The sequence below is a fragment of the Chlorocebus sabaeus genome, chromosome 21, assembly GCF_047675955.1.
Source record: "Chlorocebus sabaeus isolate Y175 chromosome 21, mChlSab1.0.hap1, whole genome shotgun sequence".
NCBI lineage: Eukaryota > Metazoa > Chordata > Mammalia > Primates > Cercopithecidae > Chlorocebus > Chlorocebus sabaeus.
In genome coordinates this window covers 56116673-56260851 of record NC_132924.1, presented here as the reverse complement: position 1 = coordinate 56260851, position 144179 = coordinate 56116673, and the positions used below count along the sequence as shown (strand labels likewise).

General features: G+C 37.8%; 1 protein-coding gene across 3 annotated transcripts; it reads right to left on the bottom strand.

Annotated features, from left to right (window-relative positions):
- Positions 1 to 27919: 27919 nt before the first annotated feature.
- On the bottom strand, positions 27920 to 117196 carry SEM1 (SEM1 26S proteasome subunit). 3 transcript variants are annotated; one of them, XM_073009116.1, is made up of 5 exons: positions 116986 to 117188; positions 101789 to 101882; positions 43994 to 44058; positions 42891 to 42893; positions 27920 to 28907 (listed from the first exon to the last, which is right to left on the bottom strand). In XM_073009116.1, exons 1-3 carry the CDS (start codon positions 117059 to 117061, stop codon positions 44028 to 44030), a joined length of 201 nt encoding a protein of 66 aa, XP_072865217.1. In that variant the 5' UTR covers positions 117062 to 117188; the 3' UTR covers positions 27920 to 28907; positions 42891 to 42893; positions 43994 to 44027. The 3 variants fall into 3 exon arrangements, with proteins under 3 accessions (XP_072865217.1, XP_072865216.1, XP_007980289.1); XM_073009115.1 differs by lacking the exon at positions 101789 to 101882 and having other exon boundaries at positions 116986 to 117195; XM_007982098.2 differs by lacking the exons at positions 27920 to 28907; positions 42891 to 42893; positions 43994 to 44058 and adding an exon at positions 95474 to 95676 and having other exon boundaries at positions 116986 to 117196.
- Positions 117197 to 144179: the final 26983 nt, after the last annotated feature.

Genomic DNA, 144179 nt, shown 5'->3' with positions numbered 1-144179 from the left:
ACAGTGTCCAAGAGTCATTTCTTATTTTTCTGCCACCCACCTCCCACACCAAGAGCTCCTTCCCACTCTATTTCCCATCCCACATCCTCTGAGGATTCTAGGAATATGAAAACCCCCCACCATTAAAAAAAATTAGCTTGAAGCTCCTGTTTCCAAATTTAAATTGAATGACTATGTCTTTGGCAATAGACTGTATGGAGCAGGTATGCATAGGTGAGTCCTGTCTATCAGCTTATCTATTAAAGGCGCAAAAGAAGATTGTTTTTATAACTCTAATGAAGCTGAAGCTTCATGGTCTCTCGCTTGCATGGGCACCTTCCAATTATTAAGTGTTTTTTGTTAATTGGCCAAATTTTTCTAACATTGAGAAACAAATTTGGTAAGATGTTTTGAAATGCTTTAATAAAAGAAGTGAGAATTTCTTTTCAGTATTCTCCTGATTTGAATGGTTTTGAAGGGTACCATTTTTATCATCTGTTAATGTATTACAAAAACTAAAAGAAAATTCAGGAAAAAAAACAATGGAATATGAAAGTAAAAACACTAAAAATGAGTGATAAAATCAATAGAAATTACTGTGATACAGAGCAGCAACATAAACAAAAGAATTTTCAGATGAAAACAAAAGTAGTTCATTAAGAAAGATATATTTCACTGATGTCATCTATAAAAATGAATATATTTCAATTCAAAGTGTACTTAAGATTAGTTACTGCAAAATAAAACTTAAAATGCCCTGAAATATTATAGCTCATGTATAAAAAATTTAATAAACATTTCCCCAAATTTAACAGAATTCTAAAAATTTTTAGAATTTACATGAAGCTTCTATATCATGAAGCTGAAAGGAACTTTTCTTAAACTAGGTAATAATTTTTTTTTAATCAATGCTGCTAAATAAAGTCTGAATTATCTTTCTTTTCTCTCTATAAAAATAGTTAGGCTGAGTACAGTGGCTCATGCCTGTAATCCCAGCACTTTGGGAGGCCAAAGTGGAAGGATCACTTGAGTCCAGGCATTTGAGACCAGCGTGGGCAACATGGTAAAACCCCATCTCTACAAAAAATTTAAAAACTGTCTGGCATGGTGGTGTGCACCTGTAGTCCCAGCTAATTGGGAGGCTGAGGTGGGAGGATCACTTCAGCCCAGGAGGTCAAGGCTGTGGTAAGCCATGACTGCGTCACTGCACTCCAGACAGAATCAGACCCTGTCTCACAAAAACACAAAACAAACAAACAAATCATTGCCATATGAAAAGGCAATCAAAGACTCTGTTGTCCCCAAAGTAAGAACAACAGAATTATAGGAGAGTCAGGAAGTTAATTTCTAAAAGTCATGTTATTCTTTTTTGTTTTGTTTTTAGATTTTTAGATTTTTTTTTTTTAGGACCAGATGTTTATAGATTTTCAGCTTTAAAAAAAAAGTTTCTTATTCCAAATATTCATTTCTGTGCCTAATTTTATATTCATAGTGTTCTATTCTTTTTGTTAAAGAAGATGTTCCCCCCAACTTGTATGAGCTTCAGACTCATCGTAACCTGAAGTCAACGCTGAGGTTGTCCAAACTCATAAAAGTCAGTTGCATCCATGTTCATTTACACCAAGAAGGTGCTTGTGGCCAAGAAAGAGGTGTGTAGCCCTGTTACACACCTCTTTGATCAAAGAATAGAGCAAGCTATGCAGCCTTTGCAGGCATAGGGTGGAGGGGAGGGATTTGGGAAGGATTCATGCAGAAGCTGTTCATAGGATGCAGTGGACTTTGTAAATTCTTTGCAAACAGGTAAAGTACGTTTCCTAAGCGGTACGTTAGGTCTCTAAGTGGTGCTTAAACATATCACAAAGGTAGCAGATGAAGGACCAGATTGTTAGGGAACAACTTGCTTGCAAAACCCAAAGAGCAGTGGTTGATCTGATAACTGGCAGATTCTTAATAGCTCAACACAAATAAACCACTTGTAAATGCCCCTGGGCTGGCCTGCCTTACAACCCTTTTCACATGGCAGTAATATATGGCCAGTAATTACCATAATGAGCCACCAGAAGGCATCTATTTGTTAGCCCTGGAAGAGCTTGCATCTGGCTTTTAGGTGTGAAGCAAGGAGAGGCAAATGACAAGAAGTATTTGAATATACATTTCCTCCGGGCAGCTACTTATTTGAACAGCTGCTTATGAGGCACACAGCACCATTAAGTCAGTCCAATTCAGGAGGCTGTGTGCATCTTGATTTCTATTTTTTTTCTTTGAAGTACAGGAGCAGCTTATTTTCTCCCCGGGTAATAATTTCTCCAAATTAAAAGTGGTTACCCGACTTAAAACCTATGACAAGTCTATTGTGTTGACCTCTACAGCTGGTAGAGTGTGGAGGTTGCCAGGGAAATGGGCTCTAGAAACACATGGAACACACTCAGAAGTCACGTGCCAAATTGTTTGGTTTTAGATTAAGTTTCACTGGAAAAATGATCCAGAGCTTTCTTTCTCTCTCTTTTTTGTCTTTGTCAAAACAAAGACTGTATAACAAAGGCAACATTTTTTAGCCATCTGCTAAAAATACAAAAATATTTTCATTAAAGTAACAAATTGGTGGTTTGTTGTGTCAGCTTGTACATTTAATAATTCCAATGATGAGCATTCCCCAGATATCAGAGGCAAATTTGCCATCTGAGAAAAGAAAGGGATCTAGGTACATAAGAAATGAGCTATAAAATGACACTGAAGCTGGTATTGTAACAGGAGAATGGGGAGTGTTTTGGGGGAAAACTAATATGGAAATGGACAGGAGGTGAAAGGCTTTGAATCTTTGTAGTGCTATGGCTGGGAATCAAACTAAAGTGGTTTCTCCTTTACCACTGAGCATACTCTCACAGTCAGGGCCGGATTATTCAACACCTTAACATCTCTGCTTATGAAAAGGTATTAGAAATGCTGAATATTTCTTGAACTATTAGGAGTATATGTGAAATAATGCATCTAAAACACTCAGGAGCATAAAACAAAGGTCCCTGGTATTTCTCACTGACCCAAAGTTTACCTTAGATAAAGAGATTTATATGGAACTTGGAAGAGGCATATCAGAAGTTTGCCTTGACATTCGTGGATCACTGAGATTAAGAAGATTATCAGGTGGTTGTGTTTTCTGAAGTTTCCCGATCTCTCCTTTTACCTAGGGGTCAAACTGTAGGCATTTGGTAGCTTACCCTTGAGATATTAGCAAGACACAAAATGACAGGGTCTGCAATTAAAATGCAGGTCAGTATTATATACTCTTCCCATAGATTCATCAGCTTGCAATTTTTTTGGATTTCTGCACTTTATTTTTTGGTTTAGTGAAGAACTTTACAATTATATATAAATTTCTCATATAGTATATATATGTACATACATACACATACACATACACATGCACACACAAGTAGTCACATGGTTAAAGGATCTAAAACTGTATACAGTAAAATGTCTCCTCACTTTTGTACCCAATTCACCTAGTTATTTTCTGCCCATTCTTCATGCCCTAAATATTGTTATTGGTTTCTTGTGTGTTTTTCTTATATTTCTTTTTGTACATCCAAGTAAACAGACACATATATAGAGTTTTCACTTATTTTAATGCAAAAGTCAATATACTCTGCATACTGTTCTGCATCTTTGTCACGAAATGTATCTTCGACTTAAATTTATCTCAGTACATGGTTTCCTCAGTCATTTTCATAGCTGCATAATTTCTTGTTGTTTGAATGAATTATAATTTATTTAATCCAAATTGCAACATTTTTAAGTCCTGGTCACTCTTAGAAACACCATACAAAATATGCTGAGCCAAACTATAAATACTTTCATTTGAATTAAACTTTAAATTTTTATCTACCTGCAACCTGAATTTTAAAACTGAAAAAAAAATTAATGAACCAGTAGAGTCAGGGATTATTAGAAAGAAAAACCTAATTTATGAGTTTGAGCTGGATAGAATGCATAGCATTAGAACATAGAAGAGGGAAAAGTCAATTGAGAACTAAATATTGTATGGGATGTTTGTCATGGCTACCTTATTTTTTTTTTTTAATATTGTATAAATATTCAGACTTGGATTTTTTTTTTTCCCCAGATAGAGGAACAGCTGCCTTCCATGGCTTTGTCTCTAAGACCACAGAACTAATGTTTCTTTAAGGTCTTCCAACCTCTCTGATCCTACTTTTACATTTAATTAAGGTAATCCTTCAATCTACATCCTCTTGCAGACCCCATTCTCTTTTCTTTCTAAGTTGTTATCCATGTTCCACCTGAAGCAGGAGATCATATTGCAGTTTTGGGCCTAAGCTCATTAAAGAAGAATGCATCTGGCATTTCTCTGGGAGGAAAATGGGCTTTCAAGTTCTAATTGGAAAGATCTGAAGAGTGTAGAACTACGATGTCTTTTTGACCACAGGCCCCAGACCACTGAGTTTATATGCTCACTTTGTGGAAAACGTTGGGTCTGTATCTTGACTGAAGTTGTTGTTTGCCTATTAAATAAAATTAGATTAAAATTTTTTAAAAACTTCCATCCTGATGTGAGCAAAATTGTGTAGGTACGTGCAGTGTTTCCATAATCTCTCTTGTTGAGAAAATTGCATGAGGTTTGTGGATAAAAATAAAGTATTAGAAAAGTTCAAGCAAAGAGAGACACAACCAAGAGGGAAGCTGTGCCAGCAGAAAGGGAGAAAAACAGAAAAGAAATGAGAGAACTAGAGGGGCAGATTGAGGGAGGAAGGAAGGAAGAAGGAAAGGAAGGAAAAAGGAAAGGAAGGGACTCTCTTAGAGCTGGGATCACTTGCCTTTCTCTTTGTGGCATGTCAAAATGGAAGGTTTAGGACTGTATCAGGTGTGGAGCGCTAAAGCATGGCACTTGGTTTCACCTGAAGAAAAAAGCGAATGAACAATTATTTTTTGCCTTTCTCTCTCTCTCTCTCTCTCTCTCTCTCTCTGCAAAGGTATTAGTGACTGATAGCTTTTTCTTGCAGAAACTGAAGGGACAGAGAACTAGCAAAAACCAAACCAAAACAACAAACAGCAAAACAAAACCCAGAGTCATAATAAATAGTTCCCTGCCAACATATTTACCTAAACATCTGGGGTCACTCCAACACTCCTCTATGTGTCCATCTGCCTGTCGGCTGCTTGCCTCATTCCCAAGGATACCTAACAAATATTTGTTGATGAGACTGATATCAGGTTGTATTACGTCCCCACTTGCTTCTACACACAACATGATAATATCTCATATTTATACGTATTGTAAGTATTAAGTTATCTTTCTAACAATGCTTCCTTTCTCAAGCCCTCTTTTAAAAATGACATGAATTTAGCTCTTACAAGACTTTAAAAGAGAACAAGAGGACTAGCAGATTCCCTTCCTGCCCTTCTGACCCACACCCATCCTGGGGTCAGCGCCCTGGCCTGTCTTTATATAGTCACTAGAAAATAGGTGCCAGATTCTCTTCTTTTGACTTAAACCCTGGCTCTGCATGTATTTATTTTCACCTGTTGGAGAATGCAGTTCCCCTAAAGTATTGAGCCAAACATACAGATCCATTCTGAAATAATCATAAAAGGATTTATTTCCCTAAGAACATGTTAGCTTATCTAAACATCTGCTACTCAAAAGTGATTACTTGGGAATTTCCAGGTCACACAGGAACACGTGAGTCTGTTGCTACTGGATTAATTTAGACAAAAACCAGCAACCAAACCTTTTGGGGTGGGACAGAGAGTGCTTTAAAAATTAGTCTGGAACTTTAAAAATGTGAATTTACATACTTTTAAATGCCATTTCTGATTTGGCTTTATTTTAATCAGTCTATATATTTGGTCTTTGTGCTGAAGTCTTAGGTAGCAAATATACAGAAGCCATGAAAGTCTCTGAAAAGGTTAACTCTTATGTAGCAACAGCAATGTTTTTAAGTGACAGAGAGAAACAGAATTTTAGAGTGTTTTGGAGAGAAATGTTTGAGAATAGACTCCAGAATTTAGGAAATATTTATGATATGGGCAGTAGATTCAAAGAAAGCTATAATTTTGCTGAAAGTGATTTAGCAGAAGGGAACCAAACTCTCCAGAATGAGTTAGCGAACATTTGGTTTGGTGGAAAGAAAAGAAAATATCATGCATCTACTATATGCCAAGCATTTGGCATTTATTATCCCATTTAATCCTCATCCATGATGTCTCCTGTCAAACAAACGAGGAATCTACAACTCAGTGAGTGTGAGTAAGGTGTCCATGGTGATTGGCAGAGGCAGAATTTCAACTGGGTCTGTTTGCTCTGGAATTCACCATGCCATGTCATCTCGGTTTTCAACATTGAAGGTGAAACATGATTTAAAGTAACTGTAATGACATCCTGACAGGTGAGTGCTCTGGCTACTGATGCTCAGTTCTAGCCTCAACAACAGAGGAGCTAGGTAGACAAGTATTACAGTGGACACATTGCATTCTTCATGGATTTCTCCCTTAGCCCTGTCTCCAGGACGGAGTCTGCAATGTTGTTTTCTGGATGGAGCAAGTTTGGAGAGAGCAGTGGAAGAAATAGGAGGCAGAGAAGTCAAGGATATGTCTAGATCCAACACTCCACACACACTAATTTTGTATACTATTTGCTTTTGAAATCTGGAATAGAAGAAGAGATGCTTGTACATATTTGGTAGACCAGGTATATTGGAGGAGGAAGGATGAAGGGGCTGCTCTGCTACTCATAACTACAGATCACCAGTAGGTTGTCCATAGGCTTGACCTGTGGGTTCTTTTGTTTGGCCCACACACTTTTGTATTTGTTTTTTTAAATAATTCCCAAGTTTTAAAAATCCATTCAACAATTATCTATTGGGCATGTGCCAGGTACTGACTGTTTCAGGAACTTGGAATTCATTAAGGAACCAGACAAAGCTGCATTCATGGAACTTATATTCTAGCAGGGAGAGAAAAACAACAAATAACAGACATACTAAATGATTAAGATATAGTATCTGAGGAAGTGAGTGCTAAGAAAAAAAGTCCATTGGGGTTACAGGGGTTTAGAAGGAGGATGGGGTGGGCTATGGGATGCCTTGTTGAGGAGGAAGAATTTGAACAAACTCTTGCAGGAGGTGAGGGTGTCAGTTGTATAAACATGAGCAGTGAGGATGTTCCAGGCTGAGGGAATGGCCAGTGCCCAGTCTCTAAGGTGGGAGTACGGGTGCTTGTTTGGGAAATAACGAGGAGACCGTGGGGCTGGAGTGGTGTAAGCAACTGAAAAGGTAGTAAAAAGTCAGGTGAGTTAATTGATGAGGGACTGGTTGGTGTAGGGCCTTATGAGCTTTTCTAAGGGCCAACTTTTACTGTTACTGAGATTGGGAACCCTGCAAGGTATATAGCAGATGACCTGATTTAACTTATTTTTAAATATAATTACTCCGGTTTCTTTGTTGAAAATAGGCTGTAGGAAAAGAGATAAGGATAGACTCAGGCAGACTAGTTAGACATCTTTTGAAGTACTGCAAAATGGAAAATGATGCTGGTTAGGGAGGTACCCGTGAAGGTTATGAAAAATTGTGGGAGTGGGAGTGTTTCAAAAGGTAAACACAAAAAGGTCTATTACATTGGATGTGGAAAGAAGTGACAAATGACTGCGGAGTTTCTGGAATTTCTGGCCTGAGAATGATACTGCCATCGGGGAGATGTGGAAAGCTGTGGGTAGAGAATTTTTTGCAGGAAAGATCAGGAGTTCAGTTTCACCCATGTTACATTAGCAGTGTCTGTTGGACATCTCAGTGGAGATATCCAAGAGGACAGTGGGTGTGCAAGTCAGAGTTTAGAAAAGCTTCTTGGTTGAAGATGTAAATTTGGGAGCCATTGGTAAGAAGAGGTGTTTAATGACACGAGCCTGAATAACACTTCAAAAGAATGAGTGGGGATAACAGAGGACCAGACTTGAATGTTAAGAAATTTGGAAAATAAGAAATGTGTTAGAATATCCAGATTTCTGTCCTCTCTTGAAAATGGGATGGTGTGGAAAATATGACCCCACATTTCTGCATGGCATCAGCAGCTGGGGCTGAATAATTGATTTGTATTCTCCTTCCTGTACTCTACCCTCCCTAACCCAATCCGTTTAGACAGGCTATGCACTCTCCCGCTCACCAATAGCTCCGCCAGACTGATTTTGCTCATTCATATCACCTGCCTATACTCCAAACGCATTCAAGTTTTCCAATCCTGGTAGACGCCCATGCATACAGATATTACCAATATTTCTGCCTCCCACTGATGGGTAGTAACCCCTGCCTTGAGCAAATCTAGTTTTTCCCCTAACTGTATTTGGGAAATTCAGCCAGCATTTTCATGAGATGATACTGGGTTCATTGTTAAATCTGAATCTGACTTTCTCACCTGGACAAATAAGGGGACAGATGGTACTGAGAATGACAAAGAAATTTTAAAAAATGAATTCGTGAGTATTTCAACATTTTCTTCCATTTAAGAAATTAGTGGAAACTTCCTCAGTGTTGCTCGCTTTGAATTAGTAGCAAACATTTTACAAATGATCAAATAGAAGGTGACGTACAGCCAGAGAGAAAGTAAATAAATCAAGGGGAAAAGGATGGAGAAACAATCAGGATAAAGTACTCCACTAAATCTGGAAGGATTGAGGTCCCAGGCATCAATCATGATTACTGTGCCTTCATAGCAGCATAAAAATGTGTATTAATTGGAACATAAAAAATAATAAGTTTAGTTTTTAACCTGACAGGTCACTTGGAAGGTAGCTCTATGCGTTGAGTGAATAGAACTTGCAAATGAGCCATAACTTTAAAGCAATGTACTGGGCTGCCTGGCTTTGAACAAGGCATATTTTTCTCATTTGGGATTTCAAATATACCCTCCTGTACTGAGATTTTGTGCTCATTGGTCTTAAAGGCAATGATAAGGAACTTCTAAGTGGAAGAATGGTTGACCAGTCACCAAACATACTGAGTACCTACTATGTGGTTCTTTAGGCTAGTTCAAAAGAAAAAAGGAATTGCAGTTAAGGTTTATGATCATTCTCAAGATTGACTCATGGAGTGGCAGTGAGCTATGGAGGAAGATGTGGCTGTCAGTCAGGACCTCCCTCTTGTTTAACACATGACCACTAGCTCATTGAGAGAGAATGGTCACCACATTTTGGGAATCTATCTCCCTACTCTCCACCCAACCTCCTCCCTGAGAAAATATCTTCTCAAGTGTATGCACATAAAAAGGTAGTTTTCTTCCTGGTGCCAGATCCCATTGCTTTCTCCATTTGTTGTTTTTATTTTGTTTGTGATTCCTGTCTTTCTTGGGAACTGATATCTTGAGCAATTGGTAAATGGTTCCTATAGCAACAGTCACCAAGTGAAAGCTCTCCCAACAGTGCTCCTCCCTCCCTCCAACCCCACCTCAACATTTTTTATCTTTTCAGTAGTTTACATTAATGTGTTTAGGTAAAATCTCCCACAGAGAGATTTCATAACTCCTTCACTAAACTTACATTTCCCACATTTAATGAACATTGCAAGTTACCGGATAGTTTTCCTTAATATAGAGAGGCTTCAGGCCCAGCTACCATAAATTTTGTATTTGTGGCTGCATGTGAAATTGTAAGATAACACTTCATAATAGAATAAAAATATTAAAGAAAAGTTATTTTAAGTCTATTTTCCCATTTTAAATTTTGATTTCACAATATTCATTAGAGGACAGATGGGGTGTAAAAATCAAGACATGAGCAAAGAAGTAATGCAATGGAGACAGTCCAGCATGAATACACGCATGGGAAGGTCAGTGGGACCAGAATCTATTGACCATTCTGCACTTTCTGTCACCAGCAGTAGGAGCCACCAGCTGTGAAGACCTATTAATGATCATTAAAATATTATTTCTGTAACTATTATGACATATGATAGGGACATGAGACTTTTTGTATGGAATGAAGCTGGCTTCCACATGTCTCTGGTTTGTCTGGGACAGGGTCTCTAAAGCAGAGTTTAGGAAGACATTATGGTTGCTCCCTTTCATCAACATCAATAGGTTGACAACCTCTGATGTCCCTAGTGTCATTTTGTGTAATATTATGAATTTAACATTCATGAATTTAGCAGTCTTGCCTATTTGTATTTGTAGCCACACCTTCGTGTAAAGAGTTTTGTATGTTTTGTAAGTATTCCAACTTATAAGATGCTCCAACTTATATTCCAAGCTGAGTTTAATACATTGGGGGCCATCTAGTGTATGGTGAAGATCATGAACTCTGGTGCCAGAATAGCTAGAATCATGGTCAGGTGCGGTGGTCATGCCTGTAATCCCAGCACTTTTGGAGGCTGAGGTGGGTGAATCACTTGAGGTCCGGAGTTCGAGACCAGCCTGGCCAACATGGTGAAACCCCATCTCCACTGAAAATACAAAAATTAGCCAGGCACAGTGGCGCATGCCTCTAATCCTAGCTACTCAGGAGGCTGAGGCTCAAGAATCTCTGGAACCTGGGAGGCAGAGGTTGCAGCGAGCCAAGATTGTGCCACTGCACTCCAGCCTGGGTGACAGAGCAAGACTCTGTCTCAAACAAAACAAAACAAAAACAAAAACAAAAAACAAAAAAATCCAACCAACCAACCAACCAACCAAACAGAAAAAACAGCTAGAATCAAATCCAAGATTCGCCACTGTGAGGCTTAAGCAATGTATTCAACCTCCCTATGTGAAATGGGAATAATAATTGCATTTTTCTTATGGAATTGTTATGTGGATTAAATAAGTTAACATAAAAATTACATATAATTCATTAATTCATTCGTTTTAATAACCCTTCTAAACTCTTGCTTTTCCATGTTACAATCCTAATTTAAAAGACAATTAACCCAGTGAGGAAGGTCATCAGTTCCTGCAGTCATCCTAGTTGCTCTTCAGCCTTTGGCCCTATATTGGCATTCGTGAGGTACAGAGGTCAGAACTAAATCCAACGAAATATGGCGTCTTAATTTTTCCCCCATAATAAATATTTCCTGGGAAAGCCAACAATGAAAAGCAATAGGAAAATCATATGAAAGCATAGATTTTCAGATCATAGTCTATTGACACAAAAGTAACTCTATTTTTGGCACTGGGTCTTAGATAGCAATATTTGGGGAGCTGGCCAGGAGTTACCCTCTGACCTCACTCTGTCTGAGTTGAATTGTAAACAAAGGCTCTCCAGATACAGGCCAAGGTACATTTGGATTGGGACTGCTTCCAACTTTGGGTAAAGTATTCATCTGTTTCCAGGATCTGTTTTCAAGTCCTTTTACCAGTTGAATTGATTTGCATCTATTTTTATGCAGGATGGGATGGGGCATTTTTTTTTTTCTCTTGAAATACAGTTCCTACTGATACCTGGGGTTTCTTTGATTGCAATACAGTAGTCTCCCATTATCCATGCTTTCACTTTTTGCAGTTTTAGTTACCCATGGTCAACCACCATCCAAAAATATTAAATAGAAAATTCCAGAAATAAACAATTCATAAGTTTTAAATTGCATGCTCTTCTGAGTAGTGTGAGGCAATCTCACACTATCTTGTTCCATCCTGCTTGGGATGTGAATCATCTCTTTGTCAAGGGTATCCACATTGTACATGCTACCCTTCCACTAGTCACTTAGTAGCCATCTTGGTGATCAGATCAACTGCTGCACTATTGCAGTGCTTGTGTTCAAGTCACCCTTATTTTACTTAATAAAGGACCAACAGTGCAAAAGTAGCAATATTGACATATTGTTATACTTGTTCTATTTTATTATTAGTTATTGTTGTTAATCTCTTACTATGCCTAATTTACAAATTAAACTTTATTATAGGTATGTATGCATAAGAAAAAACATGGTATACATAGGGTTCAAAACTGTCTGCATTTGCAGGCATCCATTAGGGGTAATGGATAATGGAGGACTACTCTAAATAGAAGTCTACTCAAGCCAACTTTAAGTAAACTAGATTTATACAGAGAACAAGGGCAAAAAATATGGATAGTGAATACTGCTCAGATTCTATTTAGCTATAGCCAGAAGGGCACTGGGTCTGTCTTATTCAGAGCAGCTGAGCCTACCATAGCAAGAGTTGCAGAAGCTCTTCCCACAGAGAGGACACCCTAACTGTGTCACCTAAACTTAGGCTATGCCTACCTTTTTGGCAAGAAGATGGACCCACATCCATACACAACAGGCTTGAATGGAGGACATAGAACAAGAGGAAACAAAATTGTGACACAACTATTAGAAAAAAATGTATTTATTTTTCAGAGAGATTTTTCATCCAAGTCCAGAGTTGCATAATTAAAATAATATGGGACTTACTTCTTTCACTGCATTGACATTGAAGCATAACTCTTGGGCATAAAGTAGGCTACATTCAACAACTCCTTCAGATTCTCTCCTGGTTCTGATCTGATTGTCAGGAACCATTATCTTGTAGGCACATTTGTACCGTTTTCCCATAATGTGTTATTATATCATCTTACATCAGTCTGCATGGAGCTTATTTGCTATTTTTCTGCCTACTCACATGTCCATGTTATTTTCTTTTACAGTTTATTCTTATTGCCTTGCTATGTCACTATACAGAAGAGCTTTGTGGAAAATTTTATTCTAGCAGGCATTTTCTTTGTATCACTTATAACAATGTTAAGTAAGATTTATCTGGCACTAATTTCTGGTGTTTACACATTTCCATACCTCAAAGTTTTCTCTCCCTCCATCTCTCCTTTCTTCTTTCCTTGCCTCTCTTTATCAGCAGGTATTTATTAAGTACCTATTATGTGCCAGAAACGGTTCTAGGTGCTGAGGATACCTTGGTGAAACAAACAGATAAAATTCTCAGCTCTCATGGAGCTTGCATCTTACAGGGAAAGATAGTCAATAACAAATAAACAAATAGATGTTTAATATGTCATGTTGCTATCATGATAGGCAGTTTTGTCTTCACTTAGTTTCATGATTTGAGTTCTTCAATGATAACATATTTTCTCTCAAACCCACAGGATTTATCTCAAATTGGAAGGGAGCCACTCTCCTGTGTTTTACATTTCATTTTAAGTGTTTAGAATATACTGAATCAGCAAAAAGGAAATAGACTGTTCACTCTTTTTGAGGAAGAAATGTTTAGGGTAAAATTATCTCATTTAACAAACATTTTGCAGAGTATCTATGGAACACATAAAAGAAGAAATTTTAGCGCTTACCCTTAAGGACTTTATAATTCAATTGAATAAAGTAGACAAACAACTGGATGATAATAGTAGTCGGCCACCCCCATCTCATGTACATTGACTGTGGCATCCCCAGCTGCCCACAATTGGGCCCACTAAACTTCCAGCCGCTGGTCATGGAGGAACCCTCTTCCTTGAGTCACTTTTGCCCATTCCCTACGTAGACCCTGCATTGGGAGGGGACTTCCACACAGCTTTCCTTCCCAATGGGATTTTGACTTTGGACTTAGTTTCTGAGTCCCCTGATCTTAATCTCTAGGTAGTGTTCCAGTCTACTTCTGGGGCACCTTCCCTTTTGATCCATTCAGCAAACATTAATTGAGTGTCTGCCTGGATCAGACATCTTGTCAAGTGCTGGAGATATTAAAATGATAAAGAAATTGCCTCTTCCCTTGAGGGACTCAGAGGCTGATAAGGAGGTATATTTATAAAAGTATTGATGAGCCAGATATAAACACTCTGATGATGGTATCTATGGGGTGCTTTTGGAACTGAAGAGGAGAAAGCCCTTAGCATCATCTGGAAGAGAAGATAGCATAGGAAATAACTCACAAGAAGTGGATACCCGAGATGATTCTCAAAGGAGGAATAAGAAGTTACTTGGTAGGCAAGAAGGAAAGGACATGTTGAGCCCAGGGAAGTATATAAGCAGAGGTATGGAGATTTGTGAAAGAGCTCTTGTGAGTACCCCACTAGGGAGACTGGAGGTTCTAACTCTGAATTTGAGTGTGTTGGTTGGAACCTTACTTCCAAGCATCAGGGCTCTTCCCACCTGTTGGCACAAGGCACTACTTCCATTTTTTTTTCTTTTTAAGAATGATCCTTTTGTATTTAAAAAGTCATTTTATCGAGATAACTTACATACCATAATTCACCTGTTCAATGGTTTCTAAAATATTTACAAGGTTGTGTAACCATTTCCATAGTCTAATTTGAAAGCCTTTCCATAAACCCATAAAGAAGCCTTGTACCCATTAAGAGTCCAGTCTCCATTTTCCTTCCCTCACATACAGCCTTAGGCAACCACTAGTCTACTTTCTGTCTCCAAATATTTGGACATATTAGATAAATAGAATCTTACAATATGTAGTCTTTTCTGACTGGCTTTTTTACTTAGCATAATGTTTACAAGGTTCATCCATGTTGTAGCATGTACAATACTTCCTTCCTCTTTATGACAGAATAATATTCCATAGTATGTACATATCACATTTGTTCATCCCGTCATCAATTCATGGACATTTAGTTGTTTCTGCTTTTTAGCTATTGTGAATAATGCTATTGTGAACATTTGTGTACACATTTTTTGTGTACAAATGTTTTCATTTATATTGGGTATATACCTAAAAGTGAAATTGCTGGTTCACACGGTAAACAGAAAGTGCATAAATACCAAATTGTATTTAACTTTTTGGGTAACTGATGAAGTATTTGCCAAAGTGACTGCACCATTTTTCATTCCTATAAGCAATATATGAGAGTTCCTGCTTTTTCACATCCTTGTCAGCACTTACTATCTTTTTATTATAGCCATCCAAGTGGGTATAAAGAGGTGTCTCATTGTAGTTTCTGTTGACCTTTCCTTAAAGACTCATGATATTGAGCATCTGCCTGTGCTTATTGAGCATTAGTGTGCCATAGATTCTTCATCCAGTGATGCAAACATTATCTGAGCTATGACATAGATGGTAGTGGTGTTCTGTGGGCCCAGCCTAGCATTAAGGGCAAACATATTTCATCAGTGTTCCAGTGTAAGGTCAAAGCCCCTCCTGGTACCATGCACTGAGATATGAAAATACCTTTTTATCTTTATGGTAATTTACAAAGTAATGCATTACTTCACTTGGATGTTAAAATATATATATGAGGTAGACATTATAATCATTTTATCGAGATTAAAGAGAAAACTGGCCGGGCATGGTGGCTCACGCCCGTAATCCCAACACTTTGGGAGGCCGAGGGGGGCAGATCACTAGGTCAGGAGATCGAGACCATCCTGGCTAACACTGTGAAACACCGTTTCTACTAAAAATACAAAAAAAAAAAAAAAATTAGCTGGGCGTAGTGGCGGGCGCCTGTAGTCCCAGCTACCCAGGAGGCTGAGGCAGGAGAATGGCATGAACCCAGGAGGCGGAGCTTGCAGTGAGCCGAGATCGTGCCACTGCACTCCAGCCTGGGCAACCTGAGTGAGACTCCGTCTAAATAAAAAAGAAGAGAAAACTGAGGCCCAGGGAAGTTAGAGAATTTGCAGAGAGTCATACAGCTAGCAAATCTTAGGATAATAACCTGAATGTGAGTCTTCTTAATTTAACTACAATACCATGCATGCCATTATGATACAGCATTTGACCAAAAATGGTAAGGGGAATGTAAATATTCAATATTCTTGTAAGAGAAGCCTTCAATATTCTTGTAAGAGAAGCCTCAAAGCCTTATAAATAAATCAAGAGGGTAGCCTATGAGGAAAGGGATAGAGACAAAAAGAAGCAAGATGTGTATGGAAATAATGAGGACAGATTTTAATTGGGAATGGTGAAAGATGAGGTGTGCAAGTATGATTGATACCTGTTGTTTTGTTTCTCCTCCCATTCCAACCACATGGTTTAGATGGAAGAATCTCTGTTTTAATGTAATCTTACCCTCATTCCTGACTAAAGATGATTGGTCCAGATATGATCACCTGATCCAGGCTGGACCAGTTAGAGAGCTTTCCCAGTAATTGTGAAACCGAGAACGAAAAAAGCATGTCAGTCTCTCCCCACAGATGGAAAGCATAAGTTATAAATTCCAGTAGGTTTTTTTTTTTTTTTTTGAGACAGAGTTTTGCTCTTGTTGCCCAGGCTGGAGTGCAGTGGTGCGATCTCAGCTCACAGCAACCTCCCCCTCCTGGGTTCAAGCGATTCTTCTGCCTCAGCCTCCCAAGTACCTTGGATTACAGGCACGCACCACCACGCCAAGCTAATTCTGTATTTCTAGTAGAGATGGGGTTTCTCCATGTTGGTGAGGTCAGTATCGAACTCCCGACCTCAGGTGATCCACCTGCCTTGGCCTCCCAAAGTGCTGGGATTACAGGCACAAGCCACTATACCCGGCCTCCAGCAGCTTTTGATAATCAGGTTTCCCATCCTGAGGGGGAGAATTATCTTCTATGAAGGTGAATAATGTGGACACCAAAGATACACTAGGTAAGAGACAAGAGAGGTAGGCAAAGTCCTGCTGTGCTCAAATATCTGGCTTTAATTGTTCTTCAGATTCAGCTACTTGTGTCAGTGACAGTGTATCTTAAATATGAAAGATAAAATGAATTTCTAAAATTAATCAATGCCATAGACCTTGCAAAAAAGTAAGACTCATTCTCTTCCAATATAGAATTGGAAGTTTCTACAGTCTTGGTCAATGGCTTAAGTGGTTCAGAAAGATTAGCAGAGTCTACAATCTTTTGCACAAAATACTGAGCCTGGGGGCAGTGGAGATGCAAAAATGTTCACAGCATTGCTGTTGGCCCTAGACTGCTTATCATTGAAGGAGTTCAGGACATGTCATCCTGAAATATGCTGCTTTGGTATATTGATTATTTTGAGCTGAAGGCACTTGAAAAGCAGCAAATGCTGGGAAAGACTTTCTCTAAACATCCCTTATTTGCCTAAAGGTAGGTCCGGGTACTCTAAAAGGAAATCAATTGTCTTAATTCCCCTGATCCCCAGGAGTTTCATCACCCAGGGAAGATTGACTCATCACAGGAGAGGAAATTAGAAGTCGACACAACGCCCAGACAAGCTTTGTTACAAACCATCGTATCTCCCATATATTCTTCTAAGGACTCTCATTTTTTCCGAAAATCATTTACTCTCTCCTGAATGACCTACACGCCTCCCTCCCTTTTCTCCATTAAGATGGTTAGAAGCTCTCAAATCTCATCACTCTTTCAGAGATTCACGTGTTTTTTCCCGTGATGCCCCTGGGCATGTAATGTTAAAAATGAATAAATTTGTGTACCTTTTCTCCTGTTGGTCTGCCTGTTGACAGTTTATTGGATAAACCCAGCTATCAAACCTAGGAAGGTAGAGGGAAAGTCTGCCCTCTACTACATCACCTAGGAAGGAAGAGACAAAGTTATTAAAAAGGGCTGGCAAATCCTCCACGACAGTCATACCATGCAATATGAGCAAAAGGTACATCAGTGATGAAGACCAGAAGTTTTGCTGCGAGTTAAGAGGAAGAAGAAGCAGTTGTGACTTGTGATGGGCAATAAAAGAAAGATCCATGGAGGAAGAAGGCGAATCAGAAAATGTGTAGGATTCAGATAGCCATAGAGGACGACAATGAAAAGTCATAGAGATGAGTTTGATGAGTACCATGTGTTTTTGAGAATTTCACTTGTTTATTTTCATAGGAGCTTTTGGATCAGCCTAACATACCAAGCAATCACAGAATCCCCTTTAAAGCAAATGGATCCCATTATACTCATGAACAACTCCTAACAGTCTGGACTTTTCCATCCAGTGCTAGCTGGTCCAACTGTATTTTAATATAAATTTTTGTCTTGTTTACATGATTGGGTTCCTAAGCTGATCAGATTTAGTATCTAAAAGTAATTCATGACTCTTAGGTTTGGCTAGGTTTTTTCCAAACATATTTTTATGCCGATAGGAAAGAGCCTCATTTTTTTCCTTACCCCCCATCAAATAAAAAAAAAAAAAAAAGCATAGTATAATTTCTAGCATATCTCTAATTTGCTATGTATAACTGGTTTGCCAAAATAATGACCAGTACTAATAAGCATTATTGCAACATTTTATCACTGAATAGCACTTCACAGTTTGTAAAGCAGCTCCAAATACATTCTCATAGTAGCCTGTGATGTAGACAGGGCACACATAATGAGGCTCAGAGCAATTAATAGGCCTGCCCAGACATTGCACTGGATGACTGTTATCCTAATTCTGCTCCAGGGAAATGGTAAGTTCATCTATAAAAAATGTCTGGCACCTGATATTTGCATCCTGCCAACCTAGACATAGAATGGACTGCTGTGCCTTTCTTCCCTGGGTTAAGACTCTAAACCTTTCTTTAGCCCTTAGCTAATCTAGGCCTTGATCACAGCCTTGCCACCAAACTAGGAAACAAGGGCATTTGCTGTGAATCTCAGAGTTGGGAGGAATGTTAGTTACCATCTAGTAAAAGGTTCCCAAACCAGCTGCACGTCAGAATAACTTGTAATTAAAAAATTACAAACCTTAGACCCATCTCCAAACCTACAGAAACAGAATCTTGAGTTGAGAGGTGGTGAGAATATAGTTGTTTTTAATTTAAAAAGTTAAAACTTTTTTAAATGAAGAAAAGTACACAAGAAAGTATTTTTTTAAAGCCATCTGTACCTGCAAACTAAAGCGAGCTAATGTTAACATTTGACCATGGTCATAGAGAGAAGAAGTTGCGTTGTCTAGACTCTAGAGGAGACCTCTTGGGGTTATTAAATTCTGATTCTATGGAGATATTTTATGACTCTGTATATTGTAGATAACTGATAGCTATGAAAATAATTCTTGTCTATAGACATAAAAATTCTGTCTCTTTTATCCCAGAAAAAAGTTTGCACACATTTTAATATTCTTGATCTATAAATGTATCTGTGCATGGATTCTCTTTTGAGCTCAGTGTAACATCTGCCTAGTTTTCTTATTACATTAAAGAAAATCTTTAACACACATTTATTTTATATGTATTTGAGAGTTAGGAATTCATTTTGTTTTGAAAATTCTCTTAGGTTTTTTGAAATTTTATTTTTAATTGACGTATAATTGTGTAAACATTGTAAAATAATCAAATCAGGCTAATTGGTGTATCCATCACCTCAAATATTTATCATTTCTTTGTGGTAATACCATTTAAAATCCCTGCTTTTAGCTCTTTTAAAATATACAATACATTATTATTAACTATAGTCACCGTCTTCTGCAGTAAATCACCAGAACAGGAAGACCTGTCCAGCTGAAACTTTGTACCATTTAACCAATCTCTCTCCATTCTCTGCCTTCTCCACTCCCACCCAGCCTCTGGTAACCACTGTTCTGTTATCTACTTCTTTGAGTTTGACATTTATAGATTTGACATATAAGTGATGTCATACAGTATTTGTCTCACTATGCCTGGCTTATTTCACTTAGCATAATGTCCTCTAGGTTTATCCATGTTGCCACAGATGACAGACTTTCCTGCTTTTTAAAGGATGAATAATACTCCATTTTGTATCTATACCACATTTTAAAAATGCATTTGTCCATCAGTGGGCACTTCAGTGGTTTCTATATCTTGGCTATTGTGAATAGAGCTGCAGTGAACATGGGAGTGCAGACATCTATTCAACATACGAATTTCAATTCCTTTGGATATATGTGCAGAAGTGGGATTGCTTGGTTTTTTATTCATATCCATCTACTGTATTTTCAAAATTATCTTGCTGGGTAACATTCTTATCTATATCTACTTGAGGATCTTAAATATTCTTATTTTAAAGTCATATCGAGGTTGTTCCATTGTTTACATTCTGCCATGTGTGAATTTATCTATTTATCTCCCTAGACTTTGTTTTCTTAGTTTCATTCTTAACGTTAAATTTTCTAATGCGCTCTTAAATTTCAGTTTGTAGGTTCATCTTGAATAGAAAGTGTTTTTATTGTTTTGTGGTTTTGGTCTGGTCTCACTCTGCTCTAAGCAGTTTTCTAGATAAAGTTCCTCAACGCAGAAGTAGAACCAGGTCCTAAATTAGCTCCAGCTTCAAGATGAACAGTGAATGTAAAGATCCATTCACTCAGCCAGCAAGAAGCTCTTTCCAGACCTGAACGTTCTGATTGACTTTTGCTGCTGCTTCTTGCTACAGCTTATATTTATGCAAGCTATAGTCAAAAACAGTAGTATCAGTTTATTCAGTCTTCCTTTCTTGGACAGAGAAACACTCTTTAGCTCCTGGTGTAACACAATGAGTCCAGTTCAGGTCTCTCACCATGGTGTGGAAAGCTTTGGATTCTCTACAATCTCATAGTTACACTACTGTCTTCATCTCCTTCTGCATGTGATACCCAGTGTATATACTTCAACCCAACTGATAGCTCTGGGTTTCTATTTCCATTTCTGGTCTACAGAAGTGTTCATATTGCCTTTTGCACAAATATATGGCATGTGCACATACATGTGCACGCACACACATACACACACAGATAATTGCTTTATTTGAAGAGGAGGAAAGTTTATAGTATAAGGTCATAATTCTTATTGTTTTTTCTTGTGAGTCTCTATCAATAGTCAACAAACTACAGCCCAAGGACAAAATCTGACCTGTTGGCTGTTTTTGTAAGTAAAGCATTGTGGCAACACAGCCACATCCATTTTTGCATATTGCATATGACTACTTCCATGTGACAAAGGCAGAACTGACTTAGTATTAACTAAGAATTTGGACAAATCCTATTGCCTTTCTGAATCTCATAAAATGAAAAGATTTCAACAGGTGATTTCACAAGGGATTTGATTGCATTTACCAGTTTCCGTCACTTTTCATCATCCTCTTCTGTGGACTGTTGGGTTATTTTTTCAGTCATCTCTTTTCTTTATTTTTTGTTTTGTTCTTTTTTTTTTTTTTTTTTTTTTTTTTGGAGACAGAGTCTCACTCTATCCCCCAGGCTGGCTGGAGTGCAGTGGCACAATCTTGGCTTACTGCAACCTCCACCTCCCAAGTTCAAGCAATTCTCATGCCTCAGTCTCCTGAGTAATCCTGGGATTACAGGCGCCTACCACCATGCCCAGCTAATTTTTGTATTTTTAGTAGAGACAGGGTTTCACCATGTTGGCCAGGCTGGTCTTGAACTGCTGATGTCAGGTGATCTGCCCGCCTCAGCCTCCCAAAGTGCTGGGATTACAGGCATGAGCCACCATGCCCAGCCCAAGTCATATGACATTTTTTAAGAGTCCATCATCAATTTTTTATTTAAATTTTTATGTATTTGGGAGGTGCAAGTGCATATATCTTAAACGTGTATATTGCATAGTAGAGAAGCCTTGACTTTTAATATACCCATAACCCACATAGTAAACATTGTACCCAATAGGTAATTTTTCAATCCTCAACTCGCTCCCACCTTCCCACCTTTTGTAGTCTCCAGGTATCTGTTACTCCATGCTGTATGCCTTCGTGTACACATTGTTTAGCTCCCACTTATAAGTGTTAAGTTTCTAAGTTATTTCACTTAGGATAATGGCCTCCAGCCCAAAAAGGTCTTCATTATTTTTTATGGCTGAGTAAGAAATATGAACATATCATATAATCCTCCACTGATGGACACTTAGGTTGATTTCATATATTTACTATTGAAAATAGTACTGTGATTGACATACAAGTGCAGGTATCTTTTTGATATAATTTCTTTCCCATTGAGTACATACCTAGTAGTGGGACTGTGGGATCAAATGGTACTTCTATTTTCAGCTCTTTGAGAAACCTCCATACTATTTTCCATAGAGACTGTACTAACTTACATTGCCACCGAGAGTACATAAGCATTCTCTTTTCTTCACATCCTTGCAACATTTTTTGGTTTTAGACTTTTTAATAATCGCCATTCTAACTGGTATGCGATGGTGTCTCATTGTGGTTTTAATTTGCATCTCTTTGATGATTAGTGCTGCTGAACGTTTTTTCATGTTTCTTGGCCACTTGTATGTCTTCTTTTCAAAAATGTCTGTTTATTTCCTTTGCCCATTTTTCAATTTTTTTTTTTTCAGTGTTTGTTTTTTTGTTGAGTTGTCTGGGTTCCTTGAAGATTCTAGATATTAGCTCTTTGTCAGATTCGTAGTTTGCAAAAATTTTTTCCCTGTTCTGTAGATTACCTGTTTGCTATGTTGATTGTTTCTTTTGCTGTGAAGAAGTTTTTTGGTTTAGTTAAGTCCTGTTTGCCTATTTTTGTTTTCGTTGCATTTGCTTTTGAGGACTTAGTCAGAAATTCTTTGCCTAGGCAATGTCTAGAATAGTTTTTCCTAGGTTTTCTTTTAGGATTTTTATAGTTTCGGGTCTTATGTTTAGCTATGCAATCCATCTTGGCTTAATTTTTGTATGTGGTCAGAGGTATGAGTCCAGTTTCATTATTCTACATATGTCTATCCAACTTTCCCAGCACCATTTATTGAATAGCATGTCATATCACCACTACTTATTTTTACTGACTTGTCAAAGATCAGTTTGTTGTAGTCATACATCTTTATTACTGTTCCATTGATCTATGTGTCTATTTTTTTTTTTTTTTTTTTTTTTTTTGAGACGGCGTCTGGCTCTGTCGCCCAGGCTGGAGTACAGTGGCTGGATCTCAGCTCACTGCAAGCTCCACCTCCTGGGTTCACACCATTCTCCTGCCTCAGCCTCCCGAGTAGCTGGGACTACAGGCACCCGCCACCTCGCCCGGCTAGTTTTTTTGTTTGTTTGCTTGTTTGTTTGTTTGTTTGAGATGGAGTCTCGCTGTGTCACCCGGGCTGGAGTGCAGTGGCCGGATCTCAGCTCACTGCAAGCTCCGCCTCCTGGGTTTACGCCATTCTCCTGCCTCAGCCTCCCGAGTAGCTGGGACTACAGGCGCCTGCTACCTCGCCCAGCTAGTTTTTTGTATTTTTAGTAGAGACGGGGTTTCACGGTGTTAGCCAGGATGGTCGCGATCTCCTGACCTCGTGATCTGCCCGTCTCGGCCTCCCAAAGTGCTGGGATTACAGGCTTGGGCCACCGCGCCTGCCAGTTTTTTGTATTTTTTAGTAGAGACGGGGTTTCACCGTGTTAGCCAAGATAGTCTCGATCTCCTGACCTTGTGATCCGCCTGTCTCGGCCTCCCAAAGTGCTGGAATTACAGGCGTGAGCCACCGCGCCCGACCTATGTGTCTATTTTTACACCAGTATTAAGCTGCTTTGGTTACTAAGCCTCCAGTTTAGTTCTTTTTGTTCAGGATTGCTTCGGTTATTCAGGCTCTTTTTTGGTTTCATACAAATTTCAGGATTTTTTTCTAATTCTCTGAAAAATGTCATTGGTAATTTGATAGGAATTGCATAGGATCTGTAGAATGCTTGGGACAGTTAGATATTTTAATGATGGTGATTATTCCAATCCATGAGCATGGCGTGTTTTTTTCATTTGTTCATATCGTCTACAACTTTCATCAGTGTTTTATAATTCTTTTTATAGAGCTCTATCACTTCCCTGATTAAATCAATTCCTAGGTATTTCCTCTTTTTTTGTAGCTGTTATAAGTGGACTCACTTTTTTAATTTGGTTCTCAGCTAGATCATTGTTGTATAGAAACACTACTGATTTCTGTACATTAATTTTGGACAGAAACTACTGAATTTATTTATCAAATCTAATAATTTTCTGGTAGAGTCTTTAGGGATTTCTAGATATAATAGCACCGAATCTATAAACAGGGATACTTTGACTTCCTTTTTTCCAGTTTGGATGCCTTTTATTTCCTTTTCTTGCCTGATTGCTCTGGTGAGGACTTCCAGTACTGTGCTGGATAAGAGTGGTGAAAGTGGGCATCCTTGTCCTGTTCCAGTTTTTAGAATGCTTTCAACATTTACCATTAAGTATGATGTTGGGTATGGGTTTGTCATATATGGCCTTTATTATGTTGAGGTATGTTTCTTCTATTCCTAGTTTGTTGAGTATTTTATCATAAAGGAGTGCCAGATTTTATCAAATACTTTTTCTGCATGTGGCTATCCAGATGCAGAATATATGATATATGAGATTATCATATATTTTTTGCCCTTAGTTCTGTTTATGTGATGTGTTCCATTAACTGATTTGTATGTGTTGAACCATCCTTGTATCCCTGGGATAAATTCCACCTGATCATGGTGTATTATGCTGTTGGATTCAAATTGCTAGTGTTACTTCAAGGATTTTTGTACCTGTGTTCAGGGATATTGGTTTCTTGTTTTCTTTTTTCTTGTGTCCTTGTCTGGTTTTGGTATCAGGATGATACTGGCCTCATAGAATGAGTTACAAAGAGTTTCCCCCTCCTCATTTTTAAAAAATAGTTTCAGAAGGATCGTTATTAGTTCTTCTTTGTATGTTTGATAGAATTCAGCTGTGAATCCATCTGTTCTTGGACTTTTTTGTTGTTGCTGGGAGTTTTTTTTTTTTTTTAATTACTGATTCAATATCGCTATTTATTGTTGATCTGTTCAGAAGTTTCTATTTCTTCCTGCTTCAATCTCAGGAAGTTGCATGTTTCCCAGAATTTATCCATTTCCTTTACAGGTGACTTGATGCTTTTCTCTTAAAATTCTTTTCTTCACTTTGACATTAGATATTCTGAATATAACATACTGTAGGGAAGTACTTTTTATACTTGCCTGGGAATTGCTGAGCCTCCTGTATCTAACTGTCTAACTCTCTGACAGGGTTTGGGAAGTTTCATCAATTATTTTTTTGAAATAGATTTTATAAACTTTTTGATCTCTTTTCCCCTTCAGGAAAACCAATAACTCATAAGTGCAGCAACTTTATGTAGTCCCAGTGTCTCAAAGACTTTGTTCATTCTTTTTTATTAGTTTTTCCTTATTTTTGTCTGAATGGATTATTTTGGAAGACCAGTCTTCAGCTTTTGACATTCTTTCCTCTGCTTGGTCCAGTCTGTTACTGAAGCTTTTACACTTATTTTGTATTTCCTCCAATGAATCTTTTATTTCTAGAATTTCTGCTCAGTTTTTTAAAAGATATCTATTTTAGCTTGGGTGAAACCTATCTCTACAAAAATTTAAAAAATTAGCCAGGTGTGGCTGGCATCCCACTTCACCCTACCCACCTAGGAGGCTGAAGTGGGAGGATTGCTTGAGTCTAGATGTTCAAGGCTGCAGTGAGCCATGATTATACCACCGCACTTTGGCCTGGGCAACACAGAAAGACCCAGTCTTAAAAAAACAAACTATCTATCTTGTAAATTTTTCTTTCATATACTGAATTGATTTTCTGATTTCTTTGTATTGGTTTTCAGATTTCTTTTTCATCTAATTGAGCTTCTTTGAAATTAATATTTTGAATTCTTTTTCTGGCATTTCAAGGAATTCTTGATTGGAAACTGTTTCCAGACAATTGTTGTGGTCCTTTAGTCACATCATATTTCCCTGCTTTTTCATATTTCTTGTGTCTTTCCATTGATATCTGCACATCTAGTGTAGCAGTTGTTTGTTCTATTTTTTTGAAACTGTTTTTGTAGGAAAGAATTTTTTCCTAAGTATGTATGTATGTTGTTAAGATACTTTGGTTTTGGCTTTGGGTGCCAGCAGTAGTGTTGTCTCTGTATAACTTCTTCAGCAGTACACAGGATCAGTGATATCTGTGATTTCCTAGTGACTTAAGGTATAGCTATTAGCTGAGGTTGTGGTGAAGTTTATCTGGGGAGTTGGATGGCACATGAGTCAGTCTTTGGGCTCCATTGTTGGCAGCAGTGGAGTGAGTGTGCCTGTTTTAGGCCCCAGAGCAGTTGACACTGGCACCATGTTACTGGATTCTAGAGGGCTTATTCTTAGCCTCCAGGTAGCTTGCTTAGAAGCTAGTAGTGGGAGCAGTGGGCCAGCTATGTGGGTGGGTTCTCAGACGTCTGGGCAGCTGGTATGGTGTGGGTGATGAAAGTAACAGTAGAAGAGAAACCACCGGGACCCAAGCAGTCTGTGTTGGTGTTGCTGGAAGCTGCAACAGGCTGAGAAGCCTAGTCCGTAATCCCACAGCCACCCATAGCAGGGCAGGGGGTATCGTCCTAAGTGTGCTCAGGAGAGATTGGTCTCCCATGTTCTTCCTGTAGATGGGTGGCAGGTGCAGCCATGTCAACTCAAACTTTGCCCAAGGGCAGGGGGCAGCCTAGCATTAAACTCTCAAAATGGCACCTTGGTCTTGCAACCAGTGAGGGCAATGAGGACCCTCCCAAGCAGGTAGCGTGGGCAAGAAGCTGTGGGGAGTGTGGTCCACTTGTGTCTCAGTCTTATGCCACCCATTCCAGAACAGTGGTATTATTCTAGATATGCATACAAGAGCCTACTTTCCCCGATCCTCCTTAGCAGCAGCTGCAGTCATGGCAGCCTGAACTTAGCCTGAGGGCAGGACACAACCCAGCATTAGACTCAAAATGGTGCTTTGGGCCTGGGTCTGGGGTCCAGGGAGGGTGGCGACCTCCTAGGCAAGCAGTGTGGGCAAGATGCTAGGAGGAGTGCAAGTGTTGTCTACTCACATCTCAGTCTCAACAGCAGCCTGTGGCAGAGCAGTAGGGACCCTCCCAGGGGGTGCATGGGAGTACCCAGCCTCTCCGTCTGTCTCCTAGAATCAGTGCAGCAGCAGCAGCAGCCATGTCTGTAGATCCCTAGTATCTACACTCTCAGAATGGTGCCCAGCTGAGGCTGCTCTTGGCTTGGAGGCATGTGGGGTTCCCTTTCTGGAGCAATGTCTCTGAGCAATCGTTAGGCACCTCTGTGTGTCAGGCTTGAGGCCCTAGTGGGTTGAGGGATTCTCTTGAAGCCAAGGTTGTAAAAACCCATTTCAGAGCCTTGAGGGTTTCCCCGCACCCAGGAGCCTCTCCTGGCTCTCAGCCCCCTGCCAGCAAGCTGTACCAAACCCTCTTGTTACTTACTTCTGGTGCTTCCCATGTCTTTGGTGAATTCTCTCCTCGATGATCTGTTTGAAGTGTGAGTATCTGCTTACTATTCTGGTTCCTCTCCATGGAGGGCACATGTACTCCTTGTATCTAGTCAGTCTCCTTGATCCCTCTCCCCTCCCATTATCTATTATACTCACTCTATGTTATGTTTTTTTAATTTATATTTTTGCATACCTGTTTAGAGGCCTATTTATTTACCTGTTTACATTTGTATATATCTATTTATTTGTTGAGTGATTTTGACAGTTTGGGGCTTTGTGTTTTGGGGCAGTTGGATTTGGTGGTGTCACTCCACATGTCATCATCTTCCAGGACACCCTCTGAGGTCTGCTCCAGATTTGACCCATCTTACATGAACACACTAAGTATGACCAGTATAAAATTTGTTTTCATTATGCTCCCACCAATGGGAATCTACTGTACATAATTATGTCTTGTCATAATTAAGAAAATATGGAATAGAAGTAGATTGATTGTCCTGGAAGAGCTGTCCAGGAAAACTTGAATGTTGCTTTCTTTTTCTTTAATGATAATAAGCACCAGCAGCAGATAAGTAATAAGGAAGTATAATTAAGTAATAGCAAATGCTCTTTAAAAATTAGTCTTTGCAGCATCTACATAATTGATGAGTTGAATTGTGAAGCTTTGGTAGGCTTCACAATTCCAAAATTGGAAGTTTCCATTTTGTTCTGGATGATTCAATACCTTTGTTCAATCTTTCCTCAATGTAAAAGATTGTCTTAAAAGAGATAAAAAAGGATTGTAGGGCAGCCTGGGGTTTGGGGAATGTAGAAGCAAAATGAAAGGGCAGCTGAGCTTTTTCCATTGGTGAGGACAGAAGTGTGTTCAGGCTGCTTGTGTGTTTCCAACTTCAGGGACTTTGTGATATCACTCTCTTTCCTTTTCAGTGCTTCTCCAGTTCGCCCTCCATCCAAGACACCGCTGCAGATGTTAATGAACGAGTGGACAACAAAAAAATGAAGTATAAGTATTCATCAGACATTACCAAATACATACATTATTGAAATAAAAAGCTTGAGAAACTGTAGTAGGAAATGGATTTGGAGTCTAGGGACCTCTGATTAGGAGTACAATACATTTGAATTCTCTCTCTTTTAAAACAGATTCTCCATGTATTCCTAAGTGTGACCCATCTTCCCTAGCCACTAAACATATTACTGATGTCTTATTAAAGGGAACTCTGTAGCTTCTTCTTCCCTATAGCTCAGGCGACAGGCTCAGGTTTGAAGTTCTGCATAGAGCCAGTATAGCTGTTAGTGGCAAAATGACCCCCAGAGTAAACAAAAAAACATGACCAGTCACCCCCAGAGGGGATTACTTGTCTTACTTGTAAACCAAGTACTGGGAGAAGTAAGCCAGTAAGTGTGAAGTCAGCCTCACCAGGGAGCATGGGATGGAGCCTTTTCCATAACTTAGGCTAGACATTCTGCTATGTGTTATGCCTATTGATGTTTCCTTATCTTTATGAGAAAAGGAAACATGCCAGCCTTCTAGTAAAGGCCTTTGGATTAAATTCTCTGAAGGAAACTGGCCTCACCTAATAAACTCACCAGAACATAAAAGGACATGGAAAAAAAATAATAAAACTAATGTGCTAATCAGTTCAATAAATGCTTGAAGCTGGCCTTAAATCAAATAAAAGACAGGAAAGGATGCCTTATTTCAGAGCTTTGAGACACAGAGTGATGAGAAAAATTTCTCTTGTATTTGAATCATTGAGGGGAAAATAGTAGTCGACTCAGGAGAAGTCAAGAAACATCAGTGGCAGTTTCTAAATAGTAGTATTACTTTCCTTTCTATCTTCTGCCAAAGTTAATGGAAGCTCTCATATGGCAAGGGGCTTGGCACCTTTGCCTTCTTTCTTATTAGCTGCATGATCAATGTGAAGCCTGACTCCTGAATATTGGCAATTCTCCCCTCTATTCCTCCAGTTCATTGCATCAGCCTTGAAAAAATTGAAAGTAGGTGAAGGTTTTCTTTGTCAAACACCTATTAGCCTGAAATCCCCTTTGACCATCTGATCAGTGGAAAAGCCATGTAGATCAAGAAATCAATTAATACCGCTGTGCTAGTCATGTAATGCACCTGTCTAGAAACGTGGCATTTTCAAAGGAAGCAGGGAAAACTTACATAAATACAGACATTTCAAAAGGTGAAGTTCCAGCCACAGTGAGCTCTGCATGGAATACAAATGCTTTGGGGTCAGTCCAGTCTTGACATCTGTGATGGTTAATTTTATTTCAATTCATCTGAGTCACAGAGTGCCAGGTATTTGTCTAAACATTATTTCCAGGTATGTCTATGAGGGTGTTTCTGGATAGAATTAGCATTTGAATTGCTGGATTCAGTAAAGCAGACTGACCTCCCCAATGTGAGTAGGCATCATCAATCCACTGAGGGCCTGAATAGAACAAAAAGCAAAGGAAGGGAAACATTTTCTCTTCTTTGTCTACCTGCTTGAGTTGGATCATCAGTCTTCCCCTGCCTTTGGACTAGGATTTATACCATCAGCTTCTCTGGTTTTCAAGCCTTCAGATTCATCCTGGAACTTTAACGTTGACTTTCCTGCTTCTCAGGCTTTCTGATTCAGGCTAAACCACACCACCAGCTTTCATGGGTTTCCAACTGTAGAGAGCAGATTGTAGGACATCACCTTCATAATTGCATGATTGCATGAGCCAATTCCTTATAATAATGAATTGAATCATCTTCTTTTTCTATCTATATATTTAAATTACATTAATTTATATATTAAATATTAAATATATAAATTAATTATAAATAAAATAAATAAAAATATATTTAAATATACAAATTTATTAAATATATAAATTTGTATAGATACATATAACATATTTATATGTATATATTGTATATGTTACTTATAAATATATTTATATATAAGTATATACTTGTTTATATAAATATATTGATATAAAATATGTACTTGTTTATAATATATATTTATATATACTTGTTTATATAAATATATATGGAATTCATGTTACTTTTGCTAGATATGATCATTTTATTGTCTATCTATAGAAGAATATCCTGATATTGTTGGTGATGCATACTCAATCATTGAAAGGTTGTACTTGTTCCTAGGGCTGCCGTAACAAATCACTACAAACTTGGTGGCTTAAAAATAACAGAAATTTATTATCTCAAACTTCTAGAAACTAGAATTTTGACTGAAATGATATTGGCAGGACTGTGCTCCTTCTGATGGCTCTAGGGGAGAATCTATCTTTGCTTTTTCCAGCTTGTGTTAGCTCCTGGCATTCCTTGGCTCACAGCTGCCAAGGAACTTGTATGTCAAATGTCCCTCTGGCTTTCTCTTATAAGGATGCTTATCCCTGGATGTAGGTCTTACTGGGATAAGCCAGGATGATCTCCTCATCTAAAGATTCTTAAGTTAATTACTTTTGCAAAGACCCCTTTTCCAAATAAGGTAATATACCATATTTTAACATATAAGGTAATATTCATAGGTTCTGGAGATTAGGGCATGGCTATACGTTTTTGGAACCACCATTCTATCTACTAAAGGGGTGACATATAAGAAGATCTAAAATTTACTTTTATGTGACTCAGTAAAAACAAATATGGATGAAATAAATAAGACGAAAAGTTAATGGTTGCTAAATCTAGGTGGTAGACATATGGGAGCACGTTGTATTAGTCTAAAATTTCTTGCTTAGGATTTTCATAATAAGCCAAGTTTAAGTTCCCCATTTTGTCAAGAGAGTCTCATTTAGGGAGCTATTTTAGTGTAGTGGGTCAAGTGGGTCAGAGCATGGGCTCTGGGGACAGAATGCCTGAGTTTGCATCCCGCCAGGTTTGACTTTGAATAGCTGTGGGATCTTAGGTCAGTTACTTAGTTTTTTCTTCTACAAAATGGGGATAGAAATAGTAATACTAAATTCAGACAATTGTTATGAGAATGAAATGAAATAATGCTTGTTAAGTGCTTGGCACATTGAAAGGACCTGATAAATATTAGCCACATTAGTAATTATGCTGAGTCTTTCAGGATGTCCCCTTCCAACATTCCACTATTAGCTAGGAGAGACACTCTTAGAAAGGGGGCACAGGGGATTCCCAGTTTATGCAGTGTTTGGGAGTGGGGAGCAGGAAGGGATGTAAGGTGTAAGGCATTTACACAGGTCACATGGACACAGGACAAACCTGGGGCTGCAACTGGGGAGATAGGGAGATTCTAAAAGCAAGGAGAAATCCTTGTAGACTTTTAGCCAATCTTCTACTAGCTATTGCTAAGCCCATTTCTTAGCCATAATGCTGATAGAATTAATGCAAATTCTAAAAATACCTATCATATCTAGAAAGCTATTTCAATGCTAAATGACTGACTCAACCTAAATGAAAATATTATTTATTAGGACTCTATGCTTCTTGAAGAACAACTGCCCCTGCTCATGAGGAGGTTGCTGCTTTTGGAGTGTTAGAGGAGGCTCAGGTGTGATTTTGCCATTAGGGAATCCCATTGTTTCAACAGGTAGCTGAGCCAGCCTGCTCAGGTGAGTACTGTGGTTACTGCCTCCTTCTCCTCCCACACCTCAGGGTGTCAGCGCATCTACAAGCAATTCACACTTTATATATAGGGTATTGTTTCATTTTTAGATTAAGTGCATGAAGGCTTTCACTTGCCTCACATCTCACTTAGCATCATATTTTCCCTCAACCTGTTGCAGTCACCAAACATGTGCAAGACCAGGAACAAAATAAATGAAACAACTACAACAAAAACGTAAAAATAAAGTTAGCAAGAGCAAAAGGGATGAAATGACATCCCTGCAGGGACATGTGGCTTCCTGAAAAGTCCAGATGCTTTTTTGAAACAAATATTTGGAATTACTCCCTAGGGTTGTCACTGCTCCCCACTACGTGAATTAAAATCGTAAGCAAAATAACAAGTCTCAAAGTTTAGGATCTAAGCTACAAGGCTGAAACCGCTTGTGGAAGCAGTGCTACTAAAACTTTAATGTAACAAAGTCATCTGCATATATGATAAATCTGAGATCAGTTTTTCTCACAAGCTTCCAAGTTATAACAATGCTGCTGAACCACAGACCATACTTTGATTTGCAGGAGTGTAGAACAGCAGTTCTTAAATTTGGCTACCTTTGGGGTTTACATGTGGCATGCCAAATAAGACTGACGCCACAGAGGTCCTTATTTGCCTTTAAGTGTGACCTGGTCATCATAATTTTTTAAACTTTTAATGGGTATATAATACGTGTATATATTTATGGAGTGCATGAGATGTTTTGATATAGGCAAAAAATGTGTAATAATCACATGATGTAAAATGGAGGATCATCCCCTCAAGCATTTATCCTTTGTGTTACAGATAATCCAGTTATACACTTTTGGTTATTTTAAAAGGTGTGATTAAATTATTTTTGCCTATAGTCACCTTGTTATGGTATCAAATACTAGGTCTTACTCATTCTTTTTTTTTTTTTTTTTTGAGACGGAGTCTGGCTCTGTCGCCCAGGCTGGAGTGCAGTGGCCGGATCTCAGCTCACTGCAAGCTCCGCCTCCCGGGTTTACGCCATTCTCCTGCCTCAGCCTCCGGAGTAGCTGGGACTACAGGCGCCCGCCACCTCGCCCGGCTAGTTTTTTTTTTTTTTTTTGTATTTTTAGTAGAGACGGGGTTTCACCGTGTTCGCCAGGATGGTCTCGATCTCCTGACCTCGTGATCCGCCCGTCTCGGCCTCCCAAAGTGCTGGAATTACAGGCTTGAGCCACCGCGCCCGGCCTCATTCTTTTTTTTAATTGTTTTTGTACACATTAACCATTCCACCACCCCTTCCAACCCCCCATTAACCTTCTCAGCCTCTGGTAACCATCCTTCTACTCTATATGTCCGCAAGTGCAATTGCTTTGATTTTTAGATCCCACAAATAGATGAGAATATGAAAAGTTTGTCTTTTTGTGCTTGTTTTATTTCACTTAACATAATGACCTCCAGTTCCATCTATGTTGTTGCAAATGACAGAATCTCATTCTTTTTACGGTTGAGTAGTATTACATTGTATGTGAGTACTACATTTTCTTTATTGATTCATCTGTTAATGAACACTTAATTTGCTTTTGCCATATATGACTTTTATTATGTTGAGGTATATTCCTTCTGTATCCAGTTTTTTGAATATTTTTATTATGAAGGGATGTTGAAATGATCATATGGGTTTTAAAATCCTTTATTCTGTTGATATGATGTATCACATTAATTGATTTGCATATGTTGAACCATCCTTGAATACTAGGGATAAATTCTACTCAGTCATGATGAATGATCTTTCCAATGTTTTGTTGAATTTGATTTGCTAGTATTTTGTTGAGGGTTTTTGCATCAATATTCATCAGAGATATTGGCCTGTAGTTAGTTTTATTTATTTATTTATTTATTTATTTATTTATTTTTATTATACTTTAAGTTCTAGGGTACATGTGCACAACATGCAGGTTTGTTACATATGTATACTTGTGCCATGTTGGTGTGCTGCACCCACCATCTCGTCAGTACCCATCAACTCATCATTTACATCAGGTATAACTCCCAATGCCATCCTTCCCCTCTCCCCGCTCCCCATAATAGGCCCTGGTATGTGATGTTCCCCTTCCAGAGTCCAAGTGATCTCATTGTTCAATTCCCACCTATGAATGAGAACATGTGGTGTTTGGTTTTCTGTTCTTGTGATAGTTTGCTGAGAATGACAGTTTCCAGCTGCATCCATGTCCCAACAAAGGACATGAACTCATCCTTTTTTATGGCTGCATAGTATTCCATGGTGTATATGTGCCACATTTTCTTAATCCAGTCTGTCACTGATGGACATTTGGGTTGATTCCAAGTCTTTGCTATTGTGAATAGTGCCGCAATAAACATACATGTGCATGTGTCTTTATAGCAGCATGATTTATAATCCTTTGGGTATATACCCAGTAATGGGATGGCTGGGTCAAATGGTATTTCTAGTTCTAGATCCTTGAGGAATCTCCATACTGTTTTCCACAATGGTTGAACCAGTTTAAAATCCCACCAACAGTGTAAAAGTGTTCCTATTTCTCCACATCCTCTCCAGCACCTGTTGTTTCCTGACTTTTTAATGATTGCCATTCTAACTGGTGTGAGATGCTGTCTCATTGTGGTTTTGATTTGCATTTCTCTGATGGCCAGTGATGATGAGCATTTTTTCATGTGCCTGTTGGCTGTATGCATGTCTTCTTTTGAGAAATGCCTGTTCATATCCTTTGCCCACTTTTTGATGGAGTTGTTTGTTTTTTTCTCATAAATTTGTTTGAGTTCTTTATAGGTTCTGGATATTAGCCCTTTGTTAGTTTTCTTTTATTGATGTATCTCTCTGATTTTGGTATCAGAGCAATACTGACCTCATAGAATGAGTTTGGAAGTATTCCCTTCCCTTCTATTTTTCATAATAATTTGAGTAGAATTGGTATTAGTTCTTCTTTAAATGTTTGATAGAATTCAACAGTGAAGCCGTTAGATCCTGGGCTTTTCTTTACTGAGAGACTTTTTATTACGCCTTTGAAGTCATTACTTGTTATTGGTCTGTTCCAGTTTTGGATTTCTTCATGGTTCAATCTTCGTAAGTTTTATGCATCTAGGAATTTAACCATTTCTTCTAGGTTTTCAACTTTATTGTCCTCTTAAAATGTTATATCCTCTTGCTAAATTGACCCCTTTATCATTATACTGTGACCTTCTTTGTCTCTTCCTATAGTTTTTGTCTTGAAATCTATTTTGTCTGATATAACTATTCTTACTCTTTTTTTTTGTTTCCATTTGCATGGAATATCTTTTTTCTTCCCTTTATTTTCAGTCTATGTGTGTCTTTATAGTTGTCTTTGTTTGTGTTTCTTGTAGGTGACAGATCAATGAATCGTTTCATTGGGTACATTTAGTCTATTTACATTCAATGTAATTATTGATAAAAAAAAGTACTTATTCCTGCCATTTTGTTATTTGTTTTCTAGTTGTTTTGTGGTCTTCTCTTCCTTTTTAATTTTCCTCCTGTCTTTCTTTTAGTGAAAGTTTTTTCCTCCGGTGATATAATTTAGTTTCTTGCTTTTTATTTTTTTGTAGCCATCGTATGTTACCATGTATGTTACCATGAGGCTTGCAAATAGTATTTTATAACCCATTATTTTAAGCTGATGACAACTTAATACTGATTGCATAAACAAGCAAAGAGAAAACGAATAAAAGCTTTACACTTTAACTTTATCCTCCCACTTTTTAACTGTTTGTTGTTTCTATGTATATTTTATTATACTGCGTATGTCTTAAAAAGTTCTAGTTATTTTTTTCAATTGGTTCATCTTTTCATCTTTCTACTTAAGATATGAGTAGTTTACACACCATAATTACAGTGTTACAATATTCTTTATTTTTCTTTGTGCTTACTATTACCAGTGAGTTTTGTAGCTTCAGATGATTTTATATTGCTCATTAATGTTCTTTTCTTTCTGACTGAAGTACTCCCTTTAGCATTTATAGTAGGATAGGTCTGGTGTTGATGAAATCCCTCCACTTTTGTTTGTCTGGGGAAGTCTTTAGTTTTCCTTCATGTTTGAAGAATATTTTCACCAGATACGCTAATCTAGGTTAATTTTCTTTTTCTTTGAGCACTTAAATATGTCATGCCACTCTCTTCTGGCCTGTAAAGTTTGCATTGAAAAGTCTGCTGCCAGACATATGGGAGCTCCATTGTATGTTGTCTGTTTCTTTTCTCTTGCTGCTGTTAGGGTCCTTTCTTTATCCTTGACCTTTGGGAGTTTGATTATTAAATGCCTTGAGGCAGTCCTTTGGGTTAAATCTGCTTGGTGTTCTATAACCTTCTTGTATTTGATATGGGTATCTTTCTCTAGGTTTGGGAAGTTCTCTGTTATTATCCCTTTGAATAAACTTTCTACCCCTATCTTTTTCTCTACCCTCTCTTTAAGGCCAACTCTTAGATTTGCCCTTTTGCGGCTATTTTCTAGATCCTGTAGGTGTGCTTCATTGCTTTTTTATTCTTTTGTTGTTGTTGTTTCCTCTAACTTTGTATTTTCAAATACCCTGTCTTCAAGCTCACTAATTCTTTCTTCTACTTGATGAATTAAAAGACTCTTAGGAATTCTTCAGTATGCCAATTGCATTTTCAGATCCAGAATTTCTGCTTTATTCTTTTTAGTTGTTTCAATCTCTATTAAATTTGTCTGATAGAATTCTGAATTCGTTCTTTGTGTTATCTTGATTTTTCTTTGAGTCTCCTCAAAACAGCTATTTTGAATTCTCTGTCTGAAAGGTCACATATCCGTTTCTCCAAGATTGGTCCCTGGTGCCTTATTTAGTTCATTTGGTGAGGTCATGCTTTCCTGGATAGTCATGACACTTGTAGATATTTGTCTGTGTTTGGGCATTGAAGTCAGGTATTCATTGTAGTCTTCTCAGTCCGGGCTTGTTTGTACCCATCCTCCTTGGGAAGGCTTTCCATATATTCAGAAGGACTAGGGAGTTGTGATCTAAGCTGTATGTGCTTCAGGGGCCACCCCATGCCCAATAATGCAGTGGTTCCTCCAGACTCATAGAGGTACTGCCTTGATGGTCTTGGATAAGATTTAGAAGAATTCTGTGGATTGCTAGACTGAGACTCTTGTTCTCTTTCCTTACTTTCTCCCAAACAGAGCCTCTCTTTCTGTTCTGAGCCACCTGGAGCTGGCAGTGGAGTGACCCAAGCACCCTTGTGGCCACCACCACTAGCACTGTGCTGGGTCAGACTTGAAGTCAGCACAGCATTGGGTGTTGCCCAAGGCTTACTACAACCACTCCTTGGCTGCAGCTTATGTTCGCTTAAGGCCCTAGGGCTCTACACTTAGCAGGTGGTAAAGCCAGCCAGGCCTGTGTTCTTCCTTTCAGGGTGGTGAGTTCCTCCACTCCCCATGCAGGTCCAGAAGTGCCATCTGAGAATTAAGAACTAAAAACAAAAACCTTAGAATTCTACATGATATTCTAATGTGCTGCAGCTGAGCTGGCACTCAAGTCACAAGGTACAGTCCTTCCCACTCTTCCCACTCCTTTCCAAACAGAGAGGAGCCTCACCCTGTGACCACCACTACCATAGGCTGAGTACTGCCAGACTACCTCTGATGTTCCTTGAGGGTCTAACAGCTCTTCAGTTAGCTTGTGGTGAATGCTGCCTGGTTTGGGATTCAATTTTCAGGGGAATGGGCTCCCTTCTGGCTGAGGGCAGGTCCAGAAATGCCATCCAAGAGCCAATCCTGGAATTGGGGACCCTGAGAATCCTCTTGGTGCTCTATCCCCTGTAGCCAAGGTGGCACCTAAGGTGCAAGACAAAGTCCCGTTTACTTTTCCCTCCTCTTTTTTCATGTGGAAGGCATCTTGCCACCTAACCACCAGAGCAGGGAATAGGCTGAGTCTCACCTGAAGGCAGCAAGTCTCAGGCTCACCCAGGGCCCTCACCCATACCTGGGTAGTGCTGCTGGTTATTCAGGGCCCAAGGACTCTTTAGTTAGGAGATAACGAATCCTGCCAGGACTAGGTCCTTCCTTTCAAGGCAGTGGGCTCTCTTCTGGTCTCCGGTATGTATAGAAATGTTGTCCAGGAGCTAGAGCTTGGAAAGTGGACCTCATGATTCTGACTGATGTCCTATCCTGCTGTGGCTGAGCTTATCCAGGATGCAAAACAAAGTTTTCCCCATTATTCCATCTTCTCTCAAGTGGAGGGAAAGGGTTTCTTTTGGAGTCACAAGCTGTGCAGCCTGGGGTTAGGGGAAAGGTGATGCCAAGACCCCTTAGCTTCCCCTGACTGATGTGTCATTAGTCACGTGCCCCGCTTAGCCCACTGTCACTGTCTTTGGGCCCATTTCAGCACTAGGGCTTGCCTAGGAGTTGTAGTCCTGGTGGCCTAGATTGCCACTGTAGCCCATGGTGGCAAGGCTTGTAGGAACTCAAGTTTAGACTGCTGGGGGTCAATGATTCCCCTCTGTTTAGGGCTGAATTAAATACTCCCTCCATGGGTGAGCACCCACTAAGTTTCATCTAGTTTTTTTCTTTTATAATAGCACAGCACTGAGCTCAATGCCTCATAATTGCTGCACTCACCCTCTGCCCAGTGCACAGAAAAGCTCTGTTCACCATGCCACTGCTGCCTCAGGATGAGGGAGGGGTGGTGTTGGTGATTCAAGACTGTTTTACCTACCTCTTCAATGCCTCTTTCAGTGATATAAAGTTAAAACCAGAACGTAAGACCTAAAACCATAAAAACTCTACAAGAAAACCTGGGCAATAACTTTCAGGACATAGGCATGGGCAAAGACTCCATGACTAAAACACCAAAAGCAATGAAACAAAAGCCAAAATTGGCAAACGGGATCTAATTAAACTAAAGAGCTTCTGTACAGCAAAAGAAACTATCAACAGAATGAGCAGGCAACCTACAGAATGGGAGACAATTTTTGCAATGTATTCATCTGACAAAGGGGTAACATCCAGAATCTACAAAGAACTTAAACAAATTTACAAGAAAAAACAAACAACTCAATCAAAAGTGGGCAAATGATATGAACAGACACTTCTCAAAAGAAGACATTTATACAGCCAACAAATGTATGAAAGAATGCTCATCATCACTGGTCATTAGAGAAATGCAAATCAAAACCACAAGGAAATACCATCTCACGCCAGTTAAAATGGTGATCATTAAAAAGTCAGGAAACATCAGATGCTGGAGAGGATGTGGATAAATAGGAATGCTTTTACACTGTTGGTGGGAGTGTAAATTAGTTCAACCATTGTGGATGACAGTGTGGTAATTCTTCAAGGATCTATAACCAGAAATACCATTTGACCCAGCAATCCCATTACTGAGTATATTCCCAAAGGATTGCAAATCATTCTACTATAAAGACACATGCACACATATGTTTATTGCAGCACTGTTCTCAATAGCAAAGACTTGGAACCAACACAAATACCCATCAGTGATAGCCTGGATAAAGAAAATGTGACACATATACACCATGGAATACTATGCAGCCTTAAAAAAGAATGAGTTCATGTCCTTTGCAGGGACATGGATGAAGCTGGAAACCATCATTCTCAGCAAACTAACACAAGAACAGACAACCAAACACTGCATGTTCTCACTCATAAGTGGGAGTTGAACAATGAGCACACATGGACACAGAGAGGGGAACATCACACATTGGGGCCTGTCAGGGGTTGGGGGGACTAGGGGAGGGATAGCATTAAGAGAAATACCTAATGTAGATGACAGTTTGATGGGTGCAGCAAACCACCATGGCACGTGTATACCTATGTAAAAAACCTGCACGTTCTGCACATGTATCCCAGAACTTAAAGTATAATAATAATTTTTAAAAAACAGGTACCGTGAGTGCTCACCTGATTTTTTGTCCTTATGAAGGTGCTTTTTTTTTTTGCAGACAGTTGTTAGATTAGTGTGTTTGCAGGGGTTGGGGGACAATCAGTGGAGCCTTCTATTCTGCCATCTTGCTCTGCCCTTTACCAATCCTGTACCTTGAATTTTTAAATGCACCCTGATATTTCTAATTGCCCCTTAATTTCTAAGCAAAGTTTGACAATAGCTGGTGTAGAAATTTTTTATTTTCTTGAATTCTTGGAGGGCCAGACACAAAGTGCTTGGTTCAACACTGAGTGACTCTACTGGCTGAATGTTGCTTTTCAGTAATAAAATTGCCTCGTACCCACTCCTGGTAGTTCAGATTTAATTAGTTTAGGGAAGGATCTAAATATCAGAATATTTTAAACCTCAGCTAATTCTCATATGCATCCAGGTTAGGACTCATTATTTAAGAAATTGCAACAAGGAATTGAAAAAACCCTTTAATTGTCATAGGAAAAATAGACATAGCTAACAGGGAGAAAATATGATGGTTCGCAGTACATATATGTAGAGTAGCAACTCCTTGCTTTGGTATTTTGTAACAACAAATCTAACGCTTTGGTAGATGATGGTGGGCAGTGAAATAGCATTAAACATGGGGTTGGATTACCACATCCACATTTAAATCTCCTTTTAATCTACTTATTTGCAGAGTTTAAAAATAGCACAATGTTTTTAACATAGTGGATACACAGTCAACATTTAATGTCCTATCAGATAAAGGCAATATTATAACATTCCTGGTTGATTTCCATACTGAAATAATAAAAATATGGCAACAATGAGAATGTATTATAATATAAAGCATTATATATTATGCAATCAGAAACAACCATATTGCACTTTTAAACTAGGAGAGAAGGCTATGTCATTCTTAATGTAGTAATCTATCTAAAACCAGCATTTAACAACATAATTAATAGGGAGACTCGAGGCATTTATATAAAAGTCATTATGAGGCAAGGATACTCATCATTATTGAATATTTTTATGGTAGTTCTACTGAATGCAACCAGACTAGGGAGGAAAAGGAGTAAGGGGTTTAACTCTTGGGAAGGGAAAAAAATGATTGTTATTTGCAGATGATATAATAGACTACCTAGAAAAGTAAAGAAAATTAGTTGAAGATCTGCTAAAACCAATGAAAAAGTCCACTATGAAGATTACATAGAAAATAAATATGGACAAGTATTAGTTTTCCTGTATATCAGGAGGTGCAAACTCAAATGTCTTTAAAGGCCTGGTAGGTAACCTAAATGCATGACCTCTCCTTGTGTGGGCAATAGGCTGTTCACAATAGCAAGAAAAAAATAAACTAGCTGACTTAACAAGAAACACACAGAGTCTTTATGCTGAGCCTATGAAAATTGAACTATACAGTATAAATAGTATGTTTTTATATAAATAAATAAATAAATAAATAAATAGTATGTTTTTGGATCACTTGGAGAACAAACAGGCGATACTAGTTAGGAATGTTTAGAATAATGAGTAAGAAGGGAGAACTTTGGCTATCCCTATCAAATATTAAAACGTATGTGATAACTATGGCAATTGAGATGGAGTCTTCTATTTCTGTTTTACTTGTTTACTTGTTCGATGAAAGAATAGGTAGATCATTAGAACAGAAAAGAAAAAACAAAAGCATAGGCATTAGAACAGAAAAGAAAAAAACAAAAGCATAGGCACGTGTAAATAAAATTCTAGCCTATGTCACATTCATTCATTTATTTAAAAATAATGCTCTAAGTACCATTCTAGTCACTGAGGATACAACAGTGAAGACGGTAGACAAGAGTCTGTTTCTCTTTGTATTCTGATCGGAGAGGCAGACAATGCTCTTTTTCTCTCTGTCATATACATACATATATATTATACACAAGATATGTACACTATATATATAATAAAAATAAAGATAATTCAGGTAGGGTGGCATAATTTTGACTTGAGGAGGTGACATTTAATCTGATAAGTGAATGGCTAGAAGAAGTGAGCCATGCAAATGCAGGGGAAAGAATCTTTCAAAGAAAGTATCAGGCGTGGTGTAGTCGAGAAACAGAAAGAAGGCCAATATGGGTGCAGCACAGTAGGAAAGGGGGCAAGCATATGTGAGGTTGACAGAAGTTAGATCTTGCAGGACTTTGTACCCAAGATAAAGAAGTTGGACTTTATTTTTTAAGGATAATAAAGAAATATTGGAAGGTTTTAAAGCAGAAGAGTGACAGTCTGACTTGTCATTCATAAAGATCACTCTGGTTTCTATTTGTAGAATGAACTATAAACAGCCAGTATGGAAATGGCCAACCCAGACAGGAGCCTATCAGAGTAGTCTGGGAAAGATGAAAGTGACCAGGATAAAGTAGGGATAGTGAAGTTGGAAAGAAGTGAATTAATTTGGGATATGTTTTGGAGGAAAAGTCAAAAAGATTGAATTGGGACACTGAAGAAAAGAAAGGAATCAAGGGTAATTCCTGTTATGGTCTAAAAGAACTGGGTACATGATACTCAGAAGACTGGAGAAAGACCAGGATGGGGGTGGGTGTGGGGAATCAAAAGTTTCAAATATAGTAAGTTTTAGATGTCTATCAGAGATTTTGAGGAAGTAACAAGCAGGCAGTAACCTACAGAAATCTGGTGTCCTGATAAGTTAGGCTCAAGATATCCAGGTTGGGCAATAATCGATGATTATATTTAAAGCCAAGGCACAAATGAGCATGTTAGGGAAGCAAAGGAGTCCTAAAAAGATGCCCAGACACTGGCATTTGGAGGATACACAGAAGAGGAGCAAGGCAGCAAGGGAAACAGGAAAAAGATAGCTGAGGAGGCTGGAGAAAAACCAAACAGGCATTGAAGCAGACAGAAGGATGTAGTTCAGGAAAGGGGTAGTCAACTGTGCTAAATCCTGTGGAGACTTCAAGCAATATACAAACAAAATAGAGAGCATTGCTTAGCTTGAAAAGAGCAATCTTGGTGAAGCTGGTGGGTATGCGATACCTTTTAGAATGAGAGGCAAGGAGGTGGAGATAACTACTTTTGACAACCTTTTTAGTATCACTGAAGTGACATTTCAACCAATATTGCTATACAAAAACAATTACTTCAATTTGTTAAAATCAGTTCAAATCAGCCGGGAGAATGATCACTTTATAAATGACCTTGGTATAATTTATTATTTATTGGAAAAATTAAATAATTTGATTAAAATTTTAGGAAAAAATAAAGTAATACTTCAAAAAGAGAGCAAGTCTGTCTCTAACTGGTAGTATAATGGGCGTTTTCATTTTGTTGTTATGCATTTTTCTAATTTTTCCATAATATACTCTTGTTTTGTTAAAAGAATCGATGACTTTTTTAAGAAAACCAAACAATTTTAGCAAGCCTCTGGGTTCAGAATCAAATTAAATCAATTCAGTGCAACAGACTATTGGCATTGCATCAGGTTCCTACCATCTAGAAAGGTGTGCAATATAAGAATGTCAAGGAGTATATATAACACAAGGTGAAGCAAGGTGGGTGTTGCAATCAGAGCACAAGGCACCTATGAGAAGTCAAAAGAAGGGTTTATAACTCCTGGTTCCTGGTCAGAGTTTCAGAGTAAAACTCTGAAAAAAAAAAAAAAAAAGAGCTTGACAAAGGGAAAGTCATGGTGACTGGGTCATCATGAGCAACGTTACTAGAGTGGTAAGGCAGAATCTGTACCTTGTTAAGTCACTCTGTGGGAGAAATCCACAAGACATGGTGAGCAACCCATGGTTACCACCAAGAACTCTTCAGTGAAGTTAGAAATGGAGAAAAACCCAAGAAACTCCGTTTCCTTTTCCCTCAGGAAGGCCTACTCATCAATTAGATAAAGAATAGCTAAGTAACATGTATAACCAGGATCTCTAAAGTGTGTGTGTCTGCACGTGTGTGTCTCAATCACCACAGGAAATTATAATCAGCTGTTCACAGCCCTAAATTCTTTCTGGGTCTTGTGTCCAGTGCTCAAGTAACTTGTCTGAGTCCAATTAGGGAAGGGTTAGCTCTGATTAAGTTTAAAGAAATGTGGTTAGTGAAAGAAGCCACAAAATGAAGACTTCAGAACTGGGATTGGGTGGAGACAACACTCCTCTCTGTTTTACATGGTGTCTGTTATTGCTGTGGGTTTTGGAGATTCACTGGATTGGTCTGTTACTCATGGTAAAGTCCACTTGGTATAGTATGTTGCAAAGATGAGAAGGATCTGAATTTCTGCATCTGACTCAGTGGAAGATGGAGATACCGCCTTAAAATTGAGGCAAGCATTCTCTGAGTGGAAGGAGGAACAAAAGGAAAAAGAAAGTATGATTCAGAATTCTACTTGTGTCTGACTCAGAAACAGAGAGTTTAAGGCTATTGTTAGCCACTGTCCCTGGTTCCCCACATAGTCCCTAGGCTAGTGGTGCTGAGGAAGTGATCTGTTGTAGAGAGGGTATGTATGACTGTGTTGCTTCTATTAGGAAGCCATGAAGTCGCCAGGGTATACTTAGACCCAGAAAAAGATTTTTAAATGTCAGTGGCATTACTCACACGTCTCTTCTGACTGTCTCAGTGTGTTCTTCACCCTCACACAGAGATTGACACGTTTCCCATATCCCTGGTCAAAAATAGAACGCGCTTCTCGTTTCAGCTCTGAAGCACTCACATGGTGTGTTCCAAGCTTTTGCAGTCTTCTTCAATTCATAACCTGAAGCCAATACAAGCAAGGTGTCTGGGTGCTTTTAATATGTGTATGTACTTACAACTTTCATTATATAAATTATTTTCCCTTGGGATGCTTCTCATTGCTGGAAAGTCATGCTTTTCTGCTTATATTTCTCTTTAAACTTCATTTTTATGCCAACAGATGATGTGCTTGATTCTATTTTCCATTTAATGTTAGGATATTGGACTCTTGGCAAAGCATAATGAGGGGCCCACTTCACTCTCAGTTTAAATGCTAAGATAATGTGCTTCTGCATAAGATGAAAGAGACACCTATCCAATGGCTGCCCTTTAGTCCAATTGTTCTGCTGCCTGTGAATCAGTTGGGTATGCACAGATGCCCTCTGTTTGAACCAAGCATTCCCCTTCACTAGCTGTCATCTTCTTCCCTCTTATCACCCTGGCTAATTCTTATTCTGATTCCTGATATGCACCTTGGGCTGCCTCTGTTTGTTGAACTTATTCAGAATTTTTTCACTGACTCAACAGCCTTCCTCTTCTCTGTCCACCCTCACCTTCCCTGAGCTTCCAAGGAGAATGGCAAACTCATTTGTGTACTTCTAGAGCAACCCTGTCACAGAGCTAATGGCTACCAATGAACAACAAGTTAGCAGATGCTGCCTGCACTTGATGGCTGGATTTGATCAAGCCATTGTTTGCTAATTTTAAGTAATCTTACATGGTATTGTTTTTATACTCAGTTATTGATGAGTCTTTCGTCCCATCGTTCTTCCATTCTACCAGTTTCAAGATGATTTGTGATGAAGACTTTTCTCAGCTCCTTTCAGAGAAGGCCAAAGTTAAGAATTCAAACTTAATTGGTACTTTCCTTCATAGCTTCCACACTTGCTTTGCTCTGTCATTTTCATATGGTGCCACAAATTCCCTCCCACCTTCTGGGGCACAAAACAATCTCTTATTGTTGGAGAAACTCAAAGGATACTCTATGAATGTCTATTTGGGATTTCTAATTCTTACTTTACATTTGATCTACCATATTTTGGGCAATCTTTGCTTTTTAAACAATATATATATTTTTAAATTACAAAATAAATGCATTTATGATAAACTCAGAAAATACAGAAAAGGTCGAGTGAAGGGACATAGAATCACTTATAATCTCCCCATTTATTATTAACTTTGACATATCTTTCTAATATATTTTCTATGTAGTAATTTAATTAAAATATGATTTTATACACTATATCTCCTTTTCACTCAGCAATCCATTATTAATATTTCCCCATAGTAATAAATATTCTTTATAATATTAAGAATTACATAACCTTCTCTCCTAGTGTAAGCACTTTCTTTTTAATTCAGGAGTGGATTCTGAATGTTATCACATCTCTTTTTCATTACTATTGAGATATATGCTCTGGTTTCTTCCAGTAATCTATTGGCATAAAAAACAATATCACTAGTGGTAATAGTGTCTTATCACTAGTGGTAGGAGTGTCACTCTATAGCCAGACTTCCTGGATTCAAGCCTTCCTCTGCCCTTACAAATTGTGTGACTTTGAACAACTTATTTAATCTCCTAACACTTTAACTTTCTCATCTGTAAACGAGGCACAATAATGGGACCCATATAATTTATTCTTATGAGAATTGAATGAATATATGAGCAGATCTTAGGATACCACCTGACACAAAACCAAAACAATGTGTTTGTAATTGCTTCTCAATCCTGAAACTAACTTCACTTTGTCACGTGCTCTTAATATACTACTGAGTTTTCTCATCTTTATTTAGAACTGGGAATGATCTCCAGTTTTTTCATTATTCAACTTTGTTCACATTTGGCATCAAAATATATGGTCTTTTAAAAATGAAGTTAAATTTTTCATTTTATTCCCTATGCTTTCGAACAATAAAAAAGAACTAGAGAAGAACAAAGTCAGAGGACAAATACTAGCTAGCTTCAAGACTTCCTGTAAAGATACAGTAATCAAGACAATGTGGTATTGGCAAAAGAACAGACAAAGAGATCAATGAAACAGAATAGAGTACCCAGAAATATGCCTGCATAAATATAGTCACCTGATATTTGACAAAGAAGCAAAGGCAAATACAGTGCAGAAAAGATCATCTTTTTAGCACATGATGCTGAAACAACAGGACATCCAAATGCAGTGAACCTAGACACAAACTTTACACCCTTCACAAAACTTGACTTCAATGGATCACAGGCCTAAATGTAAAATGTAAAAGTATAAGTCCCCTAGAAACAACACAGGAGTAACTCTAGATGACTTTGGGTTTGGTAACGACTTTTTAGATACAGCACCAAAGGCATGATCCATGAAAGAAATAACTGATAAGCTGAACTTCATTAAAATAACAAAAAAAAAAATTCTGCTCTGCAAAACACTGTCAAGAGGATGCAAAGGCAAGCCACAGACTGGGAGAAAATATTTGCAAAAGACATGTTTGATAAAAGACTGTTATCCTACAAGGCACCTATTCAACAATAAGAAAACAAACAACCTGATTTGAAAATGGGCCAAAGACCTCAACAGACATCTCACCAAAGAAGATATACTGTGGGAAATAAGCATATGAAAAGATATTCCATACATATATCGTCAAAGAAATGCAAATTAAAACAGCAGTACAACACTGCTACACACTTGTTACAATGGCCAAAATCCAGAACACTGACAATATTAAATGCTGGTGAGGATGTGGAGCAACAGGAATTATCATTCACTGCTGTAATGAATACAAATGCAAAATGGAACAGCCACTTTGGAAGGCAGCTTGGTGGATTCTTACAAAACTAAACATACTCTTACCATGGGATCCAGAAATTATATGCCTTGGTATTTACTCAGAGGAACTGAAAACTTATGTCCACACAAAAGCTTGCACACACATGTTTATTGCAGGCCTATTCATAATTTTGCAAATATTTGGAAACAGCTAAGACATCCTTCCGTAGATGAATGAAAAATAAACTCTGGCACATAAAGACAATTGACTATTTTCCAGTGGCAAAAAGAAATGAGCTACCAAGCCATGAAAAGACAAGGAGAAAACTTAGGTGCATATTACCAAGTGAAGGAAGCTAATCTTAAAAGGCCACATACTGTATGATTCCAACTATAAAACATTCTGGAAAGGCCAAAGCTATGGAGACAGTGAAAACATTAGTGGTTGGCAGTGGGTCCGGGGAGGTGGAGATGAATAGGTGTAGAACAGAGGATTTTTAGGGCAGTGAAAATACTCTGTAAGATACTATAATGGAGCACACATCTATCCAAACTCGCAGAATGTAGGGCACCAAGAGTGAACCCTAATGGAAACTATGAGCTTTGGGTGATGATGTGTTACTGGAAGTTCATTAGCTGTAACAAATGTACCACTCTGTGGGGTATGCTATAAATGAGGGAGGCTATGCATGTGTCAGGGGAGGAGGAAGACAAACCCCTACCACGGGGTTTCTCTGTGTGTTCATTTCAATTTTGCTGCTAACCTAAAACTGCTCTAAAAAATATGTTTTTGCTTTTTTTTTTTTTACAAAAAACTTAGAGTAATCTCACACTTGAAGGTTTGAGAAGGCTCACTGAGAACTTCTAAGACCATCATTTCTTAGCAGTAAACTTTTTAAAATATTACTTTTTTTCTATAGTTATCAAGTGTTCTACTTCTTAAGAAGTTATTTTTGATAACATACTTCCTAAAAATGTTTCAATTTTTTCAAGATTTTTAAGTAGTATTTTTTCTTTCCTTAACAATAAATCCACTTTATATCAGACACTATATATCCTTTCCTATTCATAGTTTTAGCTGTATTTATTCTCCTTTTCTTTGAGAAGACTAGCTAGAGATTTATTTATTAGTTTTTTTCTTCAAACCATTTTCAGGCTTATTTTAATCCTACCATATTTCTGTTTTCTGATAATTATTTTTGCTTTAATATTTGTGTATGCTTTTCTTAGAGTTGCTTTGTTTTACTTAACTTCCTGAGTTTAGTGCTTATTTAAATTATTTTAATTCTCTGTTCTTTAGTAATTAAAGCATGGAAATCTAGGAGTTTTCCCTGAGCACAAGAGTATACCCTTCTTTACATCTGTGTTCTCCAGTTTTTATAGAAGATACATTTTGTTTTAAATTCAACATGTACATATGCAAAAACATTGTATAGTTTTCATCTTGTCTAGTTAAAATGCAGATTGTCTCTTTAAACAAACAAACAAAGAATTTAGCATGCCTCCTACCCCACTTCTAGCCATACCTGTTTTGGTAACATAATTTGGAGATTTAGGCAGACTATTTTCTTTAATGTTTAAGTTTTACATTACACATTTCCTATTTTCAGTAGTCCCCATCAAGCCTATTATAAGAAAACTTCCCTATTCTTGTGCTTTTAATTTTTTAATGTTTATTAAGGTTTGAACAGATTTTTGAAGATTTTTTTTCCAAACAAAATTAATAGGTGGTATATTTTCTAAGCTCCTGAATACTCAAAAAAGTGCTATTTCCTTCACATGAGAAAGAAAGCCTTGATGGGAATAATAATCTAAGTTACAATAGCTTAACCTCAAAATGCTGAATTTGCACTGTCTAATATAGGTGGTATTAACCACATAGAGCTATTTAAATTTAAATTACTAAAATTAAGTAAAATGAAAATTCAGTCCACTGGTCACATTTCAAGGGTTCCATAGCTCAACACGAGTAGTGGCTACCATATTGTACGGCACACATCTAGAACGTTTTCATCACTGCAGAAAGTTTTATTGAACAGCAGCTCCTAGTCTACACATTGATCCATTGACTTGTAGAGTGCAGAGAAGAAGGTTGAAGACAGCTGTTTTAAATTCCTTTATAGAATAACCAGATTTTCTACCTAGAGTTTATAGAATCTTAAATTTTCAGGTTGTAATTATGTAGATTTTAGTTTAGAATATCAGTCTGCATATGGGAAATATTCTGAGCTCAGGAAAACTTACTTCAATTATGTCTTTAAAAATTGCTTTATTTTTCTCCTGGTATGGTAGCTTCTATCTTGGTTCGAGTTTCTGTTTTCTGTTTCCCTCTTTTTTTTTTTTTTCTCATAGTTTCACCTTTGTCTCTTTTTTAAAACTCTTCAGGAAAAGTTACCAAATTAGTCCTTTGCGTCTTTGAGTTTATTTCTTAAGTACCAAACTATGATTTTTTTTTCTGTAATAATAGTAGGGTATTAATCCTACTAAATAATTATTTCTCATCACATTCATCTACTTGTGTAGCTTGTCCTGCTGTCACTTTTTTCTTTCTCTCTTTTCTCCTTATTACTTTTAACTGTTTTGTAGAAGCCACATTTTGTTTTCATTTTTATTGGAAATTCTAAACAACTTTTTGAATTTTTTCTTCAGGATTCTACAATTGGTCATTTTCAGTTATAAGCAGTTTCCATTCTTCCAAGTTCTCAGCATGACCACTTCTTGTCCCTTATTTTACATTATGTTTCTATGGGCTCTAATTTGGATTTTAAATTTAAATAAACAATTAAAAAAATAAATTTTGTTATCTTTTTTCATTTTTTAAAATTTAACTTTTATTTTAAGTTGAGAGGTACAAGTGCAGGTTTGTTATATAGGCAAACTTGTGTCATAGGAGTTTATTGTACAGATTATTTCATCACCCATGGATTAAGCCTAGTACGCATTAGTTATTTTTCCTGATACTCTCTACTCCCACCACCTACCCTCCAATAGGCCCCAGTGTGTGTTGTTCCCACATATGTGTCCATGTGTTCTCATCATTTCACTCCAGTTTATTAGTGAGAACATGCAGTATTTGGTTTTCTGTTTCTGCTTTAGTTTGCTAAAGATGATGGCCTCCAGCTCCATCCATGTTCCTGCAAAGGGCATGATCTCATTCTTTTGTATGGCTGCATGGTATTCCATGGTGTATACGTACCATATTTTCTTTATTTTTACTTTTTAAATTTTTTATTATACTTTAAGTTCTGGAGTATATGTGCAGAACGTGTAGTTTTGATATATAGGTACACACGTGCCATGGCGGTTTGCTACACACATTAACCTGTCACCTACATTAGGTATTTCTCCTAATGCTGTAAAGACACATGCACACGTATGTTTATTGTGGCACTATTCACAACAGCAAAGACTTGGAACCAACCCAAATGTCCATTAATGATAGACTGGCTAAAGAAAATGTGACACATATATACCATGGAATACTATGCAGCCATAAAAAAGGATAAGTTCATATCCTTTTCTGGGACATGAATGAAGCTGGAAACCATCATTCTCAGCAAACTAATACAAGAACAGAAAACTAAACACTGCATGTTCTCACTCATAAGTGGGAGTTGAACAATGAAAACACATGGACACAGGGAGGGGAACATCACTGTGTCCTGTCAGGGGGTGGGGGGCTAGGGGAGGAATAGCATTAAATTTAGTAATTGTTAAATAAGATAAGAATAATAAAGAGGTTGTATTTGAAAATAAAGGATTTTGTTTTGCCCAATTCCTTCTCCTTATTAACTGCAAATATTTAAATCTCCATCTAGAAGCCTGAGTGGAGCCTGCCCCAAGCCCATTCCCAGCTTTTCACAATCTATGTCCTCACCATCACTTTGTAACCACTTTACCTCCAAGGATGTAACTTGCCATTAGGTGTAACCCTTTACTGGCTTGTTCTGGCTTGTTCTCTGGGGCTTTCTTTTACTGGCTTGTTCTCCGGAGTTTGCTCCTGTAAATGACATGAAAGGATGAAAGGCAGTTTAGACAAGCTCAGAAAGCTTCCAAAAGGAGCAACTGTGTGGTGGAGGTGAGATTCCATAATCTTTGGTTGTAGCAATTTCTGGTTCTCTGGGTTATGAGCTGTTTCATGAAGCAAAGTTTGGGAATGCCAACAATCAGAAGTTCGGATTATCCTGACCAAGTTCTATCAGCCTTGTAGATTCCAAAGAGTGCTCCCAGAGTCTGGCAATATATCTTCTGTAAGGTTTGGTTTCCTGTCTTGCTATTTTTATATATTTTTCTATCTTCATAAGCATTAAAGGGGGAAGGCGGAAGAGGCTACCTCATGACAGCCAATTGCAAGAGGTCAGGTCTCCTCCTGCTCAGGATAACTGTAAAATGTGCTGGGAATATAACATCCTGAAATAAAAAGGGACTGTTCAGAACAGCCCGGGTTCTGTTCCTATCTATTCTAGAACAGGATTTTCTGCAAAGCTTTAGCCCAGCACACCCAGTTTTCCACGAGGTATAAAACCCAGGGCAGAATGCTTTCAGGGTCCCTCAGTTGCAGTGCGCCGTGGGGCACGCACAGACAAGACTCTGTTCATCCTGGACAGCTTTCCTGAAAGTTGGGCACCAGTCCACCTTAATGCTAGGTTTCCATTATCCATGCTTCTCATCTGTGTGTAATAGATAAGAAGCTCAATTAACTTGTTTGAGTATTCTGTCTCAACAGACTCATTCAAGTAGAGTGACAGGTGCATGGTGAACCTGCTTCACACCAGTCAGATTCAATTTTTAATTAGATTCCAAGAGTTTTTATATACTATTTATCTTATATTGATGTTTTTATTATAAAGTGAGCACATTTATAACATAGAAAATACATTTTAAGAAATGTAATAACTACTATTAAGCCTTTGTGGTACATATTCTTTCTGTTTTTCTTAATGCCATCTTTATACTTTTTATCATACAGATGTTTGACTATACGAGAATTGTCCCTGTGTTTAAAAATAGACAACAGGATTTAGACATTCATTCATTCAATGATCAATAAATTAATATTTAAGCATTTGTTAGTTCGTAAACTGCCAGACCGTGTTAGGTGGCAGAGATTGAGAATGGGAAGATTTTTGCCCTCAGGGAGTTCAAGGTCTGGCAGGGAAGAGGGATGGGTCAATGAGTAAACACTGTATAATGGAATATGGTTGCTACTGTAGAGGTAGGTTTAGGGAACATTAGGAACAGGAAAGCGGGTACAAACTCCAGACAAACTCGGTCAGGAAAGTATTTCCAAGGATGAAAAACTTGGACTTGGTCTTTAACAATGACTAAGTGCTCCTCAGGTAGACAAGTTGGGTGTTGGGGGTAGGATGGGAAGGAATTATGTTCCAATAAAAGAGGACAGATTATATAAAGCATGAAAGAGAGACCAGAGCATGCTCAAAGAACTGCAAATAGTTTTCCACGACTGGAGCACAGGGAGTGGGCATACTGTTGAGAGCTTTAGTTTATATACCATACACAGAAGTTTTATTTTCAATCTTGAAGCCACATGGAGCCCCGATGAGCTTAAGAGAGGAAGTACCTTCTCAGGTGTAACTTTACATGACCCATGCTGGATGGATGGCTGGATTAGAAGCAGGTGAGGAAGAGTGACTAATAGGAGAACTAGAGGTGATGCTTTAGTAGTTCACATGTGAGTTAATGAAGGCCTGGACTCTGGGAATGGAGGGGGGGCATCTTCTCAGTCTTGCAGAATGCCACCTTTTATGGGTAGAGATGATGCTGTCTCTACCTTCCACAAGAAGAAAATATATTCCATGAATATTTAGTCATGTGTAGTTGCTTTCATACATTATAATGTTTCACTGATTCATCATGTCTTTCCCATTCTCCATTGTCCCAGATATATATCCCTTCCTATTCCTTTGAGAGTACCTCTTTCCTAAGATGTACTTATCCATGGTCTATGCCAGGGGTCAGCAAACTACAGCCTGCATGACAAATCCAGCCTGCAGCCTTTTTTTTTTTTTTCCGGAAATAAGGTTTCATTAGAACACAACCCAGTCCATTCACTTACCTAATACGTCTATGGCTGCTTTTTGTTACAATGGTAGAGTTAAGTGTTTCAAAAGAGATAATATATGGCCCACAAAGCCTGAAATATTTACTATCTGGTCATTTACAGAACAACTTTGCTGACCTCTTAACTACTTAGTTTATCCATATCTTGCTTATTCCTTAAAGTCCAGCTCAAAGTTTCTCTTATGTTCTGGGACCACAATGATCTTTCTCTTTCCTCTGAACTGGTAGTTATTACTGTTCGGGTCACATATTATTTTAGTTATCCTATATGTTGTTTTGAGTTTTTTCTCTTCCAAAAGCTTAGATTTTTAAATATACAAATTACACATGTAAGATTTTTTGGAAACAGGGACCAGAGATGCTGGCTGTCTATAATACACAAGTCATAGTTCTCTGGATTCCTCAGTGAAGTTGTTTGCCCACTCCCACTCCCACCGCCGACTGCCATCCTCTCCCCAGGTGATACGTGCAACACAAGTTTAAGATACTTGCACACAATGTTGGTATATACTTGAGAGATAGCTATGTGAGATTAAAGACACAATTGGATCCCCATGTAAGAGTCACAGAGTTTCTTTGTTTCTTCGTTAATAGCTTCTGAGAGGGTGAGTTAGCAGATATCTATAAAGGGCTAATGCTCACTAGTATCATTACTCTTCAAAACTCAATTGCCTAGGTCAATCCTCCAGCCTTCACTGGCTTTGAAGGAATGTTTACCCCTTTCAAACTACAGTTAGATATTAAATATATCCACATATTAAGCATTGAGAAAAGCTGGAGAAGTGTGTAAATACTCTAAGCATATGTGTTTCATGGTGCAAACATTGAGAAGTTTACAAAGCAGTAATATATTTCTGTCTCTGGTGTGCTCTGCAGCCACCTCCCTAACTCTGTTTCCTTGCTCTCTCAGTCAAGTTTACTTATAAACTAAATGGTATTCTACTAGGGAAGTGAGGTATAGCACTGCACGCTGTCTTTATGTGAGAGATGGTATTGCAAATGGTAAAGGACCCAGGGTCTGGAGTCAAATCAAATAGGTGCTAACTCAGAGGGCAGTTGTGAGAATTCTATGAGATCATGCATGTCATATAGTGCTCGGAACATATAAGCAATCAACAAATCTTAGCTATAATTATTATTCTTATCATATTATGAGACAAGTACTTTTCTCTTAGAAAATATATCCAGCAAATAGTTATGTATGGTTTCTTTGAGATATGGCTATAATGGGCTACTTGAAAGGATGCTACCAATCCGGTCTCCTAAATTTCTCATCAGTGAGAACATGACCATTTTCTTTTGGATGGTGCCCTAGAAGATAGCAAATAAGAGCTCTTACTCTGAAACCAGTTGAATACAAAAGCCTCTTGCAGGGACTCTTATCACTATTTTCTCTTAAATAATAAAAACATTAAAGACAAGGAAAAATAACCTTCCAGTACTGATATCACATCCCATGAACACATTGTAATTGTATTTCTTTTCTTTTGCATAAAACAACAAGTCTTATGTTAATATAGCCAAAGACAACCTGAAATGTGCAATCTGTGCAGAAACAGAATTGCAAATGTTTGATCAGGAGAGCAGGAAGCACACGTTCTGCTACTCCACTCCCAAAATAGAAAACCTATTTAGCACTTTGTAAAACACGCTAAATGAAGTTTGCTCTCTCCTGCAGATAGAGATTTTACTTCATTTTGTGCCAGTGAAATTTTTGAAAATTGCATGAGGAGAGAGCAATTTTTGGCACTTTGGCTAGGAGTACAAAATGTTAGCAAATGGTGCTGAAAGGATCTTAAGTGTAATGTTGGAATAATATTCACACAACACTGGCTGCATCTTCGTTTTTAACCTATTTACATATTCAAAGGGAAAAATGCTTAGCAGTTATTTGTCTAAAGGGGCCTATTTAAGGGGAAAATGGCATTCACAATTTTTGAATACATTACTCAAGAAGGTTGCTGTGAATAACAATTCATAAAGAAAAATATCATTTCAACTATCATAGGAGGAGTAGTAGGATATAGGTGGAGAAATTTTGGACATCAACGTTAGTTCTGGACATAGAAAGAAAAGGAGGAAAAGAAGGGAGTGAGAAATATAATACATACCAGAAATTTCCACAGTGTAAGTGGACACAGAGAGAGCCATGAAAGAAACCTGAAAAAACTGACAGAATTTCCAGAGTTCTAACATGGCTCTTTTAATTTTTGACCACTTGCCGTGTACAGAAATGAAAGTATCCGTCTTATAAAAGGAATATCCTTTCATTCAAAATGTATTTAACAGCTATCTTCTATATCTGAGGCACAACCATAGAAACTGTGGCATATAGAAATCGCTATATGTTTTTTGCCCACAAGGAACTTGCAGTCAAGTTAGAGAGAGAATACTGTAGTCAAGAGACACCGAATAGATATTTAGGAGTTATAGAGCCGAAGCACCAACCTCTGGGTATAAGTTGGCTTCTACAGAAGGAATTTTGGATGGATACTTGTGAAAATAAGTGAAAGAAGAAGGGCTAAGCAGAAGCCAAACTGTAATTTTTTGCAAGTCAGTTTTTTTTGCAGACCATTGCATGTCAAACTGCAGTGCAGGCCTGACAAAGCCTCGGCCACTCACCTAGGGGTTGTGGGGGGCGCAGTGCTGAAGCATATATCGGCTGTCTGAGCTTTCTCACATTGGGCCAAAATGGCTGAGTCTTTTTTCCCCTGCCTGGATCAGTCACTGGATGTGAACCACCCTGAGAAAGTGTGATCTCCAATAAGGTGGCTTTCTGCAACAGAGGTGGAGCCTCCCGGAGCTGAAGACTGGGGACTCTGTTGAAGGTCCCCCTCGCTATTGGGTCCAGCACATCACTGAAGATGCTCTGGGTGGCACAGCTTTGTGTCTACCCTAATTCATTTGTAAAGCTTTTCGAGAACTGCAAATTAAAGCATCCATTAATGAAGGTGAATGGAAATTCAGCAGATAGATCTAGCAATGAACTTTTATTAAACCAATGTGTACAGATGGTTTAAAACAGAGATCATTCATAAACCAATGTGTTTTACTACTGTGTTTTATCAGTATATCTTGTGTGTTTTCTATAGCCCACTAGTTCCATAAAATATTGATAATTTTTCTCCAAAAAAAGATTCTGTGGTCAAAAAATTTGGGGAGGGTAGAAAATTAAGGTACTTTTTCTGAGGTACAACAAAATATCTAGCAAATTAAGATAATTTTTCTGAGGTACAACAAAATATCTAGCCGGGCCCATCCTTTGAAATTTAAGACAGCCAGTCTTGACCAACACTGAAGACAGCCAACTTGGTGGTATAGAAGGGCCCGTATCCTTTTCAACTATAGCCAAAGTCATCAATAAGCTGCTATTTTCAACAATGTATAAGGTGATGGAGCACATATGTGCATGTAGACAGTAACAAGACTTCTGCAGATCACTTTTGTGCCAGTATCCCATTGTCATCTGGTCCTAGTGTTTATTTGTCAAGAAGAGTCTGATTTAACCGAAGTTGAACCAAGCCCTGGTCCCATGTTCTTCCACATTGTGTCCTTTCATCCTCACAAACATCCCGTGTAATAAATATTATTATTTCCCATTTTTAGATGAGGAAACCAAGAGTGAGAGAGGTTTAGAGATCTCCATAACAAAAATGTTGCATTTTTGGTTAACAGCCGATTAGACTTGAACATAGGTCTGTGACTTTAAATCTATTATTCTTCCCACTCTCCATCTGATCCATCATCTTAACACCATCCATCCATGTATCCCAAGTGTTTTCTGTAGCCCACTAGTTCCATGAAATATTAGTAATGTTTCCCAAAAAAGGGTTCTGTGGTCAAACAAATTTGGAAATCACTAAGCTAAACAAAGTTAAACAGAGTTTCTTTTAAACACAGGAAGTCTCAGAACATGTTCATGCTAATATGCCTTAAGAACCTATAAATAGCTCAAAGGCAGAGGTTTCCATAACTGACTTGACCACAAAAATATTTTTTTCCTATGGGCATCTTGAAAAACTAAGGATCAACAGAACAAACTATGGGAAATTCTGCGGCACAAGACTTGAAACAATCCTCCTCCTTCAGCTAAACGTCAGAAAAGTCCTCTTTGTCTTGCGAGTTGATGAGAAGACAGGATTTCATCTCTGAAAGGGAACAGGTTCCAGCCTCCTGGGCATGTTCTCCAGGCAGTAGATAGGCAGCTCACCCAATGGGTCCTTCATCTGACTTGACGGTACCAAGCCACTGCAGGAGACACAGCCATTTAGGGAGACAGCTCAGGGCTTTTTCTCACAACTTTGGCACGAAAGGAGAGAAAGATAAAAAATTCTGAAGAAACACAGATTTGTAAATAACACTAACATCACTGTAGGTCCCTAAAAGGCATTACTTAGAATTTAAATGAAAACCTCCAAGTTCCAAATTTAAACACACACACACACACACAAACACACACACGCACACACACACATGCACACACACTCAGAGCTCCAAAACTCTCCCCATGTAAAAGTGGCCTGATAGCAACAATCCTTTATAAAATATATAAATTTCTTTTTTTATATCTTTAGACAGTGACGTTTTCATGTGTATCAGGTTAATTTCATCTGTGCAATTTGATAGCAATTGCTTCCTAGAGCTAGTCTGGTTTTCAGTTTGTCAATGGTGTTTTCAGGTGTGGAGATCTGTGATTTACATTTCCATCTGACTGTTGTCTTTGGACATCTGTGCCTCTGGGTTACTAGGACTAAGAGGAAAGCAGTTACTCATGGAGAAAAATGAAGGGTGGGTAGGATGAATAACAGCAAAGTCAGTAGTCTAAGACACCACAGACTCCATGTTCTCTAGAACAGCTTTGAACTGCAGGTGGGTGGCAAGTCAAGGATTGGTTCTTATTAGTATTGCCATAAATTCCCTAAACCTTGTAGGAAGTGTCACCTCTTGTGGCCAGTGGTAATAAATTAGGGTTCAAGAGAGCTTAAAATTCCATGCTGGAAAAGGTGTTAGGCTCTTCCTTCAAGATTCCAATTAAAAACACTCTTTTTAAACATGATTTTCCTTATCTTATTAAAATTATATAAGATATTTTTCAAAGATAAACTATTAACACTTAAAATAAATTGGAGACAATATGTGAGGAAGTTTTTCTGGAATATCCACACTATCAAATGCAATTCACGTTAGGTAGACTCGAGGAAAAAAAAAAAAAAAATCCAAAGGCAGAGTCAAGAACCAGGTCAGAGTCAAAGGCAGCATCTCTATTCATGGGTAAATGGTATGTGTGATCATCAGGACTAAAGGAGAAGCTTCAACCCACAGAGCTGATAAAGAGCACGATGGCAAAAGGGTTAGTTTGTTTGTTTTGAGACAGAGTCTTGCTCTGTCGCCCAGGCTAGAGTGCAGTGGCGTGATCTCAGCTTACTGCAACTTCCGCCTCCTGGGTTCAAGCAATTCTCCTGCCTCCACCTCCCATGTAGCTGGGATTACAGGTGTGCACCACCATGCCCAGCTAATTTTTATATTTTTTCGTAGAGACGGAGATTCACCATGTTGGCCAGGCTGGTCTTGAACTCCTGACCTCAAGTGATCCTCCCACCTTGGCCTCCCAAAGTGGTGGGATTACAGGCATGAGCCACCACGCCTGGCTGCAAAAGGGTTTTAAGATGCAAAAACATGGGTCAAAAATTACACTAGCCTCAAGTCTGGAAATTACTTTATTCAGAGGCTTTAGAGAAGAGCAGATGACCCTAAGTTTGAATATTTAACATGTTGCCACTTGTCATTTTAATTCATACCTCTTCCCATCTCTTCGAACTTTTATTTTCCATTGCTTTGGATAGCATGTAAAATTGAGGTAATAATGTTGTCTGAAAAGATAAAAATGTCTCTTCATCTGCAGGATTCATTTAAATGCAATTGAATCATGAAGAATTTTTCTTTTCTTTTTTTTTTTTAATTATACTTTAAGTTCTAGGGTACATGTGCACAACGTGCAGGTTTGTTACATATGTATACCTGTGCCATGTTAGTGTGCTGCACCCATCAACTCGTCAGCACCCATCAACTCGTCATTTACATCATGTATAACTCCTAATGCCATCCCTCCCCCCTCCCCACTCCCCATAATAGGCCCCGGTGTGTGATGTTCCCCTTCCAGAGTCCAAGTGACTTCAATGTTCAATTCCCACCTGTGAGTGAGAATATGTGGTATTTGGTTTTCTGTTCTTGCGGTAGTTTGCTGAGAATGATGGTTTCCAGCTGCATCCATGTCCCTACAAAGGACACAAACTCATCCTTTTTTATGGCTGCATAGTATTCCATGGTGTAAATGTGCCACATTTTCTTAATCCAGTCTGTCACTGATGGACATTTGGGTTGATTCCAAGTCTTTGCTATTGTGAATAGTGCCGCAATAAACATATGTGTGCATGTGTCTTTATAGCAGCATGATTTATAATCCTTTGGGTATATACCCAGTAATGGGATGGCTGGGTCATATGGTATTTCTACTTCTAGATCCTTGAGGAATCGCCATACTGTTTTCCACAATGTTTGAACCAGTTTACAATCCCACCAACAGTGTAAAAGTGTTCCTATTTCTCCACATCCTCTCCAGCACCTGTTGTTTCCTGACTTTTTAATGATTGCCATTCTAACTGGTGTGAGATGGTATCTCGTTGTGATTTTTATTTGCATAATCATGAAGAATTTAATAAAATTAATGCACACTCAAGTGAACTTTTTATATTGAAATAATATTTATTGCTTTATTTTATTGCTTTATTTGTGTTTACTGGCCATTTGTATTTCTTCTGTTGTATATTGCCTGTTCCTGTCTGTTGCCCATTTGTCAAATGAGAATGTGTTTTTCCCATTTATTTTTATTAGCTAATTCTACATTAAAGATGCAAATTATTTGAATTCTATATATATTGTATTTATTTTGGTAAACTAGTTTGGACATATTTAGGATATGATAAAGTATCTTCTCTTCTTTCTAAAAAATTGAGGGAAATCATAGAAAAATAATCACCAACACAAAAAGAATAGAGAAAATTTATTTATCTAGTATCAAGATATATGTTACATAAATTATCCAATCCATTATTTGGATTATTTTAATTTTATTGTCACCAAATACTAATTTTTAAAACTTTGAAGGCATAATAGATTTTATGTATAATACTATTTAAAACACCAAAGAAATCTACGCTACCTTAGAAAACCTTTCCTTTTCATCTTCAGTTATGTTTCCCAAAGAATGAAATATAGTTTTTCCCAATTTGTACTCAAATTATTTGAATGTGAAGTGAAAAGCTAATTGTGTGAATTAAACTTAAAACACACACTCATACAGATAATCACTCAAGCATGCATTGAAGAGTCTGTGAATAGAATAAAAACGATCCCCCTTTTCTTTCTGTTTCCACTCTTTGTAGTTTTGACACAACCATTAATGTTGATACACTAGCACAATCTGTTGGATTTTCTAGTAGCTATAGCACAATGGTTTTGGAGATTTCTCAATTCTGATAACAATAATGATGGACATGGTTAATGCGCCAAGCACTAAGCTACATGCTTTTTATGCATGACCTAATGCAACAGTTATATGCTGGCAGGTACTATGATCTCCATTTTACATATGTGCAAAATGTAGGCACCAGAGATTTAAATAGTCATTTGACCAAAGTCACACAATAGTAAATGGTAAAGCCATGATTCCCACCCAGGCCTCACTGGCTCCAGGAGCCATGTGCAGACAACTGTGGTACACTGCCTGTCAAAACACAGAACAAAACAAACAAAGGCAGATATAAGATTCAGCTTTTTTAAAAATGGAGATAGATTCCTAATAGAAAAAAATGGAGGAAATCTGACTCTTTTCTAGATCTGACTCATTTAACAAATTGCTCACCTACTTACTGGGATCTACAGAGATAATTGCCTAGCTCTTGAGTTCAGACTCTAACAGGGAAACAGACACATAAACAAATAAACATTATTTATTTTTCCAGGCAGGAGGCAATTAAGGTGATTTCAGCTAAGGGTGGTAAGAGAGGTGGGACAGAAGTAATTGTTGTAGCCAAGACCCAGCAATGGGAACGGCAATGGCATCAGGAGGGCAAATGGACTTATTTTAGAGAAGAGTCATGATAGTTGATAGCAACCTGTACAGATTAAGTCCATTAAGTCCAATAATCCCACGTACTATGCTAAGCATTCATTTTCTCATTTATTCCTCCCAATAACTTGTGAAATTTACATCATTATTACCTTTGCATTACAGATGAGGAAACTGAGATGAGTTACCTTATCTTCCCGAAGTCAGCTTGCTAGCAAGCATTGGAACAAGGCAGGAATGCAGGCCATCCTCCACCTAATCATTAAACAACACAGTCCCCTCTTTTTCTTCTGAATGAGGATAAAATGAAGGAGTGGCAAACAGCAGAGAAATGTTTGTCTGTTGGGGGCCAGGGAATTATACTTAAGAGTGTCTATTTCTTTATGCAATTGGAAGCTAGGATATCTGCCCCAAATGAGGGAATATGATTGAGGGGGAAACTTACAGAGAGTTGTAAACATTCACATCCAGCTAGGAGCTGACCAGAGAAGAGTATATTTAAATGGTTTGCAGAGCAATGATGAGAGCACAGTTAAGCAAGGAAGCCCTATATTTGTAATGGAGCCCACATTCATAGTTATTCAATGTTGTGTAAACAATGACATTTGGGCAAGAAGTACTCATACTAGAGTTCACTAGGGAAAATTCATGTAGACAGAAGACATAGGTCTCCACCTTTCACTTAATTCTACAGCATAAGAGACCTGTCCAGGCCAAGTTTCAGATTCAAGTAGAAAGAGCTGAACTTTGGGCTGTGGAGTTGTGAAGCTACTCCAATAGAAAGTGTTGTCCCTCTGCTAGTATAATCAAGGACCAGGATATAAACGTCATATACAGATGGTCTCCAACTTACGATGGTTCAGCTTAGGGTTTTCCAGCTTTATGATGGTGTGAAAGCTGTATGCATTCATAGAAACCATACTTTGAATTTTGAATTTTGATATTTTCTAGAGCTAGCAAGTACTCTCTTACAATGCTGGGCAGCAGCAGTGAGCCACAGCGCCCATCAGCCATGCCATCATGAGGGTGAGCAAATGCTACTCTACTGGTGAGTTGCCAGATAATTTTTGTCCATCTGTAGGCTAACGTAACTGTTCTGTGCACATTTAAGATAGGGTAGACTAAGCTTTGATGTTCGGTAGGTAAGGTATATTAAATGCATTTTTTATTTTAGGTATTTTCAGCTTATTATATATTTGTAGGGACATAAGTCAATTGTAAATGAGATCTGTAGTGTGATGGAACCTCGATGCAAGGCTTTCCCGCCAACTCAAGGCTCTTGACTGGGAGTCAGCAACTTCTTCCCTGGTGTGATCTGGATTTGAGGTCCACAATTCGCAGTTACAGGTATATGATGTTGCAAGCTCTCTGCAGTATTCACCACAGTAGTGTTCATGACTGTGAAGCACCGTCCCCTCCCCTGGCAGGATAGGGAGAGGCCAGGCTCCAGGCCAGTAGTTGACCAGAAATGATTGATTGCTTTAAACACTTAGAGCCTAGTCTGTTTCCATGAAGATTTGCAGGAAGGCAACTTCTTTTCAGGGAGGGCAGCCAGCAGGGGGTTAGTTTTGTACAAGTTAACCCTTACCTCTTATTCAGGTTTCTGCCTCAGTGAGAGCAGAAGTACCAGAGATTAAGGGTACCAGCGACTAAAATGTTTAAAATGTTTCATCTCAGCATCTGGACCAGGTAGTGAAGGAAGCAGAAGTTAGAGGAGTCTTGACAGAGAAAATAGAAAGGCATCAAGTACCATAGACTTCCATTGCCATTGTTGTGTGGTTGTGCAAACTTTGCAGCTTATTTCCACTTACATTAATCAGCTGTTGGAACCATCAGTTATTTCATTTTTTTGAACAGCTCTGCTAAGTTATGTTTGACATAAAATCAATTGCAAATACTTTTCTTTTCTTTTCTTTTTCTTTCTTTTTTTTTTTTTTTTGTATTTTTAGTAGACAGGTATTCACCATGTTGGCCAGGTCTCGATCTCTTAACCTTGTGATCTGCCTGCCTCAGCCTCCCAAAGTGCTGGCATTACAGGCGTGAGCCACTGCACCCTGCGTCAGTTGCAAATACTTAAATTGTACAGTCTAAAAAGTTTAAACATCTATCTACACCTGTGAACTAAAACCACTGTCGTAATAATGAACAAACCCATCGCTCCCAAAAGTGTCCCCATGCCCCTTTCATTACAGCAGGTGTTGAGGGTCCTGATTTGACTTTTCCCACCCTGTTTGTTTTATGACTAGTTGCCTGTGGCTTTGAACAAGTTACTTCTTTTCCATTTTGTCATTTCCATAATGAATATAAAGCTAACTTATAAACTAGAATATTTAGATAATTAGTGATTATAAAATAAAAGACTAGAGATACAACTTTTATAATAATAGTGAAAAGTGAAAACGGTACTGGCTATGTAGGAAGAAGCCATTAATCTTGATGACAGAAACTTTGGGTCAGATTCCCACAAGATTCTTCACAGCATCTAATAGAATCATGCAGTAAGGAATGGGAAGCATGTCTTTTTGCTCCCATCTCGAGCCTCCACGTATCCATAGGCTCATTCCAGTCTCACCTCAGAAACAGGCTCTTGCCCTGGGCAGGAGGAATGTAAAGACTCCCTCTAACCAAATTCTGAGCTCAGAATTAAATTCCATTTTTTTTCCTGTTGGTGACAGCATCTGCTGCACACACAAGATGTTGCCTGATCTCTCTGGTGTCCGTTTCTGGCTTTTGGTTGGCCAAACCCACAAGTCTCCAAATTCTTAGTTGGAGTCCTCATGCCTACTGCCTGAGCATTCTCTCCTCACTGCTTAGTTTGTCTCCTTGAGCTTACTTCCTTGCCTAAACATCACTGCCTCAGCTGGCTTTCCTCTTGCAGCCTCTGATATTTAGAAGAAATTAACTCCTACCCCACCCCAGCCTCCTTGGCAGCCCACCTGGTTTGTCACTGATGGTCCAGATCCAAGCATGACAATTTAATCCTTATATCCAGTCCTCCCCTGATCTAATTAATTTTGCACTTAAGCAACTTCCATGGTAAGTTACACTTTTTTTCTTTAGTCCCCAGAGTCAGTTTAGGACCTAGTAAAAAAATATATATATAAGGCTTCTTCCATCTAAATTCAAAATCAGTGTTTGGAAAACTGTCTTGGTACAGCAAAATTATCTATATTTATTTATTTAGTGATAAAAGATGAAGTGATAAAAATAATCTCTGAATCCCAAAATGTCTGCATATGAGAATGAAGAATGCTACAGGCTAGCAGTTTTAGCATATACACTCTCCAACTATTGGGGCTGATATAGCCCAGTTGAAGAGTGCATGTTAAAAAACATAATGTTAAATATATATATACACACACACACACACACACACACACACACACACACACACACACAATGCATATAAAATAAGTTGGGCTTACTTATAAGTTGGGTCAATTTATACATCTATCTGTGGCTGTGACTGTTAAAATATGCAATCTATAGTATAAAATTGGGATTATGTACCCTAAGAAATATTGTCTTAAGCCCTTTAAAATATGCAGCATCTATTATTCATTTCCACAGAGATGAAACAATTTAAATGGCAGTAAGGAAATTTAAGTTAGACACTTCGAAACAGTGAGAACAGAGAAGCCAAGGAATAGGCAAAGGAATCTCCTACCTCATCAATGACAGTTTTTTGTTAGACGATTTTTGAGATGTTATCTGTAGACTTGAGACTAACTCAGGATTATAGAGATGATTCTAAATTAAGGGTGGCTTACACTTGTAGGAGGTGTATTTCAAGTGGCAGCTTCTGTTGTAGACACAGATGCATGTTTAAGGATAAAGTGCTTTCAGGATCAATGAACTTCACAAAATTAAACCTCAGACAGCTTTCCATTTGTGACCCTAAACTTCAGCATCTTTATCCAGTCTTGATATCTCTCTTTCAGATTTGGGTTCAGGCCATTTCCATCATAAGTAAAAGAGGGATTAAAATCAAGGGAAAAGAGAACAACCTCCTCTGACTCCAAAGGTGTTCTCAGCAGAGTGGCCAGTTTCACCTCTCACCGGTGAAAGCCAACAGAAGGAATTGCAAATTCCTTAGGGCCACCTCTAGTGGGTTTTCTCAGTTGGAAAACCTCAAAGGTAAGAGTTTAATTAGGAATTTAACATTGGCTTCGAAAAAGAAGTCACAATATCTAGGTATTTCATGCAGGGAAGTTGAGTCACTCACAAAAGAATTTCCTGCTAAAAATTCTTTAGTGGCACGGAGTGTGTCTTGCTAATTGGGGTGATGACCACGACAACGCCAGTGGCCAGCCCTTTGCCCAGGGTGGCTGCCTCCATTAGGAATGCCCATATGCCCTTTTTGTGTACTCTGAAAGGCGCCTGGTGGGGAGGCCCCAGGAGCCACTGGCAACCTTTGTGCAGAGGGCAGGTCTGGGCAGGCCATGAACCAGCAGGACTGAGAAGCCACCTGCTGACAGGGCCTTTCTTCCTCATGAATAAGTCCGGGGGATTCCATTAGAGAAAGTGCTGTTTTAAGCATGCCGCGGCCACCTTTAATGATTTCCAGGGAAGGAAATGAGTCTCCCAAATCAATTATGACACTCAATTAGGTTATTTAGGCCGATGAATCCCAAGCGAAATTAGAGGATGGGATGCATGATTCAGTGGCCTGCAACTCTCCCGGCTGCAGGGCCCAGAGGCTGCCAGGGTAGTGTTTTGCTAATATTCCTCTTGTACCTTTGAAGTGTAGTGCTTAGTGCCAGCCCAGTCCTGAGCACAGTGTGAGTGCTCAGTTAAAACTAAATCTCAATGCCTCTCTTTTTTCTGGGTTTGATCTATGCACTCACTTGGAAGATCAGAAATGCTTGGAAAATGCATTTTATATCATGAAAAAAGGCTGAACTTCTCTGGTATATGGTCATTTAATTTCTTTACTGATCTGAATTTTTGAAGTCATACGGGTGTTTTTCAATATTAAAAATGACCTATTAATTTGTTTTTCTATAAGCTTCTCTGAGAAAGAGTGCAAGTAGAAGGGAACAAATGTTAAATTCGTGCATAGGAGCCATGTAATTCCTAGAAGACAGTATCCATTACCTGTCTCAGTGTCAGAAGGTGCCCCAATAAGGTAGAGTGTCTGTGCACAACTATTGTTGAAGAGACCAGCCTGTAATCAAGAGGTCTTTCCCTAACGCACAATGTGAAGACTTCTGCAATCTTTGGGGCTACCTCCCTATGCCTCTGATCTTAACACAGCGCTGAGTGTCCCACAGCTACCACGGGTTTTATCATTTCAGAGGTGGTGCAAATTGCTGTGCAACTGTGCCCACCAAAAAGGAATCCAGTTAGTGGTGCAACAGGAAAATAAAACCCAACACTGATCCCTGCTCCCTAAGCCATGCTTTCTGCCCACTGAACCACATGTTCCCATCCCTGAAGGGGGCACCTTTTTGCTAACGCCCAAAGGTACTATATGATCTAGCAGAGGCCCTGCAGTTGTGGTTAGTTGAATTATTGTGGATGTCTCAGAAAACTTGGCAGATGTCCATACCTGCAGAAGTGTACTGTAGCAAACCTCAGAAGTATGGGAAAGTCAGCATGCAAAATCAAGGTTCAGAATTTTCCAGAATTGAGAAAACATGAACTCACAAACACAAGAAACACATTAAAATAAAAAGCAAAACAGAAAAGAAATCCACACCTGGATAGGTTTTAGTGAAACTGTAGAACACCAAAGACAAAGGGAAAATTTTAAAAGCAACAGGAAAGAAAATGATCCACAAATCACAGGTGGACCCTTTATAGCAATAAGGAAAGCTAGAAAACAGTGAAATAATATTGTCAAACTGCTGACAGAAAATCACTGCCAACTTATACTCTCAGCACAACTGTCTTTCAAGAACAAAGGCAATATAAAGACATTTTTGGCAAACAAAAGTTGAGATCACAACCAGAAGATCTTTACTAAATGCACTTCCAGAGGAAATGGAGAAACTTATTTCAGAAGGACAATCTGAGAGACACAAGAAGAAAAGTGAACAAATAAATGTTTAAACTGGGGGTAAATCTAAACAACATTATTTGTATAAAATAGTGATAATCTCAAACCTGATGTCTTAGAAAAAGACAAAATACTCAAGATGGAAGAAAGAGTGATTAGAATTAAAGCATGTTAAGGGTCTGTGTATTTTCACAGCTATCAGTATTGCTTACTAATTTTGTTAAGCCTACTTGCAAAATTTCAAGGGTGATCACTAAAACAGAAATAAAATGAATAACTTACAAACTAATAGAGGGAAAAATAGAATAAACAAATAAACAAAATATCCCATCAAGTCCCCCAAAAGGCAAGACGATACATAGAAGAATCAGAGAAAATGTGAATCAAATAAAAAAAGAAAGATGGGGAGAAAGAAAAGCCCAAATATGTCGGTAATCATAGTAAGTGGGATTATATTAAACTTGCCAGTTAAAAAATAGGAGTTTCAGACTGGATGAAAAGTAAAACCTACTGTTAATTATAAGCAGTTCCCCTAAAACACATCTAAGGACATGAGATAGTTGAGAATAAAAGGACAGAAAAAAACTAACCATGCAAATACTAATAAAAATAGAGCTGAGATGGCTATAATAACAGTAGATGAGATAGACTTTGAGACAAAATCCATTCTTGTGGCTTGAGTGTGTCCCAACATAATGACAAAGATTTCAACTCCCCAGGAAGATCCAACAATTCTAAAATTGCATATAACTAATAAAATAGCTTCAAATGATATAAATCAAAAGTTGATAGAACTACAGAGATAAATGGACAAATCTTTTCTCATAGTGAGAGATTTCAACACATTTCTCTCAATTCTTGATAGGACAAAGAGATTTTTTAAAAATTAGTACAAATATAGTGGCATTTTATTGTCTAATAATTTCATTTTAAAAATAAAAATGTATATAAGTACCACTCTGAACATAATAACTTAATCCAATCCCAGTAAAAAGCAAAAACCCCTTATGCTTTATTTAAACTGAGAAAACACATTGTTATTGTACATATAATTTCCAATGTGCATTTAGAAATTTTAAAATTGTCTAGAGATTTCTATATTACTATCTCAGTTTCATCCAATGATATAGTGAAACCCACACACTTTAAATACAGTGCCACAGAAGACCTGAACAACAAAATTCACAAGCTCAATTTAATGAACATCTAAGAAAATCTATATTCAATACCTGAAGAATACACATTATTTAATAGAATTCATGGAATATTTATGAAAATGGACCAAACGGAGCAATTCTCAAGAAATTTCGAACAAATGGAATCTGACCACAACAGAATTAAGTTTAAAACCAATATATAAATACTAGTCAATGTATGTATCAGAAATAGAAAAATGTAATTACAAAAAAATCTTATTTGAAATAGAACAAGTCAAAGGAAGCTAGGAATAAATAACACTAGCCATAAAAATTTACACGATTCTTAACTATTTCTCAGACCTCTTTCAAAATATTTCATATGTATTAATTTACTATTTACTATTGACAATAGCCCTTTAAAGTGAGTATATTTATCTCCATTTTAAAGATGAAGAAATTGAGGCACAGAGAGGTTACATAAGTCTACACATCCAGTAAATAGCAGGATTCACAGCCAGGTAGTCTGCTGCCAGATTCTGTACTCCTCATCACTATTCTCTGCTACTTCTCAAAAGACATGCAAGATCTCCGGGAAATCCATAAAGGTTTATTAAAAGACATTTGCACCTAATAGATGGCTATATCATATTTAGGATTGGAAAGATTCCAAATCATTCAGACATCAATGTTTTCTCAAGTTGTTCTTAAATTCAGTGCAATTTCAATCAAAATAAATTCAGTGCAACTTCAATCAAAATATTAACAAATTGCTCCCAGGAATTCAACAAATTGATTTTAAATTTTATATAAGACAACAAATATTCAATAAAAATAAGATAATAATTGAGAGAAAGAGTAAGGTAAGACTTGCCCTACCAGATGTAAGGACTTGTTGTACACTGTATTGACTTGGGTAGTGTGGTACTAACCAGAAATAAATTAGATGAAAGGAATAAAATAGAGACGAGAGAAAGTCAAGCATATAATTGACTTTTATATGGCAAAAGTGGCATTGTATAACTTGGGAATAGAACTGACTATTCAATGGCGATTATCAAAAAGTCAGGGGACTGGGCGCAGTGCAGCATGCCTGTAATCCCAGCACTTTGGGAGGCCAAGGCAGGTGGATCACCTGAGGTCGGGAGTTCAAGACTACCCTGACCAACATGGAGAAACCCCATCTCTACTAAAAATACAAAAATTAGCTGGGCAGGGTGGGGCATGCCTGTAATCCCAGCTACTTGGGAGGCTGAGGCAGGAGAATGGCTTGAACCCAGGAGGCAGAGGTCGCGGTGAGCCAATATCATGCCATTGAACTCTAGCCTAGGTAATAAGAGCAAAACTCCGTCTCAAAAAAAAAAAAAAAAAAAAGAAAAAGAAAAAGAAAAAAAGTCAGCAAACAACAGATGCTGGCGAGGCTGTGGAGCAAACACTTTTACACTGTTGCTGGGAGTGTAAATTAGTTCAACCATTGTGGAAGACACTGTGGCAATTCCTCAAGGATCTAGAATCAGAAATGCCATTTGACCCAGCAATCCCATTACTGGGTATATACTCAAAGGATTATAAATCGTTCTACTATAAACACACATACATACACATGTTCATTGCAGCACTATGTGCAATAGCAAAGAGTTGGAACCAACCCAAATGACCATCAGTGACAGACTGGATAAAGTAAATGTGGCACATATACACCACGGAATACTACGTAGCCATAAAAAATGAGTTCATGTCCTTTGTAGGGACATGGATGAAGCTGGAAGCCATCATTATTAGCAAACTAACACAGGAACAGAAAACCAAACACCGCATGCTCTCACTCATAAGTGGGAGCTGAAAAATGAGAACACATGGACACAGTGAGGGGAACACCACACACTGAGGTCTGTCAGGGGGTGGAAGGCAAGGGGAGGCAGAGCATTAGGAGAAATACCTAATGCATGCAGGGCTTAAAACCTAGATGACGGGTTGATGGGTGCAGCAAACCACCGTGGCACATGTATACCTATGTAACAAATCTGCACGTTCTGCACATCATGTATCGCAGAACTTAAAGTAAAATAAAAATAATTTTTTTAAAAAACTGACTATTCAATAAATTGTGTTTGGACAACTGGTGAAATTGGCCATATGGAAAAAGACTGAACCCTACTTCGTATCACACACAAAAACTAACACAATATGATTCAAGGCTTAACTGTGCAAAAGCAAAAGACTAAAAAAATTAGAAGGCAATATAGGAGAATATTTTGTTGAACACATGTTCCTGAATAAGATGTAGAAAGTGTAAACCATAAAAGAAAAAGCTGATTTTCCAGCTACATTAAAATAAAACATTTCTGTTCGACCACAAAAATTTGAACACACATTGAGTATTAGATGACATTAAGGAATCATTAAATTTATTAGATAAAATAATGGTATTATGTGATTTTGTTTTGTTTTTAAGAAAGACTCTATTAGAGATACATAGTGAAGTATGTCCTAGTGCAATAATATGACGCAGAACTTGCTTTAAGATATTCCAGCAGAAAAAAAAAAGTGGAGGGAAATACATGACATGAGATTGGAAAACTTGTTGATAACTATTGAAACTGGGCAATGAGTATGTGGAAGTTATTTTACAACTCTCTTTACTTTTGTATATGTTTTAAAATTTCCATAAGAAGAATAAAGAGAGAAAGAGGAGGTAAGAGAGGAGAAGAGTAGAATTACATTTATCAAAAAACACTGTGCTAGTCTGGGTTTCCCAGGAGGTAGATGCCAAAATGGAATTAGAGGTGCAAGAGATTTGCTGGGGAAAGCACATGTGAAGAATAAAGGCAAGAAGGAGCAGCAGTGTCCAGGAGAGTCTGAGACTATGATGCGGGCCTGACAACTAGGAAAAGAGAGGGGCGAGAAGAAGGATTGGATAGGTAGAGCTGGCCGGGCGCGGTGGCTCACGCCTGTAATCCCAGCACTTTGGGAGGCCGAGGCAGGCGGATCATGAGGTCAAGAGTTCGAGACCAGCCTGGCCAACATGGCAAAACCCTGTCTCTACTAAAAATACAAAAATTAGCTGGGTGTGGTGGCACGTGCCTGTAATCCCAGCTACGCGGGAGGCTGAGGCAGGAGAATCTCTTGAACCCGGGACATGGAGGTTGCAGTGAGCCAAGACTGAGCCATTGTACTCCAGCCTGGCAACAGAGCGAGACTCCATCTCAAGAAAAAAAAAAAAAAGGAAGAGCCTCAGCCTGCAGTGCCACACTGAGAAAGCCCTGGGCAGGCTTCAGTACCTCCACCATGCTCAGGTTTGACCAGTAGCATGTGACCCAAAGGTGTGGCTAATGAAGGATGTCAACTAATTACTTTCCTTACAGTAGGTTCCCTCTGAACAGTGCACTCCCATGGTTACCACACACACCAGAAAGGAAGTGAAAAGACAACCACAGACTTGAAGAAGTAACACAGAAGACTTGAACACTATCAACACTATAAAGAATTTTAAGAAAAAAATATAAAAGTCAAACAAATATAGAATTAAAAACAGGCAAAAGACAAAGCAGGCATTTCACAGAAAATAAAATATATAGTCCAAAAGTATATGAAAAGTCTTATCAGTAACAAGGAAGATAAAAATTAAAACCAGTTCAGGCCCACAAGATTGGCAAAAATGTTAGAGTTAAATATACCAAGTGTTTGTGAAGTTATGGAATAAAAGAACCACTCCATTGAATGCTTGTGGGAGCACTAATTGCCTTTGGAAATCAGTGTGTCATTAGCTCATAAAGCTGAAAACAAGAATTCACAACCCAGTAATTCCACTCTTAGTTATATATCTGTTTGCTTTCTATTGCTGCCATAACAAATTACCACAAACCTGGTGGCTTGAAACAACACATATTTATTATCTTACAATTCTGTAGGCCAGATGTCTGTATGGGTCTCCCTGGAACAACAGGAAGGTGTTAGCAGACTGCATTCCTTCCTGGAGGCTCTAGGAGAGAATCTGTTCCCTGTTCTTTCGCATTGTTGGCACAATTCCGTTCTTTGACGTTGTAGGACTGAGTTCCCTGTTTGTTCACTGTAACACCAGGGCTGTTCTTGACTTCAGAGGCCTCCAGGTTCTTCTGCTTTTGGCTCCCCTCCTCCATCTTCAAAGACAGCAAGGACAGGTTGAGAAGTTCTTGAGTTGCATCTCTCTGACCAATTTTTTTGCCTCCATCTTCTGCTTTTAAGTACTTGGGTGATTAGTTTGGGCCCACCTGGGTAATCCAGGATAACCTTCTTTTCTTAAGGTCCTTAACTTTAATCACATCTGCACATTCATTTTTGGCCATGTGAAACAATATGTTCACAGACTCAGAGGGTTAGGACTTGAATGTTTTTAGCAGGATATTATTTGGCCTACCACATCATTGTAAAGACACTTACACACACACCAGGACACATGGTTTGGAATGTTCATAGCCACATAGTGCATAGACAATAGAAACTGGAAACAAACCAAGTGTTCATTAATGGTAGGATGGTTGAATAAATTCTGGTATGTTTACAAAGTGAAAAACTGTACAACAGTGAATTAATGAATAAACCACAGATAAAAAAAATAAAATGTTGATACCCACAAAGTTAAGTGGTGGACGCACAGCAGTCTCTGAAACAATCATTCTGCATCCTCTACTTGTTTCCAAGCTGCTCCGGACTCAACCCACTTCCCCTTTAGTTCTTCCAGATTCACAATCCCACACATGTTCAGTGGGCTCAGCACTGGCATCTGGGATCTCAGTTCTGAATTCTCAGGGCTCCCATAGGCACTGGCTTCTCATCTTCGCACTGACTTTCCCCACAATCCTCTACCCCAGAAAGGCAGCTCTATCCTAGCCTCTCACTCCCAGCCAGCCCCTGACCCAGCTCTCTGGTTGGACATCCCTCTGACTTGCCAAATCCCAGAGGTAGTATCAGACACCACTCAGTCACAGACCTCTCTGCAACACAGGAGTTCACCAAGGGGGAAAATGCCTACCTGTCGGTGGGATTTCAGGGGAGGGAAGAGATAGAAGATGATCTATTTTGAAGGTATGTTCCCCGCCTAAAAATATGGCCTTGGTTTCTAATTCTTGTTCACTGTTGAAATCAACAGCTAACTTGAAAACTTAAAAAGCAAAGGAAATGTAGCAACTCTAAACTTCTGAGAGAGTAAATATGAAAAGTTAGTTCTCTATTTATAAATAGAAAAATACTCTTTTTATGGTTAAGACTTGGCGACAGTTATTTTTACTCAGGAATTTCACCAATTCTTTGCTGAACTGAGGAAGAAAATTACCTTTCACCTAAACAAGAGAAAAATACTATTCAGCACTTATGTGTTGGTCTCCAGTCTTGACTGTACATTAAATGACAAAGGGAGCTTTAAACAAATACTGAGGTCTGGGTCCCATGCCTAGGAATTCTGAATAAATTGACCTGGAATGTGCCTGGCAGCAAGGGTTTTTAAAGTCTCCAAGTGATTCCAATGTACAACTAAGGTTGAGCTGACAACCTGTCCCTAGGATAAACATGTCAACACAGGTCCTCACTGACTCTTCACAACAATCCTGTGAGACATCAGCCCTGCAGATGAGAAAGCTAGGGCTCAGAGAGGTTAAGTAACTTACCTATGACCACACAGCTAGGCAGGGTATGAAACAGCATTTCCAACCAAGTTCACATGACTTCAACGTTCATGCACTTAACCACTAGCAAGTGAGAAAAAGCTGTCATTGTGAGGAAGGGTGAAATTAAATGTGGATAAGGACCTGCTTAGCAACTTTAATTTCCCACTCTAGAGCCATTACATTCTTACTTACAGACACAGCCAAGGCCGAATCTCTAGGACTCTTGGTCTTGAAAGAAATCTTAAAAGTTTTCCCAGTGTATGTATCATCCTTGTACCCTAGATCTGGAAACTGGGTTCTTGTCTTATGCCTATAAACCGAGGCTCTGCAGTCTCCCCTAGTCCAGGAAGGATGGGCATAAAGCACGGACAACAGAACTAGAGTCCTAGTTTCAAATCCTGTCTGCATTTGATGTATCACTGTGACTTTGGTAAGTCAGCTAACCTCTCTGAGTCTCAATTTCCACATCTATAAAATGTGGACATTAAAACCTACATTGTTGGATTGTAGTAAGGAGTAAATGAGATCTATATAAAGAGATGGTATAACATTCAGCTCATAGCAGGGACTCAATAAAGTGTAGCTATAGTATGATATTATAATAAATATAATGATTATTACTTGGTACCCTTTTTCAATGGAGTAAGATTGTTGTTTTACCTTTCCAAGAATTGCTTGAATGCTGCCATTGAACCCTATTTTTTTTTTTTTTTTTGCCTCAACCATAAAGACGTACAGCTCAATCCTGTGACACCTGAGGCTTGCCCTCTAGGACTTCAACCTGGTACCCACAGTCAGACCCTACTTCTACCACTCTCTCTTACCATGCTCCTCCTGCCTGTGTCCTAGAGATATGGAAGATGTTCTTGATGCAAGGCCTATGTTTATTCGGATCCCTGCAGAGCACCCACCTCAGGGCTGTTCCAGATCACCCATGTGGCCCCAAAAAATATGCTCCCCTAGCTTCCAAGTCTCCAGTCCTCTCTTCTTTGGGCCAACTTGCTATATCCATGGCAATCCATGATATTACTTCTGCCAAGTAAAAGCATGATGTTAACCCATTGATTTATGTATCAAAAATTCAACACCATTGGTTTTAAAGTTTGGGCTGACAGATGAGACAAACCTTCCCAGTTTCCTCAGAGGGATTCCAGCCTAACCCAAAGCCACAAATGTGGTTGGGACGGAACTCTCATTTATTCCAATCGTTGCATAAACATAGATAAAGAGGCATAATTCTCTTGAGAGATTTTCAAGGTCCTCCTTAAAGTGTGTTTCCCTCACTATTGTGGTTCTAAACTATAGCCACAGCCTCAAGACCAAATTATAGCCTTTGGCGGCCGGTTTCAGTCTGGTGGTTACGGCAATGAATTTGGAGTCAAGAATCCTGGAGTCTCAGCCAACTATTCCCTGGGTAACCACAAGCAAGTTAGTTGCCCTTGTCTCAGTTTTTCTATCAGTCAAATGGGGTAATTTTTCCTTCCTTCCATTTACTTCAAAGGCATAGGTTATGACAATTAATTACCTATTGGCCACAGTAAACTTGAAACTTTCTGTGCAGTAACAAAGCTATTGTCAGCTTTTTCCTTCAAAGCATAATCCTTGAATCTTGGGATTATTTTAGCTTTTGGATATATGAATGTCACAGCTGGAGGTTCATTCAGGGGTGTTTTTTCTCTAGGGTTACTGAGCCACATACTCAATTGCCTTAGTGCTGGCAGACGGAAGCAGAAGAATCTTCCAAAACATTAAACCAAAAAGCCTGGATTCAGCTGAAGAGAACCACACTGCTAAATCACATGGGTGGCTTTCTTTAGTCCCAACTTCCTGAGCTTCCCCATGATATACACACCTAATACCACTTGAAAAATACTGTAAAGAATATAGTTTGGTAATTGCAGGTAAATATGGCCTGGTTAAATTTTCCCATCTCCTCTTCCTGTTTGTGTAACACCAATATCGTTCTTTATCTGCCATGTCTCTATCACGTTTAGTTTTAAAGGGATCCTTTTTCACAATCGTATTTTAACACTGAAAATTTCTGTTAGTTCCTTGTATACAACCAGCGACAGACCTATGGAGGTGGAAACCCACCCACGAATACCACTTTTAGAGCAACTTTGAGAAAGAAACAACTTGAAAGTTGAATTTCTATAGTGGATAAAAGTGATAGCCATTGAGAAGAGAAATGAAATTGTAGAGTTACCAGACATTTTATTTTAATTTTTGTGCATACATAGTAGGTGTATATCATATTATTTTTAAGTGCTTAAATTACTATTTATATTGCTGGGTTTTCCTCTTTAGTATTGTTTTGTATGGCTGTCACTTCTGAATAAGAGTGTAAATTTTGACAATTTAGTAGAATATTACTGTTGCCACATAATGTAGATTATGAACACATTCATTTCTTTTTTTTAGAATGGTTAGCTGACAATTGAAATAGAACAAATACACCTCATCACAATTATTCTTCTCTGCTATAAAATAAATAAAAATTACAGTACTGGGGATTTTAGCCAATTACAGTCCTCAACTTTAAATAGTGTGCTTCATTATTAATGCTTAAATAGATATGTTCTAAAAAGGACTCAATGAAATTAAGTATTGCATATATACTAGATATAAGAGATTAATTCACTTTGATTCATGTAGTGTAATGTAAAGATTATTTATCAATCAGCTACAGATTCAGCTTCCCAGGTGTGTCTTGGTTCTTCCACTAACCCTCTTTGTGACTTTGGGTAAGTTCCTTCACAGGTCAGGGCTCCAGATTCCTGATTGTAACAGGTTCATTTGTGTCCCCTTCCCCTCTACCAAAGAAAGACGTGTTGAAATCTTAACCCCTAGTACCTCAGAATGTGACCTTAGCTGGAAAGGGGTTCTTGCAGATATAATGAATAAGATGGTCCTGCTGGAGTAGATGGGTCCATCATCCAATAAGACTAGTGTCCCTATAAGAAGATGGCCCCCTGAAGACAGAGGCACACAGGGAGAATGCCATGGGACAACAAAGGCAGAGACTGAAGTTATACAGCTGCAAACCAGGGAACATGCAAACCACCGGAAATTAGGAAGAGACAAGGAAGGATTCTTTCTCACAGGTTTCAGAGGGAGCATGGCCCTGCTGATACCTTAATTTCAGACTTCTAGGATTTCAGGCTTCTAGCCTCCAGAAGCGTGCAACAATAAATTTCTGTTGCTTTGAGTCACCCAGTCTGTGGTACTTTGTTATGGCAGCCCTAGGAAACTAAAATGCTGATCTTTAAATTGAGAATGCTGAACTCTGAAAGCCTCATCCAGAAATATATTTTTATTTTTCTAAGTCAGGAGTCATTTTTTCTGTAAGATTTTCCTGTAAAGGAACAGATATAGGCTTTGCAGGTTATGCAGTCTCTATCATAAATACTCAATTCTGCTGATTAAAAGTTGCCATAGATAATATGTAAATCAATGAGTGTGGTTATGTTCCATTTAACTTGACACTGAAATTTGAATTTCATATAATTTTCTGAATCAGAAAATGGTATCGAAAAAATTTCTCCACTACTTAAAAATACACACGTGATTATTAGCTCTTAGGCTACACTAAAACAGGCGGGGGGTGGGGGGGCTGGCGGGGGGGGCCCTGTATTTTGTCTGCAGATGCAACTTGTTGAACCTTATTCCAGGCTGATAACATAAATTTGATCCACTTGGTCAAAACCATGACAGAAAAGCAATATGCACTCTTTTACTTAGGATACATAAGATAAGTGGCCTGACTTGTGAATGAGAATTGTATTCATGGAGTGATATCTCTCTATAATAAAAATATTTTTATGAACCCACCTGAGAATCACATTTCAAAATGCATGATTGTGTAGTAGTTTTTCAAAACTCTATTTTATTACTTTATCTCTTTTCTTTAGTATTCAAAGATATTTTAATAGTAGCACAAATAATAATGAAAACAATCACTATTTGTTGACAAAGGGTTTCATTTGGCACTGTGCTAAATGCTGTACCCAATTATCTCATTAATGCTACAATAATCCTGCAAGTTACATAGTCCTTTACCACCTTTACAGATGAGGTAAGTAACATGCCTGAGGCAACATGACTAGTACATAACGGAGCCAGGAGTAAATCAGGTGATTCTGACTTCAAGGTATTTCATTGAAACCACTTTAAATACTATTGTTAATTTCTTGTTATGGTTGATTCTAAATTTCCAATGTTAAGAATCAATTAATTGGCTGGGCACAGTGGCTCACGCCTGTCATCCCAGCACTTTGGAAGGCCGAGGCAGGCAGATCACGAGGTCAGGAGATCGAGACCATCCTGTCTAACACGGTGAAACCCCATCTCTACTAAAAAAAATACAAAAAACTTAACCAGGCGTGGTGGCATGTGCCTGTAGTCCCAGCTCCTCGGGAGGCTGAGGCGGGAGAATCGCTTGAACCCGGGAGGGGGAGCTTGCAGTGAGCCGAGATCACTCCACTGCACTCCAGCCTGGGCAACAGAGCAAGACTCTCAAAAAAAAAAAAAAATCAATTTTAAAATCTACAATTTTATTACTAATAATAACAAAATCTATAATTCATATTAACAACAAATAATGGAAGAAAAATGTACTTCATTCTAACTCATTAAATTAGATCAAATACAATATTTGATTTCTTTGTCTCAAATACTGGAATTACATGAGTAAATGGCCCAGCCTTAATCTTAAGGCTTACTTAGCTTTGGGAAAAACATAAATTATGATGTACAACTAGATACTGCTTTATAATATACTCTTTTTTAACCACCCAGTGAAAGAGAAGGTAGAAAAAAATTCAAACTGACCTATTGATAGCATATGTGATTACGTTCTTCGTTCAGGTGTATTGACAGATGGCAGAAAATAGAAGAAAGGATATAGATGCCAGGGAGATGGAGGGTGGTGTAATCAAATGCAAAACCATCTGGATCCTGTCCCTGTGTGACCTAGTGTTTGTGTTTAAGTTAAACTTTTTGTATCCTCATCTGACAGATCACAGACCAAATTTCTAAACTGAAGCATTCTTTTGGCAAACACAGAGGAGCAAAGTATTGTTTGAGGAAATTATATACTTCATTCATATAAAGGTTAAGTCACTGAAATTATTAAAATGATAGAACAGGGTTTGAGAGCTTAACCTGCAAGGATGCCATCATGCCTGATTTACAAAGAGCATGCAATGTGCCTGATATAAAAATGTCGGCAGAGTACAAACCCAGCAATCTGCTTTGTGTTACTTTCTAATAAATGTCAATGGGGAAACTGTGTTTATAGCTTGAAATACAGGGAAGGAGAGAAATCCAGTAGCTTGCCTCATGGAGATATATCCTCTTTGTTGATTCCAGGAAAATGTCAAATCAGTACAACTGCTCCAAAGCTCTTGGTCTTTGCTTCTGCACTGATTAAGCTGCATACACTACATTTTGGGAATAATAAACTGCATTCCTAATATGCTGACTCAGTGAGAATAGCAAGTCCCACAGATTTCAATGAACACAATGTCCACAGCTATTTTGCAGCTAGACAAATTAAGACACCTTGAAAAAACAACCTGTTTCAAAACAAATTAGAATCAGAAATCAGCAACAAGACTTAAGTCTATCCCTTTTCTGGGACAGCTGCATTATGGGGTTTAATTTTGGTAACATTGTTTCAGTGATAGTTTAGTAGAAACAATTCTCACTTCCAAAGCTACAATAGATTTATGGAACTCTTACTACATCTTATTGAAAACCAGCTCTTACCCATTTAATTTGGTTTGACTGACATTTATGAAGAACTTTACTAGATTTACAGGTGAAAATGCTGAGTAAAGACAATCCCCACCCATGAGGACTTTAGAATCTAATGAGAGGGAAAACCCCACAAAAGAAACTTCAGGGTAGATAATTTTACTTGAATGAGGCTACAGAACAAGATAAAGATATTGAGTATGATGGAAAATGGAAAGAGAGGCACAGAGCTCAATCTGGGAGTTCAAAAAAGGCTTCTAAAAGGGGATAATGCAAAAAATGAATTCTTAAAGGTAATGAACATTTAACCAATTGAAGAAGGGAGGAAAAAGCATCCTACCCTGGAGAAACTAAATAAGCAAAGTTGAGAGCTATGAGACATTGCGGAACATGCCTGGAGAGGATGCTCCTCGAAGACCAAAATTACTAATGTGAAAACTCCAATGCACAGCTGTTCCTACATGGAAAAACTAGGTATCTGGACAATATTATTAAAGGCTTTAGGTTCACAGTGTAAACAGTAACTGGGGAAACCTGTTGCTATTACATAATGCCCAATCAGGATAGAAAATCTGATCCTAGAAATACCTCTTATAAAAATAGGTTTAATTTTAGAAAACCAACTACAGTACGCCCTGGCTGATGACACGGTCTATGCCTGCTCTTAGGTCAGTGCCCTCATTGGGTGAAAGTCTGTGGTAACTCTGAGTAAGACAAACAGAAGCTCAATGGCCTCTCAGGTATAATCCCCTGAAAATTATTTACTGAACATCCTGCACACACAGTGATTCTTCCCAGGAATTCTTTGTAGCACTTTGCACTTCTATCCCTTTTCTTTTACAAGGAAAGAACAGTGGTGTGCAGGAAACCAAAAGTTGTGCCTGTTCTGCCCCAAGGTCACTGTTGGCCACCAAACTGTAGAAGGTTGCAGGCAGCTACCCAAAAGTTTTTTGGAAATAGCCTCCATTATTACAATAAACGCAGGCCCACCTAAGTATTAGCCTTGAGGGAAGACATTGTAGGTAGGAAAAGGCAGTCGTCCAACACCTTCAGCTTCATACCTGCTGAAATTTTCCTCACTCTAGTTTTTCATGCTTTGATTTTGAGTACCATCATTTCCTGGACGGCGTCTCTATGACTTGGGCACTGGAGAAGGGGTACCTTTGGTTCTCCAACTGCAACAGGCTAAAGTGTCCAGAAACACTTAGTATGAAAGAACAACAAAAACACCACTGGAAGGACACTCTCCAGTTAAGCTAACAAAATAGTGGCTTCTCACCATCCCAAATCTGATTATTAGGATAAACACTAACTCTAAAAGGAAATATAACCTCATTAGCACACTATATGCATACCTTTTCCCTGTCCTCTGTCCTGCCCCTGCAAGATGCAATAACACTTCCTTTTCTACAGGATCAGGCACCTGGTCACCAGGGTCCTTCCTGGCCAACACCAAGAAAATATTTTTCAGCTGTATGAGAGTAGTATAGTGGCCAAAAACCACCTGAGTCAGATTGCCTGGGTATCACTTATCAGAAGTGTGACCTTAAGTAAATCACTTAGTCTGTTTTTCTCTGTTTTATCATCTGTAAAATGGGGAAAATGATACTACTTAGAATTAAGTGAAAAAATGCATATGTTATATTTATCACACATATTATATAAAATTATTATTAATAGCTATCTGTCTTTTAGGAGGCAGATAGTTAATAAACTAATAAAACATGGAAGTCATTTCTTCTAATTTTTACTTTTATTTTTTATTTTTATTCTTTGTTTTTTGAGACAGAGTCTTGCTCTGTCACCCAGGCTGGGGTGCAGTGGCACAATCTCGGCTCACTGCAACCTCCGCCTCCCGGGTTCAAGCAATTCTCCTGCCTCACCCTCCCGAGTAGCTGGGATTACAGGCATGCACCACCATGTCTGGCTAATTTTTATATTTTTAGTAGAAACAGGGTTTCACCATGTTGCCCAGGTTGGTCTCAAACTCATGACCTCAGGTAATCCACCTGCCTTGGCCTCCCAATATGCTGGGATTACAGGCATGAGCCACTGTGCCTGACCTCCTTTTTATATGAAAGACATGACTTTCCACTGAACTCTGGTGACTGAAACAATAAATAGGGTCACCCTTCAAGTAAGCCCCTGTTATATAGCTACAGGAAGTGTCATAATCTCTTACTATCCAACAATCCTGCGGTATGCTAACCATAATCCTGCCTCACCTAGGCTGGACCTTCGCCCAGGCTACTCCTTCACCCAGGCTGCTCTCTCTGCCTGAAATGCTGTCACACCACCCCATTCCCTCCTCACTGACTCCGTGCACATATCCACATGACTAGTGCTCAAAAATAGCTCTTCACTCCTGTGCATCCCAGCTCTTTGCAGTTAGGTGGGTTCATGAACACATACAGGTTGATGATCTGTTAACAGCAAAGGAAAGCACTGCACATCCTTCCCTTTTGATGGAGAATATAGCAGCCATATGGGGTTTCATAGACCTTTATCATCAAGAGTACAGTTGCCCTGGAAAACAGAATTTATCTAAGCAAGAGACAAACTTTTAAGTATCAAGCCACTGTGATCTGTGGGCTGCTTGACCACAGCATAAGCCTGGCCCATCCTGAAAAATGTATACCTCTCATGCCCCAGTCCCATCCCCACTCTATCTCCCCTCTCCCTGACTCCCGCCAGCCAAATTTTTAGATCATGACTTATATGTTCCTCAGATAAGCCTAATGGTCATTCTTTCTAGGTAGGTCCCACTCTTGCTATTCTCTATTACAGAGTCTAGTTCTTTCTTTAAAATTATTTTCCTCATAATTTGTAATTACATATTTACACATTTGTCCACTTCTCTCTTCCTTGTCTCCACCACTAGACTGTTAAGATCCACCAGAGATCTATAATTATGATCATCTAGGCTTTACTTGCCAAGAAAATAGGTAAATCAACCAGGGCTTAGAATATTACTAGGGCTTATAGGACAGTATTTATACCTATATTTTAATGAATGAACATTGGTCCATCAAAAGAAGTATACAGGCTGGGTGTGGTGGCTCACGCCTGTTATCCCAGTGCTTTAAGAGGCCTAGGCAAGAGGGGGATCACTTGAGCCTAGGAGTTAGAGACCAGACTGGGCAACATAAGGAGACTTTTTTTCTTAAAAAAAAAAAAAAAAAAAAAAAAGAGAGAGAGAGAAAAAAAAATTCACTGAGTGTGGTGGTGCATGCCTGTGATCCCAGATACTTGGGAAACTGATGTGGGAGGATGGTTTGGGCTTATGAAGTCAAGACAGCCATGGGAGGATGGTTTGGGCTTATGAGGTCAAGACAGCCGTGAGCCATGATTGAGCTACTGTACTCCAGCCTGGGCAACAGAGCAAGACCCTGTCTCAAAATAAAAAAAAAGTATACACACAATGCATACAATGGCAGGAAATGTGTGGTTTCATAATAGGAATGAGGAATCAAGGGAAGGACAAATTCCACTGAACCCTGTGCTGGGCCAGAAATTTTGTGCACAGGGGATATTCATGGGCATTAAAAAATCACATCTAAGAGAAAAACAGCAGACTCTTGAGCAAGAGCCAACAGATGGAATCCCTGTTATGCTCTCTTCCATCCTGGAAAGCTGTGCACAAGCACCAGGGTCCTCCATGGAGGAAGAAGGAGCAGGAGTGGGTGACATGGAAGGGTTTGGATATTTTAGGAGCCTGGGGACACAGTACCTCAGTCCACCCCACAGGCAGCATCGTTGATTGTGAGGACCACTTCTCTGTTATTCATGGACATGGCCATCATCCTGAACCCCACTCCACCCCCGCAAAATAAATAAAAGGCAAAAAAGGAAAAAGTGGAAAATATAGTTGCATTTCTATCTTGGAAAGATTATAAAATTTGAGGACTTTTCTCCTTTCTCTGGAGAAAACTGTCTTCTGCACACAGTATGGGGCAAACTACAGAGAATCAAGAGGAATAATGAATTCACAGAATTGCATCTTGAGTATTTCACTATGAACTGTCACTTGATATTCTCTTTCCTTTTCAGGCCATCAGTTTCTGCCATCACTTCTATGTATAGAGAAAAGGACATGCACTAAAACACTGGGTCAGGAAACTGGTCACTTAAATGCCTTTAGTTCTAACACTTGATGTCTCTATCTTTGGAGCAGTTTTGTATGGCAGCTACAGCTAGATAATATGTTTAGGTGACATTAACAGCTAGGTATATAACAGACATTTACCATTTTATAGTTATCCAGCACCCAATTCTCTCCACATATGCATAGCTTCCTAAAAACACCCCATTCTCTCCTTGGGGATAACTCAAATGGTGTGTGGTCTTAGTGGGAGGACACTAAGTGCCAGCTCTCACTGTCATTTCCTACTTCAGAAGCTTCCTCCACCAGCTCCCTGTTATAGCCAGGGGGCCGGGCAGTCAAATAACACTCTTGGGACTGTAAATCCTAAGTGAGTGATGGAAGAGGACGTGGACAGACACCAAATCCTTTGCAGCAGCACCTGGGGTCCAGCTACTGAGTTAAAGCCTCAATCAACTTTAAGGTCCTGATGCCAGAGATGTCCTAGCTTCTGTTACTTTCTCAGGTTCCTCTTGATCTGTGAACTCCCATATCCTGCCAGTAAATTCTCATTTGGCATAACGTATTTAGGGTTGGATTCTGTTGCAGGCAACCAAGAACTCACACCAGGGCTGTTACATACAGTTATGTAGGCTGTACTCTGTACAAGAGAATCCAGCGAAAGAAACCAGAGGCTGAAATCTAGCCTGAGCTCCGTTTGCCAAATTCATGAGGCTAAATTCTCCTGCAGGAAGGGGTGAAATTTTCCAGTTTACATAGAGGCATTGTTTAGGCTGACAGTGGCCCTGCCCTTGACCCATACATCCCCATTTTCTAGGTATGAAATAAAGACCTAGAGATTAAGTCATTGACAGTTTTATGATTATAGTAATGCAATAACATTGCACTGGGCTCTTCTGCTGCCTTTCTGTCTACCTACATATAGGCTAAATGATTGAACAACCTCTTTATTCCTGCAGGGAAAATGTGAAAGAAGAAGGAATGTTCCTGCAACAATTCATCCTCCTATGATAAGGTTGACCAGTCTGCTACCTATTATTTGCCCACAATTATTAAAAGAGTTGAAATTTAAATGTAAAATATATGTATAAATGTAAAATATATGTATGATACTCAGTGCTACGCTACAGTTTTTAATAGTTAACCCTTTACATTCATTAACAATGGCAGAAAAACAAGGACTCAAGAACTTTCCATTAATTACCTACAAGTTACATTTCTGACAATTTTATTGAGAGATATCATGGAACGGTAAAGATGACATATTTTGCTGTGCAATGCTCTATTCCAACCTCTTCAATTTTCCCATGATTGTTTTACATTTCCCATATATTTTTCTCTCATGTTACATCACAAATTTATACAGAAGATCTATGGGCTAGTATATGCCATGCCTAGCATGTGAACAGCATTTATTGTTAAGAAGGAAATTAGAGAGTCACCACTCCTTCCATTAGGAATCTAACAGTTCTGCTTCCTTTCCTTTACAGAGTTTCCTTTTACCATATTAAATCCTCCAGTCTTCCTTTCATGTTACTTTAAGACACTGATCAAAATCTTTTGTTCCTACTTCCATTCCCCATAAAAGAAAATTAGATTTGTTTTCAGGCTTTAATCCTGCTAAGATAAAGCAAATCAGCCCTGTTTCATTACTGTCCAGTCAGTTCCATCAATCACCAAAGGGAATCACTAAAAGCAATCAGCGAACAAGGTCAACAGCACTCAGCAGAGGGCCAGCGCAATGGTACTTTAGCAGATCAAAATGAAGACTGGGAAAAGGATGACAGTGCTTCACAGCCGTAAGAGGCCCAGGACAGCTTCTCAGGAGTCGTCTCTAAATGGAGAGAAGATAATCGAGAGAAGGGAATTATCTTTATTGTGTAACAGGTCTCCCGACATGAAGCTTGTTAAGGTAACAAAGAGCTAAAAGGTTCAGTTGGTGGTTAGCATCATCTTTTCTTGGTACAGTGACTCAGGTTTTGGACTTTGAGACAAAGGCCTTAATTTCATAGATCTTGTTCTTCTCTAGCAGTTTGTGTTGTCACATCTGATAAATAATTACAGAATCTCTCACAAAGAACTATAGATATCATTTAGGGTTAACTGGTTGCAAGCAACACAAGATAACTTTGATGAACTTCAGCAGAAAGGGGATTGATTGAAAGGAAGTGAGAGAGGTATTAGAATCCATGATGAGACTGAAGAGCCATGCCTGGAGATAGGCTCAAAGGTGGGGAGAAGGTCTCAGAGCAGGAACTATTCAGTGGTCTGGGCTGAATGAATTGACAGTTTTCCTCATCATTATTATCTCTGCTTAAGAAAGAAAGTCCTCAGTTGGCCTCACCAAGACAGCAGAAAAATGAAGGAGAGTGGGGAAGGCGAGTAGGGAAAGGAGGTGACGATATTAATTACCCATAAAAAATCTAGATGTTATTAGCAACATAAAGGACAATGTGTTCCCAGTAGCCAAGATAAAACCAATGTCCACTATAGTATTAAAAAAGAAGTTTGCACCCTAAAGTCCAGGAGCAATCTACTTAACTTGCATTAACAAACATCACATAAAGCACACATACGTTTTTCATATGTGAACTAACAGACTAGTTTCAGTGAATACAACGCCTGATGCTTGGTAGCTGCTCAATAAATATTTGTTGAATGAATAAATTTCTTTTGCAATGTTATTTGTTCTCATACTTTCTTTATGCCATTTATATTTCCTAATATCTAGCAAATATTCCATATTCAAAATTAGTGAAATAGAACCTCTAAAAGAGAAAGCTCAGTGCAGTGAGAAGAGTACCCAATTTGATTCATTTCTTGATTCTGCTCAGTGTGACCTTGGGGATGGGTCACAATGGCTTTGAGGTTATTTCTTCATCTGTAAAATGAAGTGGTAGAGGTAGATGCCTTTTAAGCATCCATCCAATTCTATAAGTCTAACATCATGGTCACAAATATATAGATGACAGAGACTCAGAAAACTTGGGAAAAATGTTTATAATTTTCACAGTATGAAGTGGTTGTACCCTGAATCTGGACAGAAAGTAAAACCTAACTTACTTGGTAGTATTTAGGAGAAATTGACAATATTGTAGAACATCTAGATCACTGTTATCAAACTTTAAAAGAAAGGCAGCAGAATCAAGTTTTCAAATGAAATCGTATGTTGAATACCAATGTCTAAAACAAATAAAAGTCAAACTACTCTGACTGAAACAAAAGAGGGGTGCCTAGAGCCTCATAATCACACCCTTTCCCACAGTTTCCTGGAAACACCATTTGACATCACTTATTTAATTACTGATTGACTATCCCTAAATTTTTCTGTACCTTGAAATAGTTTTAAAATGAGATATCGAATTTAATTTGGATGAGAAAAATTAAGAAAAAAGCTTTCCATGGAAAAATAAAAGCACATATACTCTCTTTCAGAGTCAGTTGACTTAAAGACAATTTTATTAGTCTACAACAATAAATTTTAATTTGTAAAGCAAAATAAAATCTAGCAGCACTGTTTGATAAAACAGTCTTGGTCTAGACCCTACATTATGAACTAGTATTATATAGACTTGTATCGAATGGTGAAAACTTAGCTTCCAAAACAAGACTTATTTAACAAGTTAAATTATAAAATATGAAGAAACTTCTTCAATATATAAATCAATAGCTTTATTTTTTTCAACTGTCTTAAGAGGAATGATGTATATGTCTCTGAAACCAAAATAATTTTGCACATGCCTTTTTTAATCACCAAAGAAGTAATTGCTGAAAGATATAAAAGACATAAACACAAATTGTCATCTCTGTGGCTCATTGTAGTGGCCTTCTTAGCTTTAGCAAAAAGAAGCAGTTGCTTTTCTCATAAAATCACTGTCCCGTCCATTCCACTACTTTGAAATATCATCATCGAAATCATTAAGACACATCCTATTAACTTGGACCATGGATTTCTATACATAAAATACCAACCATGAGTCTTTGTTTTTGAGTACGAGCTTTGAAAAATTAAAACATCTTTGTTAAATCTTTATTTAGGAACCCTAACATAGACAAAAGCACATCATTTATACCTTAAATAAGGGATTAATCTTGGTGATCGATTTGTTGGATAGTTATTGAGCTTTAATGATGCCATATTTTTAGTCATATTTTGATTAAGGTATAAATGATAAATGATTTTTAGTCAAAGCAAAAAGCAATGAAGGTTTTTCTGAAAGACATTTCACCATAGGCAGCAACAAAAAAAAAGTATATTTCTTAGTCGTTAGTGATCCGATTGACCTCTTTTGGCAGGATATAAGGTTTAAATTGTCTAGGCACAACCAATTAGATATGATATGACTTATTACATGGATTTGTGACTCACAATCAAGAAGGAAGGCAAAGCCCATCTCTCACTGTTATAAAAGGTCTCTACTGTTTCCTAATCTATGCTGATTCTGCCAATCATCCTTCTGATCTCTTGATTCAATGGTTTCAAGATTCACTTTATAGCAAATATTTAAGACACACCAAGTGATGTAGCAGATGTGATTGGTGCCCTGCCCTTATTTCTTCATCATTTACCATCAGAGCTCCACTTTCAGCTGCCAGCAACTGAAATTCTGTCTGAATACTTTCTATGGTAGCCAGAGCCTACTCTGCCTACACATGGGTCATACCAGAAGACACTGGGGGATTTTCCCAAGTAACTCTCAACCAATGACTGACGAGTTGATAAATACACTGGCTTGCCTCCCCTAGGACAGGATAACTCTAAGGTATGTTGTATATAGCCTCCTAGAGTTCCCAAGTGGAACTGAAGTTGAATTGCCTGTGGTGTAACTTGCTAGATATATACTCTTTTTTAGCTTCTCTCTCTTTCCTGACTCACTTTCCCATTCCCCTAGCACTTCTGTAATAAAATACTCACATTTGAATCCTTATTTCTATTCTAAGTTGCTTCTGAGACCAACCCACAGTAAGACAAGGGGATATAAACATGAATACAATGGGAGTTCTACTTTTAAGGAATACTGTCTATAACAGAAAACCATTAATAAACACAACCAACAACAAAAACAGTAACTAAGAGGAGAAATACACAATGTTACATTGTAAACAGGGGTGTGCTGGCCCAGGTGAAGATGATAATCTAGAGTTTCAAATGTTTTGTGCACCACTGGAATGTTAGCTAATGGTTCTTCCTGTAATTCTAATATTATCCTCATCGGTGAAAAGTGACAGGACTTTCTCTAATAGTCACCTAGTCTAAGAAAGTCATCTTACAAGGGTAACAAAGAGGGTAGGAGTATAAGTTTGCTTCAATTTCATGACAGCTAAAGAGGAATCAGAATAACATTATAACGAATTCTACCTGACCAGTGAATTAAAGCTATAGCTAATATAAAATAGAATTTATCCTTGTATCCACCTTTTTGACAACCCATCAACCCTCTAGGCAAATATGTGGAGAGCAAAATGAAATCAATATTCTGGTTACTGTTTGTCATTAGTTTCTGACACACAAGGAGTTGGCCATTGCAATGCAACAGCAGTGAACAAAAAAGTCGGGCAGTATTGGAGAGCAATTTTTAGGAGGTCGTGTTGTAGAACAATCAAGTAGATACCTTAGCTTAAATGATCAGGGAAGGCTTGACTTAAGCGGATGAGGAGGGCAAGCATCCCAGGGAACTACTGGTGCAAAAGCACCTGGCCTTTGCATGTTCAAGCGATTGCATGTAGTTTAATCACTTTCTGCTTGGGTGATTTATCTTTGATTTACTCTTCAGAAGTGATCAAAATATGGCAATACTGAAAATCAAATGGTGTGTGTCAATAAGATTGGCAGGAGCCAGACTACATTGGACTTTACAAGTAGTTTAGATTTTGTGCTGCTTTAAGTACTGACAGCATTTAAGGAAAAAGGTGACATGATCTAAATTTTAACAATGTGGTGTTTTTTTAGATTAGAGGGCAGAAAGAGAAGAAGCAGGGATACCAGCTAGGTAATAATTGCAGTAAATCCTAATAAGCAATAGTGGTAGTACTAACACTAGTAGTGGGAGTAGATACTCAATTTAAGCTATTTCTGGGTACAAGTAACAAAACACCCAACCTAAGATGTCTTAAATGAGGACGTTTGGTTTTAGGTCTTACGTTTAAGTCTTTAATCCATCTTGAGTTAATTTTTGTGTAAGGTGTAAGGGATCCCAGTTTCAGCTTTCTGTGTATGGCTAGCCAGTTTTCACAACACTGTTTATTAAATAGGGAATCATTTCCCCATTGCTTGTTTTTGTCAGGCTTGTCAAAGATCAAATGGTTGTAAATACGTGGTGTTATTTCTGAGGCCTCTGTTCTGTTCCATTGGTTTATATATCTGTTTTGGTACTAGTACCATGCTGTTTTGGTTACTGTAGCCTTGTAGTATAGTTTGAAGTCAGGTAGTGTGATGCCTCCAGCTTTGTTCTGTTTGCTTAGGATTGTCTTGGCTATGCAGGCTCTTTTTTGGTTCCATATGAAATTTAAAATAGTTTTTTCCAATTCTATGAAGAAAGTCAAAGGTAGTTTGATGAAAACAGCATTGAATCTACAAATTACTTTGGGCAGTATGGCCATCTTCACAATATTGATTCTTCCAATCTATGAGGATGGAATGTTTCTCCATTTGTTTGTGTCCTCTCTTATTTCCTTGAGCAGTGGTTTGTAGTTCTCCTTGAAGAGGTCCTTCACATCCCTTGTAAATTGCAGTCCTAGGTATTTTATTCTCTTTGTAGCAATTGTGAATGGGAGTTCACTCATGATTTGGCTCTCTTTTTGTCTGTTCTTGGTGTATAGGAATGCTTGTGATTTTTGCACATTGATTATGTATCCTGATACTTTGCTTAAATTGCTCATTAGCTTAAGGAGATTTTGGATTGAGATGATGGGGTTTTCTCAATATACAACCATGTCATCTGCAAACAGAGAAAATTTGACTTCCTCTCTTCCTATTTGAATGCCCTTTATTTCTTTCTCTTGCCTGATTGCTCTGGCCAGAACTTCCAATACTATGTTGAATAGGAGTGGTTACAGAGGGCATCCTTGTTCTGTACCGGTTTTCCAGTTTTTGCCAATTCAGTATGATATTGGTTGTGAGTATGTCATAAATAGCTCTATTTTGAGACCTAAAACCATAAAAACCCTAGAAGAAAACCTAGGCAATAACATTCAGGACATAGGCATGAGCAAAGGCTTCATGACTAAAACACCAAAGCAATGGCAACAAAAGCCAGAATTGACAAATGGGATCTAATTAAACTAAAGAGCTTCTGCACAGCAAAAGAAACTATCATCAGTGTGAACAGGCAACCCACAGAATGGGAGAAAATTTTTGCAGTCCATCCATTTGACAAAAGAGAGATTGTATCTTTTGGATAGATAAATATCCAGATTCTACAAAGAACTTAAACAAATTTACAAGAAAAAAACAGCCCCATCAAAAAGTGGACAAAGGATATGAACAAACACTTCTCAAAAGAAGACATTTATGTGGCCAACAAACATGAAAAAGTGCTCATCATCACTGGTCATTAGAGAAATGCAAATCAAACCACAATGAGATACCACCTCACGCCAGTTACAATGGCAATCATTAAAAAGTCAGGAAACAACAGATGCTGGAGAGGATGTGGAGAAATAGCAACGCTTTTACACTGTTGGTGGGAGTGTAAATTAGTTCAACCATTGTGGAAGACAGTGTGGCGATTCCTCAAGGATACAGAACTAGAAATACCATTTGAACCAGTGATCCCATTACTGGGTATATACCCAAAGGATTATAAATCATTCTACTATAAAGACACATGCACACGTATGTTTATTGCGGCACTGTTCACAATAGCAAAGACTTGGAACCAACCCAAATGGCCATCAATAATAGACCGGATCAAGAAAATGTGGCACATATACACCATGGAATATTATGCAGCCATAAAAAAGATCAGTTCATGTCCTCTGCAGGGACATGGATGAAGCTTGAAACCATCATTCTCAGCAAACTAACACAAGAACAGAAAAGCAAACACCGCATGTTTTCACTCTAAGTGGGAGCTGAACAATGAGAATACATGGACACAGGGAGGGGAATCACACACTGGAGCCTGTCGGGGGTGGGGGACTAGTGGAGGGATAGCATTAGGAGAAATACCTAATGTAGATGATAGGGTGATGGGTGCAGCAAACCACCATGGCATATGTATACCTATGTAACCAACCTGCACATTCTGCACATGTACCTCAGAACTTAAAGTATAATTAAAAAAATAATAATAATGACGTGTGTAGGCTGGTTTCACAGGAAGCCTAGTCCTAGAGCAAGCTCAATGACATCATTAAAGAATCCTCTTCCAGACTTTCTAATCTTCACCCTCAAATTGGAATAGCTATTATATGACTGTCACTAGCAATTGAGACAAGCTGCTCCCTTATTTATATTTGGAGGGAAAGGCTGGCCTTATGTGCTATTTTATGAAGCAGGATTTTTCTTTGTCAGATTCTCCTAGCCCTCCTTTTGATTCATTGCCCCAAATTTATTTAAAGCTGTCCATCCTTGTATCCAATCACTTGCACGGGGCACAGGATTACTAAGATTGGCTTAAGATGAAGCAGACCTCACCCTGAGCTGGGAATGGTGTTGGCTTGCCTTGAGTCACATGGCCCATGTGAAAGGATGGATATCTAAGGGTTGGTGGGGCAGGGGAGATGAGTATTCAACAGGAAAGGGGAAGGGAAGAATGGAAAAGGCAAGCAGTGTACTAACTACATGAAAGATACATTTGAGGTAGAGTTGATAGGGCTCACCAATGGATTGGGTATTGGGAGAACAGAAGATTCAGTAAGTTTCTGTATTTTGGCTTAAACAATTGGGTTGGATGTGGGTATATTTACTGAGGTGGGGAAGACTGCAGGTTTGAAAAGGATAATGAAGGCTTCCAAACAAGTTAATTTTAAGATACTCAGACATGGAGAGGTAATCAAGTTGTTAGCTGAATATATGAGATTAGAGTTTCAGGGACAGGCCAAACAGAAGAGATTTGAAATCATACATGTGGAATTTGTTTAAAAGTAGCTGACACTTGTGAGATTACTCAAGAGAACATATGGATATAGCAAGAAGTAAACTCAGGAGACTTAAAGGCAGAGTGCAATAGGAATCATTAAGGTAGTTGGAAAATCCAGTCCCCAGCATCATGTGTATGGGTGGAAAGAGGGTGGTGTTAATTGTCAGCTCTCTGCCAAATGGGTGGGATGTGTTACCTCTCTCAAAATGCGAAGTGTGGAACAGGAAGGATATGTTTAAAAATATACAGTGCAGACGACAACATGGTGTAGAAAGTATTAATAATATAACATTCAATCTTTCAAAAGGGAGTTGGCTTATTATGACAGTCCTCTAAATTAAACTTTTAGTGGGAATCGGATGGACATGGCATCCCCTACAGCAATTCTATGCCAAGGCCTAATGAAAAATACTGACCATTATTACATCTACAATTTGATTTCAAACACAACTGAATTTTGGAAAATAATTATGAAAAACTACAGGGGAAAAAAGGGAGTCATCGCTAACAGAAACATTTATGTCTGTATCAACAAAATCTTCTACCATGAAGCAAATTTGCAAGTAAACTTCATTTGTTCTGTGTATCTACTCAACTAAAATTTAAGGAGCATTTATGTGAGACTATATTAAGTGCTGTTGAAAGAGAAACCCTAAGTTGTGTAGAAGAGACCCTTCCATTGAAGATGTTTTTTTTGTTTTGTTTTGTTTGGAACCACTTCCTAAGTGACTATGGGCAAATTATTCAGAATCTTGGTGCTTTTCTTCATATATGAAATGTACATGATAATGTTACCTGTCTCAGGGTTGTTGTGAAGACTAACACATATAAATAGCTGAGAACAATGTCTGGTACATATAAGCATCAGTTATTAAGGGGATGTAAGGCAACTTCCATATAAGTGGTAGCATGGCTCAGTAATAAATAAATACATAAATTTGATTACTTGATTATCACATGCTAATCTTCAGCTCAACCCTGCAGGGATTCTTTCCACTTTACAGAACAGGAAAACCATTAACAGACTGTTCTGAAACTTAACACACAACTAATAAGTGGTCTAATTATGAGTCAAACCTTAAAGTAACATCAGAACTCATGCACTTTCCAAAATATCATGCAAGAAACCCAAGAGTCCAGAAACCTAAATTCTAGCTCTGTATATGCCTCCTATTAGCCATTGCAATCCTGGGCCCTTTTACTTCCTTACTGTGAGACTGTTTTCTGTTTGACAAAATGTTTACAATAAATAGGCCTCTCCTCCCTGCTTCACAGGGTGGGTCACTGTGAAGGTCAAATGAGAGAAATCTATAAATCGTAAAATTTCAAATAATAATTTTTTTCATCTGCCTGACTAATCTCCTTTCCTACTTCAGATGTATTTTATCATCCTGATGCCAAATACCAATTTTCAGGTACCCAATCCACAACAACTACCTAAATTTTGATATTTAATTAAGGACAAAACACTGGATAACTACAAATAACCCATTAAAGCCTCTGCTCAACTCCTCTGAGGTTTCAAAATTATACCTCAACAATTTAAAATCATCACATCAAGTGGACATCATTCAGGCCATCAGTTAGTAATGTCAGTAATCTGACACTGTTAGGGTGACCATATCCTGTAACCGCAGACCAAAATACTGAGAAAATGCACATCAAAATACTTCTTAGCATGTTACAACATTAACATGGCTGCTTGTCCTTCATTATATTTATAAAAATACCACTCATCCATTCAAAACTTTTATACTTTCCAAAGTTCTTTGGTGTTCCTTATTCCATTTGATCATCTAGCAGTTCTGTTAGGCAGGCAAGGTAGGTTTATGCTTGTCTTATGTTCAAAATCATTTTGAAGTATAACTTGTATTTCAGGCCACCAACCCCTATTTTGGTGTCTGCACTGCAATGTTACATACATTTTACATTTGAAATTACTCAACATTACAGATTGATTGTAGTTCTTAGTAATAACATTTACATTTGAAAATATTCCTAAAAAATATCCCGTACATTTAAGTTATCACAAAGAATCCTTTACAAATCAAATTAAATCTCTCATTCACAAAAGTAGATGTGGCAACAGCTATCACTCTGCGAAAACTCAGTTGTACTAAATAAGCCTGCTATGTAGTACCTCAAAATATGCACTTGTTGATAAAGTATCTTCAGCCCATGTCCTCAATTTTAATAGAAGATACCATTCTTAGAACTGTGATTAAACTACTTTGGACTTTAAGTACCAATAACACGCTAACAACCATTAATAATATTATTAATGGCTCAGGAACTAAGTAAATTACAGCAATTTAAAATGATTAATATTTTTAAAACACAGGTTTTGAAAGGTCACCTTATAAATGTCAGCAAATGTTGCCTAAGCTATCAAAATACTGAAGCGATTAAGGTTCAACATGATGTAAAAGAAATTCCTTATAAAACAGAAGTAACAATTAATTGATGTGGTTTAAGAAAAGTACTGAATTGGGAATCAGGTGAAATCTACTCCAGACCATTTATCTTGAGCCTCACTCAGTTAACATTAAAAAAAAAAGTTTCATAATATGCAATTTTACCATCTATATATAGTAAGGTTTTGGAAAATCATGAGAAGAAAATTGATTAGAGGCAAAAGATTAAGACTTCTGAACCAAACCAAGATTATATCAAAACATTTATTTTTTGTGTTACAAAAACACAAATAAATCCAAGCAGATAATGAAATAAACACATTTTTTTTAGTGTCCCATCCTGGGTTTTCTATGTCCTAGAATTTATTAAGCAGGTCAAGTTCAGGCTACTTCAACACTTCTTCTGGATGCTATGAAGTCTCCATCTTATAACCATGTTTCTCTAGTTCAGCTCTACGATAAAACAGAAAGAACATCACCAGGCATTCTTTAATAACATTCTTTCAGAAATAATACAGTAAATAAATAAATAAATGAGCTTGAGACATCAGTTTACAGTATCACTGAATAGTTTTATTTTTGTCTCTGAAGAAAAAACTACTTAAGAAAATTGGATATGAGTCAATATAATACTTAAAATTTTGCTTTTCCCATTAGTTAACTTGTATTTTATCTTCTTTAATTGTCTTATAACTCTATTTGTAGAAGAAATGTGAAGGAGTTACTGCTATCTTCAAATACTTTCCAAATGCCATATGAATGTTCTGTTCCTAATAAATATTTAAACATAAGTTTTGAGACTCATTAACCTCAGGCAAAGTACACATCACTATCAAACCAGATTTTATAATGATCATTACAGGTATTATTGTATTACTATTGTATATGCAGAAAGAATAAACAGATTGCTTTCCATATTGACATATATCTATTGCTCTAACCAAAATATATACATATATATTAGTAATCAAATTTAAAAGTGTGTGAAAATTTTCTGCATTAACCATATACGTAAAATAAATACAAAAAATAAGTCACGGAATATTAAACAAGACTTTACTTTCCTGATTTTAAGTATGAATGAAAATCCCAAAAGTTTATACTAGCATGAATATACAAACATAAAAATACTTTTTTTATAATTTCAAATAATTTGACCAATCTAAAGATAAATCATATATTGAGAATGTCATCTGCAATTGTTGATCTGCCTTAAATAAAATATTTGTACAAAATGTTTAGCTATGTCATCAACTTCAAACTATTTAAACTACCATTCAAAATATCACCGCAACTTATTTGCCACAATTCAGATAAAAGTTTATGACAAAATTATTAGATGGCTAAGCCATGATAAAACACTAAGTAAATTTAAAGTATGATTAATATGCTTTACATCATCACATCCAATAAGACAGACATTTGTTCTCAAGTCAATTTGGCTTAGACACCACCACACTATTCCAATGCAAACACATGACGGGAATAATGTATAGTATTTAGTATTCATTTCTCAAAACTCTTTTGCTTTCCTAAAATTTTTAGTTATTTAGAATACAAACAGTGAGCTAATTTCCATAAATTATATCAAGGCCACAGATTGTTCAAATGAATCATCCTTGTTTTCTGCTAGGGTATAGTATGGGCTGGTGGTATACACACTGGATTAAGAGTCAAGAGCTCAGTGCAAGTCTCTGACTCTGGCCCTTCCTTTGCTAACAAATTGCTTCCTTTGGGCCCTTCCCCGACCCCTCAGGAAACTGGAGATTATAGTAGCTGCCCTTCATTTATAACAACTTATCTCCATTGTTTTGAGAGCTAAACGAGAGAAAGTTATACAAATGTAATATAGTATACATTAAAATAAGAATCAAGGCTGAAAGGAAAAGCTAAAAGATTCTATTTCTGATGATCACAGAAAATTCAAATGTTTCATACAAAAACTCTTGTTGCCAATCTTTAGGGAATGTGGTAACTGTCTTTGAATTTTATCTTCTGCTAAAATTTTACACTTTACTCTGTAGAATATTCACTTTAACAGCAGGCAAGAAAAACAAACAAATGAACAAAAAAACCCCAAAGTTCAACCTACAATTTAAGTAACAAGTATACCAAATCTGTCCTTCAGGTTTGTGTCTATTGGCCTTCCTAATGGGAGGTGGCTGGTCACCAAGTGCCTGTATAAATTGTTTACAAACACAAACGAGATGATGAAATGCTTCTCTATCAGCTAAATTCTTAGAGAAGATGAAAGATTCTTTGCTAGAATTTAAAAAACCAAAAGAAAAAAATGGAGGCCACCAAGTACAAAACAAAAACACTAATAATCATGAGGCTGCTGAATGGAAAAATCAACAAAGACAAAAACAGAAAACCCCAAAACAACTGTAATATCATACAACACACACAGTGAACATACACCATCTGAAACAAAAACAGCAGCAGCCTTTGTGCAACAAAATAAGAAAAAAGACTAATGGCCACTAGTAGGTTTGAAAAGTCCTCTTACTATCCAAGAAACTACTCAGCTTTATGACAATGGCTATATCAGATTTGGCAAATCAGGAACTATACTGGCCTTTTTTTTTTTTTTTTTTTTTTTGAGACAGAGTCTCGCTCTGTCGCCCAGGCTGGAGTGCAGTGGCACGATCTCAGCTCACTGCAAGCTCCGCCTCCGGGGTTCACATCATTCTCCTGCCTCAGCCTCCCGAGTAGCTGGGACTACAGGCGCCCGCCACCCCGCCCAGCTAATTTTTTTGTATTTTTAGTAGAGATGGGGTTTCACCCTGTTGGCCAGGATGGTCTCAATCTCCTGACCTCGTGATCCACCCGCCTTGGCCTCCCAAAGTGCTGGGATTACAGGCGTGAGCCACCACGCCTGGCCTATACTGGCTTCTTAGAGTTTTTATGTAAGACATGAAATAGGGTTGAGAAAATCATACTACTACCTATTTCTCCTAATATATAAAGAAACAAATGATATCAGAAGCCGCAAAAACAGAATGACTTCAAGTTACCTGGAAGCACAAACTGGCCTTATTCTTTCTACTTCTATCTGTTAAAGGTAATTACACGGAAAGAGAAAGCAGAATGTAGAAAGTGGGTGGCCTGCTACATGGATAGTTTTTATTTAACACACACCATAGTCTAAGCACTTAACACATATTAAATCACTTAAATCGCAGTAAAGCACTAATTATCATCTGAATTTTATGTGTGAGAAAAGTAGGTCACAGAAAGGCTAAGTGACTTGCCCAAGGTTCATATGGTTAAAGAGGAGGCAGATCTTGGGTTGGAACCCTGGCAGTCTGATTCACACTCGAGTCTGAGATGCCTCTCCACTGTTAAATAGGATTAGGACGAAATAACATCAGAAAACAGTAAACCCCATTCTTTACCATGGCTTATGATACTATGTTAAGGGTTTCCATGTACTTTACAGAAAAGATTAGGAAGAGTAACTTTGTGTGAGTTTTTTAATCAAGATAAATTTTTTAAAGCAAGGATTGTCGGAGGCTGTGTTATTCAATATGGTAGGCATACGTGGCTATTTTAATTAAATAAAACAAAAAATTCAGTCCCTTAGGTGCACTAGCCATATTTCATGTGCTCAATAGCCAATGTAACTGGATTGCTTGTATACAGCAGCTTTTCGAACATTTCCATCACTACAGTAAGTTCTATTTGACACCACTGGCAATGTAGCAGCAATCTTAGTGAGGAAAACACTCATGACTCAAAGGGGGAAATAAAAAGAAAAATCTTATTCACTAATGGAGGCATCAAGATTTATAACCTCAGGCAAAAAACAACCACCAAAAACAACAAAAATAGATTGATATACCTACAGAAATCCACAAACCTAAAGGCAGAAACACAACAGAGTACATAACAGCACTGTGGGGGTGTATTATAAAAACAGTAAGCCACAAAAATATAATGTTCTATTTCTAAACCAAGAAAAAGGCAACATGTAATGATGTGAAATCTAATTATCAATACATTTACTACCAAACGTTTCTTGGTAAAAATTATAGTATTCAATAATGTATCAATTAGTTTTAAGAGGAAAGTACTAATGAAAGACACAAAAGAAACAAAACTTCAAAGGAATCTATTTTGAATGTCAAAGGAAGAAAACTTATTTAGCCTCAATTTAAAAATGTCAAAAACATACCAGGGAAAAAACTCTGACATGTGATTAAGAACACAGAGTAGGGATCAACAGCATTTGGAAGACCTGAAAATAGTCTAATAGCATAACGATGCTAAGGAGGAACAAAAGGGAATGCATATTTTTCAAAAGCTAGTAGGGTGTTCTCTAACATGGCTCATTTTTTGAAGGAAATAAAACAAAGACAAATGTAAAAAGAAAGTGCATGAGCTTGTACACATAGAATTAATCTGATCCTCGAAATAAACTGAAATCTGTAAAAAGAAGAGAAGGGGCTTTTAAGAGCCATATATTGATCAAGAAGAATGAAAAAGAGCAGGTCCAATGCTTGGAACAGATGATGTAACATTAACAGATTTTTTTTAAAAAGCAGGATTATTGTTCAACAGCTATCATTTTTATCTTGTCCATAAAACTATAAAAGGAAAAACAACATTATTAAGACAAAATTGAAAACTTATTAAGACGGGTAAGATAACCGCATTAAAGCAGTTTAAAATCTCAAGGCTCTGGATAATTACATCTCAGGGTACTGGAAGAACCAAAAGATGTCAAAAATCAGTCAGCAATATTTGAGAAACGGAAATAAAAAATTGTAGAAGTATCAGTATAACAGTGAAAGGTAAATTGTACTATTTCTAAAAAGGAGAATAAAGTAAACGGGTAAAATTATTATCAGTCTCCAGCAAAATTCTTAATGTATTTAAAATACAGAGCCAATAAAAACAATGCAGTGTAGGAGCTGGTGCTACTGCATTACTATTAGAAATCAAAGTTTAAAAATGTATTATAAACCTTTTCACTTTCTGTTTGTACAAGCTTATTAGACTAGTAAATTAGAAGACTGGAATACATACATCTTCTATATCTTTACTTGAGCAAAGTATATGACAGTCTATTTATTCTTGCAGCCAAGACAGATAAATACAGGCTGAATCAAAATAAAATTAGGAGGGAAAAAAGTCTCTTCAACAAATGGTGCTGGAAGGACTAGACATCTATATGCAGAAAAATGAGCTGAAGCCCTATTTCATAACATATACAAAAATTAACCCAAAGCAAAGACTGACATGTAAGAGCAAAAACTATAAAACTCTTAGAAGAAAACAGAGATAAATCTTCACTACCTTGAATTTGTCAATGAATTATTAAACATGACACCAAAAGCACAAATAACAAAAGAAAAAATAGATTAAAATATGGCTATAATTTAAAACAAAAAAAGAAAAACAAGTTTTGGCAAGCATGTGGAAAGACTGAAACCTTCACACCCTGCTAGTACGAATGCTAGTAAGGACATAAATTGTTCAACTGCTGTAGAAAACAGTTTGACAGTTCCTCAAAAAGTTAAATACAGAACTAACAAATGACCCAACAATTCCACTTCTGTTTATATATATATAATTTTTTTTCAAAAGAATTGAAAACAGGTACTCAAATATATGTACATGTATGTTCATAGCAGCATATTCACAATAGCTAAAAGGTGGAAACAGTCTGAATGTCCATCAACTGATGAATGTATAAAACGTGGCAAATCCATATAGTATTATAAATTGGAATACAATATACAATATGGAACATGTACATGGAATATTATTCAGTCATAAAAAGGAATGAAGTACTGATGCATGGTACAACGCGAATGAACCTTGAAAACATTACACTAAGTGAAAAAAGATACCCACGCAAGGTCACAATATTGTATGATTTCATTTATATGAAGCATCCAGAATAGGCCAATCCTTAGAGATAGAAAGCAGATCAGCAGCAGCCAGGGATTAAGGGAAGAAAGAGCGTGGAATGACTGCTTAGTAAGTACTGTTTCCTTTTGGGATGCTGAAAATACTGGAACTAAATAGAGATGTTGGTTGCACAATATTGAGGATGTACTAGAAGCCAATGAACTGTACACTTTTAAATGCTTAATTTTATGTTATATGAATTTTACCTCAATAAATAAACGAAGTCAGGTAGATTTATACATGAATATGACACAGTACATTCTCACAACCCCAATCTCCATTCCACTTTGAGAATCACCAGTCTATTAGGTCCCAGCACTTTATGATTCTAATTTCTGCTGAGTTATTTGATATTGGTAGAAAATTAACATTGACAGAATTAAATTCCCAAGGATAAGAATTGGCAAATATGCTTCTATTTTACTACCTTTATAAAAGACTAGAAAGAATAAAATTTGTAGGCAATTACTCAAAGTGTTCATGTTTAGAATCACAGGAGATGAAGACAATATGTCTTACTTTACACAGTTCAAAAACCTATTTCAAAGATTAAGTAGCTTTTAAGAGGTTAATTATCTACGTAAATTGCATATTCCATGCTTATAATTAATACTGAACTACAATAAAAATCTGGCTTAAAACTTACCGTAACTGATTAGAAAAGTCATCCTCTACATTGTCATCATCCCAATTATCCTCCCAGACATGTGCATCTTCATCTTCATCTAAGCCAGCCCAGTCTAAAAATAGAAACAGATGCTGTCTAAATATTTCTCATACATTATTTCCACAATTACAAAAACTTTGAAAAGCTTGCTACTGAACACTTACAATTCAAAAACAGCTAAAACCGTATCTATGAAAAACGGTATCTTCCTTAAATCTGAGTTTATGCTGTCTAGTTCTCTCAATTCTTGAGTTTGCAGGTAATCTGAAACAGAAGTTAATACAAAAAATCCCACCTGCCATGAAAACTTGTAATTTCAGGAGGATATTTACTTTACTGATTTTTCTTTGTACTCATTTTTGGAAGGTCTACTTCACAATCTTTCAAAACACAACACAAAACAACCCTAAAGCAAGTTGAGTGGCAGGAAGATACCAGTGTGAAATTTAAAACTGCAAAACACAAGGATAACTTATATACAAATATTTAAAAGTAGACCAAACTGTAAGCCACCACTAGTATCTGCCTAATATAACTGATACAAAATTTATATTTTTAAAGGAAGAATAAACGTAAATATGCATAAAGAAGAATATTGTAGTTTTTAGTTTTCTAGATTTTCTTCCTCTCTTTGGTAGTGGTAGAGGGGAGGTTGACACTGAGATTTCAGCTTTTGTTTAGAATGGTGAGAAAGTACATATATATTACCACTATTCTCTAACCTCAAATCTCAAGCTCTAAATATGCTATGTGGGTTGAGCCTGGAAATAGAAATTATCTATTTTATAGTTATTTTAAGGAGTCTTTATAAAGATATCTAATGGGAGTTTTATGTTACAAAACAATAATTTAAATAAAGACTAGATACTATGTTCTTAAGGGGGTGACATAACTCAAAACCACAACAGAACTGTTTCAGGTTCTAAGACAACAAGCAGATTTTTCTACTCAGCTTGAACCACTTCCAACTAACCAGTTTCCTAAACTGTTTAAAGTAGGTCACTTCCATCTGCACTGGTCCCTAAAAAGGAAATAATCATGTGTCAAAAGATTCAAGCCAGAAATATAAAATAATATTTGACACTTTTCTGCTAACCTTGTAAGTCTTTGAAAAATACTGTAGAGTCTTATCTTTTAAAGCAACTATCTTTTAAGAAACAAATTTTTTTCATCTAATTATGATTTGATTCAAAATGTTAATTTCAATAGCTATTAAGTGATGTCTTCAAGTTGACTTTACTTCTTTTAACTAATTAGAGAGGGGAAAAAATATTTAAGAATGGAACAATTTTTTTTTTTTTTTTTTGGAGACAGAGTCTCGCACTGTCGCCCAGGCTGGAGTGCAGTGGCCCGATCTTGGCTCACTGCAAGCTCCACCTCCTGGGTTCATGCCATTCTCCTGCCTCAGCCTCCTGAGTAGCTGGGACTACAGGCGTCCGCCACCACACCTGGCTAACTTTTTTGTATTTTTAGTAGAGATGGGGTTTCACTATGTTAGCCAGAATGGTCTCGTTCTCCTGACCTCGTGATCTGCCCGCCTCAGCCTCCCAAAGTACTGGGATTACAGGCGTGAGCCACCGCGTCCGGCCAATTTTTTTAGTTTATAAAGTTAAACTCTAACGATCATTTACAACAAAGATAAAGCATCTCTCCTTCCTCTAATAACCATCTCATGCTATTTTAATGGCAGGGAAAGGAAAGGAAAAAGTAGAGATAAAGTCCCAGGAAAAAGGAACGGGCTCATGAAGAGGGGGGAAAAGAATACTGTGAGCAACATTTTAGGTAGAACATATAAAAAAGATTCATAACAATAGCTCTATATTTCTTTGGTATTACTATACAGTACTTCATAGTTATGACACTACTGAGTAAACAAAGATGAAAGAGCTGGCCAAATTCTTCGTTAATTATCTGATAAATCTAGATAAACTCTGTAGCCTTAATACCGTTATCCTAAGCAGTAAGAAGCACTGATGTCTATGTAATAGCATACCATCCTTCCAATTATGACAGATGAGGAATCTGAGAAATAGCCTCTTTTCCATTACACCTTTTAAGCAGTTAAAATTAATACGAGCACTATTAAGAAAAACAGTGCTAACACTGATAAACCAGAATCTATAATCTATTTTAGATAGATATTTTAAGATATTTTAAAGAGTTTATTAACTTGGATTATGTACTTAACTATATTACATAAAAAGCTTATGTGATAGTAGGTATAATGCCCGAAAATAGTACTTCCAACACTTACAAATTCTCTATACTATACATACATGTTACAATATATGTAAGTTACAATACATACAAACTCTACTCAATGTATAACATGAAAAAGCTGTAACTATTGTAATATCTGGGTTTAGCTGACATTTTCTTGGATCTCTGAATTGTGCTTTAATTTTCAATTCTAACACTACACTGACAATCAAGCAATTGTAATCACTCAGTTTTAAAGGGTTAACTTCAGAAATAATTTTTAAAAGGACAAAATATAACCAAACAATGATATACCCATGATACCTGATATACCTCATGTCTAATGCCATCCTTCAATATGCGGATGGCCTTATAAAGCATACACTTTACCTTAAACACTAAATGCATTGCCAGAATTGTGATTAATTATGTAAATAACCACAGCTGTATTTACTTCAATGTGTATGCCTCCAGATGTGTATTGGTTAAAAAAAAAAAAAAACAAAAAACCTACATTTTAAAAAGTCAGAATTGGAAATAACCAGTAACAGATGCCTAATACGTAAGTTTCTAGCAATTCTTATTTTAGACGTTGTCCCAAATTGGGCTTTCTTCACTTTGGCTAGTTGAGAATTACATCTGTGACTAGCTTTAAATTTAAAAAATCTGAGCTATCCAAGATCTCACACACACTTCACCTAAGTATCACCTTGACATTTAAGTACAAAAAGAATTTTCTCTCAACTTAGAAAATTCTTTTAATACTTACTTTACCCTACTCTGCAACATACATTTCAAAATTTCTGAAAGGCATGAAATACAGCATTTTTGAGAAAAGTAAAAAGGAAATTCCACTCATACTAAATAGGGTTGCAAATGTTCTATTCTACACCACTTTCAAGAGCATCAAATTCTTATTCCATAACAATAAAGGTATTCTGAATACAAACAACCTAATCTCCAACCAAGTTTCTTCAAATACAAAACATGCAAGTATATACAGAACATTACATGAAAAGAAAAATACTCAATTGAACGTTCACCATCATAGGTGTGTGTAAAAGAACAGCAATACTTACAAACAGCATCATTATACTCATGAGTATGATAATGAAGCCACACCATATCTAGTGATTCTGAGATAAATTTACAAGTGCTCCTGCTGAGGGAGTATGAAACAAATTATTTTTTTTTCAAAATTTCACTTCTGTAGGTTATCATAATGCAAACACGTGTATACCCCGCAGATCTAATGTCTAGTCAGTGACTGAGAAATCAATACCTAGCACTGCACCACTTTACTACTATATTTTCTCTAACAAGGACCAAAAATGTTAGTGAAGAACTTCAAACAAAAAGCAAGTCATAAACAATGTTTTTATCACCAGGCTGTTGGTGAGCTTTCAGTTATTTGTGGCAAAGAGTCTGAAACAAAGGATCAAAATAACTTCATTCATAACTACTCTTACATTTTTTAAAAAGGAAATCCAAACCCAATTATTTTCATCAAGAATTTAAAAAGATGTAAGTCTGACAGAATGGTTCCACTTCGTTGGTTCTCTTTGTTGATTTGTGATTTTTTTTATACTTTAAGTTCTGGAATATATGTGCGGAACGTGCAGGTTTGTCACATAGGTATACATGTGCCACAGTGGTTTGCTGCACCCATCAACCCATCATCTAGGTTTTAAGTCCCACATGGATTAGGTACTTCTCCTAATGCCATTCCTCCCCTTGCTCCCCATCCCCTGACAGGCCCAAGTGTGTGATGTTCCCCTCCCTGTGTCCATGTGTTCTCATTGTTCAACTTCCACTTATGAGTGAGAACATGTGGTGCTTCGTTTTCTGTTCCTACATTAGTGGGCTGAGAATGACAGTTTTCAGCTTCATCCATGTCCCTGCAAAGGACATGAACTCATCCTTTTTTGTGGCTACATAGTATTCCACAGTGTATACATGCCACATTTTCTTTAACCAGTCTATCATTGATGGCCATTTGGGTTGGTTCCAAGTCTTTGCTATTGTGAATAGTGCTTCAATAAACACACACGTGTATGTGTCTTTATAGTAGAATGATTTATAATCCTTTGGGTATAACCCAGTAATGGGATTGCTGGGTCAAATGGTTATTTCTAGTTCTAGACCCTTAAGGAATCACCACACTGTCTTCCACAATGGTTGAACTAATTTAGAAAAGCTTTTTTTTTACAAAAGAGTAAAAGCGTTCCTATTTCTCCACATCCTCTCCAGCACAAATTTTTTAAAATTTATTTGTTTTTTCTTTGGCTTCTTGAACCTAGTAGATTTGTGGTTTTATTTTTAATTCCATAAAATTCACAAAAGCCATTACTCTCATCTTTTCCAAGCCCTCATGCCCTAGATTCACCTCATCTCGGTACCCTCATTCTGATCTACCCTTGACATTACTGAGTCAAGGGTATCCAATCTCAACTCTACCATGCATGTTCTTAGACATGCATGGGCAAAATCACAACCCCAGATTTCTTCTTATTCTCAACACCCCGTATCAAACTAGTTGCCAATGCTTCATCACTTCTACCTCCCTTACTATTGTGGCATCATTCTCTTCACTTCATTTCTAAGAATAATTTATTTCGCCCTTAGTCCTCACCTGAGTTATTTCAACAATTTGCTAATTAACCTCCCTGACTCTAGTCTTTCTATCTTTTCAAATTAATTCTGCTGGGTTAATGTTTCAGCATATTGTCTAAAGGAAACTTACACGTATCACTGTCATAAGCAAAACAAACAAATGAAACATTTTAAAAACCACTTCTCATCTACTTAAGGATTTTAAGTCCAAACTGGTCAGAGGCTTAAAGCTTTCCATGCTTAGGCCGCAAACTACCTGCATTTGCAACTACTATTTCACAAGCAAATACAATATACATACACATTTATTTTTTACTTCAAAGCACCTACACCTTTTCCCTTCTTTTGAAAACCCCTGGTCAGCTGCAGTGGCTCAGGCCTGTAATCCCAGCACTTTGGGAGGCCGAGGCGGGCAGATCACCTGAGGTCAAAAGTTCAAGATCAGCCTGGGCAACACGGTGAAACCCATCTCTACTAAAAATACAAAATTAGCCACATGTGATGACACATGCCTGTAATCCCAGCTACTCAGGCTGAGGCAGGAGAATCGCTTGAACCTGGGAGGCGGAGGATGCGGTGAGCTGAGATCGCGCCACTGCACTCCAGCCTGGGCAACAAGAGTAAATCTCCATCCCCTACCCAAAACAAAAACAAAAACAAAACAAAACAAAACCCTTTCCTATTTGAAAGCCCCATTCAAAGGCTGCTACCTCACACTGTACGACTGGAAGTAATCTGTTTCTTTTGAACTGCTATTGCACTTTACTATCAGTTGAAAGAAACCAAATTACATTTTACCCAGAAGCCCAACAGGTAAGAGAAACAAAGGCAATGTTGCTCTGGTCTAATTGGGGGTCAGGAGAAAAGGGCTTGGAGTCCCACCCCAGGATAAGCCCCACCAAAATACTAAAGCACTCTAGTTTGGTGTTAAAACCACTGATCCTCCTCTCTCTTGACAACTACTACTTACTAAGTTCAAAGACAAATATCTATAGAAGTCAAATTTGCCTCAGGACAGCCTCTAATTAACTGTGACCTTGGGTAAATTAAATTTTGCTGATCCCTAGGTATAAAACTTATACCTCAAACAGCTATGAAGACTCAATGACACTGTGTATGTAAAGCACTCAGTACTGATAAATGGCAGCTAATATCATTCTCTCCGTACTTTTCACTACCAGATTTATAGGAAACACTCAACAAATATATGTCAAATGAATAAATCCTTTATTACATGGTAATCATAGAAAGGCAACTTGTGGGATGAGGGAGGTGAGTGGAGAAATATGTCCTAGAATATAAACAAAACAATTTCTACCAAACATTACATGTACAACAGAGTACACAACCAGACAAAGGATTAAGGATATTTGGTAAATTTTAAATACTTATGAAGAAGAGTACAGTTGTCCCTCAGTATACTCGGGGTACTTGTTCCAGGGCAGCCCAAGTATACCCAAATCTATGCATACTCAGGTAACATGGTCAGCCAAGTGGTAGTCAGCCCTCTGTACACGTGAGTTTCATTTCCCGCAAATATCGTATTTCCTTTTCCCATTTAGTTGAAAAAAATCTGTATATAAATGGACTCTCACACTTCAAACCATGTTGTTAAAGGGTCAACTGTACAGTTTTTGAAACTTTTATTTTCTTCTCAATGTTTTCACAGTTCATCACATCTTTCAATGAGTAATGTTTAACAACCAAGTACTAACATTAAACACTACTTAAACCACAATTGCTTACTGCTTGCGCATTCCATAGCACCAATGAAATAGCTAACCAAATAGTTTTTCAAATAGTTTTTCAGTGTTTAATGTCCTGGTTCACACCTCTCACTATCCCTTCCCAAGCACCAGCATCTTGATTTCGGGGTTTTTCATTCCAATCTGTGTGTACCCCTAAATAATGTATGTTACTATTTTATGTTATTGTTTAAGTACTTGTGGAAAAACATTTAATGGCAATTTTTTTTAATTTACAAGTTTCTAGTACTGCAAAATAAGTCAATTATCAAATAACTCACAAATTTAACAATCTTAAATTTGAATATATTCAAAATTACTAAATACATGTCAGACATAGCTCAAATTCTAAATAAATATTATACATCATCCAAAATCCAAACTCCTAAGTACATTAGAGGGGAGAGAAGACAGGAGACTAATGTTTACTGAATACCAACTTTGTGCCAGACTCTGTTTACATATGCATCATTGTTCTGGACTAAATCTTTGTACCCCTGCCCCTCCATCCCCCCCAAAAAAAATTATTATGTTGAGGCCCTCATCCTCAATATGACGGTATTCGGGAAGTAATCAGGATTGAATGAGGTCTTGAGGGTGGGGCTCCCATGATGGGATTAATGCCTTAAGAGATACCAGAGAGCATGCACTCTTTCACTCCGCCACAAGAGAACACAGCACAAAGGCAGCCTTGTGCAAGGCAAGAAGAGTGGCCTCACCAAGAACTGTATCGACCTACACTTTAATCTTGGACTCCACAGCCTCCAGAATGGGTGAGAAAATAAATCTCTGATGTTTAAGCCACCCAGTCTATGATATTTTGTTATGGCAGCCCAGGCCAACCATTACAATAATGTAATCCTTTCATGACTCTAATAAATATTATTAGCCATATACTACAGAAAATGAAAGTGAGTATTAAGATGGTAACAGCTCAGAGAAAAACATAACGGTTAATCTTACTTAAAAAATTCAATCCAAATCAAAATGATACAATTTTACTTTTCATTCATGAGGTCAGTAATGACTAAAATGTTTACTATCTAGTGTAGCAAGCTTATGAGGGAAAAGGTGAACTGTAGATGGAAACAAATTGGCATAATCCTTCTCAAAGGCGATTTGAGAGTATCTGTCAAAATTTAAGACACGCCAGGTCTAAGATGAAGTGTCTAAGCCCAAACAGAGCAAGGAGGGAATTTGTGGAGAGGGGCAGCATGATGTGGTTGGTGTGTCAGAGCCTGGCCAGAACGAAGAAGTCACCCACACTAGAGGAGGGGAGGGTGGCCTGGCATAAAATGTGGAGCCCGAGTGGGGCGAGAAGGGCATCTGCTGGGAGCACCAAAGATTGGTTAGGAAGATGACCAAATAGACAATACATTGAAGATAATGGAAGCCAGGTTTCTCACTATTGAAGGGAATAACAGATGTAGAAAGGGAAAAAACTAGAATGAATCCAGTGGTGTTGAACTGCAACTGGAGACATCTGTGTGAACCCATGGTTTTATACATACACACACACACTCCTGTACATCCCTAGCTCCTCCCATTTAGAGGGTCTGGGAGCAGGAATATCCCAAAAGCAATAAACACAAGCAGAGTGAAGACCTTGCCTTCTAAATACCATTCCCCACTAAAAAGAAATCACATTGGAGAAATGGCTGACTTCAGGTATAAAATTAGTTTGGAATACACCTTGTGCCAGAATGCTAGGAATTGCACAAAGAATAATGGAGACATGGCAAAAGGACACAGAAGACAGCCTGAAGGGGTTCCGCATGTTCAAATATGGGACAATCTGAGAATCTAAATAATAGTTACAAATTATAACCTACTGAGTCACAATCCACTAGTCTACACTGCTATATATTTTTTTAAAAATGAACAAGTTACAAGTTTGATGATCACTGGAATACCGTATTACATACGTTCAAAGTCCCTCCCCCAAAACTGCCTATTAGAAGGAAAAATTAGTAACTTAACAATGGAAAGTCCTAACAAGCACCACCTTAATAGAGTGATCGAAGTGAACATCCTCAGTAATGGAACAAACGAGAATAATGTTCCACCTAAAAAGATGTCATAGGAACAGAGCACCAGGACTATAATGTAGAACTTCTATCATGAGGAAATAGGCACAATAGAGGAACATTCTACAAAATATCTGGCCAATAGTTTTCTAAAGTGTCAAAATCATGAAAGTTAAAGACAAACTGAGGAAATGCTTTAGACTAAGGAAGACTAAAGAGACATGACAAGATAATGTAATCCATGACTCTATAGTAAGACATTATTGAGACAATGGGAGAAAGCTGAAATGAATCTGTGGATCAGATCATACAGGTTGAGTATCCCTTATTCAAAATGCTTGAGACCACAATGTTTCAAATTTTATATTTTTTTGCATTTTGAAATATTTGCATTATATATTTACAACTGGGCATCCCAAATCCCCCAAACTGAAATTTCATTTTGGTACTCACAAAGTTTGAGATTCTGGAGGAGATTCTGGAGGATTTCAGATTTGGGATGCTCAACCTATAGTAATGCATCAGTGTGTTAATTTCCTGATTTTGATGGTTGTCTTGTGACTATGTCCTTGTAGGAAATACACATTAAAATACTCAGGAGTGATGGCCATCAGGTTGGCAACTTATTCTCAACTGGTTTAGAGAAAAATGTTTGTACTGTACTTTCAACTATTCTGTAAGTTTGAGATTATTTCAAAATAAAAATTATATTATAAAAAGAAATAAAAACGAGTCTGCCAATTCAATTTGGCAATTTCCTCTCTAGGAGTTTATCTTATAGATTAGCACACACACAAAAAGATGTAACATATTCATTATCTGTAACAGAAAAAAAAAAAACCAACACCTAAGCAACAAAAACCCTAAAGCTGTAAGGTTATTCACTGCAGAATATTCCTTTTTTTTTTTTTAAAGGCCAGGTGTGGTGGTTCACCTGTAATCCCAGCACCTGGGAAGACTGTGGTGGGAAGATTGCTGAGGCCATGAGTTCAGTACCAGCCTGGGCACACAGTGAGACCACATCTCTAAAAAACAATTTGAAAAAAAAAAATTAGGTGAGGTGGCACATGCCTGTACTCCCAGCTACTAGGGAGGCTGAGACAGAGAATCACTCAATCCCAGGAGTTCAAGGCTGTAATACTCTGTGACAGCACCACTGCACTCCAGCCTGGGTGACAGAGCACCAGAGCAAGACCATGTCTCTTTAAAAAAAAAAAATACATACACACACACACACACACACACACACACACACACACACACATATATATATATATATATAAAAAAGAACCAAAAAAACCCCTAATATCTATCAAGAAGGGACTAGACTATCTAAAATGCACACAATGAGGGCATAAGGTAGATTTTTATATTGATGCAAAACTGTACTAGAGATACATTAAATAATAAAAATCAAGTAGGAGGAAATAGTATACATAGTATGTCTTCTGTGTGTGTATTTAAAAGATATATATACACAAGTACAATTTATAAATACATTCTGAAAGGATACTAAAGAAAAGAACATTTAACATTGGCTATCACTGAGGCATAAATAACTTTTATGGAGAATGGTAGAGGGAAACTGTGTTTTTACTTTTTAATTTATACACTCATAAGTTTAAATTTTTACCATAAGCATTTACTTACACAATTATCCTATATAATATACTATAAAAATATTTTAAAGAGGAAGTTAAGTAACTAGCATGAGGTGACAAGCTGAAAGTTTATGAACGGTAGATTTGAATCTAGGCCTAATCCTAGATTCATCATGCTTATTCTATCCTGGGGTTCAAAAACTTTCTTCTTGCACACAATTATCAAAAATGGACATTCAACAGGTACTCTGCGAATCATTATACAGATTACATATTTTTTCTTAAAAATTTTTTAGTAACATGAGTTCTCCATTTCTTGCTACCACCATGTAACTAATTTAAATGTTTGATGGTCATGTCTACTATACTACATTTAATAATGCAAAAACAGCAACAGCCCTTTTTGGCACTAGGTAAATTGACTAGCATGGTGTGTGACACTATCAATACTGGTCACATCTATCTTCTACATTTAAGATTCTACGGAATCCTCCTACTCAATGTTTAGTCCTGTTGGTATATGATGATCACATAAGTATTTCTCAATAGCATTTTTCACAGGGCAGTTCTTCCTCATGCAGGCATGAAAATAAAATCCTTGACCTCTACCCACTAAATGCTGGCAGTTTTCCTATACTCTTACCTGTCAAGTCAATGTGACATCCAAAAACACTCCCTTGGTTAAGAACCACTGTAAGATGTCATACTTTTTAAGGCACAGGTGATAGTGCCTCATTTTTTCCAGAATGCTGGCAGCATTAGGGGATTGCTAGTCTGTTGTCTGCCTCAACAGACAGATTCCCATCATAACACTGTATTATCCAGAAATTTCTCAAGGGGCCAGAGGGCAGAGAGGTGGGTAGTATTCTGCTCCTGATTACCGAAAAAGTACAGAATACTTAGTATAATCTCACTCTTGTAAATGCTATTGCTGCTGCAGGCAAACTCAATTTCATTCTAAATATTCTAAAACAGCTTCTCTCTCCAAAAAAAAAAAAAAAAAACTTTCAATTCTGGCACAGGAAGAAAATAAAAGAATCTAAAGGAGCATCTGTTCTCTTCCCTCTTTTACTCGAATCCACATCTAATTGCCAGAGAAACTAATAAAAATATTTTTAAAAATTCTTTCAATAATTTGATACAAAAAAGTAGTGAAAGTTTTAAATAAATTATAGACTACTTCAGTTTTTGACTCTATTACCACCAACCTAACCACATGCTTTGAAAAATGAAATCTTCTCTAGGCTTTTAAGTTGCCCTCTGGTCCTAAAATTCCAACCATTTCAAAGCTTCCAAAATCATATCAAAATCAATCATGCCCAGGACCTTGAATGTCTTCCTAATAAAGGTGGTTCTAAATCAGTTTAAGTAGTCAAGAAGTTGGAGGCTGTATATTACAAAGATCTTAAACATGATTTTTTTTTTAACAGCTCCTGCTTAATGACCAGTAGATTACACACCCACCAATTAGAAAAATTGTGAGGAACTGCCAATGTAGCACCAATTCCCAGGCTACAGAATGGGGGAAAAAAATAAAAGCAGCATTTGTACCTTCAGAGACTCCTTCCAGGTGTTGCACTTTACACTGAAGGGCTATTGAGAAGAAACTATGCTGGACATGGTGGCTCATGCCTGTAATCCCAGCACTTTGGGAGGCAAAGGCGGGCAGATCACCTAAGGTCGGGAGTTCGAGACTGGCCTGACCAACATGGAGAAACCCTATCTCTACTAAAAATACAAAATTAGCCGGGCATGGTGGCACATGCCTGTAATCCCAGCTACTTGGGAGGCTGAGGCAGGAGAATCACTTGAACCAGGGAGGGGAGGTTGCAGGGAGCCAAGATCATGCCACTGCACTCTAGCCTGGGCAACGAGAGTGAAACTTCATCTCGAACAACCAAAAAAAAAAAAAAAAAGAGAGAGAGAGAGAAGAAACAATAAAAATTCCCTTTCCTTAAAATGATTAAATGGACATCCTACCAAACAAATTCTTACACAAGATGGATGTAGCAACGCCACTTCCAAAAGGAAGACCCACTCCCAAAAGAAAATCTATTAGTCGAACCATGAGTAATGACTTTCATGTGGCAACCTCTCGGAGCACTGAGACTCAACAAAGCCTTTGAAAGTACGATCTGTTATATACACTGCAGAGATGTTCACAGGATGCCTTAACAACAGCAATTTTAATTTGTATCTGTTAGTGAATTTGTCAACGGCATACTTACAAGAAAAATAATTTTCCAAAGTACAGAAAGAACTTGAAAGTAAATCAGGGCATTAATAATTGAAGTGAAAACTCAAATACCAAAATATTGAAAATAGGTCACTGTTCAAAGTAATACTTTTCAAACTTTAATGTGCAAACATATCTCTTAGGAATCTTGGTAAAGCCCACACTTATTAAGTAGGTCTAGGTTTGAGGAACGATGAGATGCTGCAGTTTTAACAGGCTCCCAGGCAATGCCAAGTCTGCTGTTTCATGGATCACATTTTGAACAGCAACAGACTCTAAACCTTGACTAGACCAAAACATGTCAGAAATGTAGATTCTCAGAAAAGAAATAATTTGGTGATATTTTCCCAAGTTTGTTCTTCTTTAGGTTTTGTTATTCATCAGAACAATTTTCATGAGTAAATATTGAGTGGTTTCACCTTGTGGGCTGATTTTCTCACTAACTTAAGAAAAACCTCTCCAAATCATAAACCAGAGAAGAGAAACTTGAACAAAATAAAGACATTAAAAATGTTTCTCATTCTAAAATGGAAAGTTTCCTGAATGAATTAATTCTACACATTTCTATCTGAAAACAACAAACATTCTGTAAGGAGACCCATAAATGGTCAATTACTTAATGTTAATAAACCAGTCTGTTGTGAGTCTTTTGTCCTTAGAATATTTTCTTTGCTTTTCCTTTTACCTTTTTGTTTTGTTTTACTATATAACTACTGGCACTTTGAAAAATTGCTGCTCACAGCATAAACTTAGAACAAGCACAAACTACACTAGCAAAAGCTGATGAAAGTTGCTGAAAAAAATCAAGTGTACCATCAGGTACATAGTTATCTCTAGATCGTTTTTAAGCAGTCAATTATCAACTAACTACTCATTTTAAATGCGAGTTCATTCATTATTCATTCAACAAGCATTTATTGACCACCTACTATGTATTAGGCACTCTGCTAAATGCTGCGGATAAAGTTTGCATCAGAGAGACAGACCTTTCAGATTCTGGCTTGGACATAATGGCAAGTTTTGTTTATTTGTTTGTTTTTCTTTTTGTCTCTGAGCCTCCATATTCTCAGGGTGATAGTGATAATTAGATTATATAATGTAAATAAAGTGCCTAACATTCCACCCTGTATATGATAATGAAGAATGTTATTTGAAGTATGAAGTTTGAGTAAGAAGATCCTACCTTCAATAGGCCAGCTTTCTATGACACAGCTCTACGTTGGCAGATTATGACGCAACTTGAAAGTGAGCTAAAGAAAACATGACTGAACAGATAAATCCATTACCAAAACAAAAAACTAAGAATGCCTACAATACATAATGAATTCCAGAACTGAAAAGAAATGTGCTTTGGGTTAGTTTACGAGTTTCTGTAGCATGTACACTAATGTTCTCTTCCACTAAACAAAGTAACAGTACATTATAAATAGAACAAATGTTCCAGCTATGTGGTTTTACGTACAATAGGATCATGATAGGGTATACAACTTGGGACAATTTTAGTGAAGTAGTAATTGCTTGATGCAACAGGATGTGTACCCCATTAACCACAATTCTCTTTCTACCACCTTCAGAAAGTAATCTCCTTTTCTTATAAGGTAAATATTTACAAGTCCTACTCATCAACCATTAGTCAATAAAGCAGCCTATTTTGAAAACCTAACTGGCAACAGCAATCTCACAAACAGAAGCAGTATAGCTAAAGTTAAGAACTTTGGTATCAATCAGAACAGGTGTCCCAATTCCACTTCTATTGTTTCTAACTAGTTATGAGACATCAGGAACGTTTCACTCTGAGCTTCAGTTTATCTAAAGAATGGTCTAGGGCATACAGGAAGTAGGCCCTAGTGGAATTTATGAAAGTGGAATATGCTATTACAAGTAAAGCACTTAGACAAGTTCCTGAAAACAGCAGCCACTCAAGAAATGTTAGCAATTTGCTATTACCTACAACAAAAAAACTAAAGGTCTTTAGTTTTGAAACTAAAAAAAAAAAAAAAAAAAAGTGTATTTTTAATTGAAAAAATATATATTTTATTTTTGTAGGGACAGGGTCTCGCTATGTTGCCCAGGCTGATCTTGAACTCCTGACCTCATGTGATCCTCCTACGTCGGCCTCCCAAACTGCTGGGATTACAGGCGTGAGCCACCACACCCGTCAAGTTGTAGGGTCTTATAAAGCATTAAGTTAGGTCACAGTTAAGTGACAAAAATGGTGAGGAACAGGAGTAAGGCAATAATGTGTATTAAGCACCCAATATCTTACCCTTCTATCTTACTTAATCAGGCTTCATTTGTAACATCCTAAAAGTTAAGCAGCATTGGCGTAACTACAGACAATTCAATTCTGGAAAGGTTTAAAGGCAAAGAAAGACTGCTAAAACAAAAAGAAAAGAAAAAAAAAGAAAAATAAAGGGAAGTTATGTAGACTTGAACTGAAGTTTAAGTGGTGAGTAACCCTGATGAACAGTAAAGGGACCAACCATCCCAGACGCGGGGCTATGGGTCCAGACTCACGGTGGCTCCTCCCAGTACGGAAGCTGAGGCCATTGGGCCTCGCCAATGAGTCCCAGCGCGACACCCCAAACCCGAAGCTGGGGCGCCACTGAGGGATGAGCGTTAGCGCTCGAGTGCCGGCCCTGGGAGCCCAAACTTCCCGCCGGTGCCCGCAGCTGGGCCCGACCGACCAAACCACCTCCACACGGAGGCCTGAGTCACCGTTCGCGCGGCACAGAAACCGGGGCACAGCGGTTACCTTCGGCCGGGAACTCTTCAAACTCGTCGTCTTCCTCTAAGAGACCTAAGTCTACGGGTTGCTTTTTCTCTGACATCTCGACCCTCCGCGCCCAACACCTCCCAGATCAGCAGGAAAGTTGGAACTCTCACTCTTCCTCAAGGAAACGCCACCGTCACTGCCGCCTCCGAAGCTGACGCTACCATAGAGACTCGGGGAAGGAACCACGGGAGCAGCGCGAGGAATGCTGGGATACTGGAGGTCGGCCCAGCGCTCCCTGCGGGTTTAGCGCGTTTTCCGAGGTTTTTTTATATATATATATATATATTTGTCTCTACCATGTTAATCGGACTCTCTGAATTGCCAAAGTTGAGATCCGTGTAGTTTTCCTGACTATAAAAGACTCATAATGTGTAAAACAAACAAAAAAGCCTTTACTTAGTTTGCAACCGAGGAAGGAGCTCTAGAGAGACTACAGTCTGACTACAAGCATTCATCAGCCCTTCACATACATTATTACCTCCAGTCCTTAAGCCAGTTCACTAAGGATGGTATTAAATGTCTCCACATCACAGAAAATTCACGTTCAGAAAGAAGCAACGGAAATTACTCAGGTAGTGGTAGACAACCAAAATGCAGATTTTTTTGCCTGGCTCCAATCTCCAGACTTTTCCATTAGGCAGTGTTAATCAGGTCTTAGGATTACTTTGTGGTAAATAGCTTTTTAAATAGAATTTGTGTGGTGTGTATGTGTGTGTAGTAACTCTAGTTTACAGGTTATTATACAATAATACTATTTAAATATGGATTGTGTAACATTTTATGGTGCTCAAAATATATCATTTAGAATTGTTTGAATGGCATTTGAATATCATTCTGAATACAGTAGTGAACTTCATGGAACTCTATATATAATATATGGATGTATATGGATGAATATTATAGAATATACATAATACACAAATTTGGTATTATTGTAAATGTTGATACATGTTCCAGATTATATGTATAAATCCCATTCCTTTATTTAACAATGTTAGGTCATACCGCTTACCAGGAGCTGTGCATCAAACATGTATAGACAAAGTCCCTTTCTTCAGGAAGCTCATATTCTACTCAGAGACATGTAAATGGATAAATCACAATGAAATGCAGTAATCCACTTCAATCTCCATCTTAATATTATGTGAGAAATGAACAGAGTGTTTGGGAATACAGAAAATGGAGTAATTAAATGTAGAACAAACTTGGCCGAGAACTACAATTAGATGTAATTTTTTTTAAACGTATCTCTTATACTATTTGATTCATATAGATTACTGAAAATAGTGATATCTCACTACCAAAACAATTGGGTCAGGTAATGCATATCTTAATTAGTGTGATTTAGTCATTATACAATGTATTTGTATTTTAAAACGTGCTCCGTAAATATATGCAATTTTTATTTGTCAATTAAAATAATTTTTAAAGAATGTAAAAAAAAAATATTTTGCCAAGGAGTCAGAAAATCCAAATTCTAGTTCCCAGACCTGTTATTTAGTTCATTTGATATATGATGAAGTTTGTATCAATCCTTAGCAAAAGAAAAAAATCAACAGCAATATGGTGATTTTTTCCCCCTAAAACTATATTCAATTTAAAGAGAGGTTGTTGATTTAAAAATCAACAATCTTACCTCAAGTTCCACCACCCCTGCCCTTTCTTCCATTGTACTGGTTCTTCCATTGTACTGGTTCATGAAATCCAGAATGCTGAAACTTAAATAACTTCTTATTTCTGATGAGATGGGGAATGTTCAGGGTGGTACAGCCATAGACATTAACTTCTTATTTTAAATGTCATGGCACATGGCACAATGAGCAACTTCGCATTTCAATGGTCATGGCACATGGAATAATTTTAGAAAATGATATTAAGAATACATATTTGCAGACCACTTTGTATTATAAATCCAGGCTCAATTCCTTCTAAAGGGGAGTTTAGACAAATTACTTAATTTATCTGTAATACATTTTGGTTATTTGCAGTTACAGTTAAGATTAAAGGAGATTATGTATATAATGTGCATAATTCAATGCCTGACACATAATAAGTGATCAATACATGTTAGCTATTATTAAGTAAGGATATATTTTAAAATATCTCAGATTCTCCTTATTACCCCTAAAAGTCTCTAAGTGTGTGTTTTGTTTCCTTGATATCTTTTTAATACTTTATGAGGAAGTCAGTCCCTCTAATAATGTATATTTAGTGTTTACTTTGTATCAGGCACTGGCCTAAACCCATTTTGTGTATTTACTTATTTAATCCTCCTCACAACAGACCTATTGATATAGTTTGCCTCTGTCCTCACCCAAATCTCATCTTGAATTGTAGCTCCCATAACTCCCACGTTGTGGGAGGGAGTCAGTGGGAGGTAACTGAGTCTTGGGGGCCGGTCTTTCCCATGCTGTTCTCCTGATAGTGAGTAAGTCTCACAAGATCTGATGGTTTTATAAAGGAGGGTTTCCCTATACAAGCTCTCTTGTCTGCCACCATGTACGACACGACTTTGCCCCTCATTCACCTTCAGCCATGATTGTGAGGCCTCCCTGGCCATGTGGAACTGTGAGTCAATTAAACCTCTTTCCTTTATAAATTACCCAGTTGCAGGTATGTCTTTATTAGCAGCATGAGAACAAACTAATGCAGTCAGTTGGTACAGGGTAGTAGGGCGCTGCCATAAAGATACCTGAAAATGTGGAAGCGACTTTGGAACTGGGTAACAGGCAGAGGTTGGAACAGTTTGAAGGGCTCAGAAGAAGATAGAAAAATGTGGGAAAGTTTGGAACTTCCTAGAGACTTGGAGGGCTCAGAAGACAGGAAGATGTGACAGTTCGGAACTTCCTAGAGACTTGTTGAATGGCTTTGACCAAAATGCTGATAGTGAAATGAACAATAAAGTCCATGTGGAAGTGGTCTCAGATGGAGATGAAGAACTTGCTGGAAACTGGAGTAAAGGTCACTGTTGCTATGCAGAGAGACTGGTCGTATTTTGCCCCTGCCTTTGAGAACTGTGGCACTTTGAACTTGGGAGAGATGATTTAGGATTATCTGGCAGAAGAAATTTCTAAGCAAAGCATTCAAGAGGTGACAGAGCATAAAAGTATGGAAAATTTGCCGCCTGATGATGCAGTAGAAAAGAAAAAACATTTTCTGGGGAGATATTCAAGCTGGCTGCAGAAATTTGCATGAGTAAAAAGTAGCAAAATGTTAATCACCAAGACATGGGCAAATCTCTCCAGGACATGTCAGAGACCTTCATGGCAGCCACACCCATCACAGACCCAGAGGCCTAGGAGGGAAAAATGGTTTCATGGACTGGGTCCCCATGCTGTATGCAGCCTCAGAACTTGGTGCCCTGCATCACCAAGGTACAGCTCAGGCCATGGCTTCAGAGGGTGCAAGCCCCGAGCCTTGGCAGCTTCCACATGGTGTTGGGCCTGCAGATGCACAGAAGTCAAGAATTGAGGTTTGGGAATCTCCACCTAGATTTCAGAGCATGTATGAAAATGCCTGGATGTCTAGGCCGAAGTTTGCTACAGGAGTGTAGCCCTCATGGAGAACATCTGCTGGGGTGGTGAAGAAGGGAAATGTGGGGTTGGAACCCCCACACAGAGTTCCCACTGTGGCACTGCCTAGTGGAGCTGTGAGAAGACAGCCACCTTCCTCCAGACCCCAGAATGGTAGATCAACTGACAGCTTGCACCATATGCCTGGAAAAGCCACAGACACTCAACACCACCCTTTGAAAGCAGCCAGGAGAGAGGCTGTACCCTGAAAAACTACAGAGGCAGAGCTGCCCAAGACCACTGGAACTCACCTCTTGCATCAGCGTGAACTAGATGTGAGACAAAGAGTCAAAGGAGATCATTTTGGAGCTTTAAGATTTGATTGCCTCGCAGGATTTTGGACTTGCATGGGGCCTGTAGCTGCTTCATTTTGGCCAATTTCTCCCATTTAGAATGAGTGTATTTACCCAATGCCTGTACCTCCATTGTAGCTAGGAAGTAACTAACTTGCTTTCAATTTTACAGGCTCATAGGCAGAAGGGACTTGCCTTTTCTCAGATAAGACTTTAGACTGTGGACTTTTGAGTTAATGCTGAAATGAGTTAAGACTTTGGGGGACTGTTGGGAGGCATGATTTGTTTTGAAATGGGAGGACATGAGATTTGGGAAGGGCCAGGGGCAGAATGATACGGTTTGACTGTGTCCCTACCCAAATCTCATCTTGAATTGTAGCTGCTGTAATTCCCACATGTTGCAGGAGGGACCCAGTAGGAGGTAATTAAAACATGGGTGCAGATCTTTCCTGTGCTGTTCTTGTGATAGTGACTACATCTCACAAGATCTGATAGTTTTATAAAGGGGAGTTCCCCTGCACCTGCTCTCTTGCCTGCTGCCATTTAAGACGTTACTTTCCTCCTTATTTGCCTTCAGCCATTATTGTGAGGCCTCCCCAGCCAGGTGGAACTGTGAGTCAATTAAACCTCTTTCTTTTATAAATTACTCAGTATCAGGTATGTCTTTATTAGCAGCATGAGAACAGACTAGTATGCCTACTGAGTACAATTTAAATCCACTTTATACTTGAGGAACTGAGACTCAGAGAGGTTGATAATGTGGCCAAGGTCATAGCACTAAGAAGTGGTGGAGCTATTATATTCTAAGGACTTTCTTAAATGATTGAAAACAAACCATCCCGATGTGCAGAGAGGCAGACAGTTAACACCAGAACCCCCAGAATCATGTTTTTTCTGACACATGAATGTAGACGGAAGTGCAGCCAGCTCTAAACCCCATTGTGATATATGTCTGGGTTTATTATTATCATTTGGTAAGAAGACTTAACATAAGATCTACCCTCTTCCAGTTTTAAGTGCACAATACAGTATTGTTAATTATAGGCACTGTATTGTACAACAGATCTCCAAAACTTATTCATTTTGTATAACTGTAGCTTTATAACCATTAAACAGAAAATCCCCAATTCCCCATCCCCTAGTCCCTGGCAACTACCATTCCATTCTCTGTTTCTATTACTTGGATTATTTTGGATCCTGCATTTAAGTGAGATCATACATAATTTGCCTCTCTGTGACTGGCTTATTTCACTTAGCATAATGTCCTCCAGATTTGTTCATGTTGTTGCATATAGCAGGATTTCCTTTTTTGAGGCTGAATAATATTCCATTTTGTGTATATACCACATTTTCTTAATCCATTCATTAGTTGATGGGCATTCAGATTGTTTCTATATATTTGCTGTTGCAAATAATACTACAATAATACTACATATTCATGGAAGTACAGATATCTCTTTGAGAGCCTGATTTCAATTCCTTTGGATATATACCCAGAAGTGGAATAATTTGATCATATGGTTGCTCTGTTTTTAATTTTCTAAGGAAGCTCCATACTGTTTTCCATAGAGGCTGCACCATTTTTAGACTTCCATCAACATCACACAAGGGTTCCAGTTTTTCCACAACCTCACTGACACTTACCTTATTTTTTTATAATAGCCATGCTAACAGGTATGACATAATATCTCATTGTTGTTTTGATTTACATTTTCCTGATGAGTAGTGATGTAGAGAATCTTTTCATATACCTTTTGGTCATTTGTATGTCTTCTTTGGATAAATGTTTATTCCAACCATTTGCCTTATTTAATTGAGATATTTGGGTTTTTGTTTTGCTTTGTTTTGTTTGCTGTTGTGTTATAGAAGTTCCTTATGTGTGTTTGGTATTAACCGCTTATCAGATAAATAATTCACAAATATTTTTCCCATTCCATCGGTTGGCCTTTCATTCTGTTTCCTTGGCTGTCCAGAAGCTTTTGAGTTTGATGTAGTCCCGCTTGTCTATTTTTGCTTTTGGGATATTCAAAAAATCATTTTTAGACCAATATCAGGAAGCTTTCCCCGTTTTCTTTTAGGAGTTTTACAGTGTCTGGTCTCATATTTAAGCCTTTAATCCACTTTGAGTTGATTTTTGTGTGTGATATGTTTAATGGCTTGGTTTATCGGGGAGGGGCTTAGCTCTTCTTGGAAGGTGTACGTATACCTGGGAACAACTCACACTCACATCTTTATTAGTATTATCAGTACTCTGTACCCAGTGATTGATTCTGGACTTTCGGAAGAATTATAATCCCAAACAGAAGGAGCTTTTTTGGCTCTTTTGTCATAACAAAATGCTTGGACAAATGAAAATGTGAAAAATTATAATTGTAAAATAACTCTCTAAAATATTTAGATCTCATTGTAGGACAATTAGTAACGAATAAATATACGGTTATTTAAAATCTAAATGCTAATAATGAGAAGTACTTAATCTACCACAACATAAGAGCCTAGCCCAAAAAGACCCCATCTTGGACCAAACTACCTGTTCAAAAGTCGGTATTTGCATGCCCAAGACTTGTTTGAAAAGGCGATTATGGTCTCACAGGTAAATCATAAGAATTTTTAAAATTTTGTAAATGCTGTATTTATATGACAGACAAGAACCACTCTGAAGGAATCATTATGGTTTGGGAAATGATATGCAATTTCAAAATCATCTAAATCATTTCAATTGCCTGTATTTACATTTATATAATGGGTATTTATAATGGTGATTATTTTAGAACTTACCTTGTTTTCCAGGATCTCACATTGGTTTCTATGGGAACGAGAATGGCTCTGAAGAGGAGCATTTTAAGAACTCTTTTCACATTCAGTAACTGCTAACTGAACCGTAAATTCTGTTTGTCTGTTAACGGTTTTTAACACTTATATTTTAACACAAAAATAAAAGTTGGGCATTCTAGCTTCATAAATCATTTTAAATAATAAAAACTATTTTTATGAAACATCTGGCACATTTGAAACATTTGAAAAAACAAAATAACTAGCTTTAGGAGCTAATAATCTGTTCACTTTATTAAATTCATTAATGATTAACCCACATTGGCCATGTGCTTGCTCTTAGAAAATTGTCTAAAGAAAAACTTCATCTGATATATTGTTTTAATACACTTTCTCTGCTATTTATACGTGTGTGTGTATATATATATATACATATTTTCCTAGTTGTATAAAAATCCTTTAAAGTAGTATAAAATGTTCTGCATTTAAAGTTTCTTCTCTGCTAATACCTCACTCATCCTGTGCTATTATATACCCTGGACCATGTTGTACTTTGACCATGAGTTGGGACTTTATTCATGTTCTTACACCAGTTGGAACTTATTTTTACTGTTTTTTGAAACAAGCTCATAAGTCTTTGAATTTCAATTTTTCTTTTTCTGGAACAAATGTTTAGATCATAAAAAGCTCAATGTGTAACTTATGGAGTACATTTGTTCAGTTTACTGTATTTAATATTCCTTCACATTTCATGTTTTCCAATTAACTTTATTTTTTTTAATTCCCTGGAAAAATAAAATGTCAATATATTGTTATTCAGTTCCTTCTCAACATAATTAAAACCCACTAAAAATAAGAGAAGCCTATTCCAGAAAAGAGTGCTAAAACTCAAAATTTTTCTTGTACCCAAACTATAAAAGATGCTAGTTGAAAGCACATGGCATCCCATAACCAGCTTATGTAATAGCTACTCCGGTTATTTCTAATATATGATCTGTGTCTTAAATCCAAAGTGTAAAAGTAGATGGCAGACTGCCAGGTGGGGTAGAATTAGCACTGGGTGATTTTGCCTTCCCTTTGATTGGAATGTGTTTGCTTGCTCTCAGCCTATCCCTGACGGTAGGCTGTCAGAGACTAGTGACAGTTTGAGAAGTGGAGCTGCTAGCATCACTGTGACTAAGAGATCATTCTGTAACTCAGGGGTCTGGTGTAAGCTCCATGGAATTATTTTTTTCTTCTTTCTTAAAAATATTTTTCATTCAGATTTGATTTTATGATATGAATTAAGGATTGCCACACTTTGAAGAAAGGTAATGATAAATAAATGAGAAATATGTAATCAAATGTTTTGAGAGGAATGATTAATTGATTTGCTATTCTATTTTTTTAAAGTTGATTTTGAATTGAAGTACAAAAACTAAAAAGTAAAATCAAGTCTAATGTTAATGATTAGAAGAGAAAGAGTTATCTTGAAAAGTATCTGAATCGGAAGGTGAGGAATATAATTGTCTAGCACAGAGCTACTCAAAGTGGGGTCCCTGGACCAGTGCCTATAAAAGACAACTACAGAAAGTGAGCATAAACACTTAGAAACTCTTAGAGCAGTTTGACACTGCCACTTCATCCAACCCTGTGATTTAGTATTTTATAAAAATCAGCCCATGGCATTTTTGAATTTTAAAAATTTGCCTTTTAATACAAATGGAGATGGATTGATTTAACATGAATTACTGTAAGCAGAAAAGACTGTCATTTGAACTTCATATATTGAGAATTATTTATCCTGTGTGATTCTGTCTGAAAGCTGGGAAGTGAGGTGTTTTTCTCTCTGAAAGATCTCTTTCTAGCCCTAGGATAACATATTTATTTTCATAAGATTACAGCAAAGGAGGCTGAAGCTGATGTTGTTCTCTCCTTTTGCAGATATAAAAACAAAAGTACAAAGGGCTTAAGTGAGGTGTCTGATGTTACACAATTAACATCAGAATTTAAAATCAAGTTAAGTAAACAGCATTGTACGGAACTTATTTAATATTCTGATGAGTAAAATAAAAACACCCTAGGTTGATTATGGAATCAAATTGGATATATTTATAATTATATATGGCAGATAGCAGTGCTTTGTCTTAAGGTTTCTGAAGGAAAAGCATTGTGATAGTCGTTCAATGGGTGAACAGTGAAACTACATACTGCAAACCAAGGTGATGAGTTGGAAGAAATTCAATAACCAAAACCAAAATTAAACAAAGAGAATGAAGAAAGATTAAGGTAAGAACACATAGTCTGGTTAAAGAACTAATAGAGCAGAAAGGTAAGTCCACACCTCTCTGAAAGGTATAAAATTCCAAAAGAAAAAGGGTTGACCTTGAACTGTAAATAGGAGAAATAAAATGAAAATAAGAAAGGGAAAGTTTAGACAAAACATTGGGAATTCTTGTTAGTTGTCAGCAGTATTAAGTTAGTTGAGTGGGTGCCCAAAAGAATCTCTAAGGACATTTAAAACTTCATTGAACAAAGCCACGGACAGTGTATTGTGGTGAGCAAAAATACTTAATGGCAGGGGGATGGTCTGGACCTACTATGAGGTGTTTTTCAGCTCTAATTTCTAGTATTCCATAGCTCCGTGAAGAATAGTTGCTAAATTGCTTGATCAACCCAGACAAACAAAACTCAATAAAAGAATAAAGTCCCAGACAAAACAATAAAGTCAGCCAAAATTGAAACACACCCCTCAGAATAACAAAAAACCCTAAATCTTGCATCATACCCCAAAGACAACAAATTCAGTTTCTGGCAGCCTGCCCAGAAGAATAAATTCCAGAGACGAGATCCTTCACTGAGTAAGCCCAACCAACAGGTTGGGAGAGTTCAACTTCTCAGACACGCAAAACCTCCCAGCAGATATTAATATCAGAGCAGACTAAAACTGAAAGGGAAAAGTGATACATTAAAGAGGTTGGTCTATGAGTGAACTAATTCCTGTATTCATTCTTGGAGGAGTTATTATGGAGTGCCTACGATCTACCAGCTATTATTCTAGGGTAGGGTACCTCAGTGAATCAAACAGTGAAGAGGTCTGCCCTTGTGGAGTTTACGTTCTAGTGTGAGGAACGTAAATAACATGATATGCCATATCTTCAATAGGTGGTAAGTGCTAAGAGGAGTAGATAGTAGGCTAAAGAATATGGAGGTAGGGGTGGGAGTATCAACGGGGGCAGATGACTGTGTTCAATAATGCTATCAGGGTAGAACTCCTGGAGAAGGAGAGACATTTGAGCAAGACAAAGGCAGTGAGAGTAGTTAGCCAAGTGGGTACTGGGGAAAGAACATCCCAGGCAGTGAGAACTTACAGAGCACAGCAGGAATGGTGGAGCAAACCTGGTGTGTTTGAGGAATATGAAGGAATATTCTTCCGCACACCCACTCCCCTCCAACGGGATGAAGTCGGAGAGACCTTGTGGGCCTTTACTAAGGCCTTGTCTTTTATTCTGAGCAAACTACTCACATCTTGCTGTGAGAATCTTAGGACCTCAGTGAAGAAATTAATGCACTTGAGGTGCCAGCCTCCTTGGGAAACCATTCACCCATACATCAGTGGTGTTTCTTTGTGCTCCTTCAGATTGTTCAGGTGGTGAGTTGTAAGAATGTCAGCATCTTCCAGCAGCATGAGCCTTTAACATAAAAATATGTCCTGTAGGTACTGCTACTGAGAATGCAGGGAAAATCATAAATCTTCTAACTCTGGATGTTTGCTTTCATTTTTTTCTTAGACTAGCAATAAAATATTTTAAAAAATTATACTTATGATCTTTGTATGATGTTTGCACATATATGAAATATGTACTCTGTCACAGAAAATAAACCCCTAAATATCAGCAATTGTATTATGGGTTCATATTCTATGAAACCTGATCTTTACTAAGGGCTTGATAAATATTTAAAGTTAATTAGGAGCTTAAAGATAGAAGACAAAAATGGATCTGCTTGTGAGAAGGAATAACAATATTAAAGGAATTTTTTGATGTTTTTGGATATTTGAAAATATTCAAAAATTAAAGGCTAAGTTAGAAAAACACTGTTAATGTTTATTCATGATTTGAAAAAAAAAAGTGTGTTAAATACCTGCTATGTGCCAGGCACATTTTCTAGACCCTGTGGATACAACAATGAGCAACACAGAAGAGCCTGAAATCTAATACATTCCTCTATGAAGATTCTCTTCAGGCAGTTTACCAGTTCTATTATAACAATATGTAGCTGAGGAGGTGGGTCAATGGGAGACTCGTCTGCAAGCCAGCATCACCTGTTAGGATGGGACATGGCTAGGATCATGGGACATGATGCTTTATGACCTTTCCCCATCGGGTGATCTACTCTTTGGAAATCCTTAGGCAGAGACTACATCTCTGAATGTTCAGGAACTTTAGAATGGGAAGAGAGTATTTGGGTTGGCTCTAAGTCTTTGCTATTGTAAATAGTGCTGCAGTAAACATACGTCTGCATGTGTCTTTATAGTAGAATGATTTATAATCCTTTGGGTATGTACCCAGTAATGCAATTGCTGGGTCAAATGGTATTTGTAGTTCTAGATCCTTGAGGAATCGACACACTGTCTTCCACAATGGTTGAACTAATTTACACTCCCACCAACAGTGTAAAAGCGTTCGTATTTCTCCACATCCTCTCCAGCATCTATTGTTTCCTGACTTTTAAATGATTGCCATTCTAACTGGCGTGAGACAATATCTCACTGTGGTTTGGATTTGCATTTCGCTAATGACCAGTGATGATGAACTGGATAAAGAAAATGTGGCATATATACACCATGGAATACTATGCAGCTATAAAAAAGAATGAGTTCATGTTCTTTGCAGGGACATGGATGAAGCTGGAAACCATCATTCTCAGCACACTAACACAGGAACAGAAAACAGGTGATGTTGATGCTGCTGACTCGAGTACCACCTTTTGAGAACTGTTGGCCTAATCAATGCACTACACTGCCCCCTCCAATCTTAATAAAGTCCTCAGCCTTTCTGAATCATAACTGTAGTTCTTATATTTACTTCATATGCTATAAAATTCACCATTTTAAGGTGTACAACTCAGTGTTTTTTTTACTATCTTCACAGTTCTGCAACTACCATCATTAATTCCAGAACATTTCCATAACTCCAAAAAGAAACTCAATACCCATTAGCAATCACTCCTGATTCCTGTCTCCCCCAACCCAGAAAATAACTAACCTATTTTCTTTCTTTATGGATTTGCCTATTTTGGACATTTGATATAGATGGAGTCATATAACATGTGGCTTTTTGTGTCTGACTTCTTTTCCTAGCATCATGCGTTCAAGGTTCATCCATACTGTAGTGTATGTCAATACTTCATTTTCTGACTGAATAATACACACTTGCATGGGCATATCTTATCAGTTGACGCACATTTTGGGTAGTGTACATTTTTTGGCTATTATGAATTTGTATGAACAAATATATGTTATATGTATGATAGGGTCCAGTAGGAGTGGAAATGCTGGCTTTTATGGTAACTATGTTTAACTTTTTGAGGAACTGCCAAACCATTATTAAATTGCTGCTCCATTGTATATCCCCATCAGAAATGTATGAGAGTTCCAGTTTTTCCACAACCTTAGCAATATTTGCCATTGCTCATCTTTGTATCATAGCTATCCTAGTGGGTGTGAAGTAGTATTTTACTGTGGTTTTGATTTGCATTTTTCTAATTTCTAATTGTGTATCATTTTATGTGCTTATTGAACATTTGTATATCTTGTTTGATAAGATGTCTATTGAAAGTCTTTGCTCTTTTTTTTTTTTCAAGAGACAAGATCTCACTCAGTCACCCAGGCTGGAGTGCAGGGGCACAATCACGGCTCACTGCAGTCTTGATATGGGCTCAAGCCATCCTCCAGCCTCAGCTGAGTGGCTGGGACTACAAGGATGTGCCATCATATGCTAATTTTTAAAATTTTTTGTAGAGACTGGGTCTTGCTATATTTCCCAGAATGGTCTCAAGCTCTTGGCCTCAAGGGATCCTCCCACTTTGGCCTCCCAAAGTGCTGGGATTACAGGTGTGAACTACCACATCTAGCTTCATTTTTAAATTGGGTTATCTTTTTATTGTTGAGTTATAAGAGTTCTTTATATATTCTGCATACAAGTTCTTTACCAGATGTATGATTTACAAATCATTTCTCATATTCTGTGGGTTGCCCTTTTGCTGTTTTGATGGTGTCCATTGAGGCAAAATGTTTTTAATGTTTATGAAGTCCAATTTATCTAATTTTTCTTTTATGACTTGTGCTCTTGGGTCATATCTAGAAACCACTGACTAATCCAAGGTCATGAAGATTTACTCTTATGCTTTCTTCTGTGAAATCGTAATTCTTACATCTAAGTCTGTGATCTGTTTTGAATTAGTTTTTCTGTATGGTGTGAGATATGAATCCAACTCCATTCTTTTTCATGTGGCTATCCACTTATCTCAGCACTATTTGTTGATCACAGGCTCCTTTTACAATTTAAGAATGTTTTATAGTCTGCATTAATTATAATATTTTTATTAATTACAATTTTTTTTTTCCTCTCCAGGTGCTTGCCTGCTATGCTGTCAAAGCTTTGTGAGCACTGTAATTAGAACAAAATGAATGTCCTCGGAATTAAAACCCCCCCAAGCCAGTAATGATTGACCACAAAGTAGGCTTGTTCAATTGCACCCCATCATTCAGTGTTATATAATACCAAGTACCAAGAATCTTACCGTTATTATGTCATCCTATATTAATTCTTTCATTCACACATATAGGATGAGAAGCAAAGGAATGTTTATCCTATATAATGTTCCTTTATGATTTTTGTAATACTATTTTACTGTTGTTTATGCCTATAGCACCATTCAACTGATGTTATAAATACAAATTTGAAATGTGGTGAGTTATTTCCATATACTGTTATAGTAATTGAATATAGAGAGCAGACCAAAATCAGATGAATGCTAGAAAATAAACAAAAATGGGGGAAAAGAGGCAAGTTCTACTTAATTGGGACTGATAGCAATTAGTACATTATATACACGGGTGCTTCCTTTTCGTAGGAAGTCAGATAAATGGAATGTAAAACACAATGCAGATGCTGTCCAAATATTGTGAGAGGGTTGCAATGGGAAGTGAAAATGTAGAATCTGAAAGGTATCAGTGCATATGGCATCCAGAAAAATGAGAATGATAAAGTAAGTTTTCTTTGGTATTTCCCAAAACTAGTAGTGCCTAGAGTTGTGACAGGAATATTTAGGTTCCTGGTTAGGTATAACTTTGCAGTGCCATAATTTTATAAAAGGAAATTTCAGCAAGCTGTCTCAACCTAAAAATACTCTCTTTCCTTTATTTCCTGGCTCCATTGTCATTTAACCCACTGCTGTCCTTAGCTCATTTCTGAAGTAGATATCTAGAGAAAAAAAAATTAACTCTCTCTGTGTAAATACTTTGCATTGTAAATTAATAAACCTTTCCGGTGACTTTATGGAACATAGGCCTAAATTCAGTTAGATGAGCTTCTGGATCTAAGGACTGAATGAGGAAGGAAATCCTGGACTAGGGTTGAGTCCAAGCAACATTGCTGAGTAAAGTGATAATGACATTAGAAACCAAGCCACAGGGCCTTGTAAATGTGTTTCAGACTCACATTTATATTCAGTGAAATTCTGGTTATTCTCATGGTCAAATGATAGAATGAAAATGTGAAATCAGATCCTCCTTTTTCAGTATACTGATTGAAGAACTCCTTGATACTCAGATAATTCTGGATAGGGATATAATTATTCCAACAATATGTTTATGGTGACTGACTTCTGTATTGTGAAAATGCCCACCAAATTTGGTAACACACACCTGAAAGTTCCTGAAACCCAAATATTATTCACAAATAAGAACTCAATATTTCATTTATTTATTTATTCTGAACTTCACTCTTACGAAAAAGCCAAAGGGTGTCATCCCTTGTTAGGCTAGGGACTAAGGAGTTTTATTTTACATAATTTAGTAGGCTTTTACAATTCTCCCCATGCTGCTTATATCCTTTTCTGGTGTCAGCATTCTTATACTACTTAGTCTAAACTTCTAAAGCAGAAATGGTGTGCATGTCAATATAGTTAGCAAGAAATTAGGGAGTATATTTTCCACTCAAAGCAAGTCTTGGAGATGAGGAAAGAAAGAAATCTCTAGAGATATATGGAGTAGGGGCAGTCTTGAAGAGAAAAGAAATGCAGACTATGGAATTTGTCTTACAACTTTCAAGTCACGTAGTATTAGAAATTAGGCCACAGAGTCGGTGATACTATGTTTCGTAAAATTCTTATCAGTAGTTACCACGAGTCCTAAGTCTTTATCACCATGAGTTCCTGGGGCCTACATGAAGGAGGAACAAAAGCCCTTATAAATTACCTTGGGCCAGAGACTGGACTCAGCAGGTTCCATAGAAGAATAGCCTGCCTGTTGCTCTCATTGGGTGAGGTTCTCTTGAATTAAGCACCAATAGCAGAAACCAAAAGAAAAACAACATCACAGACATGATGACCATACTGCACCCATCCTGCCTAGTTTCTGGCGTAGACCCCACCAGCTCTCCTCTCAGAACATGCAGTCACCCTCACTGTCTTGTGCCTCCTTCTGATTATATGTGGGGTAGCTTCTGCACATACACCTGTGACTGATTAAACTCTACCTCACATCACCTGAAGAGAGCAAGCAATGCTGTGTTAATGCTAAGGGCTCAGGAATGGTGAGCAGAGGCAAAGCATGCACAAATAGGAAAGCCACCACCTAGATTCTTTAAAAAGCAGGCATTTTTAGGATATTAGAAAAGCAAGCTGTAGTTAGCTTAATTCTGAATTCTGGGGCTAATTCCAAACAAACTGAAACTCCCGATGTCCTGGGCAAAGCAAGTCTGTACGTGTGGTGGCCTTTACGTCTTCTTCCTAGGTAATCACTTCTCTCACCTTAGAATAGTATGGCCAGGCTGCCAAGCACATTTTCCCTTGCATGGAGGGGGCTGATTCATGAAACAGTGACTTGCACAGGTGGGTCACAGTGTGTCCTGGATTACGTGAACTAGCGAAGAGCCAGGGTGTGGGCTGTCTATGCAACTCTGCCCCCAACTTGTGTCAGCATGTCCTGGCATTTAAGTAAAGTTTAAGTGTGTGCTCATTTGTGTGAAGAAAAATTCAACAAAGGAATGCAATCATTATAGGCCTCTGTATTGACAGGAAAGTCAAATCTGCTCAGCATTTGAAATGACTTAAAACTGATTATTTTAAAAAGCTCTGTTATTAGAATGTTAGCCCAAAAGTAATCCTTTTTATGTACTATTTATCTGTTTCATTTCATTAAACTTTATAAGTCTCCCACAAGGTAGGGTTTTATCTGTTTTACAGATGTAATCCGACTTTAAAAATACAATAATTAATCAATAACAACACTAAAGATAAACAGCCCCGAGTTTCTTAATCTTTATTTATGAGGGCAAGATGGGACAAGGCTAATTTGCTATACTTTTCCCTGATAAACACATTTCGTGTGATTTTTTTCTTTCTTTCTTTCTTTCTTTTTTTTTTTCTTTCTGAGACAAAGTCTCACTCTGTCGCCCAGGCTGGAGTGCAGTGACATAATTTTGGCTCACTGCAACCTCCGCCTTCTGGGTTCAAGCAATTCTTGTGCCTCAGCCTCTTGAGTAGCTAGGATTATAGGCGCCTGTCACCATGCCCAGCTAATTTTTGTATTTTTAGTACAGACGGGGTTTCACCCTGTTGACTGGGCTGGTCTCAAACTCTTAACCTCAGGTGATCCACCTGCTTTGGCCTCCTAAACTGCTGGGATTACATACATGAGCCACCACGCCTGGTCTCATGTGAATTTTTAAAAATGCTGTCTTGCTCTGTCCTTCAGATCTTTGAAGAAACATGAGAACACAGAAAGGAGAATACGTATTTTAGAATTTTTTGGAAGTAATGTCCTATCTATGTACTCTTTTGTTTTATTCTTAAACTTTCTTACTTAGAGCAGTTTTAGATTTTTACAAAAATTATGAAGATAGTATGGAGACTTCCATATACTACATACCTAGTCTTCCACAATTAATGAAGCAGTATTATGATATACACCATTATTAAAGTTAATGCTTTATTCAAATTTTCTTAATTTTTACCTAACATTTTTACCTTTTTCTGTTCCAGCTTCCCATCCAGCATAGCACATCACATTTAGTCATTATGTCTCCTTAGGCTTCCCTTGACTGTGGCAATTTCTCAGATTCTCTTGGTTTTTGATGACTTTGATGGTTTTGAGGAATATTCGGATTTTGCAGAATGTCTCTCTATTGATATTTTTCTGATGTTTTTCTCATAATTATACTGGGTTTATGTGTTTGGGGAGTAGGACCACTGAGGTAAAGTGCCATTTTCATCACATTATATTAAGGGTACTGTCAACATGACTTATTACTTTTGATGTTGACCTTGATCATCTGACTGCAGTAGTTTGTCAGTTACATGCTCTTTTGAAATTTTATGTAATTAGATAGAATGATCTCTTCATTAAAAGATTTCTTAAGTTTAATTTTAAATATCATTTAGCCAAGCAGTAGCAGCATTAGAACTAGCTATCAATTGCACAGGTTACAATATATAGGAGATGACATTGCATATTTAGGCTGTAGCAGGAGAAGGAATTGCACACCAGGAAAACTGGTTTCGTGAGTCTTAAAGTTCATCATCTGTATAAGTCCTATGGAGAAGGTTAATACTATAAGCTCTTCCTTAGCATATTTTACTTTGTAAAACATGTTGCAATATCACTCTAGTTATTTTTTTTTTTTCAACATCCCTATGAAGAAGCAAAGCAGAGCTGCCTTCCTTTACTTTCAGTGGCAGGCTGTATAGTTAGAGATACTTGTGTTTGGTTTTGAGCTTAGCCCCACTTTCTATCTGAATCACCCTTGGAAAAAATGTCTCAGAGCACCTAGTCTATAAAATAGGCATAATAATACAAACCTTATAGGAAAAGAATACATACACTGTTTCAACCGAGCATCTCAGATACATACGAGACATTCAATAAATCTTTGTTCCATCTCTCTCCCTTCTTTCTCATCCTCACTTCCCCTTTTCCAAATCTCTAAACTTATAAATAAACACTTCAGGATCTGGGCATCATAAGGATGCATATTAGTATTAAAACTGACCATCAATTTTAATTAATCATGTAAATTTCAGCAAATGTAAAACAGCTTCAGACTAATGCTATGGAAATCTTATGGGAGTGGACTAACATAGTTGCTACCCAGATGTCAATAGAATCCCAGCACCATAGTCCTGAGAACCATGATTTCCAGTAGTGCTTTTAATCATAATTCTAGATCTCTCATGTTCTACTTACAGTTTCTCATTTCCTTAAGAATAGTAAAAAAATGAAATGATAAGGCTTCAATCACAGTATTTGAATATTCATTGTTAACATTGTCACATTGTTGGAATTACCCTAATGTGGTATCTTCGTGATCCACAATAATGTGAACTTATATGTAGAGAGGTTGCATCATGTGTATATATAACTGATAAAAAGGCAACTGAAAATAAGGCAACTTTACATACTCAGGACAAAAATAAATATACCAAGAGAAATGGATGGAGAAAGAGGAGTTGCATCTGTCATTCTCTTCACTGAGCGTAAGCCTTAGAGTAAGCATGAGATGGAACCATGAACACATTCTTCCCTTAGGGTGACTCATTTCTTTTATACCTCTCATAATTCTGGAGTCTTGGCACACCTAGTGTGATTCTAGTTTTTAAAGGTATGTATTTTTCACATAACAAGGTCCCTAGATGTAAGCCAACTCCATTTGGCTACTGAAGAAATTGAAATAGGATTCAAAGATGAAGGGAAAGTCTGTGTTGGAACTGTTGATCTCCAGTGTGGGGTCCCTGAAGGTATTAATATTTTAATGGCCAATTTTGACTACAGTAGTCCCCTCTTATCCATGGGAATATGTTCCAAGACCCCCAGTAGCTGCCTGAAACCACAGATAGTACTGAACCCTAGATTACTATGACTTCTCCGGTGTATACATGTCTATGATAAAGTTTAATTTATAAATTAGGCAGAGTAAGAGATTAACAACAATAATAATAAGATAGAACAATTTTAACAACAGACTGTAACAAAAGTAAACTAAGCAGAAGCACTGTGATACCACCACAGCCAATCTCATCACCAAGATTGTTACTAAGCGACTGACATGTGGGTAGTGTAGACAGCATGGATAAATCCAGATGGGATGGAGCAGGAGAGACAGAGATTTCATCAAACTACTCAAAACAATGTGCAATTTAAAGCATAAGAATTGTTTATTTCTGGGATATTCCATTTAATATGTTTGGAATGAGATTGACTGCAGGTAATCGAAGCCATGAAAAGCAAAAACTGCGAATAAGAGGTCACTACTGTAATTGTACTTTTTGCCTTAGAAACTAGTCCCTATATAACGCCATTATTTCTTAAACTAATTTATATTTGAATACAAAATTATTCATAATATGATTGTTCGGGGGAGGTGTTGTTCCATAAGAAAATATCTAGCTGAATTGAGGCAGACCCTGTAGCCCATTTGGTTACAGGTACCCAGGCAGTAAAAACTGATTTGCCCTGGTTGGACCTGCTCCATTCCCTCCCCACTTGTCTTGGGGCACACAGCTTCATGCATTAGACTTGTGCACCCCTAGATCTGGTGCTAAGCGCTTTACTGACAAAGCTAAGGGGGAAGTAGCAGCACCATCCTGATTCTGAGCCTCCACCTCAGACCCAAAATGAGCTCCAAGAGAGCTCTCGGGTCCTCTCTCTTCTTCTTTTTTTTGAGACTGAGTCTCACTCTATCGCCCAGACTGGAGTGCAGTGGCACAATCTCGGCTCACTGCAACCTCCGCAGCCGGGACTACAGGCGTTTGCCACCATATCCGGCTAATTATTTTTATTTTTAGTAGAGACGGGGTTTCGCCACCTTTGTCAGGCTGGTCTTGAACTCCTGACATCAGGTGATCCACCCACCTTGGCCTCCCAAAGTGCTGGGATCACAGGCGTGAGCTACAGCGCCTGGCCCCCTACCTTTCTTTTCCTCCTGCATTAATGTGAGGAAGGTTGATGTGAACAGATCTTCGCTCTACCTGGAGTCTGAGAACGATAGATAATTCTCTGGAAGTTACGTGGGATGGGTAGAGAATTATTCTCTTCTGCCCTGCGTGAATAAATGGTTGTGTTCTCCCTCTTCTTGACCCCACGAAAGGCTGAACCCAGAAATGGCGATGTAGAAAAAGCTCAGAGCTCATTCCTACCTTGTCTTAATTCATATCTTCTTGTCCCAGGCTAGTACATAAATGGGATACCCAGTTAGATGTTTGTGATAAGACCAGAGGAGGTAAAGGCCACATGTACAACAGCATACAAAGGGGTAATATGAAGTAAATTGAGCGGGGAGGCATGGGCTATTTCCCATTCATAAGAGCCAGGAATTCCATGGCTTTTTTACATCCATGAGCACACTTGTTCTCATGCCTATGTTCTTTTTTTTTAATGAAAAATTTGTTTCTCAACATAAGCTCCATCCATTTGAAAAGGCCTTGTTTCTGCTCATTTCTTTTATCAAACAATAAATTTTGTGACCAATTTGATGGGAAATCATCAGGCATCCACCCTAGAATCCTGACTTGGCTCCCTCAACTTCCCCTTAACCTCCAGTCTTAAAAAAAATCCTCCAAAAGGCCATCAATTTCAAGACACCATTGTAAATGTTGACACTAGTCATTCAGTCCAATCCTAAATACTGAGAGTCCTGGAAATGGATCTATGTGAATACAGTATTTTTTACATTATTAACTAAGGATAAAAAGGCCCCATTTAAAGATTTTTTAAAAATTAGAAAACAAAAAGAAGCCAAAATGAACCAAATCAAGGCTTTTAGGTGGATGCCCAACAATTTTCCATCAAAATGCCCACAAAATTGCTCGTCCAATGAGAGGAATTAGCAGGAACATCATGCCCATATTCTTTACAGTACAAAAAAAATACAAAACAGATATTCTCCTAGGGTCTTGTGGTGTAGTAAAGATACTCAAGCCCAAAAAGTAACCATCTTACTGTCTCCAGTCAGGTGAGTGACATTTCAAGAGCTCAGGATTAGGAGTCAGAAGACCCAGGTGCATATTCTGCATCTGTCACTTTCTGCTGTGTGGTGCTGAGCATGTTTCTAACTTCTCTTTGTCTTGGTGTAGCCATCTATAAAATGACTATAATGTGGCAGATTAAATGAAAGCATCTAGCATATCGGTGATTTTAGTTAAATCTGATTTTTTTTTTTTTTTTTTTTTTTTTTTGAGACAGGGTCTCACTCTGTCACTCAGACTGAGTGCAGTGGTGCAATCACAGCTCACTGCAGCCTCAAACTCCTGAGCTCAAGAGATCCTCCCACCTTAGCCTCCTGAGTAGCTAGGTCTACAGACTCACACCACATTCCCGACTATAAATCTGAATTTTAATTAACTTTGTGGAAGCTAGTAGTCTACTTGCCTCTGGAATACCTGAGAGAAAGCTACAGAGCATTCTTACCTCTGCACTTTTGGTGAAGGAACTGGGCTCATAATGTCATAGAAGGCAATTATTTTCACCATTAAGGCTAGTTCCCAATTCAACTCAGTTTTTTTTAGGCAAGAATGTTTTCAAAAGGCCTAAGTGATATTATTAACAAATGGGTTACATCTTCTCTTCACAGAGTTAAGCTCTAATTATACGTTGAGCTGATTTATTAGTACTGCAGGCTTAAACATTTCCTAACTATTAGGACTGGCTAGAGACACAGGTTAACTTCCACATGCAAAGAATCTGAATGGCAAAAACGCGGCAGAGGAAGAGGTGATGCATGGTGGATGAGTCACAAGGAAAGGCTCAGAGAAGGTATTAATTAGAGTAATAAGAAATTATAACAGGTAAAATATGGGTTAAGTATCAGTGAATTTCCCCTAAGGACATACTTCCTATGATACTAGGGAAGAGTCTTCTAAAGGAGGTGATTAAAGCCTCCAAGCTTAAGACCTTTAAAACTAGACCAAACAGAGTCCTTATGAACATACTAGAAAGAAGAATTCTACCCTGGTTGGGGTAGCGGTAGGTAATCTAATAGCCTTTTGCACTGCTAAGGGCCTTGATCACTGAGCTACCTAGTAATTGAGTACATTGCAAACCATCAAGTAAGTACACAGTTCTCTCGCTTGAGAATGTAGCTCTTATTTCTCTGGGCACTGCTTTCTTTGGGGGCAAACTTCCAATATCACTGATACTAATATAAAAACCCTGTAAGTCTGCTTTCATTTTCAAGATCCAATATATATCCAGATTGTTTTCTCAGCAAAGAAAATTTTATTTCTCAAGAAATAAAAAATAAATATTTAATTTCAGTTTCCTCAAAAGGAATATAAAATTTGTTCAAACCCAAAACCAGCTGCAACTTTGTTGGACTTGTCTCTTATTTCTTGCTTAGTAAAAGCACTTCTATTTTGGCGTCATCAAATGAGTAGGAATGAGCTGCATCTCTCAGGAATCCCACCAATGGATGTGGCGGAATGAGGAATTGTTGCAACCATCACTATTCTAAATCCAGTAAAGGGAGTTCAGAGACCCATAGTCTTATCTTCAGTGACTTTGTGCCCCACCTATAAGAACTATATATAACCTGTCTGATCTGAATCTCAGACAACACTGGACCATAGCACTCCTCCTAGGCCCATCCTGATTTGAACCTACTTCCACTCATGAGCAGGATAGGTGGCCACCAATGTAGAGTGATTTCAGGGGTGCCAGAAGATCCTCCTTACTTGCCTGCTTGGTGATATCAGAAAGCAGTCTCATTCTTTAATGAGTGTTAACGTGTGACATGCCCCCATCCCCCATCATCTACCTGTTCATCCTGTCCTGCCCTCCTCTCCACTTCTTGCCACCTTCCTTTAGGCTTGCTGAATTAGTTGCACCACTATTTACTTTGCCTCTACCAGAAACTTGGCAAAACCCTGACACTTTTCTCTCTCATAGCCTTATTTCATTTAATAGCCAAGTCATGTTAAAGCCACTTCCAATGCCTCTGAAATCTACTTTTCTCCACTACCTTAGTATGATCCACACTTATATTTCTCCTGGATTATTACAACAGCCTTCTGAACTGGTCTTCTTGCTTCTCCTCTTTACTCCCTTCAATCCATTGTTTACAAGTGATCTTTTAAAATACTGTCAGATGATGTCATGCCCATGCTTAAACATACTAATTTACCACTTTCCTGCCCTCAATGTGAGAGGCTTTCTTCTCCAGCCTTATCTCCCTGTCTTTGTCTCACACTAAATTCTCCAGCCATTCTGAATTATGGGCAGCTCTCCAAACATGCTGCCTCTTTGTTTCTTGCCTTAGTTCCTTCTACCTGAATGGTTCTCACTAATCCCTTCGCACCTGATTAGCTTTTTTCATCACACAGGTTTTGCCATAGACAGCTTATTCTTCAAATATCTTTTCATAGTCCACTAAGGATTAAACCATTCCTGTGTACTCTATGTTCATCCCTATGCAGCATGATCATGCCATAATTTCCCCCAAGAGATTGTCAGCTAGCACGTGGTTACAGACTGGGGTCCTTTTCACTGTGTTACCTCCAACATTTAGTACAATGCTGGCGCCTAGTAAGTACTAAATCAAACTTTGTTGAATGAATAAACAAACAACAAGTCTTCTCTGGGAGAAGTAACATGTTGATTCACTAGCATAAAATGGATATAAGCTAGGAAAAATTACCTAGGGAAACTTTGTGGAGGAGATGTAATTAGGCTGGGGAGAGAAGGGAGTATCTGGGGCAATAGGAACTGTCTGAACAACACTACCAAGATGAGAATTGATAAAGAATGTTCATGGAACACTGAAGAGTCTGGCTTGATTAGAATGGAGGATGTATGTTTAGGAAATGGAGAAAGATCAAATGATGAAGGGTTTTAAAAGACAGAAAAAGTATTTTAGATATAGTATAGTTAGAAGTAGCAACCCATACATGATTTTAGAACAGACGTGTGACATGATAAAAGTGGTGTTTAAGGAAGATTAATCTGGGAATTGTATGTAGGAAACATTGGACAAGGATGCTATTACAGTCATCACAAGCAGCTAAAAGATTGTTGTGCTGTAATATATGAATAAGAGGATGTGATAGGTTAAATTACTGTTCCAAATATTCACTTCCTTTTTCTCTCACCCTGTGCCTTCCACATCTTGGCTCTGAACTTGACCATGTGACTTGCTTTGGCTATTAGAATGTTAGTGGACATAATGTGAGCAAAACTTGAGAAGCACTTGTGTGATTGAGCTTGCTTCTGTGATCACCAAGAAGAGAACATGTCCTGGCTAGCCTGCAAAGAGAACTGAGGAGCAGATGAGCACCAGCTAAGCCCAACCTAGATTAGCTAACCCCCAGCCAGCCACAAACACATGATTAATACTAAATCATTGTTTTAAGATTGAGTTTTGGGTGTTTTATTATACAGCAATAGCAACTCATACAGGTGATAAGGATATGATCCTGGCATAGAAACAAAAGAATGAATCTGAGACTTTGTTTGAAGGACAAATTCACAGTTCTTTGGTAATAACAAACACTGAGGTTGAAAGAGAGAGGTAGTTCACAATTTAGTTCCAAGTTTTTAACCCTGAAGTGAGCGAAGGGTGGTGACGTTTCTATGGCAGCAAAAATGAAAAACTGAGTTTTGGACTTGCTAAATTTGAAGTGCTGGTGGAAGATTCGAAGGGAAAGGCATAGTAGGAAATTAGAGCCAAGGAGAGGGAACATGAATTAGAGGACAGAAGAGGATGTTTTAAGTCGTGATTTGTTATTGATTGAATTGTGTTTCTCCCAAATTCATATGTTGAGGTTCTAACCTTCAATGTGACTGTATTTGGAAATAGAACATTTAAGAGGTAAAGTTAAATGGGGTCACAAGGGTGGGGTCTTAATCCGACAGGGTTGGTGGCCTTCTAAGATGAGAAAGAGACACCAGAGTGCGCACTCTCTCCACACACACACACCCTGAGAAAAAGGCCATGTGAGGACACAGTGAGGTGATGGTTTGCAAACCAGGAAGCCCTCTCCTCGACCCTGCTGGCACCCTGATTTCAGACTTCCAAACTTCAGAGCTGTGAGAAAATAATCATATATTGTTTATACCACCTAGTCTATAGTATTTTGTTGTGGCAGCTTGAGATGACAAATAGCACTCTAGGGAAAGCCTAAAGCGCAGTAGAGAGGAAGAAGAGTAGAAAGCTAAGGATGGGGCCAGAAAAATGCCTAAAAGTAAGGGGGTCAGGGAAGAGGATCTGGAGGAAAATGGGGTTATAAATGTAAAGGGGTAAAAGCACATTGTGGGAAGTGGTATCAGTGTGCTAAGCAGAGCTGGGGCTTCGAGTCAGCAGGAGCTAGGATTGAATCTTCCTCTACTACTTGGAAACCTTAAGTAACTACTTAACCCCTCTAGACCCCACTACTTTATTTTTTAAATGGAGATAATAATGGTCCTTACCTTAGGTGGGCATTTGAAAAATACAAAGATTAATGCATGTAAAGTGCTTAATATTGTGCATGACACAGTATTAACGATAGTGAACTCTTACTAAATGGCAGGTATCATTTCAGGAAGTACAGTGTATGGTCAGTAGTATCAAATATTACAGATAGATAAGTGTAAAAGAGGATGACATACTTGCCATTAGATTCTGTCACAGAGGAATCTTTAGTGACCTTTGAGTGTTTCAGTACTGTGGGCTTAAGTTTGCCCATGTATGTGAAGGTGAAGGTGTGGGAAAGGAGGAGGAAAGGAAACCAGTTTGCAGAAAATAAAGAGGTTGTAGGCAAAATAGAAATGACAGTGATGTAAGTGCACCAGTTAGAGTTTAGAAATGAGGCTGCATTCTAATAAAAATGCAGTGGAATAAAAGCCGGAAGGGATAACTGAGCTAGCTAAATGTGGGGTAAGGCTGTTTTGTGAAGAAGGGGAAGACATAGGTATATATCATGGCAAAAAAGAAAGATCGATCAATATATTGTTATTGCCAAACTGCTCATAAATCTTTGGATTCTAATTCTGGGTAACTCCAGGAAAAATTGCTCCCATTAGCATTAACAATTCCTAGTGTTTATTCCATCTTGACAGACAATTCCTTGATCTACTGTCTGCCTCCTGGAGCTGGAGCTGCTATTTGGTACATTTTGAAGCACAGAGAGAGTCACATTATGTATTGTAGATGGACGATTCTATTTTCCCTGCTGACCATGGAAGAATCTAGATTGAGGGTGCAGAGTGATACCAGGCAGGGGTCTTATCAGAAACCAGCATTATTGGCCCCTCTTTATTCCCATTTTAAATGTATTAGTTGGACCAGAGGTTGAAAACCATTTTCTTTATTGAATACATTGGGAATATCTGAACAAGAAAATTTGAAGTAAATGAATAACAGTATTATTTCTAAGAAGCACTTACTTAGATATACTCTTTCCCTTTTGGGGTAAATTTATTTTTCTATTCATTGTGCATTCTGCTTTGTGCATTTGCATTCGCAAAGCCCCTTATTTGGTGAAATCCTCCTTTTGGAAAGTGTACCGTCAGTTATTATCTACTTACAAAGGAGGGAGGATGATGTCATTGAAAACCATTTATTCTTGTGGATTTACATAAATGCAGAATGCAAATAAAATAACATTTTCTGAATAGTTCCCTGTACATTTTCACTTAGGAAGAAAATAAAAATTGACTGTAGATTTCTGGTAATTTTTTTCTTCTGTAGACTAGAGATAATTTGGAGTAACTAATCTGAGTGTCTTTACTCAATTATTTGGCTTGCTTCTGGCAAGAGGCACATTACTGATAGAAATTGGAGGGGGCATTATAATTAGAAGAGCAAAGAAGAACCATAGAGTGCTTTGCTTGTAAGAATCACCTTTTGTTGTTGGAAAAATTTGCATTGCAACATTTTAATTTCGGAGTCAAATCGGTCATCCTTGTTTAGATATAATCCTCTGACCATGTAGGAAAGTGTTTCTCTTTGCCCTTCCACCAAACTTCCTGCTGCAAATCTGCTTTCACTTGCACCCCACTGTGTGGATTCACAGTGCTGTGAGCAAACAGCTTCTGATTATTTTACATGCAGAGAGTGAGGGAGAGAGTCAAGGAGAGAGAGAGAGAAGAAAAGAAGGAAAGAAAGAAGGAATGAACAAAAAATTCTTTATAGAGTTACCATAGGCCCACAAATATATCTGAGGTATATAAATTGGTCAAGGCCCATCAGGCTGTTTTGCCCTAGCTATCCTCCTTCTAAAGGCTACATATCTTGGCACAAAACTGCCACGTTAACATTGTGAAATACCGTCTTCTACTATTGTAGGACTAAACTTTCCGGAT

Coding starts and splice junctions, on each gene's coding strand:
- SEM1 (XM_073009115.1), bottom strand. CDS start 117,061: ATGTCAGAGAAAAAGCAACCCGTAGACTTAGGTCTCTTAGAGGAAGAC. Junction 44,059..116,985: donor TGAAGAGTTCCCGGCCGAAG/GTAACCGCTGTG, acceptor ATTTTTGACCAG/GGATATGGGAAACGTGTCAA.